Here is a 144,179-nt window from a genome sequence, read left to right as displayed (position 1 = left end):
CTTGAACTGTATGAATCAACAGAGCTGAGGTATTCTTCTAAAAATCTTAATTTGAGTTCAGTAAATGAAAAAAGACATACACATCAGGGATGGCATGAGGGCATGATGAGATCATTTCAATTTTTGTGTAAACTAACCCTTTAACCCTTGTAAAATCATTGCAACACACTTTATTACTTTATTGGTTTATTACTTTAAAGTGTGTAATTTATACGCCACTAGCATCTAGTGGATTTGCAATAATAATGAATTGTAAAGGGACAATGGAAAGGAGGAGGCGAGAACCGGCTTGACAATATAAAAAATAGTTTAATGAAAAACTTAAATAAAAGACACAAACACACACACATGACGGTCAGCTGCCCGTAAACGATCTCTCTCTCTCCTGCACCACCTTCTGCAGTCGGCCTTTATCTCTCTTGGAGGCTTAATTAGCCTGATAAGGGACCGGGTGAACAGAATCACCACCAGCCCCGCCCTCCGCCTTGTAACGTTCCTCCCTCGTTCTCTCAGCCCCCAGCATGACGTACATCCCCCCCACTTTCCCTGGGGGAGGGCGTGCCCTAAGCCCCATCTGCCGGCAGGTCATCCCCACCTTCCTGAATCTGGGAGGGGACAGGGGGAGGAAAAGATAAATAATTAAAATAGGGGAGGGGGGTACTTCCTGTAAAAGTGTAGTACCCCCCCAAAAAACACAGTACAATTAAAAAGATAGGGAAAAGGCCACCGAGGAGCGACAGTGAGATAAAGAGAGAGGAGAGAGAGAGATGAAAAAAAAACCACTTACTCGCCAGTTCTCCGATACACCGTAGCTTGGTCCTCGCCTACTCCTCCACCCTCTAACGGATGACAGCCATGCCTCCCTGGGCGGATTGGAGACAGTCCTCCAGCCCCTGGCGGACGGAACGCCCCGCAGCATTCTCAGGGAACAGAAGGGATCTCCCCCGCCCCTGGCAGCGGTTCTCCCGCTCCTGGCGGTCGGCAGCGAGACCCTCCCTGGTCGCGGACGGCGGCTAATAGGGGACACCTCCGCCCCTGGCAACAGCCCTGACCGCTCTAGGCGGTCGGTTAGGAGCCCCTTCTCCCCTTGCGGTCGGCGGGCATTCCTCCTCATCCACGTGGCCGGGATCCTACGTCCCCCGGCAGACGCCTGCGGCTGTTCCATTGGGGTGGATGGTAGTGGAGAGAACTCTACTATGGCATATCCCTCCTCCTTCCCGGGTCTTCGACACCAGTGTAAAGGGACAATGGAAAGGATGAGGTGAGAACCGGCTTGACAATATAAATAATAGTTTAATGAAAAACTTAAACAAAAGACACAAACACACACATGACGGTCTCTCTCTCTCTCTCTCTCTCTCTCTCTCTCTCTCACCACCATCCGCAGTCGGCCTTTATACCTCTCGGAGTCTAATTAGCCTGATAAGGGACCGGGTGTGCAGAATCACCACCCGGCCCCACCCTCCGCCCTGTCAAATGAGAGTTTTGAAACAGGTTTCTCCAAACAATCCCAGCATCTTCCAATGGTAGATAAACAGACAGTCCCGCCTCAAACTCGCGCAATTGTTGCAGAGTCAAAAACTTGCCACAATATCCTCCGGTCAAAGATATGTTATCAAAAGACTGATTTCTGATTCCATTTCAATAATTATATAGTAAGCCCCTAGGCCTTGTCATTTTAATGATGTAAATTCATACAGATCCATATAATATATCATATCATTTAACTAATTTCTGACTTACAGACCGTAAACATTAAGACTCACCCAGCGCCTCACAGCTGGTGAACTATCTGCAATTTCAGACCTGGATGAACCAGTGATTGGAATGTGTGCTGTCAGTTCTGCTTGAAAGATATTTTTTGAACAGTCCACGGAGGCATGAATGAAATGAACGACTCCCTCTGCAGCTGGGATTTCATCTGAACTCTGAGGCAAATAATTAATGATGTCACTCATTGGGGATTGCAACAGTAGCACACTGGGATACAGAGACTCCAAATAACATGTGTTTCTTATCTGGATAGTATGTGGATAATCTTCAGCACATTAATGATAGACATTTGATAAACACTTATCACTTGAATAGATGCACAGTTGAAAATGCCATTTACGCCATTTCCAGCTTAACTTTGGTAGCGGGTGATTTGACCGTGTTTCGGTAGCCTTAGTACTCACTTTATTTTTGCTTTAACGCATTAGTAGAAGTCATACTTTAATAATAAAGGCCACTGCTAATGTCACTATCTTCCAAATAATTGTTAAGTGCATGCTATAGAAAGGTAAAGAAAATGCACTGTTAAATTTTGCAAAATGTATAAACTAAATATAATCATTATTATGGTGTTTTATAAGGGTGGGGTTGATATTATTTTATAAATAAATAAATAAAACATTCTTTTTCCAGTGGGCCATCATTTCTGCATATGTTAAGCAACATTAAACCGAACATACATTTTTACATAATATTCAGTTTTAAGGAAAAGGTGGTATGAGTCACAATTATTTTCTGTGGTAATCAACATGGTCACAAATGCTGTCGACTGAGCTTAACTTTGAACTCGGGATATTCTATTAAGGAGGCCACTAAGTCACAGGCAGTTGCACTTGTGCAGCTCCATTTGGTTCTTTCCAACAAGAATGCAGGTAAAAGTTGTGTCTAAGCTACCGAGGGTTGCCACCACAGTTAGGAAGAAATATAGCAATAGCTGTTTGCCCTCGGTATGTGTTGTGTGAACATTATTTCCCTACAGTGCCATATTGCTGAGGGTATAGAGAGGAAGGCATACACATAAAAATGAGCTACCTTCTTGTCCTGTGAGTCCCCCATCCAGTTATACTCACACTGGGGTTCTATATCACAACCTTGCACACAAAGTCCCACAAGAGCATGTTGTAATTGAATGATGCTGGATGCTACATATTTACTGAAATGAGAGACTCCCAAAGAGAGCAATAGATCTTCTGTATATAGATATTACCCGTAAAGGGTGTTTTATTTTGCTTTGCACTCCCAATAAGAATCTGGAATTATCATTTCTCCCTTTTCCTTTTCTGAAACATTGTCTTATTTAGCTTAGACAGTCCCATCTATGAGATCCTTACTCCGTCTACTACCTCTGTTCTGTTTATTGCCTACTTTCTGGGAACATAGCAGTGTTAAACAGGAAACAAGGAACTTGGACAAAAGCAGATAATTTGCTGCGGGACACAAAGAGTCATAGGCGGAAATCGTGGAGGGGTCGTCTGAGGGTTGCCCCCCCTAAAATATCATTAAAATATGTGTATTGTAAATAATATAATTATATATTCTTAAAATAATTGTTTAAGAAATAAAATAATACAAATGCAAATGTTGCAACAACAAAAAAAACCTTGGTGTCCCCTTCAAAAATTGCTCTTGAGAATTGTTATGTTTATTGTCCCCCCAACATTTTGATGAAATTTTCGCCCCTGCAAAGAGTCACCAAAGTCTCTTACTGAGCGGTGAAAGAAATAAATAGCTGAAGTGTGATGTTTCTGTGCAACTATAACATCACCAAAATTAATTGTCAAAAAATAATAATTGTTTTCAAACAGTTTTCCTGAATACTCCCCCATAGAGTCTGTGCATTGATAGTTTTTTTGTAAAAGGTGTAATGTACATTTAGATGTTGTCAATACGCTGATTGTGCATTTTGGTGTCTGTCTAAACATGTAAAAATGTGTGTGTGTTAGACCCACACTGTCTAAATGAATACCTACAAAACAAACCAGGTTACATTGAACCAGTGCTTACAAATATCAGCTATCTTGCGTCAACATTTTAAACTATGAGATCAGTTTCATGTGGTGTGAAGTAAACTCTTTCCCTTTTCTCAACAGTGATTAATCATTCATGCATGTTTTAGCTCATGCAGGTTTCTGGCAACATCAGATCAAATGTGCTGCGAATGACCTAAAAAGATGGCTACAGCCATCTTGGATTAATATTTCATTTGTGCAACATATGCTTCAAAGGGGGAAAACTGATTAGGTTGGCCACTTGGGATGCTTTTCAAAGTAATCCATCTTGTTTTTGCTCAACAAGGTGATCTGCTTTGCTGTTCACGGATCAGTACCTGGAGCTCTCTCGAGTCGCAAACTTCTGGATGGAAAATATCCTCTGAAACTTAATGAAAAACAGACAAAAAAACAGATTTCTCTCTGGATTATGGTAGAAAATGAATAAAAGAATACATTTTGTAGTGAGGACTTGAAAGAGATCGTTCACCTGAAAATGAAAATTCTGTCATCATTTACCTACACTTGTTTCAAACCTGTATAATGTTCTCTCTTCTGTGGGAGACACAATAGAAGTTTTGGAGAATGTTCAAGCTGCTATCTTCAATATAATAAAAGTGGATGCGGTCATGCTCCAAAATGGACAAAAAACGATACTATAAAATCTTCCCTGACGCACAATATTCAAAGTCTTCTGAAGCCATATGATAGTTTTGTGTAATAAAAATAGAAGCAAAACATTTTCAATGATAAAAAAAGTTGAGAAACTAGTCTGAGTCCGTTCCACAAAGTGGAAAAGTTTCTGACCTTTGCTGAATCACAACTCATTCTTCACTTTCCAATGTTAAACAAACTCTCAGAAACAACATCGCCTTGGGCTTTTTAAAACAGTAGAAGTTGTTGAGAGCCTCAACGTCCCAAAATAATTATGTCTATGCTATACCTCTGTAATGATGTTAGTTTAATGTAAAATAAACTGTGAAATTGAAGATATGTACTGTACATCTTTATTTTTGTTGTCTGCATAGCCCAGAGGACAACAGTATGATTACCAACTGCAGTCCACAGACAGGTAATTTAATGGTCAAAGCTCAGTGGTGTTGCTGCAGGCCATACGTTCTTCTCACTCTTTTATTGTTATTTCAGTGTCAGCCAGATTAATGGCAGTAATGGAGACCTCACCCCAACCACCATAATCACAGCCAGAAGAGAGATGTATGAATCAACAAACATCTAAATCTAACAAAAACAACTCAACATTGAATTTTTCCATTATCTAGCCCTGGTTATAATCAAAAGAAATCACTAACTTGCAGAATAAACAGCTTCATACTTTATGAAGTGGGAGAGATCTACTTTGGTTACGTCACCTACTCACATTGGTGAGATGTTTTAAAGAAGGGATTCGGTCTACTGAATGAAAAATAAGAATGTCAGCCCTCAGTCTTATATCAAATGGTGGTCTAGAACAGCTAGTCATGTGCAGTAAAATAGCGACACAGCATGAGCATACAGCCCTGACCCCACTTTCCTATTACAACATAAAGACCTGCGGTTTCACCCACTGTCAAGACCGATGAGAAAATAAGACTCTTGCTGTGATCGAAACACATCCATCATGTTAAGTACAGCCTTTACTATCCGACTGATGGGCATAAATGCACACAGAGACACATAAACAGATACACACATGTTCTGTTCCAAAAAACCTAGTGAACTACCTTCTGCCAACATAGGCAGCTACCTTCAAATTGAGCATTATAATAGCTATGCAACTTCATAAATCGCCAATTTGGAGTGCTCTATATAGACAGAAACTCTGTGCACCAGACAAATAATAGGAAACTGATTGATTTGCATTGAGTATGATTTTAGCATGTTGCTAAGCTAACAGCACAAAACTCTATTAAGCATCCATAGCACACTTCAATATGGGATAAAACCCACTTTTATTTACACTGAAGTACTGAATTGATACCTTTCAGTATTGAATGCATTTTAAGTATGATGTATACTGCCTTAGAATTTGGCCAAAACAATGTCTCTTAAAGGAATAGTTCACCCCAAAATGAAAATTGAAGAATCAGAATGAGCTTTATTGTCAAGTGTGCTCACATACACAAGGATTTTAATTTTATTTTATTATTCTTAAATTTTTTTTTGATAGGAGAAACAAGCAAGTACACGCAGAACATTAAAGTGAGACAGAATATAAAACAAGGAAAGAGTATACATAGAAGTACATAAAAATAGGACATATAATATATGTACATGTGTTAGTGGTAATATATGTGCAAGGTAGGGGTATATAAATGGTCTGCACTTATATAGCACCTTTTTAACCTTAACAGTATTCAAAGCGCTTTACACTGTGACTCATTCACCCATTCATACACCAATGGCGGCAGAGATGTCATGCAAGGCGCTAGCCTGCCATTGGGAGCAATTTGGGGTTCAGTGTCTTGCCAAAGCACACTTCGGCATGTGGAGTTGTGTGGGCTGGGATTCGAACCACCAATTCTGCGATTAGTGGCCGACCCGCTCTACCAACTGAGCCACAGCCGGCTGGCCGCATGTACATTTATTTAATTAAATAGAGTGAATTTGCATATGTGCATGACACATTTATACATTATTGCACTATGGGAGTCCTGAAGGCAGTTTAATTGTTCATGTGGTAAATAGCCTGAGGGTAAAAACTGTTCTCATGCCTGGTTGTCCTGGCACTGAGTCCTGTGTAGCATCGGTCAGAGGTGAACAGTTCAAAAAGGGAGTGGGCAGGGTGTGTGGGGTCCAGAGTGATTCTACCTGCACCTGCAGTGTATGCACAAAAAACTGCCTAGAGGTCTGCACGTGCCTTAAAATGAAACCTGAAACGAATCTGTGTGGCCTGGCCCTACCCGGCCCGAAGAATACCGTCAGATTTTAAGCCTGAACCTGACCCGAAATCTTCTCCTAGTATCTTCTTCAAGTATAGCTGTATTTTATGAAAGCATATAGGCAACATTTTTAACAGTACCGAAACAGTAAACATACACAGATTTAACAAGGCACGGCAGCCCCTTAGTATACTAGAGTAGAAGGGAAAAAAGCATTGCCTTACTGTTTATTTGCTGAAACTTCACCTGGTGCAGAACAGTCTGGAATAATATGAAACAAAGCAACAGTCCCCTCTCTGCAGTCTAAACTTTTAACAACTGCGTCAGATGCAGGATAGTTAGCACAAAACATTTTTTTTTTTTTTAGCTTTTTAGAGTAGCTTCTTTTAGCCACTAGTGTGTTTCTGGCCTAGTTGTACAATATCCCCACTTCTGTAAGCATGCTCTTGGCTTTTTCTGTAAGTTTTCCTGTAAACCATGGTTTATCATTATTGAATGATACAAATTTCCAAGTAGGGATGCACAATTTCTCACAGAAAATTATAAATAATGTTACAGTATCTGTGAGCTCGTCCTGGTCTGTGACTGCAACATCAAAAATGCTCCATTCAATGCAGTCAAAGCAGGCTTGTAGTTCCAGCTCTGCTTCATTAGTCCATCTCTTTATAGTCCTTACTACAGGCTTAGCTGATTTTAGTTTCTGCTTGTATGTCGGGAGAAGGTGTACCAGACAGTGATTAGAGAGTCCTAAAGCTGCACGTGGGACAGAGCAATATGCATCCTTTACAGTGGTGTAGCAGTGGTCCAGTATATTTCTTTCTCTGGTAGGGCATGTGATGTGTTGTTTGTATTTTGGAAGTTCAAGTGTGAGGTTATATTTATTAAAATCTCCCAGAATAATGATAAGAGAGTCCGGGTGTTGTTGCGCTGTGTCTGTGATGTGATCAGCCAGCTTTTGCAATGTTGCGGATGTACACACTCACCAGAATAAACTAGGAAAAGTCCCACGGCGAGTAGAAAGGCTTACAGTTGATGAAAAGCACTTCTAAATTAGGACAGCACATCTTCTAAAATGCTGTTGCATCTGTACACCATCTTTCGTTTATGTAAAAGCATGTTCCACCACCTCTTATTTTCCCTGTTGATTCTGCAACACAATCCAGTCTGAACAGCTGGAAGCCTGGCAAATGTAGAATGCTGTCCAGAATGGCTTCATTCAGCCAGGTTTCTGTGAAACACAGAGCAGCGGGTTAGAAAAGTCTTTATTTGTTTGTGTGAGCAGAAGCAGTTCGTCCATTTTGTTGGCCTTAATGTCATCCCAGATGTGTATGACATTCTTTCTTCTGCAGAACTCAAACGAAGATATTTAGAAGAACATTTCAGCTCTGTAGCTCCACACAATAAAAGTGAAAAGGTGCTAAAATGTTTAAACACCAAAATCCACATAAGGGCAACACCATCAGACGACTCTGGTGGTTATACCTAGGGCTGCCCCTGACCATTAATATGTTGGAAAAACTAGCAAGGTGACTGAACCTTTTGTTCAATTATAGTCGATGATCTCGGGGAATCATGATGTTAGGAAGAAATTTGGCTCGTTTTCCCTTTAATGTATAAAAGTACTATCATTATTATTATACTATTATTATTATCAAATTAATATTACAAATAATTTGCCCACAGACACACAGACACGCGCTTGAAGAAACACTTTATTGTTAAGAACAGATGAAATAAAAGCCATCTATGCGCATAAATGTTTGTTTGGAGGCGTGCAGTCTCGTGGAACACGCGCATGTAAAAGGTTCTCACATTTTTTTTTTCAAAGCCTGCAAAACCATCTAGTTCTCAAATCACAAGCAAAATAAACAAATTCAATCAAACTTTGATTTATTGAATCAAAGATTTATTGAAGCATATTTAAATTCTTTTAAATTGTGATTTTTGGCTTTCAATTCAACAAGCCTCCTCTGAAAATATAAATGTTCTTGCTCTCTGTAGTCCACATGGAACATTGAAGAAAATTACTGAAATACCCTTATTAGACACTTTCCAAGCATATGGATTTTCACTGAGCAACCGAGAGCCTGAGACCTTGAGATTCTGCCATGAATCTGTGAACTTCAGCCCTGGCATAATTATTGATCTAACAATATAAAGAAAAGCTCTGTATGAAATATGCTTACATGGGCAGGCGTATAAATGAATGTTTCACCTCTAGGTTTTCAGCAAGAAAGGCTGAAATTGTGCTCTGCTCACCTGGGTTCCTCAGTAATTATTCATATTGTGAAAATGCAAATGTGTGCATTGAATGTGTTATTTAAATGAGTTGAATTACAAAGCTTCTATTTTGGATCCCTCATGCTTCCTGATATTCACCAATATCTCAATTTGTGCCATTTCCTCTTAGGGTAAACTTGGAGAAGTACCATCAACTATATTTTATGGGTATTTTATTTTTTTGTTGTTGAGAAAAGCAGGATGCCATATTCAGTTTGATGTAATAAATAAATAAATACAAAATAGGCTTTGAGAGCCTTTATAATTTGTACTGTTTTAACATTCTAGGTCATGTTTGAGGCACTAAGTAAAATCTACAAACATTCTGCTAGTATTAATATCTTGTTGTTGGGCTTCATCCTATAACATTTGACATTCAGTCTGTTCATGCACATGCACACTCTTCAAACATCATCATCAGAACCATCAATATGCCGCTTATGACATTTCAGAATGCTGCTTTCATTGCCTGCACAATGACTGGGAAATATGGGGAAACTATGTGGAATGGATTTACATATTGTAAAATGTATTACATATAGCAGAGAGTATTATAGCTGATGAAAATAAAATGATATAATATTTATATTAAATATATTAATTAAAATATATCAAATGTAATATATTCAACACATATTAATATTAAATAATGTTACACTAAAATTAAGAAGGGGAGAAGTTGAGAACTTTTTAAATGATGGGTATTTAAGTTCCAGTGGAAATTTGCTGAGCTTTCTCTAGAATTCTTCGGGTGCAGATTCCATGCAGGCCTAGTGTTAATCCAGCTGTGACGGTGTGTGTGTGTGTGTGTGTGTGTGTGTGTATGTGTATTTCCTGCTGCTTTTGCTAATGAAAGCTCATTGGCACACTGCTCACAGACTGTGCTGTCACTGGGGCACATCACTAATTAACAGCGGTTTAATCCGTGTCCCGCCCTGACCTTTCCAGACCCTCTAAGGTTTGTGCCGCTGGCCCCAAAATTGATGTAAATTATTTTGTATTTCTCTGTATTTTCACAAAGAATAAGCATTGTGTGAAATGACATGATTATGTTTTCATGAAATGTGATTAAACGGACAGATGGAAGGTGTGTTTTTAATAGCTGGATTTGATGCTCTTCCTGCGTCGTGCCAGGGTCTCATCTTCTTTGATGATTGCCTCATTTTGACATGACTCTATTTCATACTATAAGGGCATTTATCCTAACAAGTACTTTCTGATACTGGCCCATAATTAAAGAAATTATAAAACGTGCTTTTAATAAGTAAGCCTTTTTTGATCCATGTGCGAGTAAACTTTAAAGGGCTACCTTTCTTGAGTATCAAGTTGACCTGAAATACTGTCAGAAAGTTTGACAAGTCCTGCTATACTCCATATACTGTAAAACTATTTTACACAGCAATTAGCTAATTCTATAATCATGCTTTTATGCATGCAGCTTTTATGATCTCATATTAACTGAGAAACTACATGGAATGTTTGTAGCCTACTTTGAACCACAGGATCATTTAAAATGAACAAGTGAAGGCAAAAATGTGATTGAAAGAAGTGAAAATCTTAAAAGAATAGGTCACACAAAAATGAAAATTCTGTCATTGATTTGGTCATTAATGTTGTTCCATACACGTTCGATTTTCTTCCTTGAAACACAAAAGTAAAAATTTTAAAGGATGTCCCATTCAGTACAATGATAGTTGATGGTGACTCCCTTTAAAGCTTATACGGTCCCCAAAAGTATCATAAATGTTGTTCATGCAACTCAAGCAATATATTCCAAGTCTTTTGAAGGCATAAGGAGGTCTTGATGAAAAGAAATCAGAAATTTAAGCTAATTTACAGTGGAAATCTTCACTTCTGTAATTGCTCTCCTTTGCATATTCGTGAGTGCATACTACTTAGTGCACTACTTTTATGACACTTTTGCATTCTTTTTTAAGCTTTACTTTTTTAGGGAGTCACTATCAACTGCCATTGTATAAAAATCAGGAAACAAGACTTCTTTTAAAATTCCTACTCATCTGTTGCACAAAACAAATAAAGTCATACTGGTTTTAAACAAAATGAGGGTGAGTAAATAATGACAAATTGCATTTTTTGTGAAAAATATTGCTTTTAAAGAAATGGTGAAAATTACCATTTCAAAGACATGCACTTTCCCGTACACTTTCATCAAATTTTTATTTAAAACCTTAACTGTAAAAAATGCAATGCTTCAACTACCCATACATACACATAGGCCATATATAGCATGCTTGGAAGCACACATGAGGACAACTTTTTTGGGATTAGCTATGGCAATGGTGCGAAGGAAATAAAAAAATAAAAAACAATTAGAAAAATAACAAAATTCACTTTCAGTGTCAAATGTCAGTGCTGTCTGGCGTCTGTGCAGTCATTTCTTAGGTGACAACAAGCTCTTCTCAGATCTGCTTAAAGGGGCTCATGTTTAATACAAAAACATCTCTGAGTCGCCAGTCTCCCAGAATGTAATGAGCAATCTCAGGCTGCCTCATCTGCACTTTACTGATCAGGGTGGCAAAATATTCCTCAAAACAACCATTAAAGTGAAGTGTGTAATTTTGGTGCCTATATACAGAATTGCAGAATTTGTTTTCAAATCCATAAAAATGTGTCATATCAAACTGCTGTGCAAATGAAAGAAATGATCCGTTTAGACCATTTAGCTTATGACAATTTGATCTGATGTATTTCAGGTTTTGTTCTTGGCACAGTCCACCATTAACATCTTTCTCTCATTTAATCTAATTTGTTACTGTTATTGTGGTATAAGGCTCTACTTCATACCAAGAAAATTGCCCCTTGAGTCATAGATCTAGTCAGAAGAAGTGGTGTAATCATTATATCCCAGGGATTTCATAACCTGAGATGATTTAGTGCCTTGCCACCAACAAAAGGAAATGAACAAACAACGTCGGTCACAAATACCCACAAAGGCCATTTGTAAGAATTTAGGAGCTGCAGTGAAAAATGTCTTCAATTCCATCTTGTATATTTTCATCCAAATCATCCTTCTGAGAAAATGGACCCTCTCTAGCATCTAAATTTAACTTGGCATGTAGGTGCAAGCCACCGATTGTAATCAACAATCTGATCCCCAAATTCTCTTGTGCTGGTCCTATCTGCCGTGACTCAGACTTTTCTGCAATGCCTGCACAGGGATGTCTGTCATTAATGTTTCAGTGCAAGCGCCCCTTCAAGAGCGCTGCTTGTCTGCTGATGGGGCTGTATTGATGAATGATGAGCATTAAGCAGAAGCTTGTTTGATCTGCTCATTGGAGGAAGCCACAGAAGCTGCTGGCATACCAATTCACACCCATCATTTATCTTTCCTTGTGTGCTGTCTGGAAGCACTCAAACAAACAAGGACGCTGTTTATTTCTGACTAATATTTTTGTGGAGAAAGAAACGCCTTTGTCCTTGTGCTCCTACACCCCTCATATAATGACTAAGGCAGATAAAGTACTGTAAAATCTAATTAGTTAAAAAAGCATGTAAACCAATTGCCTTAAATATACTTATCTGGCAGTAAATGTACTTATTTGGCACAAGTGAACTAGGAATAGTCCACTTTACTTGAACCTAGTCGAATATGTATATTTACTTGATTTATTTGAAGGCAATTGGTTACCTCGCTTTTTTTTTTAAGTAAAGTCAACATATTACATTTTACTGTGTGGTCTTAGGTTACATGGCCATGTACATTTGTTCTTAAGACGTTTGTAGATCTCAGTTAATTACTAATACATAATGGATGAATTAGTGGTGTTTGCCTTAGCTATTACTATAGCCACTATTACTGTTGTTCATACTTAAGGTTAGGTATTTGAACAAACCCCTAGGTTTTAAATACTGCTGTGTAATTCGGCCTGGATTATCCTTTATTTGTGCTTTGATCATGAATTACATAATAAAATGGGTGAAAAATCAGTCAGAAACACATCACAATAAAGTTATATTCTTTAACAATAGAAATTTCACAATATTTAACATGGACTAAAAAGAAAATAATTTGACCACACTAAGGTAAATGTTATTTCTACATTTACTTTTTTACATTAAAGGTTGTATTTTAACATTAGTTATGCAGTATGAAGTACATGAACTAACAATGCACAACTAATAATGAATAAATATGGTTTAAAAAAAAACATTGTTAGTTCATGATACCCAAATGTGGCAGGGTAAGCAGGAGACAGACACAGTTGGTGTGGCGTCAAGCCATGGAGAGGCCTTGGAGAGGCATTTGTTGAAAATAATAATAACTATAAAATGTCCAGAAAGGGGGAACAAAGTGTCCATGGGGAATAAGTGTCCAAAATAAAGGGGAATCTGGTGTCCTCGCTGTGAAAGGGGCGTCGTGTAGGATGGAGAGTGTCCAGATGAAGCATCCAGGACATGATGGCCGCATGCGGTCCCCTCATTGGTCTGTGGCGCATGGGGCAGTGGCTTCCTAAGTGGCCTGTCTTCTCAGGGCCGAGGTGTATCTGAGGGGAAGCTATGGCAAGACACTAGTCACAGAATTATGCAATGGTTTTAATGTGTGCACATTCTCGCGGTGTTCTAAACAACCATAAATCTGTAAAATGCGCATAGTAATTTCAAATGCCGTAAAAATATACTAATAGTTTAGTCTATGTGAAAAGCCCCACTTTTAAAAAATGAAATTTTTGGTTGCACAAAATCAATGCTTTTGTGGCTTTTCTATGTGGTATAATGAGGCCTACCTGCTGCTTTTCACAGCCAGTGAAGTTTGAGGTGTTCTCACCCAATCAATGATGAATGGAGACAGGCCAGACCAGTTCACTGCTGCAGGTTATTTATGCAAAAGTGTGCTATATATATATATATATATATATATATATATATATATATATATATATATATATATATATATACACACACTGATCAGCCACAACATAAAAAACACATGCCTAATATTGTGTAGGTCCCCCTCGTGCCACCAAAACTGTGCCAACCCACATTTCAGAATAGCATTCTTAGATGCTATTGTTCTCCCCACAATTGTATAGAGCAGTTACCTGAGTTACTGTAGACTTTTCATTTCAAACCAGTTTGACCATTCTCTGTTGACCTCTCTCATCAACAAGGCATTTCCATCCAACAATCATCCATGCAATTATTTAATCAGCCAATCATGTGGCAGCAGTGCATAAAATCATGCATATATGGGTCAGGAGCTTCAGTTAATGTTCACATCAGCCATCAGAATGGGGAAAAAATATGATCTCAGTGATTTGGACAGTGGCATGATTGTTGGTGCCAGATGGGCTGGTTTGAGTATTGCTGTAACTGCTGATCTCTTGGGATTTTCACACACAACAGTCTCTAGAATTTAATCCAGTGAGTGGTTCTGTGGACGAAAATACCTTGTTGATGAGAAAGGTCAACAGAGAATGGCCAGACGGGTTCAAACTGACAAACTCTACGGTAACTCAGAGACTCTGCACAACTGTGGTGAGATGATTATTAACTCAGAATGCTATTCTGAGATGCAGGTTGGTTTTGTTTTGGTGGTATATACAGTGCCCTCCACAATTATTGGCACCCCTGTTTAAGATGTGGTCGAGGACTTCTAAAAATTCTCCTTTTTTTTTTAAACAACATAGAACCCAAATGCAAAAAAAGAGAAAAATTCAACCTTTTATTTAAGTACATTACTTTGGTGGTAAAAAAAAAAAAAAAATCACACATTTATAAAAAAAAAAAAAAACTTGAAATCATGTGTCCCACAATTATTGGCACCCCTGATGTTAATACTTTGTACAACCCCCTTTTGCCAACAAGACAGCACTTAATCTCCTCCTATAACATTTCACAAGATTGGAGAACACAGAGAGAGGGATCTTTGACCATTCTTCATGCACAATCTTTCTAGATCATCCAGTGTCCTGGGTCCTCTCTTATGCACTCTCCTCTTTAGCTCGCCCCACAGGTTTTCGATTGGGTTGAGGTTTGGGGACTGAGATGGCCATGGGAGGACCTTGAGTTTGTGACTGCTGAACCATTTCTGTGTAGATTTTGCCACATGTTTTGGATCATTATCCTGCTGAAAGACCCAATGACGACCCATCTTCAGCTTTCTGGCAGAGGCCATCAGGTTTTTATTTAAAATGTCCTGGTAGTTCAAAGCGTTCATAATGCCATGCACCCTAACAAGGTTCCCAGGGCCTTTGGAAGAGAAACAGGCCTACAGCATCACAGATCCTCCACCATACTTCATGGTGGGCATGAGGTGCTTTTCGGCATACTCATCTTTTGTTTTACGCCAGACCCACTTAGGAGTGTTTGTTGCCAAAAAGCTCAATCTTAGTCTCATCTGACCAAAGCACACGATCCCAGTTGAAGTCCCAGTGCCGCTTAGCAAACTCCAGACGTTTACGTTTGTGAGTGTTAGTGAGAAAAGGCTTTTTCCTTGCATGCCTCCCAAACAGCCTGTTGACATGTAGAGAGCGTCTGATGGTTGAGCGTCTGAGAAACTTTGTGACCCCAAGATGCCACTCTTTGATGCAATTCTGTGACAGTGAGCTTAGGACTTTTTTTTACTTTTCTTACCATCCTCCTCACTGTGCGTTGTGGCAAGATAAACTTGGGACCTCTTCCAGCCTTGTTTGTCACTGTTCCAGTTGTTTTAAACTTCTTAATGATTCCTTTGACTGTAGATACGGGCAAGTTAAGGCGAGTGGCTATTTTCTTGTAGCCATTGCCTGACTTATGAAGGTCGACACACATCTGCCTTACTTGAATGGTGTGTTCTCTTGTCTTTGCCATGTTGACAAATGGGTAAGAGAATTAGGCCTCTGTGTCACGTCATATTTATACCCCAGGGAAACAGGAAGTCATGAATTACTAATTAAAAGTTCCTAGATACCCTGACCAACTTTAGCAACTACAGAAAAATATATATAAAAAAGATCAATTACATTTTTCAGCGGAATTGTTAGGGGTGCCAAAAATTGTGGGACACATGAGTTCAAGTTTTTTTTTTTCTAAATGTGTGATTTTTTATTTACCACTAAAGTAATGTACTTAAATAAAAGGTTGTATTTTTCTCTTTTTTTTGCATTTGGGTTCTATGTTGTTTAAAAAAAAGGAGAATTTTTAGAAGTCCTCGACCACATCTTAAACAGGGGTGCCAATAATTGTGGAGGGCACTGTATATATACACTGGTGGCCAAAAGTTTAGAATAATGTACAGATTTTGCGGTTTCGGAAGGAAATTGGTACTTTAATTCACCAAAGTAGCATTCAACTAATCGTCAAGTATAGTCAGGACATTACTGATGTAAATAACAGCACCATCACTATTTTAAAATTATCATTTATATATATATATATATATATATATATATATATATATATATATATATATATATATACCTGTATATATATATATATATATATATACATATATATATATATTTTTTTTTTATTGATTTTTTAATAATAATAATTTAAAAAAAATACTTGACACAAGAAGCAATAAATAAATAAAAAAACAACAACTGGACTGCCTCATTTGACAACACATACAGAGAAACTGAAAACATGAACATGAATGGCAATATTCATGATCATTTATAAACCAGATAATTTAACACAGTGGGAGAAAATCGAAAAACCAACAATGAGGAAAAAAAAAAAAGATATATTATTACATAATATATCATAATTAAACTTCTAAAAGATTCAAGAGAGGTCCCCATGTGGCTACAAATCTTTTTTGTGAGCTGAGCTCACCAAAATGTAGCCGCTCCATTTGAATAATGTAGAGAATCTCATTTAACCGTCTCTTAAATCAAGGTGATTGTGGAGATTTCCAATCAAGAAGAATTACCTTTTTGGCAGCAATCATGCCCACCATTAAAGCCTGTTGATGGGTATGAGGGAGAGCACCAGTCAGATCAGAATAGCCGAAAATCGCCAGATTGTGGTCAGGTTGAATATAAATTCCATATGCTCTTAAAAGCAATTCAAAAATGTTTGACCAGAAATCATGTAAAATAGGGGAAAACCAAAATAAATGTGCCAATGTTCCCTCCGCCGTCCTGCACCTATCACATTGAGATGGTATGGAGGGAAAAATTATATGCAATCTAGTTTTTGAGTAATGAAGCCGGTGTATAACTTTAAACTGAATTAATTTATACCTAGAATTTATTCAACAACTCTTTATTCTCAACAAGTCCTCTTCCCAGATCTTATCAGAGACTTCATCGTTCAGCTCAACAGACCAAGCCACCTTAAGGTACATACAGGTGTTGCTGTTGCAAAAGCATGAACAAAACAGCATACCAAATGTCTGGTTTCAGGATCAGAAGATAGAAGATCTTGGACAATATGACTTCCAGGTTTATTTATAAATTGTGGGACATTTTTCTGTACATCATTTCTGATTTGCAAATAATGAAAAAAATGAGACTGAGGAAAAGTAAACTTATTTTTAAGTTGCAAAAATGTTGCAAACTGATCCTCTATATAAAAATCTCCTATACAACATAGTCCCTTTCTCCACTATGCTGAGATAACTCCATCAATCTGAGAAGGTTCAAATGATGGATTACATGATATTGGTGTATTTATTGAGACTTTTGGTAAATTATAAAATCTTTTAATCTGATTCAAGATCTTCAAGGAATTTCTCAGCACAAAATTACTGCTCGTCATTTTATTAACAGTTTTGATATCTGTAAAAAGTAAAGATGGGAATGAGGACCCCGGCACTGACATGGACTCTGATCGGACCCATAATGGAAATGTCTCAGGTGACATATCATCTAGAACGCCCTTTGCCAATAAGTGAGTGCCCTAGCATTTGCTGCCCATTAATAGTGTTTAAATATTGGAAGACCAAGTCCTCCACATCCAGTAGGTTTTTGTAAATGGGCTTTTGCTATGCGAGGTGTGTTGTAGTTCCATATAAATGAGAGAATAATTGAATCTAGTTGTTTAAAAAAGGTTGCCCGTAAATAAATAGGGAGAATTTGGAAGAGGTATAGAAACCTAGGAAGAGTAACCATATTTGTTGCATTCACAGCCAATTAATGATAAGGGGAGTAGTTTCCAACTTTCAGTGTTTGATTTGAGTTTGTTAATTATGTCTAAGAAATGTAATTTAAACAAATATTTAGGGTTCTTTGGAATTTTCATGCCAAGATATGTAAAGTGATCCTCCACTATCTTAAATGGTATACTATTTAAAAAGCTGGTGCTTAAATTATTCGTTAGGGCATAAATTAACTTTTACTCCAATTTATTGAGTATCCTGAAAATGTACTAAAAGTGTCAATGTAACAGAAACCTCATGATCCGTGACACACAGTAACAAATCATCTGCATATAAGTTTACCAGACTTTCAGTATTTCCTAATGAGATCCCATGGATATGAGAGTGGGCTCGGAATATTATATAAGCCTTAAGTGATTTCAAATGTGCAAATACTCAACTCCTTTTAATAACATGGCCAAGCCCTTGTACATTCAAAGAAGCCAATGTAATATTTCCCCCAATAATATTAGCCATCATTCTTTACAAAAAGTACAAAAACACATAAATAACCCACATATTGAACTTCCCAGAACATGAACATTCAAAGTCAACCCACACCCTCCCACATCTGGCTTCTCCGAAATGAAGCATTACGTTACCCCTTCAACTCGGAAACACTACTCGCATGTAGGTTAGAGGATTCATCCCAAGTCTCTTCACTCACGGTAATTCCGTTCAACTCCACTTCCAAGTTATATACATTTAAAGTGTTGAATCTATTAACAGTAGTGCCGTCCAAAATGAATGCTTTGGTAAACACTTTTAAAAAAAGAAAAATAAAGTGTCAACGGGCAAAATGAACATTTATTGAGAGATACCCGTGCGGTGCACATGTTCTACACAGCCTCAACTTGTTCTCCACAAATTTTGTGGCCTCTGCAGGGTCAGCGAAGATCTTTAGCTGTCCATGTGCTGTACACGGAGCCTTGCCAGGAAACAGAGACTGTGTGTAACCTTTAATTCTCTCAGTTCACGCATCACCTCATTAAATGCCCGTCGCTGTTCCATCACCTCTGCAGTATAGTCCGGAAAGATATGCACCTTGTGTCCGTTGTAATCCAGGTTGCAGTCTCGCCCAATTCAGAGAATTAATTCCTTTTCCTGAAAGAAATGCACACGCGCAATGATCATGCGGGGCCTCTCTCCCTCTGACATCCTTGGTTTGAGAGCACGACGAGCACGGTCAATGATCAGCGGTCCCTGAAAATGAGTCTCACACAGTAGTTTAGTGATAAGTACGGTGAAAAATTAAGTCGGTCTCCCCTTCTCCACTCCCTCTGGGATGCCAATAATTTTTTTAATGTGGCGTCGTGATCGCCCTTCTAGGTCGTTTACCTTCGTTCTAAGAGCTTTATTTGTCTGCTGCAGGTCAGCCAAAACTGCCTCAAGAGAACATAATTGTGATCCTGTGTCTGACCCTCAACAGTCTCAACTCTCTCCGCAAATTCCCGCAGAGATGCCTGTAGAGATCGAAAGTCTCCTTCGAACTTATCAAATCTTTCGTTTATGGTTGCAAGTTTCTTCTTAGATATCTTTTCCCACATGAATGGCATATCATCATCGCCGGTAGAAGCATGACTAGCAGAAGGATTAGCTTCATCACCGCTAGCCAGTGGCCCAGCACTTTTCGAAGCTTTTGCCACTTTTAAAGGCATTTTCTCACATCAAAATTTAGGCAGAGCGAGTTATACAAGTTAAGCAAAGGTTTACAACACGGGTACACAAAATAAAAAGAAAGATGGCAAATAATTAAACTAGTTTTAAAAAACTTGGCATGGAGGAGCCTGATGAAACACGTTTAATCCATGCGAACCTCAGCAACTTCCCCCGAAAATTTTCATTTTTAATCAAATCTAGACAGGCCCCATTTCCAGCAGCCATCAGTCCAACACCTTCTACTTGAATAATCATGCTAAATTGCTAATTTGGTACTAGAAAATCACTTTCCATTATATAAAATATAAGAAGATGCTTACAGAGGTGGGGATATATTATGTACACCAGGACAGGAACACACTGAATAAGGAAATCGGAGTGGCTAAAAGAAGCTACTCTGATAAGATGAAAAATTTGTTTTCAGCTATCAACCCTGCAACAGTGTGGAGTAGCCTGAATCAACTTACTAACTAAAGGACTCATACCCCAAACACTGTAGTGGACCAACAACAAGCTGATGACCTACATGTGCTCTACTGAATATTTGAAAGGCCCAGTCTCACATCCCACACCTGCTCTGATTTTAACTTCACACAAAAATCAACACCTCCTGCAACCCTCCTCCTCTCCCCTCCTGCAACTCAACCTGCACTTAAGGTCTGTGAAGAAGAGGTATACTGTGTCTTCCAAAAACAAAAGAAAAGGAAAGCACAGGGCCCAGACGGTGTTTCACCCACTTCACCCAAAATCACAGGACTTAATGAATACAGACCCATTGCTCTGACGTCTGTGGTAACAAAATAATTTGAGAGACTGGTGTTGGCCCACCTGAAGGACATCACTGCACCCTTTCTAGATCCCCTTTAATTTGCTTATGAAGCAACATTGGATTTGATCATATCCTGCAACATCTGGACAGACCAGGAACATATGCAAGGATTCTTTTTATGACTTCAGTTCGGCTTTCAACACCATCAACCCAGTTATTCTCCAGACTAAATTACACCGACTCTCTTTTCCCACATCTATCTACCAGCTTTCTGACAGACAGGCAGCAGCTAGTGAGACAGGGGAAATTCCCTTCCAGCACATGTACAATCAGCACTGGTGCCCCTCTAGGGATGTGTGCTCTCCCCACTGCTCATCCAAGATGACGATTAATATGTATACAGAAGGGAGGTTGAACAGCTGGCTCACTGGTGTAGTCAAAAGAACCTGGAGCTGAACACATTCAAAACGGTGGAGATGATTGTGGACACCAACATCGACCCTCCTGACTATTCTAAACAGCACTGTGGCAGCAGTGGAGTCATTCAGGTTCCTGGGCACTACTATCTCACAGGACCTGAAGTGGGAGACCCACATTCACCCAGCAGAGATTGTACTTCCTTCACCAGTTGAGGAATTTCAACCTTCCACAGGCACTGCTGATACAGTTCTACTCAGCAGTCATTGAGTCTGTCTTCTGCATTTTATTAGCTGTCTGGTTTGGTGCAGCTACAAAATCGGATATCAGAAGACTACAAAGGACAGGTTGGACTGCTGAGAGGATTATTGGTTGCCCAATATATATATTGTCCTTTTGTGTATTTCTATATATACTTTATTTTCTGTTCACTTTTTTTCTATTTTTTATTTTTTATTATTATCTCTGTCTTGTTGCTGTATTGTATGTGCACTGGAAGCTTCTGTCACCAAGAAAAAATCCTTGTATGTGTAAGCATACTTGGCAATAAATCTCATTCTGATAATAATCATTCTTTTCCAAAATAAGCTCTAGTATGTGTAAGATGAAAATACACATGGAAAGTACATACATCATTAACTTGTTTCTGTGATAGCAGAGTGTATTACGTAAGTGTTGCTTTTTACCCCGTGTTACACTTTTTCGGTCTCACATTTCCAATATTTTGCACTTACATCCCCTATTTTATTGAATGAGAGGATATGGGGCAATTTCGGACAAAGCAATGGTCTATTTGTAGTAAACTGCCAATGTTATTTTTACTGTATGAAAAAGTTAAATCTTTTGTGCAACCAAAAACAGCATTTTTTATGCCAAGCCAAACAATGTAAAATGTGGCAATTTTCACATACACTAAACATATAGTGTATGTGAAATCCAATACAGCGTTTTAAACTATTTTTTTAAATGCCATTTGAATTTACTACGCCATATATTACGGCTTGATGGTTGCTTAGAATGCCACAAAATATGCCGTTTTAAATGTACACACTTTAAAACTATTGCTTTATTCTGAGGCTTGCCAAAGAAAGCAACCTGGAATCCAAAAATTCGTGCCGAACCCAAAGAGACCTGGAAATGTAATACCCGGCCCGAACAAAACCCGTCTATTATTTGGAAGCTTGGACCCGTACCCATGCAGAACCAAGAAATGCCGGACCAGAACCGGACCTGTCTATTATTTGACAGAGGAGACACAGACCTGATCGACACCAATTTCACAGCTGATTGCTTTTAACGAGTTAATTTTCAAGTTGTAAAAACAAAACTTTGTGTCTTATCTAATGTATCTTTAGTAGCCTTCTCCCTGTGTCTGGCCATGACGCATATAATCCATCTTCCTTGCCAAGAAAGTTGGTAAAATACATCCAGGTTTTCTGTGATTCCTCTCTTGCTTATTGAAACAGCATAGCTAATCCACTCATTATTTCTGCCTCAAAAGTCCAATTGCTGTCACTGTGACCAATGACAAACACAACTCGTTTATGTAGTGAATTTCAGTTGATATAAATGTACACGATACGGATTAAAGTGCCCGCGTACCTCCACAATTACATGTAGGAAATTTGGTTGAATAAATGTACATGGAACACAATTCTCCACCATTATATGTAGGAACAATATGTGTGAGCTAGTAATTAAAATTAAACTGTCCTTATTCTACATTATTATGTAAGGTAATTTATAAATGGAATCAGTCGCATTCGACAACCATAATGAGATAAATGACAAATATCTAGATTATTTGTCAAAATAAAATTCTCCACCATTAAAATCGTAATACAACGTCTCGTAACGTATCCGTTCACAATTTGTAGTGTTAGCTTTAATAAGGGAATAATGATTCATTCACTTATTGGAGTAATATTATTCTCATGGCTTATTGAAAATAATATCACACATAGTTAGGTATAGCTTTGAAGCTAAATCTATTGAAAACAGGGTTGAGATTATTTATCAAAATATACCACAGTCAAATTATCTTTGAATACAGACAATTTTTTTTTGATATTCTAAACATAAACTAATCTAACACATAAAACATGAAACAGGTTGGTGAGAAAAGTGACAAAATGATCAATACAGTGAAAATTAACTTTATGGAGACTGTTGACAATGCCTTAAGAACCATTTATCCTTCTTTAAGTATAAATCGATTTGCAATCGTATTACCCAAAGTATTCAACTAATACACCAGCACTTTGAGCAAAAGCCTGGAGATGTACTTGCATGTTGTTGCATTTCCTTGCATTGCATTTCCTCATGTTGCTTGGTTCTTTGGCATTCCTTGGGACTTTGTGTTTCCCGGGTTTTCCTTGAACATGGCATGGAGGATCTGGAAGCAGCCAGATAGCCGAAGAGGAGACCAAGCAATGGTTAAAACGAGAGCATTTCCATAGAGGAGTTCAGCAGAAGAGAAGAAGCGAGAGTTCTTCCTAAGGTAGGAAAGTTTTGGGTTGGGACTTAGGTCAGGGTGGACCTGTGAAGACCTCTATTTCAGAGCCCGAGATGCAATAGACCATTTGAAAATTGACTATTGTCCACATGGTGGACCTTTTGAAAATGGAGAATGATGTTCTCACAAATATAACCTTTGTAAATTGACCATTAGAAAGCAGATAACAGCACTGTCACAATGGACCCTTCTAAAATGATCAAAATAGATAATACTGTTCGGATGGTGGACCCATCGAAAATGTACAGTGTAGTCCTCATAATAGAACTACCTTAAAATGGACCCTTCAAAAAATTGACAAAACAAAAAACCCCATTCTCACAACGGATCTTCAAAAACTAACAAAATGGACAATGTCCTCATAATGGACCCTTTGAAAATGGACAAAATAAACAACAATTTCCTCAAAATGGACTCTTCCTCACAAGATTTTGTCCTCTATCTTTTCCAAGCATGAATTGCAGACAGTGTCCATTGACATTTATCAAGCTTGACTAAATAGCCACAAAATAAATAAATAAACTTTATTTGATATTTCTAAATCCAGTCTGGATAAACCCATAATCAGAAAACAAAAGCAGTCGCATTTCTCATCAATACTTAATGCTAATATACTGTATAACATTGCCATCTCTTTACCTGTGAACATATTTTTTTGTCCAAGGCAATTCTTCTGGTGTAAAAATGAAAAAGCCTTTATTTAAATTGGCTCGTCACATTGATATTAAAAAACAGTAGCTCATCAGTAACTCATCAGTAAAGAGAAGTCCCCTTTAAGATTTTGGACTTTCACAGCTCCATTGACTAGTTAATTACACCTACACCTATAACTAATTAGTAGCTGACACTCTGAGGAAAGCTCTGTTGGCTGAAATGCTTCAGTGTGCAGGTACTGATTTTTACTATTTAAATGTAAATATGATGAACCAAATAAAAAAAGACTTTTTAATCTTTAAACCAGAAGTGATTTGGAATATTTTTTGTAAATTCTACTGATGGAAACCCAACCAAAGAGCGCCTGTGTTTCGCCTTTCTTCAGAACTTGGCCCTCTCAGCAAGTAGCATTCCAAAATCTATTCTTTCAGACATATTTTTTATTGTTGATTTCATATGAAGTGGTATGCCACCACTTAACTATGAAAAAAGGAAACAGGGCAAAAGAAACCAAAATACCTCTCAGTACAAAGAGCGAGCCAAATTGAATAGTGGGTGTTGAGTGAATAAACGTATCATCACATTGCATTGGAAAGCTGAGAGATTTGTTCATTGTGTCTCCTGCCTCCTTTTGAAGTGTCAATTATTGGATGTGATTTTACATAATGCATCGGCATCTGTGTAGTAAATATAAAAGTGGCTCAAACTGATAAAACCATGTAATGGTGATGTGACGGTTGACGGATCTTTTCCGGCAAAATTTAATTTGGTTCTAGCAGATGGTAATTCAGTCAAAACACACCCTAGCTGTTTGTTTCTGGATTTGTTGTGCTGTCAATTGATATGCTGACAAGCTGCTTTAACCTGGTGGGCATTCATATACATCCCAATTTGGAATACAAAATACAAGAATACAGATATTTTTGTTTGTAAAAGTAAAACGCGCTTCCTCTGTGCTATTGTGTTGGGGGTGGTTGCCAGAGCATTGCTGTTGCTAATGAGTTTTGAGTATTTTTTAGTGCATAGCTATGCATTTTCTAGGGTGTTCTGGGTGGTTGGTTATTGGCAAAATTCAAAAGAGCCCACCCCTCAAGTTTTAATGATATTCTGGTCACTACATAAGGCTTGAGTCCCCCAGTGCTGCATTTATAACATTAGTGTTAGCAGACAACAAGCGAGAGAGAGAGCACAAAAATAAACGGAGCGAACAAAGTCTTTTAACCTATCACTCAAAGAGAGAGAGAGAGAGAGAGAGAGTGAGAGTGAGATTATATTTAGCTGAGCTCACAAGACGCGCGAGCACATAATATTGACGCAGCAAGGTACAGTCGATTTATCATGTTGGTGTAAATCAATAATCCACACATTGGAACACAATAAATCTACAGTTTATTTATGTTGTACTGTCCATAACTCTCCGTGGATATCTTTCCACGCAGCTTAGACATGGTTTAACATGCACGCACACTCGCAAAGGGACATACCTCCTCGGTCCAAATCACTGATGGTTGATATGAACATTAACTGAAACTCCTGACCCGTATCCGCATGATTTTATGCACTGCACTAATGCCACATAAAATAATCGTGTGGATGATTGTTGGTGCCAAATGGGCTGGTTTGAGTATTTCTGTAACTGCTGATCTTCTGGGATTTTCATACACAACAGTCTCTAGAATGCTATTCTTTGATGCAGGTTGGAACTGTTTTGGCAGCACGAGGGGGACCTACACAATATTAGGCACAATACTGTGTAAAGTTGTATCCAATATTACAACATTGTTGTCATTGCAATGTAATGAAGGTAAACCCTATCAACTAGTAAATGCTAAAATATGATAAATCCCTTTTTTAAATCACACTAAAATAATGTTAACATATATAATGATTGTGAGAACAGCAATGTCCTTTTCAAAGGGTCCAATGTAAAGTTGATGGTTTTGTCCATTTTCAAAGGGTCTATTGCGAGAATGGTTTTTCATTTGCTTCAGTGAGGTTCAACACAGCATATATCATTTAATGGCACCAGTGAGACCAACCCTGACTGGTTTAGGTACTATTGATCCATTCAACTTTCTAAAGCTGGCTAAGATTCCACTGGTTCACTCTGCCCTCCAGAGAACCTCTGTAGGTGTCAAAAAGCATTGGTAGGCATGTCACACAGTAGTGCATTCTAAATATAAAAAAAAATCCTCACCTTCCAGATTCCACCTCGGGTTTGACATACACTTCTGGTGTGATAACTTCACTTGAACACTATCTGGGATCTGTGTTCCTGTGGTTTGAAAAGACAGATGTTCAAGAATAATGCCGCTTTGTCCGTGTTATCTACACTAGTTCATCATTATGCTCTTATATTTGATTCATTGGACTCCCTTGGTGCTCTGTAAGTATAATGTATCTGTTTTTGCAAACGTTCTGCTTGCATGACAGCGTTAATGAGACTTTTGCAATTAACCCAATGGTCTCGTCTGGTGGACCTGAGGGGAATGAAGCTGATGATGTTATTATTGGTTAGATTATGGCAGTAACAGAATATCTGTAAAGAAACAGTCTCCCAGTACATTAGGAGCTGAGCCGTGGGAGTACTGCAGAGCAGCGATATGATTCAGACCCTCAGTAACAGGATGTGCTGTGTTTGATGGTTGTCTGGTTCCAACTTGAATGAGGAAGATGTACAATACGTAAGGTCTACTGTAAATTATTGGCTACTTTTTGGGTTCAGGAGATAGATGTGCTGGGTCTATGTGGTAATATTCTGCATGCAGCCTGTTCTCTTTGCTTACATTACCATTAGCATGGTTTAGGTCATATTTAGCAGAGCACTTCCACTTTTTTCTATGTAAATTATTAATTGTCAAACCAAACAAAAGTAAAATATGGAGTGCCACAGGGATCAGTTTTAGGGCCTCTGCTTTTCTCCTTGTATATGCTTCCCCTGGGAGATATTATCAGGAATTGTGGAATAAGTTTCCACTGCTATGCTGACGATACACAACTTTATATTTCTTCAAAACCTGATGAGATTTCACAATTCTCGAAATTAGCAGTGTGTATCAATGAAATAAAAGATTGGATGGCCATAAATTTCTTTCTACTCAATTCTGACAAAACAGAGGTACTAATTATTGGACCAAAAATCTCTAAAAAGAAGCCACTACAATATAATTTGACTCTCGATGGATGTACTGTTACATCATCTTCAACAGCGAAGAACTTAGGTGTTATATTTGAAAACAATCTGTCCTTTGAAAATCAAATTACCAATGTTTGTAGAACAGCATTCATCCACCTAAGAAATATTGCTAAATTAAGGCACATGCTCTCTGTTGCTGATGCCGAAAATCTTATTCATGCGTTCATGACCTCAAGACTAGATTATTGTAATGCGTTACTGGGAGGATGTCCAGCAAGATCAATAAACAAACTTCAATTGGTTCAAAATGCAGCAGCCAGAGTGCTGACGAGAACCAAGATATATGATCATATTAGCCCCATTTTATCATCGTTATATTGGCTACCTGTTACATTACGTATTAATAAAAAAATTTAAACTGAAACTTTCTTTAGAGTCCTCTTTCTCCCTAAGACTCCTATATTCCAGAAGGACCATGAATCAACTTCCATCTCAACTACTTGCAAAAGGAACCAACGGTAAGGCCATCTTTGATGCTATTGGGTTTGCATGTCTTGCATTTTAATCATGGACTAATCAGTCCAGATACAGAGAGAAAATGGATTCATCCCCCTTGAGATTGTGGAGTTTAACAGAGATGGATAATGTTTCTGATATCTTCTTAAAAGATCCTCAAATTGATTGTTTTACCATCAATGCACAGTACCTTGCTGAAAAAGAAAAACAGTTTATACCAGCTTAAGCTGGTCTAGCTGATCTCTCAGTTCGACCAAGCTGGGCTCAGCTAGTTTAGCTGGTAAACTAGCTGGTATCCCAGCCTGACAAGCTAAACAAGTGAAAGAATCCCCTCTAAAACTGGCAAACAAAGCAGCTTGACGAGGCTGGGAGGCTTGACGTTTAGCTGTTTTTTTTCAGCAGGGTAATTAGATCTCCGATGACTGACACCTGAATATCAATGTGCACGTTTACACAGAAAAAAAAAAAGCCTTGTAAAAAAAAGTGTTTACACGAGACTTCAAATCATCTGGATATTCTGTGCTTTTGATGTCAGTAAAATATCAAAGTTAGAGTGAGGCACTTACAATGGAAGTTAATGGGGACAATTTTTTAAAAGGCAGAAATGTCAAAGCTTATAATTTTATTAAAAACATTCATTCTTCTGTTGAAACGTTTGTATTTTTAAGCTGTAAAGTTGTTAAAACTGTAAACGTTTTTAGGGTTTACAGCATCACGTGATTGTGGCAATGAAGTTGTAAAATTGGATATATTACACAGTAAAGGTAAGTATACAATTTTATCACACTGAAAGTATGTTAACATGCATATATTGTCACTTTCATTGTAAGTGCCTCACTGTAACCCAGATTTTTTTGGTCATCAACAATATGCCACAAATGCTGGTGACTTAGATTACCTGGAATAGTCCTTTAAACCACTTATGACCTTAAAGAAAAACTGTTTAGGTGTTTAAATTATCAAACTTATTGTCTGCTTAATATGCATAATTGGTTTAAGTTTGTGCAGGCTCGTAATGTTCCACTACGTCAACAGGTGCTTGTTGTAATGTAACGGTTTGCTTGACCTTAAATACGTTCACAAAGCAGAATCATCAGGAAGTCAAATGTACCAGAGAAAATCAAGCTAACCCAACTCCTCAAGCCCAATACAGAGACAGATAAGCCTTAAGTATCGCTTAATCAGTTTAATTATCAATAATTAGCCTTTTCTAATTATCCTGCCATTTTGGTCTATTTGATACATCATCAAAATCCATTTCACAAAAAGGTTACATCTGTCAATTTGCAACAAGCGTACACAAGACAACAGTTCAGGATTTTTCGAAAGACTGTTGGCTAACAATGAGTTATTAAATAATTAACCTGATTAATGCAAACAGATTGTTTAGACTGCACAACAATTAAATCAACTGATGATGCACAACTGAGTTTAATGCAGTATGTTAATATGAATATTCACAAATCAAAAGCATGCATGGGGACTTAAAATGCACCAGAGAAAGATTGAAAAATATATACTTGGAAGGAATTTTTCACAGCATAAAATTATAACTGGTCCTGCCTCATACTGCATAAACACTATGTATTATTTAGCAGTTGTTGCAAAGAAAAAAGACACCTCTCTAATGATCTAATTCATTATTCACTGTGTGAGTTACAGATGGCGGGGGTGAGAGATTGCATCTATGTGCTAATGATAGCCTGTCAAACTGATGCTGCCTCTCTATACAGCTTCCTTAGAAAGGAAATAAGAGACTGCAGATGTTAATATAGGCCTTAAGAACATGCACTACTGCGTCAAAGGCCTATGATTCATGACACACTTAAGTGTTGACTTTTAAGATCAAACATGCATCACGATGCATGTTTGATTGTCTACTAAGACAGCAATCATACATCAAAAGCTTTAAACTTTTCATATTTGCTGCTGTCATGTAATAATTTGAGACTGCAAAACATGCTATGAACTCAATAGATTCTTCATTTAAGGTTCATATGACTTTGTACATATGTCTTAATGTGTTTTGATAATGCTTATGTAGAAAGTTCGGTTAAACTCCATTTCCTGAGCATCAGTCTTACAGAATTACTGCAATTACTTGTTTCCTATACTTTATACTGTATCCCCATATTTTTGGTGGGAATGATGGGTTTATACCAGCCTAGTGAAGGACAGACTTATAGTTTGTACAATGGTATGCACTGTATAAAGAGGTATACAATCCAAACCCATATAATTTTTTTTTTCATCTGTGGATTACAAAAGGAGATGTGAGGCAGCATGGCCAGTCTCGTTCACCATTCATCGCATTGACAAATTATGCAGTAACAGCGAATGATGACTGAGACTATCAACCCCTAACATTTTGCATAACAGTTTATTTTGTGGACTATGGAAGAAGTTAATTCATATGGGTTTGGAACAAGCAATGAGGAAAAAATGGTTTTCCACTGCTGCATTGGAAAGTCCCTGCTGATCTTCAGCATTCTATTTCCTACAAGCTGCTCCTCGGTAAGATGCTCCTCATGTCCGAGAGCACCATGGATCTGTAGTTATGCTCCAGCCCCTTCATGTACTCCAGGTAATTACTTACCCTGAAGCCATGGATCGGTTCCTCCTGCAAGCGGAACAAAAGCACAAAGTTTATGAACAGTGCTTGAAAAGCTGGTTTTGCCAATATGCTTTACAATGGATTGTGCTCAAACCATTTTAGTAAAAGTTGGATATTTCATTCAAAGAAGAGGAAAGATTATCCTGAATGCCAAATGGTTAAAATGACCCATTGTGCATAGTTGTAAAAAATTATGCAAGACGGTAATTTCACAGCCTCGGAGTATAAACGATTATACAAAATCTTACTGCGAGAGGTCTTTAAAAAAAAAAAATAATCAAACGTTATTTGTTATTATTTACTTATTCTTGTGTCATTCCAAACCCGTATGCTAACCCGTTAATTGATCCATGGACCACAAAAGGAGAAATGTTGAAGAATCTTTATCCATTCCAATACAATTCCATGCAATAACTAGGGCTGCCTCTGACCAATGATTTTCCTAGTCGACTAGTAGTCGTTAGTTAAAGTCATTAGTGAAATAGTTGTCGCACGTTTATGATAATTACTTAAATATATATAATTTGGGGGGTATCAGAAAATGGTTTGAGTTCCAGGGCTGAGAAAGAATGTTATAAATAACATTGCTAACTCTGTTCTACATTACAGAGAATCACTAAACCGTAATAATGAGCCTTTAAAATATACATGTTACAAGCGCACGCACGAAGCAAGCCGCAGTGACACCGGCAAAAGCAGTAATGATTCTTAATATGTCGGAAAAACCAGCAAGGAGACTGAATCTTTTGTTCATTTATAGACGATGCCGATAGACGATGATCTCGGGGATCGACGATGGTCAGACTGATGGGCAATAGCAGATGCCTATGACCATGTCAAGACAATATTTATATGTATTAAATTATTATTATTATCAAATTAATATTACAAATAATGTGCCATAGAACACACAGACATGTGCTTGAAGAAATACTATTTATTATATTATTAAGAACAGATGACAGAAAAGCTGTCTATGCGCATGTATGACATGCTGTTTGTATGGAAGCCTGCAGTTTCGTGGAACACGCACATGTAAAAGGTTCTCACTCTTTCTTTGTTTCTGTCTTCTGAATTTTTTTTTTTTTTTTTTTTGCAAGAACAGTATCGTCTATGAGTGCTTCAAATAACCTCAGACATCTCAGCTCAGGAGGTGTTTTGAGTTCAGTTCACTTTATTTCCACAGAGCAGTTCATTGTGACCACAACTCTGCAGCCTATACATCTGTGATTAAAACATAAAATAATACAAAAACACGTTCACCTCGAACCACGATTTATAATTCAGTGATTATTATCATCATTATAATTATTATTTTTACATTCATAATTGTTTTTAAGTCTTCACTTGTGCAAGTAATTTTCCAACCTGCATGTTTAGACGGATACTTGCCTGACGGTAAATGGAGAGGTGATCACATACACTGTTCAAAAGTTTGGGGTCACTTGACTTTCTCATGATCTTAAAACCTTTTGATCTGAAGGCGTATGCTTAAATGTTTGAAATTAGTTTTGTAGACAAAAATATAATTGTGCCAACATATTAATTTATTTAATTATAAATCTAAAATTTTATTTAAAAAAAGGTTTTGAAATTGATGACTTGGACCGAATAATTAAGAAGAGCAGCCAATAAGTGCCCAACATAGATGGGAACTCCTTCAATAATATTTTAAAAGCATCCCAGGGTGATACCTCAAGAGGTTGGTTGTGAAAATGTCAAGAGTACATGTCTGCAAATTCTAGGCAAAGGGTGACTATTTTGAAGATGCTAAAATATAACACTTTTATTTATTTTTATTATATGTAATTGGATATTGTGATTTTTATATATATATATATATATATATATATATATATATATATATATATATATATATATATATATATATATATTATACTAAATACCCAACCGGTAGAGAATGCATAGGTGAAGTAGGTTCTTTGCCAGAGAGATGTTGCCCTTCACAACTGTTGTAAAGCCATCTTTCGAAAAGTTGAACAACACACATTTTAATTGCACTTATTTTTTTCATTTGAACTTTTTGTTAAAATAAATACAAAATAAATTTCAAAGTTTGAAATGTATTGTTAACACAATAAAGCAATAAGACTGTTTTAACCCTAACTCTGATTAAAGAAAATTAGCCCTAGTACCACCTAGTGCGCAACCAGCGGTAATACCGGTGTTTGTAGTTTTCCTGTGGAGTTTTTTTTTTCCGCGACCAACCGACAAATCAAAACTTCTCATCAACTACTTTTTAGTTGACTATTAGGGGGCAGCCCTAACAATAACACTTAATAATTACAATGTCCATCAAAAAAGCACCATTCAGGTAGTTCATACAACCTGTGTGCTATAATATTTCAAGTCTTGTGAAGTCAAACCATAGCTTTGTGTGACAAATTGAAACAATAATGTAGGTAATTCACTAATAATCTTTCCCCCTGGTTAAGCTCTAAAACTCATTAGCTTCTGCATCAGATTAAAAAAAAATAACGCCAGGTTTGACACATTGACGCTAAACACCATTGGTTTCTCACGCGATACATGACCAGTCTGGGAGTTTTTCTGTGAATATTTACTTGAATGTTGGTCTGTTCCTCACACAAAGCTATCGAATTACTTCAGAAGACTTGGAGTATAGCGCAAAAGTTGTTTGGGCTCCTTTTATGGTGTTTTTTTTCTTTGGCGCTTGACAGATGTGGTCACCATGAACTGTTGTATAAAAAAAGAGCTGCATGAACATCCTTCAAAAGAATCTCTTAAATTACATCATACAGGTTTGAAATGACATTAAGTGTGAGTAAATAATGACACAGTTTTCATTTTGGGTGGTTTATTCCTTTAAAGGGGTCATGTCATGAGGAATCAAATATTCCTTGATATTTTGGTATACAAGTCATTGTACTAAAAAGCATACTGAAAGTTTCAGAACTCTTCCTCTCTAGCTAAAAAAAAGGCATTTATTGTTTCCACCCTGTGAAAATGACTAGTTATGAGACCAGCCAGTTTTGATTTTTATTCTGCAAGAGGAACACACAGCTCAGAGCGCAAACTAAAACAATGATGTAGAATGTGCTAGCAAAGCTGCAGCTGTCTCATGTTAGCCAGTACGTCCTGTATTGTGGCTGCAATTAATGCGTTTAGATGCCCATTGTCCCATAATTAAGCAGCGATTCAATCAAGAGAAACCCTCTCCACTGGTTAATCAGTGATTTATTTGAGGGGAAATTGACCCCACCTGGTGAACAATCCTGTATTTCCCAACATGGAATGCATATTGAAGATGAGACAGGGAAACCTGATGGCCAACCGTACCTCATTACTCTTACTACAAATGGATACAGATTTATTAACCCTTCACAGGGTTTATATTTATTTTCGCTGTTTATGTAGCATTATTTTATCATCATTAAATCTTGTATGCCTAATAATACAAGTATTGGGGAGCAATAGCGTGCCGACTTTTAGTTTTCCATTGTTATTTCAGTAAAACATCTGGTGTAATTTCATTGTGTTTCACAAAAATTGGAACATTACAAAACATATATTCTGCGATCAATGATTGATTTTGTCAGTTGCTTGCATTTTTTTGTTCTTTGATTGTTGAAAAAAAAAATCAGTTCCACATGTCTATTAGCAGGGGACATTTGCTCTGCAAAGATATTAGCCACTCATAACAGTGGGTGTGTCTTAAAGCATAAGTACACAGCATTTTACACAGAGGGCCAAAGACAGGTTTTTTAAAAAACAAAAAACAAAGGTCAAGTAATACTACATTATGATTTTTTTTTTTTTTTTTGTGCAAAAAAACTTTACAAACATTATGAGTGAAAAAAAGAAATATGCATGACATGACCCTTTTAATGAAACAACAGGTCCAATACAGACACTATGTGAGCTGGGATACACACTAATGTCCAAAATAAACAATACTCTGCCTAATAAACTCTGACATTTAGCTGTGGATAAGTAAAATTGTTTAGATGATGAATTTACATTTATGCCTTTAAAATTGTAAACAAAATGAAATTCTAAAGTTATGCCTCAATTTACAAAACTTGTTCACGGTGAATGGATGAAAATGAGAGAAAAGACAATAAACATTTATGAGTTTGCCATGTTAAATAAAATATGCCTGCAGAGTAATCAGTTTTGAGGATATAACTGCAGATCTCAGAAGTTGGTTTGTCAATGGCACACCAAATAGATAAACACAATGCTTCCAGAGCCAAAAAAAAAAAAAAAAAAGAAAATGACTGGAATAATCGATTTTACAGCAAATTATGTCCACTTTCATACAGTGATCACTAGATATCTAAGTGATACATTAATAAGCAAAACATCTTTCAGCAGAGCCCTTCTTCCCATGAGCCTCTAGACAGTCTGTACTAAACCAAGTAGAACACTGAATAGTTTGCTCTAATTACAAAAAGACAGCACTCTCTATTACTTGAAGAAAGGATACAGTCCTCGAAAAGCACTAAATAAGCCAGGAGTTATTGCTAAACGCTATTGCTAGTGATTGTCTGCCATTAGATGAGATCTTATCCAACTTGGCGAACTTCAAGGAATACCTCACCAAAAATGAAACTTCTGGCAGTATTTATTCACACTCATGGCTATTAGAACCAGAATGACCTATAATGGAACACAAATGAGATGTTTTGATGCTGATAATGCTCCTTCCCATACAACGAAAGCTCCAGGGGCTCTCAAGCTCCAAAAATGGCAATACAATATTAAAAGTATTCCATGTGGCTTGTATTCAATATTGAAATTTGGCCGATCACAATCGGTTACAAAACATGTTGTGTTTGATATCTTTGACATCAAACCCAGGCGGATTTGTCTTCACGCATTCAAGTTAATGCACATTAAATTTTGGGGCTTCAGCAGGGGGAAAGATTTTCGGTGAACAATTACTTAAATTTATTTTAACAATTACTTTAGATGACTGTGTGAAAATGTAGTATTATTTAGTCCTCTTTGCAATATAGTGTGCCATTCAAATGGAAAACCTTTATGATAGTTTCATGGTAGACCTTGATGACCCCTGTTCACTGTGTGCTGTCATTCTCTGGAAAAGAGCAGCTCTGTTATTCTGTAAAACATCTTACTTGTGCTCAACAGAAGAACAAAAGTCATTTACTCATGACGTGAGTAAATGATGAAGAATTTTCACATTTTCTAATGTGTGAACTATCCCTTTAAAAGGGGTGTATTCAGGTAAATTGGGCACTGTTTGCATTTCATAAAAAAAAAAAAAAGGTGGCCAAATATGCCTAAATGTACCCTATTTACTAATCAAGCTGGATTTTGGCGGTTTAAATATGTCCACACCGTGAGTGACAGCTGTGGAGTAACACATCAATGATAACATCAAACATAAGAGCTATTAGGAAGAACAATGAGGACCCATTTAAAATGTCCAGATGTTTTCCCTAAAGCTAAAACAAAGTTTTACACCTACAAAGCCAAAAAAATAAATAAAAATGGAAACACAATGGTGTCTTTAATATGGAACAATAAAATGTCATTTTAATTATAAGTACCCATTAACTAAAGACATTAAAACACTTCCACTCCCTGGTTGCTGATTAAAAAAAAGAGAACCAAGTCTAAAATAGTTCTGCTGCTTTGAACTCACAAGGCACACTGTGTCATGGATTTTAAAGTGTTCAGTTCTGACAGACAGCAGCTTTTGAAATCCAGCAAATAAAGGGCTGCTTTAGTTGAGTTTGATTTGAGTTATGTCAGAGTCGTCCAAAATGGATTCTTTTAAAATGTTCCCCTGCATTCAGCTTCAGAGTAACATCAAGAGGGATTGTTACAAGTAATTACCATTCCAATCTTTAATTTTGATGAAATGTAGATATGGGCTGTAGTCGTGGATATGAACAAATCCTCAAACCTTTCAGGAATTGTTTGAATGGTTTCTCTATTGTTCAGATTACACAGTGAACAATGGCACACACGCACACACAATAAAAAATTGAACTTTTAAGGGTGAAACAAGGACAACAGTGTGTTTTATCTGATTTACTGCAGTCATGCTACCTGGTAAGAACTGTACACTGTACACAATGCTCCCTTAAATCAATACTGCCGCCTCTGTATTTTCTCATTGTTAAAAAGTACTGTATGCTGGTGGCTGTAAAAGGCTGCATGTCAAATACAGTATAAAGTAGAGAGGTCCCAAACGTATTTGGACACTTAGCCCACTCTTAAAAATGTATAGTGTAATATAATATAATGTCTTGGCATTATAATAAAATATCAAACTAAGTGCCAAATATATTTTAAAGAAAGACAGCACAAAGATGGAAAACATTGAACAAAAAATAGACAATAGACTGTTTAAAATGAAGACAAAATTATTTTGACAATTTCATGTTAAACACTGTGGATCATGTCCACAGTTAAATGAATCACCTAAAAAGGAAAATTCAGTCATCATTTACTCACCCTCATGATGTTACAAACATGTATGGCTTACTTTCTACAGAGGAACGCAACAGGAGTTGTTAGTCTCAGTCACTATTCAATGTTATTGCGCCTTCTTTCTATAGAATGAAAGTGAATGGTAACTAAGGCTAACATTCTGCCTAACATCTCCTTCTGTGACAGAGTTTTTGGGTGAACTATTACTTCAAAAAAGCATACAGTTGAAGACAGACGTTTACATACACTTACACTGGTGGCCAAAAGTTTGGAATAATGTACAGATTTAGCTGTTTTGGAAAGAAATTGGTACTTTAATTCACAAAAATGGCATTCAACTGATCACAAAGTATAGTCAGGACATTAGTGATGTAAAAAAACAGCACCATCACTATTTGAATTTTTTTTTTTTTTTTTTTTTTATCAAATCTAGACAGGCCCAATTTCCAGCAGCCATCATTCCATACAACTTATCCTTGAGTAATCATGCTAAACTGCTAATTTGGTACTAGAACATCACTTAGCATTATATCAAACACAGTTTAAAGCTATTAGGTTTGTTAAATGAAGCTTAACTTTGTCTTTGTGGGGGCCTGGGTAGCTCAGCGAGTATTGACTACCACCCCTGGAGTCGCAAGTTTGAATCCAGGGTGTGTTGAGTGACTCCAGCCAGGTCTCCTAAGCAAACAAATTGGCCCTGTTGCTAGGCAGGGTAGAGTCACTTGGGGTAACCTCCTTGTGGTCGTGATTAGTGGTTCTCGCTCTCAATGGGGCACATGGTAAGTTTTGCGTGGTTCCCGGAGAGTAGCATGAGCCTCCACATGAGTCTCTGCGGTGTCATGCACAACGACCAATGTGATAAGATGCGTGTATTGACGGTCTCAGAAGTGGAGGCAACTGAGACTTGTCCTCCACCACCCGAATTGAGGTGAATATCTGTGCCACCACAAGGATCTACTAAGTAGTGTGAATTGGGCATTCCAAATTGGGAGAAATGCCATTATATCAAACACAGTTGAAACCTATTTGGTTCGTTAAATGAAGCTAAACTTTATTTTTGTGTTTGTTTTTGAGTTGCCACAGTATGCAATAGACTGGCATGGCTTAAGGTCAATATTAGGCCAAAAATGGCAAAAAAGAAACAGCTTTCTCAAGAAACGCATCAGTCAATCATTGTTTTGAGGAATGAAGGCTATACACAATGCTTGAAATTACCAAAAAACTGATTTCATACAAAGGTGTACACTACAGTCTTCAAAGACAAAGGACAACTGGCTCTAACAAGGACAGAAAGAGATGTGGAAGGCCCAGATACAACTAAACAGGAGGATAAGTACATCAGAGTCTCTAGTTTGAGAAATAGACGCCTCACATGTCCTCAGCTGACAGCTTCATTGAATTCTACCCGCATAACCACAGATTAATATACAACAGTAAACAGAAGACTCAGGGATGCTGGCCTAATTTGATGAATAAAAGCAAACCAATTTATTTCCATAAGAGCAAAATCTGTACATTATTCCAAACTTTTGGCCGCCAGTGTACGTTGAAGTCATTAAAACTCTTTTTTCACCACTCCACAGATTTAATATTAGCAAACTAGAGTTTTGGTAAGTCTTTAGGACAAACGAGTCTTATATCGACATAACCTGAAAGGCTGATCAGCAAGGAAGAAGCCACTACTCCAAAACCGCCATTAAAAGACAGACTACAGTTTGCATGTGCACATGGTGACGAAGATCTTAATTTTAAAGAAATGTCCTCTGGTCTAATGAAACTAAAATTTAAATGTTTGGTCATAATGACCATCATCATGTTTGGAGGAAAAATGGTGACTGCTTGTGAGCCGAAGAAAACCATCCCAACCGTGAAGCATGGGGGGTGGCAGCATCATGTTGTGGGGGAGCTTTGCTGCAGGAGGTACTGGTGCACTTCCCAAAATAGATGGCATCATAAGGAAGGAAAATTATGTGGACATATTGAAGCAACATCTCAAAATATCAACCATGAAGTTAAAGCTCGGTCGTAAATGGGTCTTCCAAATGGACAATGACCACAAGCATACCTCTAAAGTTGTGACAAAATGGCTTAAGGACAACAAAGTCGAGTTATTGGAGTGACCATCACAAAGCCCTGACCTCAATCCGATAGAAAGTTTGTGGGCAGAACTGAAAAAGCGTGTGCAAGCAAGGAGGCCTACAAACCTGACTCAGTTACACCAGTTCTGTCTGGATGAATGGGCCAACATTCCTGCAACTAATTGTGAGAAGCTTGTGGAAGGCTACCCAAAAGTTTGACCCAAGTTAACAATTTAAAGTCAATGCTACCAAATACTAACAAAGTTATATGTAAACTTCTGACTGACTGGGAATTATTATTCTGACATTTCACATTCTTAAAATAAAATAGTGATCTTAACTGATGTAAGACAAGGAATGTTTTCTAAGATTAAATGTCAGGAATTGCGAAAAACTGAGTTTAAATGTATTTGGCTAAGGTGTATGTAAACTTCTGATTTCTGGGTGTGCTCCTCAGGTGTCCACATACTTTTGGGCATATAGTTTATATGTATTTCAAGCTTACTGCACCTTAAGAAAGACTTGCAGGTCCTGTGTCTGAGTGTGTTGCAGGATATCCTGCTGCAAGTGTCCCAGGGCAGCAATGCACATGTAAACCTGGTAATCTGGTCCCATGATGACGCATGTGGCTACATAGTGACAGATCTCAGGCCAGTCCAGGTAGTTCCAGAAACACTGGCCCAGCCACTGAATGCAAATCTGAACAACAGGTGGCAGAAGAAACAGACAGAATTGTTTTTTTTTTAATTAATATAAGATGCTGGAAATATAAGCAAGAGATCAAAAACATCTGATTGTCGCTAAATTCTCACAATTCTCAATAGACAGTGGTCTCATCCAGTCAATCACAAATTCCCTATTAGAATTGTAAGTAAAGGTGAAGTGTGTAATTTTTCAATGTTAAAACAGTTTCTCCTAGCCCAGCTTAATATGCAAAGACAACTATAATAAGCCATTTGCATGTTGTAAATTCTGAGGACCATGTGGGGCTATAAGAACATTACTCTGTTTGTTTAAGCATCTTGATCAGCCTGACATACCAACTGGCTCAACCTATGGTATGGTTTGGGGTGGGGCTATCGGTTTGGCAGACCAAAAGCAGATGGCGAGGGTCTTAGAGAAAACCTGTTGAAAACTCATTATTTATGCAATTCTGCTTGGTGACGGTGGTGGTGTAGAAATTACCCACGTCACCATTTCACACATCAACATATAAAAAAAATCCCTATTAACATATAAAAACATTCTGAGACTTGGATCTCACATATAGAAACAAATCTCCATCACATACCTCTGTGTTTTGAATTATAAAATATGCTAGATGAACTACTGTTTTGTTTCTGTGGCAGTGATTGTGTTTAGGTCTTACAATCCTCCTCAGAAGGTGTTCAATTATTCTGCAGTATCATAGATATGTTCTAATTTTGCCGTGCCTGCCTCCTGTACATTCTAGCTACACCACTAGGCAATTTATACAGCATCTGTGTCTGTCTTTCAGACACTCTCCCCGGTTTTGTCAACAATATGAAATACTCTCCAGAGTGCACAGACAAGGACGCCCTCTATGATGGAGGTGACACTCAATTTAAAATCAGTTTCTGGTTTTGAAACTAGTTTCTACAAGTTTTAGAACTTCAGATATGTTGTAGTCACTGCAGGACTGAGGTAATTTGCATTTTAGTCAGCTGTGTAAAACTTGCCACACTGAAGTCCAGCAATCATGTATTGATGTAACCCTTTAGCAGGGTTCAATAGTTCTGTCTGCTTTGGCATAAATTATATTTTTTTGTCACAGCGTGCATACATATAGTGCAGTTCAAAAGTCTGAGTCTTGTGCATTTTTTTAATTTTACAATGTTTTTTTTTCATCAGATCAGTGTCCTGCAATTTGAAATACAATACTTCATCTAAAACTGTTTTTTTATGTATAATTATAATACTAGCAGTTTTCTGACCTTAATATTAAATTGAAAGACTACATAGAATATTTGTACTTTTAAAAATGACTTTCTCCTCCAAGCTGAATAAAATGGTGAAAAACTTGGTGACCAGAAAGCAGCTATAAAATTAAATGTTATAAATGCCCAATAACAAAAACAAAGTGGCAGCTCTCTTAAGGGTTAAGGGTTTAACAAGATACTGAATATAATGCTGAATATCATAACACACAATGTCTCTATCTGAATGTCTCAACAAAGTGTCAGAAGAAGACAATTACAGCAGTCTACTGCTCTTTAGTCTAACAGTTTCATTTGTAATGTATGAACAACAAGATAAACAAAGTTTATAAAGATGCTACAGAGCTCTGAAATCTTTCTGATTTCTTCTGATATAACACTAAAATAAAAATAAATAAAAAGAAGTATATTTGAACGCTTTTTATTTTCACTGTTCCTTATAAAGACAACAGAAACATGTTTCTCAGAAAGATTTTAAGCTTATCGCTTTTAGTTTTAGACAGACATGGGGACTTGTGACTTGGTGACTTGGACTCGAGTCGCTATTTTTATGACTTGTGACTTGACTTGACAAAAAATAAAATACTTGAGACTTGACTCGGACTTGGAAGTTAAAGACTCGGGACTTGACTTGACTTGAGACACGAAGACTTGAATGACTTGAGTGTTAATCACGTCATGTTTTCAGTTTGAATATAAAATATATAAATTATATAAAAAAAAAAAAAAAAGTTGATCCAGCTGGAGCGCAGGCTGAGAATAGTTTTATCATGACTGGATCACGACACTATAGGCCATCATCAGCCATGCCCTCTCGTACCTTACGCACACCACGCCCACTTAGATCAGATAACACATCAATATGTCAGCCGGAGGGGTAACGTTACCGAGGGTCATCGCTTTCGGCTTCAAAAATTATTATCAAGATGGCAAAAGACGAACAGCGCTTTGCAAGACATGCAACGTTAAGATCGCGGACAGCCAGACGACAACCTCCAATTTCGTCCGCTATTTGAAGAGCCATTCTGCCCAGTAAGTGCTTGTCAATTTGTTAATTTTATCTGGTTAGTTGGTAGTTAGCTAATGTAATAATAGTTGGGTTCCCACGGGTCCTAGAAATCCTTGAAAGTTTGCGAATCTGAAAAATAAAATTCAGGTCCTTGAAAGTGCTTGAATTTATTTTGTGCAAGAAGTTTTCTGGAAAACAAAATCTGTCCATTAATTTTTTATTTCGCCAACACTTGCGTGGCTTATGCTGCATACTAGCCTGCTTGATTTACGTTAGTTACGCGCATTTACGTTAAGTGTTTCCCGCGCGAGGTACTTTGTTTTGTACGTTGCTATGACGTTCACGCGCGCTGGTACCTCAACGTTTCCCACTCACAGACATTGCAAAAATAGGCTTATGAATATACTCTGTGTGAGTGAGTGAGTGAGTGTGGGAGTGTGAGAGCGCGAGAGTGAGTGTGTGTGTGTGAGCGCGAGAGTGAGTGAGTGAGTGTGGGTGTGGGAGTGTGGGAGAGAGAGTGTGTGTGAGAGTGGGAGTGTGGGTGTGGGAGTGTATGAGAGAGAGTGTGTGTGTGAGAGAGAGTGTGTGTGTGTGAGAGAGAGAGGAGAAATGTAACAAAGTTTAATGTATGTAACTGTGTTTGAGAGAGAGAGAGGGAGGTGTTCAGAGAGGAGTCTGTTGGATGTTAAGCTGTTATTTGTTTTATGGACTCAATGTTGAAAATTTAAAATATTTCAAACACTGTTGGCAGAAGTGAAAAATAAATAATTTTATGAAGTTACAATTTTGTTTGATTCCATGATGTATTTTACTGAACATCCATCCATCCATCCATCTTCAACCGCTTATCCGAAGTTGGGTCGCGGGGGCAGCTGCTCCAGCAGGGGGCCCCAAACTTCCCTATCCCGAGCCACATTAACCAGCTCTGACTGGGCGACCCAGGCGTTCCCAGGCCAGTGTGGAGATGTAATCTCTCCACCTAGTCCTGGGTCTTCCCGAGGCCTCCTCCCAGCTGGACGTGCCTGAAACACCTCCCTAGGGAGGCGGCCAGGGGCATCCTTACCAGATGCCCAAACCACCTCAACTGACTCCTTTCAACGCAAAGGAGCAGCGGCTCTACTCCAAGCTCCTCACGGATGACTGAGCTCCTCACCCTATCTCTAAGGGAGAAGCCCGCCACCCTTCTGAGGAAGCCCATTTCGGCCGCTTGTACTCGCTGACCTAGTTCTTTCGGTCATGACCCAACCTTCATGACCATAGGTGAGGGTAGGAACAAAAATTGACCGGTAGATCGAGAGCTTTGCCTTTCGGCTCAGCTCTCTTTTCGTGACTAACGGTCGCGATAGAGCGAGTGCAATACCGCCCCTGCTGCCCCGATTCTCCGGCCAACCTCCGCTCCATTGTCCCTCACTCGTGAACAAGACCCTGAGGTACTTGAACTCCTTCACTTGGGGCAAAACCTCATTCCCTACCTGGAGTACGCACTCCATCGGTTTCCTGCTGAGAACCATGGCCTCAGATTTAGAGGTGCTAATCCTCATCCCAGCTGCTTCACACTCGACTGCCAAGCGATCCAGTGAGAGCTGAAGGTCACGGACCGATGATGACATGAAGACAACATCATCTGCAAAAAGCAGCGATGAGATCCCCAGCCCACCGAACTGCACACCTTCCCCACCCCGACTACGCCTCGATATCCTGTCCATGAATATCACAAACAGGATTGGTGACAAAGCGCAGCCTTGGCGGAGACCAACCCCACATGGAATGAACTTCGACTTTGTGCCGAGGACCCGGACACAGCCCTCGCTTTGGGCGTACAGGGATTGGATCAGCCCTAAGAAGGGACCCCCCACCCCGTACTCCGCAGCACCTCCCACAGTCTCTCCGGGGGACCCGGTCATACGCCTTCTCCAGATCCACAAAACACATGTAGACCGGATGGGCATACTCCCAGGCCCCTCCAGGATCCTTGCGAGTAAAGATCTGGTCCGTGGTTCCACGGCCAGGGCGAAAACCGCATTGTTCCTCTTCAATCTGAGGTTCGACAATCGGCCGAACCCTCCTCTCCAGCACCTTGGAGTAAACTTTACCAGGGAGGCTGAGAAGTGTGATACCCCTGTAGTTGGCACACACTCTCTGATCCCCCTTTTGAAGAGGGAACCACCACCCCGTTCTGCCACTCCTTAGGCACTGTCCCAGATTTCCACGCTAATGTTGAAGAGGCGTGTCATCCATGACACCCCTCCACATCCAGAGCTTTCAGCATTTCTGGTCGGATCTCATCAATCCCGGGGCTTTGCCACTCGCGGAGTTGTTTGACTACCTCAGTGACCTCCCCAGGGAAATAGAATCTGATCCCCATCATCCTCCGGCTCTGCCTCTACCATAGAGGGCGTGTTGGGATTTAGGAGTTCTTCAAAGTGTTCCTTCCACGCCCAATAACCTCCTCGGTTGAGGTCAACAGCGTCCCATCTTTGCTGTATACAGCTTGAATGGTTCCCGTTTCCCCCTCCTAAGGTGGCGGACGGTTTTCCAGAAGCACTTTGGTGCGGACCGAAAGTCCTTCTCCATGGCTTCTCGAACTTTTCCCACACCCACTGCTTTGCCTCCCTCACGGTCGAGGCCGCAGCCCTTCGGGCCTGTCGGTACCTTGCAACTGCCTCCGGAGACCTCCGGGACAACAAATCCGGAAGGCCTCTTTCTTCAGTCGGACGGCTTCCCTGACCACCCGTGTCCACCACGGTGTTCGAGGGTTACCACCCCTTGCGGCACCTAAAACCTTGAGGCCGCAGCTCTCCACCGCGGCTTCGGCAATGGAAGCTTTGAACATTGCCCACTCCGGTTCAATGTCCCCAACCTCCGCAGGGATGCCTGAAAAGCTCCGCCGGAGGTGTGAGTTGAAGATCTCGCGGACAGGGACCTCCTCCAAACGTTCCCAGTTCACCCGCACTACTCGCTTGGGCTTCCCAGGTCTGTCCAGAGTCTTTCCCCACCCCTGACCCAACTCACCACCAGATGGTGATCGGTTGACAGCTCTGCCCCTCTCTTTACCCGAGTGTCCAAAACATATGGCCTCAGATCCGACGACACGATTACAAAATCGATCATCGACCTTCGGCCTAGGGTGCTCTGGTACCACGTACACTTATGAGCATCCTTATGTTCAAACATGGTGTTTGTTATAGATAATCCATGACTAGCACAGAAATCTAATAACAAACATCCACTTGAGTTCAGATCAGGGAGGCCGTTCCTCCCAATCACGCCTTTCCAGGTGTCCCTGTCATTTCCCACGTGTGCATTGAAGTCTCTGATCCCCCTTTTTGAAGAGGGGAACCACCACTGAACATTTTACTGAACATGAGTATTGTAATTTACTGACAGTTATTTATATCTTGTCTTTTCACTTTATTATGATCAGATTCTGCAGGTAATATTACAATAATAAGGTGACTTGACTTGGACTTGACTTGACATAGCCTGTGACTTGACTTGACATGACTTGCCCAAGAAAAAAATACTTGGGACTTACTTGAGACTTGAAGGTTAAGACTTGAGACTTACTTGAGACTTGCACATGTGTGACTTGGTCCCATCTCTGGTTTTAGATGTGAGTGTGTTCATATCAATCATTTAAAAACCTCTCTCTTTCAAAGATAAAAAGTTTTTTTATTATTAAATGATTTTAAAACCTCTCTCTTTCAAAGATAAAAAGTTTTTTTATTATTAAATGATTTTCCTTCAAACATGCTCAACAACCTGCCAACAACATCTTCCATTCTAATAACAGAAGGCCTACTGAAGTTCTAGGCACCCAATTCACATAGAAATGTATTTTTAGTCAAGTCAGAAGAATTAAAAAAGATCCAGGCCTATTGAGAGAGTCAAAAGGATGAAGAATACAAAAATAAAATACACTGAATGCAAAATATATAGTTAGTCTTCAATATTACTGTCCTTGACTGCTGGAAAAGTTCATACTTGACTAAATCTGACAGAAGATTTAAGGCAAAGCTTTGAGATCATACACATAAATACCAGAGAGATTGCAGCACTGAGTAATCACCGCATTTGTCTATGAAGATTCTCAGTCATCCAGGTCACTGTAGACTGTCCTTGAATCCTTACAATTCTACGCTGGCATTAACACACCATTTCACCCAGAGATCACGATTCACATCATCAGAAATGCGGCTCCCAATTTCAGACTTTTGTGATGATGCAGCGAGTGATGAGGTAAAATGCCACGACATTAGCACCATTTAATAATGAGGGTTGTGAATGAAGTCAACTGGATGAGTGCTGAAATGTCTTGTATACATTTAAAGAAAAAGTTCTCCCAACAACACAAAGTATTTGATTTTGAAATGTGAATTTGACTTTGAATTGTGCATTTTCCTCAAAGAGTTGTTTATGATGACTGGTTGATTGACCTTGTGATTCACACAAGAAAATTAAAAGTACATTTTAAAGCAGAAGTGTGTAATTTCTGGGCCACTAGCGCCACCAAATGTAATTGCAAAAATAAACTTTGTTTTCAAAACAGCTTTCTGAATCCAAAAAGGTCAAACAAAGAGATAGTGTCACCCCAACTAACGCTATTGGCTAATTCAGAGTTATTGTGTTTTTATAGACGGGTCACTCAAAACAAACAGTGCTAAAAAAGACAGTGCTTTCAGTTTTCAAGAATATTAACCTATGAATGGCTTACTTATAGTTGCTGCATATTAAGCTAGGATGGAAGAAAGTATTTTAACACAGAAAAAGTTACATACTTCAGCTTTTAAATACAGCACCTGAGAGGGAGTGAAGCCAGACATCCTGAAGGCAGAGAAGACCAGGGGAACCTCAGCTTTGAGCAACATCTCAACATAATGAGCTGTGCAAGAGTAGACTGGATGAATGCCTGACTTGGCAATCTCTATAGGAAGGTGCACCTGAAATGCAAAACAAAACAAACAAAAAAACATAATATTAAAGTTAATAGACAGCCTGACAGATAAATTCACCCAAATGTGAAAATTGTATAATTATTTACCTGACCCTCACATTGTTTGAGTGTGCATGTGGGCTTTTCTTTCAACAGGTCAACTCAATTTTTTGCAGGATATCAGAGCTGCTGTTTTCCATATCATGAAAGTGGACCATTAAAGCAGTCTGATTGACTCATGTGCTGCATTCCAAGTGTTCTGAAGCCAAAACAATCTCAATGAAGATTATGTATTTCATTTCAGTGAATAACGACTTATATGTTTGGTATGTTCCTCACACAAATTTACCGCATGGTTCAGAAGACTTTGCACAAACCAAGTAATATAGAGTCTAAAAAAAAAAAAAAACACACAATTACAGTAGTACTGTAATGGTGTATTTATTTTTATTTTTATTTGTTGTTTTTTTTTTTTCCTTTTTGTAGCTTGGCAGTAAAAACAAATAAAAAAAACAATCACCATCCAGTTTCATTGTATAGAAAACAGAAGCTCAAACATTATGCAAAACATCCCCTTTTGTGCTCCACAGAAGAAATATGTTAAACTTTCTTAGGTTTGGATGAGGGCGAGCAAATTATTTTTGGGGTAAATAATTCCTTTAAGGATGGTGGACAGCATAGACAACAATAGATCACCACATCTGTGGATGCAAGTGAATGAACCCATGCTAATGATACAGCCAACATTTCATTAGTTGTCTCTGTGTCTTCCTGCTGAGTGGGGACCAAGGGAAATGTGAGGATTGTCTTCTCATCTCTTCTCTTCTCTTTATTCTCATTGTGTCTCTCTCAAGGCCTCAGCTTGTGGATTTACATGCACTGCCACTCCAACAGCACATAAATATGGAACTTTAATCAGAAATGCTCCTGTGTGTGGCTCATTATAATTTATCCCACATATTTTTACAGCGGAAACTTTATTAACTGAGCTCTGTTTACCATCTACTGTTGCGAGAAATAGATTGCTCCATTCAAATTTTATAGGGGCCACTATAATGGCTATGCCCAAGCAATATCATGATATTCAACAATTCCTAATATTAAGGCTCTTCCTGTGCAAATGGGAATTGGAATGATATTGCAGGTCAAAATGCTCCGTTTCGTTGATGGTATACGATATGGAAGCGAAACAACCTTATACATATAAATCTAGCAGTTTATTGAATGTGGGAGGGATTCAGTTGTTACCAGCTTACAAAATTTCAGCATGGGCTAAGCTTAAAGGGACTGTTCACCAGAAAAAGAAAATGATGTCATCATTTGCTTACCCTCATCTTATTCCAAAACCGTATGACTTCTCTTTCTTCTTTGAAAACAATAAATAAATAAATAAATAAATGTATTTTATATATAAATATATGTTTATACGTGTGCACGCACACACACACACACACACACAACAGCTAAAAGTCTGGAATAATGTACATATTTTGCTGTTTCACCAAAGTGGCATTCAACTGATCACAAATTATAGTCAGAACATGACTGATGTAAAAAACAGCACCATCACTATTTGAAAAAAGTCATTTTTTATCAACTCTAGACAGGCCCCATTTCCAGCAGCCATCACTCAAACAACTTAGCAATTTAGTATGATTACTCAAGGATAATTTGGTACTAGAAAATCACCTGCCATTATATCAAACACAGATGAAAGCTATTTAGTTTGTTAAATGAAGCTAATCATTGTCTTTGTGTTTGTTTTGAGTTGCCACAGTATGCAAATAGACTGACATGTCTTAAGGTCCATATTAAGTAAAAATTGGCAAAAAAAGAAACCGCTTTCTCTAGAAACTCATCAGTCAATATTTTTTGTGGAATGAAGGCTATACAATGTTTGAAATTGCCCAAAAACTGAAGATTTCATACAAAGGTGTACACTACAGTCTTCAAAGACAAAGGACAACTGGCTCAAACAAGGACAGAAAGAGATGTGGAAGGCCCAGATGTACAACTAAACAAGAGGATAAGTACATCAGAGTCTCTAGTCTGAGAAATAGACGCCTCACATGTCCTCAGCTGACAGCTTCATTGAATTCTACCCGATCAGCGCCAGTTTCATGTACAACAGTAAAGAGAAGACTCAGGGATGCAGGCCTTATGGGAAGAACTGCAAAGAAAAAGCCACTTTTGAAACAGAAAAACAAAAAGAAAAGGTTAGATTGGGCAAAGAAACACAGATATTGGACAACAGATAATTGGAAAAGAGTGTTACGGACCCTAACCCCATTGAGCTTTTGTGGGAAATAAACTGTAAGGTGCATGAGAAGTGCCTGACAATACAGCCACATTTATGGCAAGTGCTACAGGAAGTGTGGGGTGAAATGTCACCAGAGTATCTGGACAAACTGACAGCTAGAATGCCATGGATCTGCAAGCTATCATTGTTGCACGTGGAGGATTTTTTTGATGAGAACTCTGAAGTAGTTTAAGATTTTTTTTTACGTAGTCATTTTTCAAATTATTAATGTCCTGAATATACATTGTGATCAGTTGAATGCCACTTTGATGAATTAATGTACCAATTTATTTCCACAAGAGCAAAATCTTCACATTATTCAAAACTTTTGGCCACCAGTGAAAAAATAAAAATAAAAATAATATATATATATATATATATATATATATATATATATATATATATATATATACACATATACATATATACATACACACATACACACATATATACAGTATATGTGATCTAATGGCAAGTGATTTTCTGGTACAAAATTACCAATGTAGCATGAATACTCAAGGATAAGGTATCTGGATTTGATCAAAAATTACTTTTTCCAAATAGTGATGGTGCTGCTTTTTTACATCAGTACTGTCCTGACTATACTTTGTGATCAGTTGAATGCCACTTTGGTGAAGTTCCAATTTCCTTCCAAAACAGCTAAATCTGTACATTATTCCAAACTTTTGGCCACCAGTGTATATGTTATGGCAAATGTCACCATTTACTTTCATTGTATGGAAAAATACAAATAAATCCAATCCAAAGAAAGTGAATACTGACTTAGGCTGACATCTGCCTAACATCTCCATTTGTGGGACACAGAAGAAAGTTAGTCAAATGGGTTTGAAACAACATGAGGTTAAATTATTTTGAAATAATTTTTTATTTTAATGAATGAATGCTTTAATACGTCCTGTGTGCAATTTTTTAATGAAGTAATGAAGGTTGAGAAGGAAAGTGTTTTACAGTGAGTGGGAAAGATAATGGGAATTAGAAACATAAAACAAAGCCTGTACTAATGGATAAGGCTGTAACTCACAGAGCTGTGCAGTCTTGGAAGCCACAGGAAGGCAGACGGAAGCAGACGGGAGAATCGCAAGAGCAGACTGAGTGAGCGGCCTAAGTCACCGTGCATGAGCAGGAAAACTGTGGAGGCAAACCAGTCTTGACCAGGATAACCACTCTTAAAATGAGCTGGAACATGCATCAAGGAATCTTCAATAGATATTAGAGGTCAACCTATTTTTCAAGAGTTTTTCAATGGCTGATAAAGATGCCAATATAGAGAGAGTTATATCGAGAATGCCCATACAGTGTCCCCATTAAGTATTTGGACACTTCAAGAAATGGTTCATCCAAAAATTAAAATTCTCTCATTATTTACTCACCCTCACACCATCTGAGATGTGTATGACTGTCTTCTGCATTATATGGACCTACAAAGCTGAGATATTCTTCTAAAAACCTGTGTGTTTCGCAGAAGAAAGTCATACACATCTGGGATGGCATAAGTGTGAGTTGAAGATAGCATTTTTATTTTTAGGTTAACTATTCCTTTAAGCCACATATAAAAAATGCATTAATTGTATTTTCTTTTCTTTTATTGCATTAAATACCAAAATATAAAACCATGCAACATTTATTTCAAAGAAAAAAGCCCAAGCTAAAATTTTGAGATTACTTTTTTGGTAAATCAGAGTAATTAATCTATATTATTGTTTATATAGTCAGTGGACCCCCAGATATATAAAAGTAGTTAAATAAACATTAAAAGGTGAATTGTGTGATTTTTGTACCAATAGTGTGTAAACTATTTCTCCCCCTCTTCCAGAGGTTATCCAAACCCACCCCAAACTCACCTCATTGGCTGAGCCAATGTTTTTTTTTTCAGGCTGGTCAAGATGCCTACATATTTTGAGAAAGCACCACAGAGCCACAGTATTAACAATTTTCGGGGGAATCAACCCATGAATGACTTACAGTTGTCTCTCCACATTAAGTTATGATAGAATAAAGTATTTTAACTTAAAAATAAATTACACACATCACCTTAAACTAATAATCTGATAAACATTGAAATTTAATGATGAAATAATATCAGAATATTATGACTGTCACTTGATTGATATAGTAAAACAACTCAATAGGATACAGAGTTCAGAGTTGACATTGACTCGTTGCTGAGAAAGAAACTCATGACAGTGCTTGAGTAGAAGACACAGATCCTGCTCGGAATCCTCTCTCAATAACTTCAGGAACTTGCCATACCTATAAACACAATGACACAAATTCAAAGGTGAATAGACATTGTTAAAATGTTACTCCTATTACACTGACTTGTGCTCATTTACATAATTAGAACTTTCTCAAGGCAATATTTCTAGACTAATAAGAACAAATATTGCTATTGAATTAAATTCAGTTTTATCACACATTTACACTTTCTCCCTGGGAAACACAGCACCAAATGAGGGTTAACCAAGAGTTACAATTACCCAAATGTGCTGTGCACTAGAATACATCGGCTGATTACAGTCATTGTAGATTGCCTTGAGTCAAAAATCTTAATGGGTTCATATTGAGTTTAACACTAGTGTGCCGACAATCCAAAGAATGCCAGGAGCTTTCAGTTAAGCAGCAGAAGAATGAATCTTTATGAATATCTATGGGGCAAATTAACAAAAAAGTTGCGCCACTTTTGCAAGGAGTTTTTTGGAGCAAAACCCTGTGTAAAACCATGAGTATTTAAATTAAACAACTGTCATTCTTCACTAGTGCACACAACAGTTTTTTTCTATTAGGCTCAACGCAATGCACAGTATCACGCACCACTTAGAACTGGCCTGGAAGTTTGGGGATTTGTGCAGTGCAAATTGCCTTCATCACAGATTGTTTGCGGCGTTGCCTGATTTCCGACAATTCCTTCAGAAAATGGGTTACTTAAATATTGCATGTGCAAATAAACAACGCTATCAGCAGGTAAAATTAATTCTTAGTGAATTCCCCTTCTAGACCTAAGTCAGGGAATATGCTATTTTTATTTTTATGCAAATGAAAACAAGGCTTTGAGGGATAGATTTACAGACCGTTATCGTTTCAACGGGATGTAGTTTCAACCTTTGTGTCGATCATTCATTCGAAGAAACATTAAAACTACGTTATGTCAAGAAATCTAGCTGGAAATAAAACAAAAAAAACAAACAGACATGGAAACCATACATTGTAATAATTAGACATGATGTAGAATATTTATATGCATTGCTGTGTCCATTTTCACTGTTTTTCTATAAGTGTTTAATGTAAACATGAGCTTGATGGACATTCTTCATGGTTGCACACAATGTAATCTTACAACAATTTCCTAAATGCTCCTAGGATTGCATTATAAAATTCCTAAATGCATCCCACTTTATAAATGGCAATTCATCTTAAAAACATGTGCACATGAACGCCCACAAATATCCTGATATGGTGAGACAGAATACAATAAATGTGCATGAGCAAGTTATTCATTTGTTCATTTACATGATGCTTATAAAAATGTAGCCTATTCAACAACTCATCATCAGTTATTCATTTTCATTATCAATAATAAATCCATGAATTGACCGTGACAACTCTAAATCCCAACCATTCAACCAATGTCCATATTCTTGCTAAACTTTCCTTCCAAAAAGAGGTTTACATGCTATTTTACATATAATGAAATAGTCATAGTCTGCTACAATCATGTTCTGTATATAAACTACATGTGCATTCCTTTTCCCCTATTCTCTTCTGCTCGCTCTTGCCATTAATTAACCCTCTGGGGTCTGAGGGTGTTTTGGGCCCTGGAGAAGTTTTGACATGCCTTGACATTTGTGCTTTTTTCAGTTGCTTAAAAACATATTAATGGCTAAAGTCTGATAACACTGTATTCAGCACAAACTGGGCTACAATAATATGTGAGCAACATGTATGTACAGGTTTGTATTTTTGAGAAAATAATGTTTATGCATGGTTTTTGAAAAAACGAAAATTTTAAGTCACTGAAATAAGGCCATATAACACATACTAAACATACTAAACATTTGACTTTTGAGAACTGGATCTTGTAGCCTAGAGTTTTTGCTACAGAATGATGTGAAAATCATCCTGATCACTCATTCATACAAAACAATATAGTCATTTAACTTTTGTGTGACAATGTTAGTGCTGAATGGTAATATGCGAGGAGGCGTGAACGATCATGAATATTGATGAGATTCACACCTGAGGACACAAAGACCACTCCTCTGGGCCTATCAATGAGGAATGTGACAGAGAGAGAATTAATGTGAGGAGACTTAATGATCAAAATCAAGTTTTAAGTTAAAAGAAGTAATCTGACTATATATTTTCTTTACATAAAGACTTAATTTTAGACCTACACTACCATTAAAAGAAGTCTATTCTGCTCACCAAGACTGCATTTATTTGATCCAAAATACATATGATAATATGCTGATTTTCTAATATGGGCATATTTAAAGTGCATTTTAACCTGAACAGATATTTGCAAGCACAAGCTTTGTTGATGATAACGAGTCAGCATAAACACATTAAAATATAATCTAACATTCATATTATTTTTATATCATATTACATATCATATTTATATCATACAGCATACAATGTAAATAACAACATTTACATGTAACTAAAACTTGCCTATTAGGACATGTCAATACTTTGAATGTCAAACTTTGAATCCTGTCTGGAAACAGTCCCACTAGTAAAATATGTACATGTTTATATAAAATAGCATGTCAGCTAATGAAAACTAAATGACTTACTCGTCTGAAATTGTATGCTCTGCTGGAACTAATCTCTCTTCAAAATACAAATGTCCACCTCTTCGTCTGAGAAAAATGTTAACTCTTCCTTAATAGCCAAGAGTTCGATCGCCTGTGTATCGTTACAAGCACGCAGAAAAGTTTAGTTGTGTTTGTTTACATAAAATCTCGCAGTCGGGGGCGTGTACTTTTCCCTTGATCGCCTCAGTACATTAGCGTATGAATGGCGTGCTCTGCTGGTGGGTGGGATCACATTACAGATAATGAGATGGACCGGTAAAAACTGTACATCGCTTTGTTTCAAACAGATTGCATTGCAGGAGAATATTTGTTTTAAATTTGAATTGTTTTATTTAAAAGTAGACATTTTAAGCTTTCTTTAGACATATGTTTCATGTTTGTGTGAGAAGAATTCGCGGAGTTTAAGTTAATTTTAGTGACTTGTTTCTGAAATATGATCGTGAACACCAGAGACTGCTGAAAGCTCAACCTTTTTATTTTATTCATTTAAAAAAAAACACAAGGTTTTGATGTTAATATGAGTGTACACAAAAAAAGAAGACCCTCTATAGTTTATAATCATGTATTGATTGTATTTATATGACCATAAATGACGGAGTATTTTAAGTCTATGTTACTGCTATGTGAAAAAAAACAGCAAAACGCGCCGGCGCGTTTGCCGACCCCAGAGGGTTAAACTATACATTTTAGTCAAATTATTTGCTTTTATTTCATCGACAACAGCAGACAAGAGGCCGAAGGATGAATTGCTAAAAAAAAAAAAATTAGGTTCTTTTAAATATAAGAAAAATATTCAGTAAAATAAAGTCAGCGCATACTGGCACACCAGAGCACAAAAAAGTTTGTACGCTTACTTGTCAGTTGACGTACGCATAAGAAAAATTTTACTGCAATTTCTGCCTTTATAAATCCCAATTTGTTTTTTTACTTTTGACGTGGGATCAAATCTATGGAATTTAGGATCAAATCTGATCGTACGCATGTGTTATACAGTAAATGAGGCACTTTCGTCTACCTTTTTTTTAAGGGTTCAGTCTAAACGACCCCCTAAGATAGAATAACCCCTGGAATGGACTGTACATCTACATTCCCTCATAGTCTTGTTTTCTTCAACAGCCTTTGCAAAGTTTTACTATAAGACATAGCTGGCGTTCCTTTGAAGATCAGGTCTGGTAATGGAGCACACATTACCTGAGGGATATCCCCACACCTAACTGTTCCACAGACGTCAGGCTTCGAGTCTTTACACTGTGGTCTACAACTAAAACACACACACACACACACACACACACACACACACACAAAAATAAGAAACATAAGATCAGTTATTTTCCATTTACACCCCCTCTTCAAGCCGTCGATAGCAATGTAATTTTGGCAAATGGGGCACAAATGGAGTAGCCAAGAAACACTGCAAAATGTGTTTCTGAATAATACATTTTCATCTCAGCATTGGCTTACCCACAATTCAACATCAGCTGTGCAATCTACATTCATCACACTTAAAAGTGGTCTTAATTGAGCAAATGCCCTTGGTGAGAGTGAAATGAGCCCACTGATATAATTATGAGGCCATTTCTCCATCCTCATTAATACCGCAACAATGTCAGCACTGTAATGATGACATAATGTAGATGGATGTGAAGTGAAGTGACTGGTCTTGATTGGCTGGCAAAGGAGCCAATAGGAGCGCAGGGGTTAAACCTAAATGACAAATCATAGTTCCTGCTGCTCACATCAGTTAGCAGTTGTGACACAAACTGCTAAGTGAGATGAAGGACGCAGATTGTGACAGCTCAACTCGACTACTTTGCCAAAATGAGAGGGGAGGTTATAAAACACAGGACCAGAGAAATGAATCATGCAAGAAATCATGCAAAATAAAAGAAGTCTGGGAAGTCTGATTCATTTTAATAGATGCATGGAAGATTTGTCTCAATGAACCAGTCCGAAAACTGATTCACTGATTACTTTGACTTAAAGTAGGTCCCAGAAGTCCCTGTACAGCATTTTACATATGTAAAAATGCAAATACTGTTATTTATCTTTATGATTTAATTTAGGTTATATAGATTGTATCAATTGTAGTGCTCAAATCAAATGTTTTACTCTCAATCAAACATTCTCCCTTAGATTTCAGTGATTTACAAGTGTTTTGTGAATCAGTTCAACCAAATCATTATAAAGAACTGTTTCATGCGAGTAAAGACGCTGACTACCACCCCTGAAGTCCTGAGTTTGAATCCAGGGTATGTTGAGTGACTCCTAAACAACCAAATTGGCCCGGTTGCTAGGGAGGGTAGAGTCATATGGGGCAACCTCCTCGTGGTTGCTATAATGTGATTCTTGCTCTCAGTGGGTGCGTGGCGAGTTGTGCATGGATGCCGTGGAGAAAAGCACGAGGCCTCTGCATGTGCTACATCTCTGCGGTAACACGCTCAACAAGCCACGTGATAAGATGCGTTGATTGAAATCTTAAAACAATAATAATTTGAGAGTGTGAATTTTTCTAAATAAATATTTATTATGAATTTTTGAATTTCACATTAAAAAGACAACCCTGCAGATATTCCTTGCAGCAGGGATTTAAAAAAAAAAAAAAAAAAAAAGCATGACCAATATTATTTTTCAAAACCATTATATTTAATAAATGAAAAACCCACTGAGCTTCAAATAGCTGACTATTTTCTAAATAATTCTGTTTGTATGAATAGAAGGCAGTGAATATACCATGGTGATAATATTCTCATAGCTTTGAAAAACATCTTTCATCAAAGAACTGCCTAAAAAAAAAACAGCAACACTTTAAATCAAGATTTTATCATACACAAATATATAATTATATATGCCTTCCTAAGGGCCATTGTAAGGAAAAATGTACCAAAGGCGTGTCCCCATGACTTTCGACTCATATAATAAACATTATACTGAACTTTGTGAAACTTTAGTCACATGATGTGCTACATTTCACTTTAGTATGCTATTAAAATAAATATTTTATTTTTTGTTGTTGGATTATCAGTTGACTTTCCCCATTCATCACTCATTCATTACATTTTAATAGGTTATAATTTAATTGTCTTTGTTCTTGCACTTTCTGTTCAACCTTGTTATGCGGTCAGATTTTTCATTTGAGCAAATTAATCAAACAGAGGTGAGTTTATTTATCAGTATTTCATTATGTTCACACTTATACTGGCCTTGTCAAATTCAATAGTTAAACTTTTTATAGTTTGACTCTTTTAAGGAAAAAAGTCTTTTTACAGTGAATATACACTCACCTAAAGGATTATTAGGAACACCTGTTCAATTTCTCATTAATGCAATTATCTAATCAACCAATGACATGGCAGTTGCTTCAATGCATTTAGGGGTGTGGTCCTGGTCAAGGCAATCTCCTGAACTCCAAACTGAATGTCAGAATGGGAAAGAAAGGTGATTTAAGCAATTTTGAGTGTGGCATGGTTGTTGGTGCCAGACGGGCCGGTCTGAGTATTTCACAATCTGCTCAGTTACTGGGATTTTCACGCACAACCATTTCTAGGGTTTACAAAGAATGGTGTGAAAAGGGAAAAACATCCAGTATGCGGCAGTCCTGTGGGCGAAAATGCCTTAATGATGCTAGAGGTCAGAGGAGAATGGGCCGACTGATTCAAGCTGATAGAAGAGCAACTTTGCCTGAAATAACCACTCGTTACAACCGAGGTATGCAGCAAAGCATTTGTGAAGCCACAACACGCACAACCTTGAGGCGGATGGGCTACAACAGCAGAAGACCCAACCGGGTACCACTCATCTCCACTACAAATAGGAAAAAGAGGCTACAATTTGCAAGAGCTCACCAAAATTGGACAGTTGAAGACTGGAAAAATGTTGCCTGGTCTGATGAGTCTCGATTTCTGTTGAGTCATTCAGATGGTAGAGTCAGAATTTGGCGTAAACAGAATGAGAACATGGATCCATCATGCCTTGTTACCACTGTGCAGGCTGGTGGTGGTGGTGTAATGGTGTGGGGGATGTTTTCTTGGCACACTTTAGGCCCCTTAGTGCCAATTGGGCATTGTTTAAATGCCACGGCCTACCTGAGCATTGTTTTTGACCATGTCCATCCCTTTATGGCCACCATGTACCCATCCTCTGATGGCTAGTTCCAGCAGGATACTGCACCATGTCACAAAGCTCGAATCATTTCAAATTGGTTTCTTGAACATGACAATGAGTTCACTGTACTAAAATGGCCCCCACAGTCACCAGATCTCAACCCAATAGAGCATCTTTGGGATGTGGTGGAACGGGAGCTTCATGCCCTGGATGTGCATCCCACAAATCTCCATCAACTGCAAGATGCTATCCTATCAATATGGGCCAACATTTCTAAAGAATGCTTTCAGCACCTTGTTGAATCAATGCCACGTAGAATTAAGGCAGTTCTGAAGGCGAAAGGGGGTCAAACACAGAATTAGTATGGTGTTCCTAATAATCCTTTAGGTGAGTGTACAATGGTGATCTTATTTTCATAGATTAGAAGACATCGGATTTCCCTGAAGCACTGACTAGAAGGTATATCCATATATACCCTTGTGTTTTTATGTTATACGTAGTATATCAGAATCAGAATCACATGTATGTGCTTGTAGGCTTTGGATGTGGATGATATATATTTTAGCTGGTATGTTATGATCCTATAAATAAAACAAAACATATTTTCATTACATTTTTAAGTGCTTTTCACTGACCTTTATATTCAGCAGGTGGAAAGAAGCAGTCGTTGGGTGAAGATGAAAGATGCAACACGACCCTCTCCAACAGATCAGCGAGTACTGAAAGAGTAGCAAAAATTTAAAATAAAAATCTATATGGCCAGGGAAACAGGAAGCAATTTCCTTAGAATCAAGCCCATACAAAAGAATGCCATATAAAGAGTGCATGGTAAATGAATCAAAGAACACATTGAGCTATTAACATTGAGTTTAAAAATAGACACGATAGAAAGAATGCTTGTAATTTTATTTCTTAAGGGCTTGTACAGGTCTTAGTATTGTCCCTATTGTCATATTTATCTATCAAGTTCAATCTCTCTGTGGGCTGAAAGCAAAAACTTCTAGTCCAAACTAAGCATACTGAATTACGCTTTGTTAAAATCAACATGGAAAATTAAAACATAGCTGAAATTTAGATTGCAGTTCATTTAATAATTTTTTTGTCTGTTTAGTCACACAATAAAATTGAATGACTTCAGAACACTTAATATAGTGCACAAATCATATGGACTACATTTATGATGCTCTTTGTGCTTAATGGAGCCAAAATCTTTTTAGCAAGTCAGTTCACTTGGCGGCCATTTTTGGAATGCTCCCAGGGTGCTGTTTTCTATGTAAAAAAGCGGCACACAAGTTTAGAGATTATCTGTTTGAATGGGGAAAGCCTGAAATCTCCAACACAGTTGGCCAAGATTATGATCATAGATCTGACTACATAAATTGTGCTTCTTTACCTCGGATCACGCAAAACAAACAGAATTTTCCCATATTGTATAGCTAATGAACATGCGCATTGTCGAGTTAATTGACAGGCGATGTTTGTATCTAGAAGGTGATTGGCTCTTTTACTTTTAGGGTAGGACTTCCTTTCACATTTATGGAAAAGAGCAGCTTGGACATTCTGCCTAACATTGCCTTGTATCGTAAAATAATACGGGGTCGAATTCAGAACTTAGAAATGTGCTTTCTCATGAAAAGACCCCATTTCAGATTCACACAGCAGGCATCAACTTGCTGTGAAGTTCAGATGGAGTTGAATGTAGGTCATACCATATCCATTGAGAGTGTTTGTAGTCATGGTCTTGCAGAACTGTCTCCTGCAGTCATCCATCCAGCTAGCATCCCTCTCAGTTTCTTTAGAAGAGGCCAAGAATGCACAGATCTCTGACTCTGAGAAGGAATATACAACAAGATGTCAATTACAGGCTACAAGGTCTGTGACCATTTATATGGCACTTACGTCACCCTTACTTTTTGACTCTGGCTCGTAACTACCTTGTGTGAAACTACTTGGCCTTCAAAATGGCAATGTTCTAACAGAATCCTAACCAGTTCCTTAAGACAAGCCAAAAGAAACAAACATCACTGAATCAATGAATAGGCCTTCGCCCACATGCTCATACTTATTCCAAAAGGAAGAGTATATGCTAGCTATTAAGAAACTCTGGCCTCTATTTATTGAGCCGGACACAACCGTCACTTTAAAATAAAGATGTATCGCCATGAGAGTAAAGAAGAAAAATTAGCCTGTCATAAAAAGAGGGAAAACTGTCCTTGAAGTTCCAACAGTGTAGTGCCATGGACGATACTATGAATTAAGCTGCACCACTTTTGCTCCATATTTGCACCACTTTTGCATTATATTATTTTCACAAAACCTGCATCTTTCAATAACTACCTGCAATCCAGTGTAACAAGGCACTATCTGCGTTGGTTAATTTTTATACTTTTCAGTGCAAACATACCTCCATTCTATGTAAATTACGCTAATAATAGATTGAGCTTTATTCACAAAAATCTGAGTTATTTGTCACTGTAATTAATGCGCTGTTATCACCCATGGAAAGCAGACAGTAAATGAGACTTTATTAAAAAGAGATGTTTATGTACACTTCCTATTGATCACAGCAGCAGCAATTCATCAAATGAAGCTCAAATGTTGGAGAGAAACAATGAAAATGAAAATTTGTTATATAAAGAAAAAACATCTTCATGCTGTACATTCCAAGATACCTTCATAAAAAAGTATGAATAAACTCCAGAGGCGTCTCTGCATTAGCTGCTTTGACGGCATGTTTGTTTATTCTCTTGAAAGGGTGGGTTAAAATGGAGTACGACTTACATACATCAGCAGAGCAGAGTTAGTCATTTCACCGGAAGAGCAGGTAAAGATATTTTCACTAAAGATTACAAGGTCAAAAACGAATTATAAAGTAGTCCAATATGCTTGGATGAATTGTTCATAATAAGACCAGTAACATACTGTATATTAATACAAAACATAGGGTCAATTTTGATTTCATGCCAACTTTAAAAGTAGACATAGTGTCTAGAAAACGTGGTGCTCCTCTACGAGAAGACATCCATCAAGGACATGCTTACACAGAAAAGCAATATAAAAATAGAGGAGAAGACTATGCCACAAAAGGAATGGCCACTAAATTCTTCTATGGAGAGAAAAAAAAAATATTGATCTTACCCTGTTTTGTGCAGAAAGTCTTGGGCATGTCAATAATGTAATACTTTGGCAGAGGGTATGTGGACACCATTGGCCATGGGTAAGGGTCATTCCCCTATAAGACAGATGGGACACATTGCGTTTTGCAAAAGGATAAAACAATTATTTTCTAGCTACTAGAACTAATATTTACATTCATTTCAAGCCAGGAGTCTTATTTCATCCTTGTGATACCAAAGAGAATTGAACACAAAAGGAAATAAAAGATTTTTAGGAAATAAAAGGTTTAGGTAATCACCTTAACTAGGGAGTGAGTCATCATGTTCAGTCCTCTGTCATACTGTCCCATATGCACCAATATCCTTGTTTTTGTACCCAGACTTCACTAATTCTCTTTACATAATAACAGAAGCTATATCTGCAAAGCTCTAATTATAAGAACAATATCTGTTTTTCACAACACAGTAATGGTTTCTTATATTGTGTCTCCTATAATACATTTGTAATACCTTCCTAGAGTGTGGTGCCGCATTACTAACTGAAATAAACTCCTCCATGGAGATAATGTTGTTATTTGAATGCTAATATTTGAGAACCTACATGTTTCTTTTTCATATAAAAGGTTAGAGCATGGGATATAGATAAGGTATCTGAAACTAGCATATTGAATGGAGACTGTTAGTAACAGCAAAAATATCCTGTGTATTCAATAAGATTAAATCTAACTTTGGGGACCTTTTTGTAAGTGAATATCCAGCATTTGCTGATCACTACTCCTTTTTATTTTCAGAGCACCATGAATTTATTGGGATTCATATTTCTTTGTAAATAATGCGTGTTAAAAATAGGTAACACTACAGTATGTGTCCTGTTACACAGAGAGAAAGAACTCAGAAGCAGACATATACTGTATCTACAACATCATCAACTAAAAGGAAGTAGAAATATGTAAGTAGATGATGAAAGAGGACATGCCATCACCTTCTGCAGAGCTCGGGGAGGTAATGTCCTCTCTGACGGGCCACCAACTGCACCAATTCGAACCAGGATGTGGTTTCTTTCCACAGACAGACCATCAATAATGAATTCCCTGGGGTTAATAAAGGCAGTATAAACAAGCAATAAAAAGAATCAATACATAACCACAGTAAATACATACAGTGGGTTCCATACATCTTGTGACCATGTTTAAAACGGGAAATAAAAGTTTTAGGATTTAGAAAAAAAAATTATGAAAATAAAGAAAGGTAATGATGTAAAACGTATAGGAAATATTTAAGATTATGCATTATTTCTAGGCCACTAATCAAACAAGCAAATGTTTGACCATTTTGGCTTCTTTGTACAAAAGTTAAGACTTCCTTGCTTCCATCGAATCAGAATCAGAATGAGCTTTATTGCCAAGTATACCTACACACACAAGGAATTTGTCATGATGACAGAAGCTTCCAGTGCAAATGAATGCAAAGTATATACATACAGTTGAAGTCAGACGTTTACATGCACCTTAGCCAAATACATTTAAACTGTAGAAAAAATTCCCCGTCTTAGGTCAGTTAGGATCACTACTTATTTTTAAGAATGTGAAATGTCAGAATAATAGTAGAAATAATTTTTTATTTCAGCTTTTATTTCTTTCATCACATTCCCAGTGGGTCAGACATTACATACACTTTGTTAGTATTTGTAATCATTGACTTTAAATTGTAAACTTGGATCAAACATTTGGGTAGCCTTCCACAAGCCTCTCACAATAAGTTACTGGAATTTTGTCCCATTCCTCCAGACAGAACTGGTGTAACTGAGTCAGGTTTGTAGGTCTCCTTGCTCACACACGCTTTTTCAGTTCTGCCCTCTAATTGTCTATCGGATTGAGGTCAGGACTTTATGATGGCCACTCAAATACCATGACTTTGTTGTCCATAAGCCATTTTGCCACAACTTTGTGGTATGCTTTTTGGAAGACCCATTTGTGACCGAGCTTTAACTTCCTGGCTGATGTCTTGAGATGTTGCTTCAATATGTCCACATAAATTTCCTTCCTCATGATGCCATCTATTTTGTGAAGTGCACCAGTCCCTCCTACAGCAAAGCACCCCCACAACATGATGCTGCCACCCCCATGCTTCAAAGTTGGGATTGTGTTCTTCAGCTTGCAAGCCTTACCCTTTTTCCTCTAACATAACCATGGTCATTATGGCCAAAGAGTTACATTTTTGTTTCATCAGACCAGAGAACATTTCTCCAAAAATCTTTGTCCACATGTGCACTTGCAAACTGTAGTCTGAGTTTTTATGGCGATTTTGGAGCAGTGGCCTCTTCCTTGCTGACCAGCCTTTAATGTTATGTCGATATAAGACTTGTTTTACTGTGGATATAGATACTTGTTTACCTGTTTCCTCCAGCATCTTCACAAGGTCCTTTACTGTTGTTCTGTGATTAATTTGTACTTTTCGCACCAATCTACATTCATCTCTATGAGACAGAATGCACCTCCTTCCTGAGCGGAATGATGGCTGCGTGGTCCCATGGTGTTAATACTTGCATACTATTATTTGTACAGATGAACATGATATCTTCAGGCATTTGGAAATTGCTCCCAAGGATAAACCAGACTTGTAGAGGTCCACAATTGTTTTTATGAGGTCTTAGCTGATATATTTTGATATTCCGATTTCAAGCAAAGAGGCAATGTGTTTGAAAATAGGCCTTAAAATACACCCACAGGTATACCTCCAGTTCAGTACACCTCCTATCAGAAACTAATTTGCTAATTGTCTAAAGACTTGTCATAATTTTCTGGAATTTTCAAAGCTGCTTAAATGCACAATTAACTAAACTTCTGACCCACTGGAATTGTGATGTAGTCAATTAAAAGTGAAACAATCTGTCTGTAAACAATTGATGGAATAATTACTCATGTCATGCACAAAGTAGATGTCCTAAACGACTTGACAAAACTATAGTTTGCTAATATTAAATCTGAGTAGTTAAAAAAAAAAAAAATTATGACTTCAACCTAAGTGTATGTAAACTTCTGACATCAACTGTACATACAAACATATACATTTAAACATATATACATATAGTTAAATACAAAATAATAATACAAAATATGATATAACAGAATAAAAATAATGTTATGTGCAGGTGATTTAATGTATTGTACATGGTTGTATTGAACAAAGGAAAGTATTTGGCACACAAGCACACAAGATGCCATCTCCAGTGCATGCTGAAATCAAAGCTACAATTTTGAAATTAAAATTAATTTTTCAATTCAACTTTTCACTCAAATTGTTATGAAAGTAATACATTAAAATAAATAGCATAAAAAATAATTAAAAAAAAATAAAAAATACTAAATAGAAGCAATTTCACTAAAGGTCTCAGACTTTTGGACCCCACAGTCATCACAATTAAGTGCATAAAATAACTAAATAATAAACTGCAGCTTTTTAGTCTAACACTTTTGGAAAGCAGCCCTGTTTGTGTGTCATGCTGAACAATAGTGTTGTCTAGCGCATACGCATGCACGCACCGTATGCCCACCTATCTTTCTAAGGATTTTGCGTATGCTTTCCTGAAATGAGTGATGATACATATGGCCACCAGAAGTAGGCTTTTGACCCGTAAATTTTAATCTATTGAGTCAGAACAATTGTTTTAGCTGTGGTGGGATATTTGCTAATAGGGCTGCAACTAATGATTATTTTGATAATCGATTAATCAAACGATTAATCAAACGATTATTTGACTATTCACAGATTATTGCAAAGATTAATCATTAGCTCTTAACGGATTATTCAGTTTGTGGCCCGACTTAAAAGGTTGTATCAAACGTGCTTACTAACAATAAAGAGGACAAAATCATCTTTTAAATATACCTCTAAATGACATTCACTGAATTAACGGGAAAAATACTTTTTTATTAAGATTAATTCAGTAAAGAAATTCACTGCAAAAAATCCTATTGTTATCAAGATTATCCTCTCGTTTTCCATTTAAAATTGTCTAAAAAACAAAATGCATTTTCTTGAGAAGCAGCATATAAGATATTTAGACTTGCTTTAAGAGAATGTATCTGTAACGCTAGTGTGGGAAACAGGAACAGGCAGACAGGGGAATCAGATCCAAATGCAGTTTTAATAATAGCTAAACAAAAATAAACAAACACAGGAACAAATCAAAGGTCCACAATGGGAAAAAACTAACTAAGGAGGAGGAACACGAACAAAGAACAAAAGGCGAGGGTAAGCAAACTGAGGTGCAGAAACATGAACTGAGAACGAGGGCGAGGGCAACGAGCACAGACATGGACGACGAACAGAGAACGTCAACGCACGACAACGGGAAGGAAAAACAGCAGGGTTTAAATAAAGAGACACGGTAATGACAAAATGACAGACAGGTGCGGACAATAACATGCAGACAGGGCCGGAAACGACGGGAAGAAGGGAAGTGTAGTTTTCACAGAGAGTGAAACACGGGTGGACAACACGGAAGACATGACAGGGAGCGTGCACGGTAAAACAGAAAACACGGGCGGACAACAAGAGAGCGTGACATGGAAAGTGACTAGTGAAACAGAAAACACGGGACGGAGAACACGAAACACGGTGCAGACGACGTGAAACACGGTGCAGACGACGTGAAACACGGTGCAGACGACATGAAACACGGTGCAGGTGAGCGAGATCGTGACAGTATCTTAAATATAAGTGTATTTTTTCACTTGTTTATAATTCTGTGAGTGCAGTTAAGACAAAATGAGGGATGGGAGGGATGAGAGCCCACGTGACAGGGTGTGCATCAGCCGGGTGCAGTTTCAATCTCTCCCCCTTAGAATGGGACATTTGCGCAACTCAGAGAAGAGGCACCGACCACACAGAGAAATGCCAATTTAGGAGTTTGTAGTTATTTACATGATCTGCTTCTGTATTATTTGAACTTTAATAAAGCTATAATGCATTAAAACTGCAAAGATTAAGATGTAACGCCTGGGTGTTTCCTTTAACCTGTTAACCGTTGCCAGAGCGCTGGCGCTCTGAAGCGTTTTTTTTTTTTTTTAAATAGTTCAAAGTTACTATCAGATTTAATGTTATTACCTTGACAAACTATACATCATTAAAAAGATATAAGACTCAAGGTTCAGTATTTGACCACTATTGTATTCTGAGAAACTTATAGTGACAGTAATGTCTTAATTTGTGTCTGGAGTTATGTAATCAAAAAATGAGTCGATACCTTTAATATGAATTATGAGCGTCAGCCGCTCTCATTCAAAAAAAACTCCTGTGAGATCGTCATGACAGCGCTTGATAAAACAACGTCCCTCAGGGCTTTTATCTCAAAAATTTGCAGATTTGGAGAAATATTGATAGATTCTCATAGGTTTACATCAGATTTATATAGACAGGAATCATATTTATTGAATATATACCCAAATGCGTCGATGTAATCATTATGAGCGCTGGAGACTCTGATGTATTGTGTTATCAATCCATACTGGCAGCCTGAGGGCGCCGGCACTCTGTGCACAGTATATGGAACTCCATATATGGAATACACGAAGAAGTGCCATAATCATGTGACATTCCAGGAAGTCCCTGACACAACAAAGCTATCAGAGATCGCTGTAACTGCAGATAAAGATGTTTTGAAGACAATAAACATGATTGCAATGATATTTGATTTATCTGTGTTCTTCGAGCCATGTCAGGTATTTTCATAATAATAGATTATATTGATAATGTAATGCTAATCGATATAGACTTTATCATCGTGCAGAATACTATAAAATAATATATTTTCTGTCTGATTTTTTTATCTGAAGCCAAATCAGAGCACAAAAGGTTTTTAAAACACTCGACTTGTGCTATAAAGTAAGTTTTAGAGCACAAACATGGTTTTAATCTCATAAATTGTCGCGTATTGATGGTGTGCTAAGATAATATGATAGCTAGCTTGGTGCACCTGCTACCTAGCTGTTATTTTTATTAATATTTTTAAATAGGACTGCTTGCTGAAATGTTTCTTTTTTCAAGAAGGTCATTTTATATAATTTAAAATGTAAGGTGAGAACTTTGAGAACTTTCCCTAAAAGAGATTAGGGATTGAAACAGTGTGAATAGCCAGTCGTTAGTAATTATAATGCAGACAAAAGAAAAGCATATTTAGAGCCATAACCTGGCTGGAGAGGTGTGAATGTGTGCAGGGGAGACTGAGACTGAATGGAGATCGTTTACACCACATAAATAAACAGAGACAATAGACTGAATAGATGCTTAAAACATGACAATAAACATCAGTTTGCATTTTAGAGTCTAATCAAAATAAAGTCGTATGACATGAGCTTGAAAAACATTTAACTAAATACAGAGTTTTAGACTTGTCATCTTCAGATTTTAAATATAACATGGTCAAACATGTGGCTTTAGCTGCAGTACATTTCTAGATTGAGGCAATCCAACTTCAATTTTATTTTCATGAAAATATTTCATAAAAATAAATTTCTAATAACTTGACAAAACTTTGAAGCTATTTATAACTATGTTTTTTTCATTATGACAATAATTAATTCTACATTTACAATAAACTGCCAGGTGTCAGCTTTCAAATGGGATCATACTTGTGCTTTTAGAACAAATGGTTTATGAACTGTATCTGTTTCAGTTTGGGTATGCCATTTCTGGGGATTTTTCAAAAGTGGGGTTGCAGCTTAACAGGTTAAAGAGCTCCGACTCCTCTAATTCCACAAAGAGAGTGCTTCTGAATTTACTTATTTGTTTTTTTTGTATAATTCCCTCATACTTTGGGATCTACATCACTTGAGGCTGTTTGGAAAGTTTAGAGTGCATCTGGACTGTGAGTTGTGTAATTATTCCTCTCCTCAGTCAGACACAAACTACAGTGCTGCTCTCGCGCACCATCATTAGAGTTTAATGTTATCCCGTGTAACGTTAAATGAGATCAAATGACTATTCGACAACGAAAATTTTTGTCGACAATTTTTTATTGTTGACGTTGTTAATAATGTCGACTAATTGTGTCAGCCATATTTGCCAACTAATCATACTTTCATTTCAGAAAGGGGTGGGGTTGCCCTCTTACATAAAACTCTGGGATTCCCACAAATGTACTTGAGTGCATATACGCGAATGTGAGGGACAGTCAGTATTTTACATTGGGTACATAAATGGGTATAGCTTATAGTGTGTGTATCCACTGCACTCCCCAGAAATTCTTTCCATCATCTTGACTTCTTGTCGGGCTCCATCCTATAATGTTTGATATCTGGTCTTTTCACGCACATGCGCACTCCTCAAAAACGTATAAGAAACGCCACTTATACGTATACAAGACCACACAAGCTGTGTTCTTTGGGAGGAACCAGGGTGTGTTAAAACGACTTTCTCTTAATCCTTTAAGCAGCTTAAGGAAAACAGCACTCATTTGCATGATGTTTCAGAATGCCGGTTTCTGCAAAAACCCTGGAATAGACAGTTTTCTTAAGTGCATGTGAACGTGGACTCTATGCCCACCTCTTACATCACCATCACATCACTGCTGAACTATATCCAAGTTGAGGAAATACAGCAAAGTTAGAGACGGTCACTCACCCTTCACCTGTGGATGGCTCTGTGACATTGTCTCTCTGACTCTGAAGCAGTAACTCACAGAGGTTATACTGAGACTCCAGCAAAAGATAAGTATCCAGGTTGCAGCACAGCACACTTAAGAGCCTGGAGTAGTTCAGAGAGAACAGAATAGAGAAAAATAAAGAGATTGAAAGGAAAAGCAACATTTCTTAAATTTTCCATTGCTGAAAACTGAAAATAAAAAACTAAGTAAGTTAGTTAGTTTGTTGTTTTGACGACCAAATCTTCTGGCAATCTATCAGAATGATATTAATGGAATAGTTCACTCAAAATGATAATGCTGTCATCATTTCTGTGCTGAAACATTACAATGGAAATTTGCAAGGAAGCCATGAGTGTTAAAAATTGTGAAATCCTTCACTTGACTCATGAGATGAGGATATTCATTATTAAGAAGAGAACAATATAGTGGCATATATCAGTTGTGGAGAAGCCAGAGGGACTAAGCTGCTGGAATTGTAAGGTGACACTGATTTTACCCTCTAATGGTTTCTAATGATATGATTCAATGCAGCTGAGTGGAGCTGATTGGAGAGGATTTTCAGTGAAGCAGTTAAATCGCACTGCACTGCACTGTGAGGCTGAATCACTGCAGCATCAGCGGTTCGTTTGCAACTGAAGACTAAGAACAACAACAGCATTTTAATCAGAATCTCTTGCCACAGTCTTCATTTGATGACAGAGACTGGGTCCCAATTCTTACTAATCAACTATATGCATGTATTGCATAATTTTGTAGTAAGACAGTGAGTCAGTACTGAGTTTACTTTTAGGATTATACATTTAAAAACTGCAGTGTCAGCTTTGATCTCCTTGTCACTTTTCTATAACTAAAAAAAGTCTTAAACATCACTCCTCTTAAAAGCAAACAGATGCACGCTTTAAAAATCCATGAGGAATTATCATCCAGGCAACTTTGGCATACTATTTTTAATGTACTATGATTTGGGATGCAATAATACTAATCTTGCATACCATTTAGGCAAGATATTGTGCGAATTGCAGCACACGCATACTTTGCAGTATTGCACTGCTGTATATATTCCAAACAAATATATGGAGCCAGGAGGTATGGACCCAGAACATTAAGTTTCTAGAGGAAATGAGAGCTCATTAACATCAAGAATATAAGCACAGGTTAACAGGCAGTGGATTAAAAACTTTCAAAGTCTCTTTACAACAACTAGACAGTGACAGTAACCACAAGATAGAGTTGGGTATCAAAAGCATGTTTAGATACTGATAATCCGAACAAAAAAACTCTGCTCTTTAAAAGGCTATGCATTTCTAGACTTAAATACTCTGAAAGTGGGACAATTAATTATATTGTGACATCACAATAAGGTAAAATTGCTCAGAATAAATCTAACACAGAAAGGATTTATTTTTATATAGTTTAAGTTATAAACATGTCAGTGGTGATGATAAGCCTTTAATGTGTGACACATCTGTCAAAAAAATTATTTAAGTAAAGAACATGTATTATTAATTCAAATACATAATTATTTAAAGTTTATGAGCTTTTCTTTTTTCACTCCTTTTTTTGCTTAGGAAAACCAAATGCTTTTACAGATGAGATGATGTAAAATATATACATACACACACATATGTATGTGTATATATATATATATATATATATATATATATATATATATATATATATATATATATATATATATATATATACATACTGTTTATAAATACAATACTGCATGGTCACAAATTTGACACAAGTGGCGACTCATCATGATATTGCCACTAAGCAAGCGTTTTCAAAACTTAACCTTGAGTGACCGTGAGAGTGAATTGCATTGCATGTATTGTGTAAACAGATCGATTTTCACTTAAACAGAGGGATGTGTGATTGGTTAATTTAGAATGTGGGTCTCTCAAGAGATGCATGAGTCACTGTTATTTTATTTTACATAGACCCACACTCAGAAACACCTGTTCATCTCTCTCTCTTCCTGCCATCCCAAAAGGCAGATTCTCAGTCCTGATATACAGTAACAGTCTCACCTAAAGTGACATGAGAGCTCAGTAGATGAAGTGGACAGGTTATCAATGAGTCCTTTTATCAAATCACAGATATGCTACATTCTCTAGCAGGGTTATTGCTTTTTGGAACTTTATTTGTGTAAAATTATCACTGGAAGTGCTGCTTTAAACAAATAATATACCCTGACTCATTTCTGGTTCTTGACTTAAGAGTTGTGTGTTATGAGCTTTTGTCTCTTGATGAAACACGATGAGACTGCTGTAAGATTGGCCGTTTACACAGTACACATTTCTGCGTCATTCTGCTATTCTTTTTTTTGCGAATGAGTATATAATTTTTAAGACACCATGTCAAGTCAAAAGAACTTCAATTTAAAAAATGAGCCTCGAGACACCTGCATTCTGTTCCATTAGTTGCACTGTGTCTAGATTTTTAATGAAAAAAAAAAAAAAAAAACACATTCTGTCTTAACGACCCCTTAAACCCAAAGTATATTTTGATTGTCCATGTTGGTGATTGCTTCGTGCACAGTATTTATGACACAAATTTTGAAATTGGCACAGATTTTCTCAACAAGCGGACAGTCTTCTGTGCTCATCGTCAAAGCATGCACCTGCCATTGACTTTACTGAAAGAGTATCGTAAAAAGTCTTAGTGTGCATGTGTCGAACACGTTTGTATTAATTTGTGGTCAGAACGGTATACTTTGGTACACCGTGGTCAACTGGGCACAATCCAATCCAGAATGCACAAAAAAAAAAGTACACCTGGCCCTTTAATCTTCCTTCTTCTATGGTTCCGTTAACCAGTTAACCAGGACCTCAAATCATGTGGCTTGTTGAGGAGAGGTGTGGCATACATTTTTAAAGCAATTGGACATATGATTTCCAACTGGTGGACAATAAAACAGGCGAAAAATCCCATAGACTTACATTGCAGAGCCAAGGACGGCTCAGAGCCATATCTACGGACCAGAATATCATGGAATTGGGGGAGGATTCTTTTGAATTGGGCCAGTAAGCAACCACACAGAACAACCTAGCAACCACATTACAAAACCTCTCAGAACACATAAGAACCACATAGCCATGCTCTAGCAGCTGGCAACCACCCACAAAACTCTAGCATCATGGCAATTAATTTTGCATGGGTAAGCACCACTTATATTTTTTCATAAAATGCAAAAATCTTTGAAATACATTTATACATTGTAAACATCTTGGATCGTGAAAGAAAGTCTACAATTCTACAAAGAGAATATGCCCACAGGATCTCTAGTGCTCTCTACATCCAACATTTGACTCCATAAAGGGAAAGAAAAGAAAACCAAGCAAGACAGCAACAAACAAACTGCACTTGATTTCATCATCACAATTATCTTCGGATTGCTAAAGGCATCCCAGTGATTGCTATCGGCAACTTCCCCAGCACTGAGGCAATATATCATCTACAGCTGTCATTAACATTTAGCCTGGTATAACACAAATGTATATATATATGAAAAAACAAAAAAAACAAAACAGAATTTATTTTGAATCTCAGACAATATTAAGTCTTCAATTCTAGATCACAGCTGTCTGAAAAAGCATTGAAGAGCACAGATGTCATGTGAAACAATGACACGTAGTTAAATGAGCATATGTGAAATAAAATAATGGAAGTAATCAAAAAACAGCAAAGAACCAAGGCACTTTTTCATATCTGAAACATTTTTATCATGAAAAAATAGATAAAACTCTCCTGTTGATGGAAAAACAGTAATACTCATTTGTTCTAAATCGGTGGTGTTGCAACCCACTTAAGCAGGGAAAAAACAATACTAAATGCAAATAATAAAATGCAACTAACCATATAAATGTGCACAGTTAGTATAGGAAAATAAATAGGCATATCAACTTTTAAAAGGGAGGAGAAAACACGTGTCATATCTTCTGTTGTCTATGTAAAAAGGCCAAGCGTCCAATTAAACTCTATAGTGCTTTGGTTCAAAGTCATCTCACTTGGTAGACAAAAGCCAAATTAGTTACGTAAATGCCAACATGGATGGGTTGCTTGACATACCCTCATCCTGAAAAAAATTCTACCTAGACTACATTAAATAGAGTTTCACTTTCAACTAGAATTAGCATGGCTTGTGTTGACCACAACGTGGTTTGTGCACAGAATTATTAGCTGCCAAGAGCTTGAAAACATAAAAATTTGAGAGACATTTAGAAAAACAAGCAAACACTCAAACGAGACAAGACAAGCCTGTTTTTAAAAGAAAACAACAGGATCTGAACACATCACAATTATTTATAAAAGAAAAAAGAAAAAGAGGCATTTTTTCAAGTAATGTCATGTTAAAAATGTTGCATGCTATTGGGCCTATGTTGGTCTTTGTAATATTTATTAATATATTTGATTTCAAGGAGTTTTTGGTTACTTTTGCAGTCATCAAACAATTTGTCGACCTTTAACCTATTATTTTGGCCTTTTTAGTCACGTAGATCCAGGAGTTCCTTATGAAATGTGTAGGGCTATGTTACGTATGTTACACTCATAATGATAATATTGGCATAATCTTTTTTAATATAAATACCTCCTGAAAGGGAAACAATTGCTGCAACACTATGTAACTATGTAAATGTTTTCTAAGCTTGTGGTAAGTTATCTAGAGCTCTGAACCCATTTCTTTTCTCTAAGCTGAAAATAAAGAGAGAATGTATTTAATGTATTAAACTGAGGAAAAATTGCATCTAGAGTTGATTACACCATTCAGTTTCACTTCCTTTGAGAGTTTGAGCTCTTTTACATTCACATTTACATTTATGCATTTGGCAGACGCTTTTATCCAAAGCGACTTACAGTGCAATTATTACAGGGACAACTCCCCCGGAACAACCTGGAGTTAAGTGCCTTGCTCAAGGACACAATGGTGGTGGCCGTGGGGTTAGAACCTGTGACCTTCTGATTAACAGCCCTGTGCTTTAGCCACTACACCACCACCACTCCTGTACTTTTACATCCTAGTATCACCCTGTCTGGCATTAATTCAGCAAAATAATAGCATAGAGGACACAAAGAGCTTAATCAAACTGCCATTGATCCCAGGAGAAGAAGAATGAAAAAAATAACCAAACAAAAAGGCTAATCAGTTAATAATCAGATATTAACCCTCTGGGGTCGGCAAATGCGCCGGCGCGTTTTGCTTTTTTTTTTTTCATATAGCAGCAACATAGACTTAAAATACTCCGTCATTTATGGTCATATAAATACAATCAATACATGATTATAAACTATAGAGGGTCTTCTTTTTTTGTGTACACTCATATTAACATCAAAACCTTGTGTTTTTGTTTTTAATAAATAAAATAAAAAGGTTGAGCTTTCAGCAGTCTCTGTGTTCACGATCATATTTCAGAAACACGTCACTAAAATTAACTTAAACTCCGCGAATTCTTCTCACACAAACATGAAACATATGTCTAAAGAAAGCTTAAAATGTCTACTTTTAAATAAAACAATTCAAATTTAAAACAAATATTCTCCTGCAATGTAATATGTATGAAACAAAGCGATGTACGGTTTTCCTGGCACAGCTTCATTATCTCTAATGTGATCCCACCCACCAGCAGAGCGTGCCATTCATACGCTAATGTGCTGAGGCGATCAAGGGAAAAGTACACGCCACCGACTGTGAGATTTTATGTAAACACAACACAACTCAACTTTTCTGCATGTTTGTAACGATACACAGGCGATCAAACTCTTGGCTATTAAGGAAGAGTTAACATTTTTCTGAGAAGAAGAGCGGGACTCCGATGAACGTTTGTATTTTGAAGAGTGACTTGATCCAGCAGAGCATACAATTTCAAACGAGTAAGTCGTTTAGTTTTCATTAGCTGACATGCTATTTTATATAAACATGTACATATTTTACTAGTGGGACTGTTTCCAGACAGGATTCAAAGTTTGACATTCAAAGTATTGACATGTCCTAATAGGCAAGTTTTAGTTACATGTAAATGTTGTTATTTACATTGTATGCTGTATGATATAAATATGATATGTAATATGATATAAAAATAATATGAATGTTAGATTATATTTTAATGTGTTTATGCTGACTCATTATCATCAACAAAGCTTGTGCTTGCAAATATGTGTTTAGGTTAAATTAGTAAAATGCACTTTAAATATGCCCATATTAGAAAATCAGCATATTATCATATGTATTTTGGATCAAATAAATGCAGTCTTGGTGAGCAGAATAGACTTCTTTTAATGGTAGTGTAGGTCTAAAATTAAGTCTTTATGTAAAGAAAATATATAGTCAGATTACTTCTTTTAACTTAAAACTTGATTTTGATCATTAAGTCTCCTCACATTAATTCTCTCTCTGTCACATTCCTCATTGATAGGCCCAGAGGAGTGGTCTTTGTGTCCTCAGGTGTGAATCTCATCAATATTCATGATCGTTCACGCCTCCTCGCATATTACCATTCAGCACTAACATTGTCACACAAAAGTTAAATGACTATATTGTTTTGTATGAATGAGTGATCAGGATGATTTTCACATCATTCTGTAGCAAAAACTCTAGGCTACAAGATCCAGTTCTCAAAAGTCAAATGTTTAGTATGTTTAGTATGTGTTATATGGCCTTATTTCAGTGACTTAAAATTTTCGTTTTTTCAAAAACCATGCATAAACATTATTTTCTCAAAAATACAAACCTGTACATACATGTTGCTCACATATTATTGTAGCCCAGTTTGTGCTGAATACAGTGTTATCAGACTTTAGCCATTAATATGTTTTTAAGCAACTGAAAAAAGCACAAATGTCAAGGCATGTCAAAACTTCTCCAGGGCCCAAAACACCCTCAGACCCCAGAGGGATAAAACATCTAGAAGAACCCTCTGTCATTTGTGTGCTCTTGATGTCCACTTACTGGTAGAAAAGTATGAACTATTTATCTTACCTGAGCCCAAATGTGTGGGACTGCTCATAGTTGAAAAGGGAGTGAATCTTTGCCTCAGAGTTAATAATGATGAGGCGGTCCATCAGGTCCTGACAGGAAGAATGAGTGTTTATCAAAAATGCTTGATTTCAAAATATGTGTGACTATGAACAGGGCTAGTTCTATGTTGTACATCACTGGTGACAGTCTGGCCTCAAATGATCATGATTAGAACTGCAAATTAATCTAATCTGAGCAGCTACACTCCATATTCCACAGTTCTGCAGATAATTAACTCATACAGAAAAAAAAGGTGATAAAACAATATTTAAGAAGACATAAACTATGCATGTCTTAAAACTTAGTGAGCTAACAACCTAGAAAGCAGTTTGGCATCATAGACGCATTTGAGTGTTCTATCACATGATAAAATATTTGATTTAACCGTTTGAAAGCACAAAACCAGTCAAATGTTTGGACACACCTACTCATTTTTTATGTTTACAATTTTCCACATTTTAGAATAAAAGTCAACAAAACTATGAAATAACCCAAATGGAAGAATGAGAATTATGCATCATATACAAGTTTAATATATTTGCATCTATGTTTATCTTTTAGTTTCCTCAAAGAATGCATGAATGTCTAGATTACAGCTCTGCACACTCTAGGCATTCTCAATACAAACTTCATGTGGTGCATCCTGAGATGCTTTTTAAAATGTTTTGAAGAAAGTTCCCATGTATACTGGGTGCTTATTGGCTGCTTTTCCTTTGCGATCTGGTCCAATTTTTATTTTAGTTTTGTAAAGAAATTAATACGAAGGCACAAATTACATATCTATGCGCAACATCATAAGTCCATCAAAAACCATACTTTTTAAGGTTTTATGATCATGAGAAACAAACTGTGTGAAACTGTGTTCAAATACTTGACTTACGGGTAAGTCTATACAGTATAAGTTTGGTTTTGAGAGGCAGAACTCACAAAAACTGAGGTGGCCATCTCTCTCAAGTTGTACTCGGTCTTGTTCGGAAGTGCTTGATGTGCCAGCAGCTCCCAAACAGCGTGAGGTGAAGAGAGTATGTTCACTAGTGACAGGAAGGACTACAGACATCCATACACAGGTTAAAATCCAAAAGTTACCGATTCTGGTCTTACTGTGCACAATATTTTCATAAACTTTCATAAAAATGTAATAACTTGCTCTGAAACATCTTACCATTTCCCCAGACCTCACAGAGGCCGACTGGGCTATTTAACTATTTGGAAATAACTGTAGTAATCTCACATTCAAGTCTGGCTTCATTCTGGTATGGAACACTCACTTTTCACAATCCAGTCAATTTCCAATGGATGGAAGTTTCCCAATGGGTCGCAAATGCCATTTCATGATGACATTAAAGTGTATGTTAAATGTGCACTCAGTAACTTTTTTTGTTTGCGTCATCTTGACTTACACAGACACTAAGCAGCTTGAATGCAGAATACAAAATCAATAGTTTTCAGTTTCAGATGCCAACTGTAGAAATGTACTATTCACCTTCAGACATGAATACATAAGTGAAAGTGTCAACCAACAGGGCGGTTACTGAGATTAAGTGAGTTGTATTCAGCTGGTCATGTTTTTTGTTTTTTTACAAAAAATACAATTAATTTTTTAGGAGTAAAACTTTATAATGAGGAAATAAATTATTGAGTGCACCTTTAAAAGTGGAAATTTCAGCATAACCTGATAAAGATTCATTTATAAGACTCTAATATGACTGCTGACTGATTGTGCATAGCACTGCTAAAATCATTTATTCATGGAAATTCCTCAGTTAGTGTAGCTTTTAAAGGCACACAGAGGAAATTGGCAAATCGAAGTCTTATCTAAAGCCATAAAATCTCACTGAAGTGTGGCTCTTGCTTCTAAATAACTAAGTAACACAAAATGTTTTATATAGAAATACCATACATACTTATTGAAAAGTGAGTAATGGGAGGACAGAACCTTGAGGCAGCTTCTATCAATGGGGTCCATTGGAGTTGATTTCGGATGGACCACTCTTACGTCCTCTCGGCCACATTCCAGTGCTGACCACAACTCTACCACAATAGCCTGGACAAAGCCTGCCAAATTGCACAAAGTTTAACTAGATTTACAGCTTGAAATCCAAGTTTAAAAGTTAAAACATTTCCTTCTGTATTGAGTAACAATGTGACAGGGAAAAAATTACTATACCGAAACATTAAGGAGCCAAATGGCTGTTTTTAGTTGCCAAATCACAGAATTGCTCAATTTAATTTGCTGTTCAGAAACAAGATAGAAAGCCTAAGAAAAGGAAGACAGCTGATAACCCATTAATTGGAGGTTTAATAAACAGTATGTATAGTTGAGAAGATAAGTTTGCATTCCTTTTGGTCTCATAAATGTTCACAGCCCTTTCATAATTTATTGGAATTTATAAGATATAAAATATTTTTTATTTAGTACTGCTCTTCAGAATCTACATTACAGATATTCACATAAAGTATAGTATGCATATAGTAGTGTGTTGTCTTCTTGAGCATCAATGAATGTTTGCATCTTGCGTAATATTTGTGTACAAGTCAAAAGCTCGATATATACATTTTAATTGTTTTAATATATTGTATTTTATATCTTTCTTTACTGTTACCAGATGACGCAGAATCTACAAGAGTGCAAACTGAATGAAATCCCAGATACAGTTTAATGTGCTACTCAAATCCCAAACAATAATTACAAAAAGAAATGTGGTACATAATGCAGGGCTTTTAATTACAAGAAGCCAAAAAAACAGACTCTTATTTTGAAATGTCTGCACTTATAGTTGTGAACTCACTGACAGTACGGCTGATTTGCTGAGAAAGTGACTCTGATTTAAACTGCTAACTTGAGCTCCAGAGTTCAAACCCTAGGTTCTTTTCAGGTGATTCATTAAAAAATCCTGGTTCAAAAGAGTCATTTGTTCAAGAGTCTCTCACAGGGTTCCCACACCTTGGTTAATTTCAAATTCAAGGACCTTTCAAGGACTTTCCAGGTCCAATATCCTCAAATTCAATGTGGATGTGGGCACACATTTCAAGTGAGAGCAATGTTACATCGTGTTACCTTGTAAGATACATTGTTACAGTTTTCATGTGTCAAACACAACTATGCAAAAAAGCTTTTTGTTTTGCATTATTTTGATCTATTTGACAAAGATCTGATATTCTATTTGTCGTATTTCTGTTTTGCACAAAACTGAAGAATATTCGGTACATCCTATACTGTACTCTAAAATGATCTCTAACTTTTGAAATTTCATTGAAAAGAGCTTAGGCCCATGTAACCAGAAGTAAGATTAAAATATTTTTAAGTTTTTCTTGCCTCATGGGTTTACATTATATTCAACATTACATTAAATAAAACATTTGTGATAATCTGTTGCCCAAATATTTTATTTTTATTGAAAACAATATACAGTCATTGACTGAACATATTTGGCTTTGGTGTAAGCACTGAAAACATATCACAACATAGTGCAGATCAAATACATTATAAAACATTCCAATATGGGACATTAACATAAGGCCATGAATGGATAAACAATAAGGCCATGAATGGATAAACAATAAGGCCATGAATGGATAAACAATCATCAGCTTAAAATATGTAATAGAGCAAAAACTTTCCCTGAGGTATTCTGTGGTGGTTTTCCTTTTTAAGTTGATTGTCGCTTTGTTGATTTTGTCTTCATTTGCTTTTCAATTCATTCAATTTCTTGTCGAGCGATTTTTCCACTTCCACCATTTCTGCTCTCTTTTCCTTTGCTCCCTTCCTTAAGCTGTTAGACTTGGCAATTAGCATTGTCATCAATTAGAACATGTCATCTTTCAGTCTTTTTTTCTTCATTTTAAGTTCCTCAATTTCATCCAGCACTTATTTTCTCTTATTGTTTTTTTCCGCATCATCTCTCTTTCTTCTCATATCCTCAAGATGTGTGATGTATCTCTGTCGAGCACCTCCAACTGACATCAATAGCGGTCTGTCAATTGTGACATTCTTGGTGCCACCCACAGCCCTGAGGTGGTCCGAAATGCACCTCTGTGCCACATACAAATCTTCTGAAAGGTTATCATCCTCAATTTGACGGTTGATTGAAAAATCCACGCTCTACAGAGGCTTGCCCATGTGAGAGGAGGAGGAGTTGGCGGCAGAGTCTCCATAGCTTTTCATATGGTTTCTGTGTGGACATCCTGTCAGGCAAAAATGTGTCAACCCTGTCTGTGTATGGATTAAAGTGGGAAAATTGTGAACTCTGAGGCAGCACAATCTCCTCAATGAATTGACTAGAGTCTAATTAACTCGTCACAGTCTTCTTCATTTACACGGTGGACATGCACAAGGTATGTCAAAGCCTTCCTGAACTTAGTTATTTTGACACCTGCATCTTTGCAGGCCATTTCCCTTGGATCAAGGAAGGAAAGGTGAGAGACAAGAGGGTATTTGAGGGGGGACTTCTCGATTAACTTCTGTACAGTTAACACCAAGCATTTCTTTCAACTGTGGTTGAAGAGCAGGAGTGTTTTCTGTCCTATTGTCTTCAATGTGGACACGTCCCTCAAAATTCTCCCTGTAACAAAACCCAAGTCCACCTGTGAGGAGTCAACATGACAGTCTTGATCTCCCACCTCAATGTCCAGAAGTTTATGAGGTGTTGTTGCTTTCTTTATGATGTCTTTTTTGATGCATCTGCACATCAGGCTCTTCAGCAGCTTGAACAGGTCTGTTGAAACAATTGGCACCATGGGCTTATCAGTCTGGTAGCATGCAAGAAATGGAGTCACTTCTTTGCTCACTGACAAGATGAAATAAAGTTTAGCAGCTATGAGTGGATCTTCAACAGCCTCCTGAATCACCTCAAAGGACTTTGTCCCTGGATTTGGATACCTCTTTTCCTTAACAGCATTGACATATGCAGCCATGTGTGGTAAAACTTCCAACGCCCTTTCTAGTACAGGCACATTTTAATACGACTATTTTTCACAGTCATCTTTTTACTTTAAGACCAGGGTAAAGCAAGGAAAACTACAATTTACTTCAAGGTGACATAATGAATGACACTCGTCTCATTCGTGGAAGTGGAAAAACAGGTTCTTTGTGATGCAGTATTTATTGTATAAAGATTTATTATGCAAAAGAAAAGGTATGAGTCTGCTGTTTTTGTCAATTTTAATTTAAAATGTTTGCGATTTTAATATAACTACATTGTTCAATATGTTACCACTTGCTTGAGCAACTTAAAATATAATCTATATTATATAGAAGTAATGCATTGAATAATACGTTGTTTAAATTGTGTTAAACGTAAATACGTCTATTAAAGAGTATGTGTACAAAGAGAATCGCACTGGTGCCAACTTTTTTTAAATAAAAGTTGCTGATAACTTCTGGATTTGAAATACAAATAGTGAGTAAGTGTTTGTGGTACAGCCGCGGATCAGTTGCGCACTGCAAATGCAGCATAATGTGAAAGCGCTATAGCGCGTGCTGCTCCTGTACCATACGCACGCAGTATGTGTGAAACGGGCGTAACATTTCACAGCGAGACATTTAAGTAACAGCAAAAAACAGCTAGTAGCTAACATTCAATCAACATTTCTGTCAGATGCAGGCTATGGTAGGACTTACCTGCTTTCGATTTCCGAAGTGCCGTCTTGTGTGTAGATCCAACCGCATGACTTGAGAGCGCCGCTTCTCCCATGCTATCCACTTTGATTGATTTACAACATGCTTTGCACCTGGCTAAGTGATGGACCTTTGGATCTCTGGCAAGCCATTCTTTATAATTTTCTTTGATGAGCCAAATATCCTGAAACTTACATTTTCCAGGCATCACGTTTCAGCCTATTTTTGCAATGTCTGTGAGTGGGAAACGTTGAGGTACCAGCGCGCGTGAACGTCATGGCAACCAAAGTACAAAACAAAGTACCTCGCGCGGGAAACACTTAACGTAAATGCGCGTAACTAACGTAAATCAAGCAGGCTGATAATGCAGCATAAGCCACGAAGTGTTGGCGAAATAAAAAATTAATGGACAGATTTTTTGGCACAAAATAAATTCAAGCACTTTCAATGACATGTATCTATGTACGTTTATTTTCAAGAACTTTCCAGGGCCTTGAATTTTATTTTTCAGATTCACAAACTTTCAAGGATTTCAAGGACCCGTGGGAACCCTGCTCTCACTCTGGGTTTGTTGCTGCATGAGATGCAGCGAGCTCATCAGAAAAAGAAAAGGTGAAAAGTGGTGCGAGACACACTGGTGCACGCTTAAGATGAATACAATAAATCACAGTATGATATCTGATGTATCAACATGTGAATATACACAACCCGACTGTCGATTTTAAATTATTGTCGCAATAAACAATTTTTTGCGACCATTTTTGTTGCAGTCTGCAGCGCTGATGTGAGTAACTTCCTCTGTGCCCAAGCCCTCAATCAATAGTATAACAGGACATTTAATGATTGTAGAGACACTAACAAAAGTAAAATACATTTAATATATTTTTAACATAAGTTATAATTACCCTTTCTCCTGACAAAATTCAAATAACATGTTAGTCTTGCTCTCTTGATGTGCAGTACCTACCTGAGTTTTGCAAGGCCACAATGCCTGGGGCTGTAGCAGCAACTTGGGTCACCATCACACCATACCCAAATTTCTCACATCTGCTCACCTGACATAAGAGAGAATAGAAAAATATACAGAGCATTAATATATCAGATTTCTGTTCCCTGTGACAGCCTGAGGATATTTGTATAATGTAAAGTATTTGAGTGAATTGCTTGAGTCTGAAAAGTATATTTATCTATCATATACTGTAAATAAAGAAACCAACTAAAGAAAGGAAACTCAATTTCAAAACATAGTATTTTTATTCCATGACTAAAGAATATGTCTGCGCCTTAACAAGAAATTACTAAAGATCAAATCAAGTATAACCTGCATAACTCAAAATGTGATTTATATGTTAAGATTTCCTTGCAAAAAGATACATATTGGTAAATCATCAAAGCAACTAAAACTTAGGATTAATGAACACAAGTCAACTATTAGATGTCAAGACCTAACATCTCCAGTATAAAGACATTTTAATGAGATAGGTTATAGTATCAAACAATTGGAATAGTATAGAGAAAGTTCAAAGGTCTCGTAGAGGAGGTTATTTAAATAATGAATTATTAAAACGTGAAACTTTTTGAATTTACAAAATCAAAGCACTAGTCATGAAGGACTAGACCTAATAATTTTCCTTTGATCAAATCATAATTAAATATTTAATTGATTTTGAGTTTTTGCTGATGTGTGTTTTTTGGAGAGAGACATCAATAGGAAATTAAACTGTGAACATTAAGGTTGATTTACTTATGACAGTGTATACCTGATGTTTCATGACTGGAGCTTTCACACTTGACTGACTGCTCTTGCTTAATGATTATATGGGTCATGTGCATTTCATAATTCCTTGTGTTTAATTAATATTGCGATTCAGTAATTTTGTTGGTTTGTTTTCATGTGTGTTTGGGAAGGTGACTTGAATTTTTTGTTAATTGTGTGTCTATTATTGTTAACAGAGGGTAGATATGTTGATTGTTTCACACACTGAGGAAGGCCTGTGCGCCAAAACACCTGTGTCTATTCCCCTAAATTAATGTAATAAAAAATAATGTTTTTTTTATCAGAGTGCGGATCATCACTTTATAGAATTACGAGCCAAAACAGGCCATGACACTGTTGGTATATACCTGTATGTTTAATGGCTAATTAATTTTATATAAATAAACTAAATTCATACATTTTCTGAAGAAAATGTTGGTGTTGTTTGTCCATGCAAAATTCAATGCAAGAGTGTTCTGGATAGTGGCCAAGGCGTTGCTATGCCGTTGCTAAGGTGTTCTGGGTTGGTTGCTTACTGGTCCAAGTAAAAGGCCCTTTTCCAAGACTTTCCAATGATATTGTGGTCCCTACATATGGCTGGGGTCACTATTGTAAGTTTAAGGGATTGTTTCTTAAACTGATGTCCACAGCACCACTAATTGATAAAACAAAATTACATTTACTGTAAAAGACAATAATGAGCATCTTAGGGAATCAGAAATGTGCATATATTAATTTGAATGAACAAAAATTCCCAACCTCACATATAGATCACATGAGGATAACTATTAATTTAATTGTAGGGAATCACCTGCCACTAAATTCCCTCACTAACTCCTTCAAAAACTACTTTGAAAGTTGTTGTATCACTGATTGTATTACCTGTAGCTTTTTGGTGAATCTTGAGAACATGTAGGTGACACACTCATTAATGGCTCCAGTTTGCTGAAGGAGCAGCAGTCCTTTAGGTGTGGCGGCAAAATTCAGCAGGTTGTCTAACAGCATCTCCTCCCAGGCCACCCTAAACAATCGGGAGCTGATTATGTCTCATTTTGTTCATTCGTTCTCAAAAAACAACAGTGCAAGGCAAAGCTTGACTTTAGCACAGAAACAGACAGCTTGATGAAGAGATACTGACGCATTCTGCAGCTCCTGGGAGGCCAGTGCTGGGGGAGCTCCAGGAACAGGGGTGGGAACTCTCTCCGACAGTGAGCTGGTCTGCGGGAAAGAGACTTTACTGTCAGGGTGGATTCCTGTATGGCACTCAAACTCCATAACAAACAGCTAAATAATAAGATGACACATTCAATGCAATGTTGATTCCTTATACTGCTTGAATTTGCCCCATCAAGTCAGGGGAACCCCGGGGGGTATATTACCAACTGTGAAGTGCTTCACTGCTGCTTCTGTATTCTACAAACCCTCTTTGCACAGCACCGAGAATGGAAATTCAATGGTTCTTCCAACATTAATATTGTTTTGCTTTGAGAACAGACAGCTGTCTTCCAGAAAAGGCTAAAAATGGAGTTTGATTTTAACAGTGTGATGGCCGAGAACAATAGCATTTGAATTTCTAATTTGCTGACTTGTAAGTTGTTTTGGTATAAAAGCATCTGGCAAAAACATAATGATAAGGTGAGGTTTGTCACTTCTGTGCCTCATCCTTAAATGGAATTAATAAATAATGAAGTAATCACTGTCTCAAACAGGTTGCTCAAATATTCCCTGTCTTCCAAAGAGATAATTCCAGTGCAATCTCACACCATTGGTTGAGCCAATGTTGCTATGTCGGGTTGGCCGAGAAGCTCAAACAAACAGATCAATGTTTTGATAATGCCGCACAAGGCTGTCAATTTAATCGTATTTTAATTGCGATCATGATTTCTGCCTCACACGGTTAATTAAGCATAACTGTCTGCGATATCAATGAGCTAGCAAACAGAAATGATCAGCCAGGTAAAGTTGCAAATTGTTGCTAATTTTTATAATAGGCAGTGTCTACAAATGATAGGTCAAATTACAAGCACTTTTGAGGTCTATTTTCACCTCACCTGACCAATCAGGCTCTCTTCAGAAGTTCGCCAGTATTTACGAGTATGTTTAGCATGTGTGTCGCTTTGATTGATACGAGGCTCACATCAGAAAGCTGGAATATGCTGTCTTTGTAGACTGACTGTACTGTATATGGAGGTAGGATGAAAATCAGCTGCCTTTCAAACTGTTCTGAGACCAGTCATTCAACAACTCTCTTCAACCAATAACTGAATATGCAGCAAGTCAGCTGAATAAATTTCTGTTGCAGCGCGGTGCTACAGCGGTTTTAGAGTGGTTCTGTGCTCAATAGCCATGAATTCCATCTCATGCCCTCATTATATACTATACAAAGAACAGCTGTGATCGGAGTTCGGTTCGGTATGTGCGTGTTTGCTAACGTGTGTTGGGCGTGCTAAAAAGCAGTCCAGATTTACCTCATTGCACATTTGCATAATTTCAGGTATGTCTGGCCATTACAAGAGTCTAAAAAATGTAAAGTAAACCTATGAAGGTAAAATAGTGCCTAAATGATTTGCAAGTGCAGAGTAAGATTTGTAAAAGAGTAAATTGAATCGCAAGAAAAAAATATTAATACTAAAAAAAAAATAATAATACTTTTAATACTTTCATAAGTGTAATTCATGTGTTGTGAATTTTCAATTTCATAAAGTAAATGTGGTCTGTATTCTTCTGACTTCCTGCTTTATTTTTTTGTACTTACACTTTTGGCACTGTTTTTGTGCCTAAACATATCCAAAAATATTGCAAACCTACAATCAAAGATATGCAAGCAAATAAAGGGTTTAAAGTACAGCAAAAACAGATTCACCACATTGAATAAGTCTGTATATGTAAAATAAACTACAGCAAACGTGTAAACGACTTCTGTTTGTGGCATAAATATTTTCCAGAAATAATCTGTTATACACTGTTCCGTCTTCCCATTTGTTGCTGGACTAGAAGCAGGTAGACCTGCCTTCACCCTTGAGCTTACAAAACTATTTTCTGTGAGAAATTCATGCCAAAAGTGTGTTTGCAACAAAAAGTAAGACAGAATGATGTATATTGGATTATTTCTGGAAAATATTTATGCCACAAACACAAGCTTTGCTTGCCTATTGCTGAATGATGTTATCAATGCTTTTGGCCATGTTTAGGCACAAAAGCATGAAAAAAAAAGTCAGAAGAATACAGACCACATTTACTTTGTGTTAATATGAAATTATAGATTCACAACACATGAATTACACCTATGCAAAGCATTAAAGTATTGCTAATATTTTTTTTCTTATGCTTGCAACTTTATTTACACCTTTACAAAACATTCTGAGAGCATGCAAAATTACTTGTTTGTAGTTAACACTTTGTTCAACATGAGAACTGCTTTAACGTTTAATATAATTGCATTTTTATTATAGAAAAAATATCAAAGCTGTGGCAACAGTATTATTATTTTTCCAAAACATGCAGCCCTGCCAAAAAAATAAATAAAAATAACTTCAAAAGGGCTATGAATAATATAGCTGATTAATAATTGTGATTAAAATGTAACCATTATCATGCAGCCCTAGTGCCATTAACCCACAGTGTTCAACCATCGAATGGCTTATTTTTAGTTGATTCTGAATATTAATTTGGGATAGATAAATTAAAATACAAATAAATATTAAAAAGGGCTTTCTACCTTAAAGGCTTTGTTGCAAATTGGCACAGGTCACAATAAAAATAAACAATGTTTTAATATGGAGTTTGGTCTGAGAAATGTAGGCCTGGACAGGGTTTTGATATGTTAATATGGAGCAGGGACAGGTCAGATTCCCAGACAAAAAATAATCAGACAATTCAGAAAAAAATGTTTTTCAATCGGTGCATAATAGATCAAGATATCTATTTGTCACATTCCTGAAAACCAATTTACATCTAACCTTTTTAAGTGAATTATAGTATTCCAGACAGCATCTTGTGTGGTTTATGCTTTGCCTATAAAATAATATTATGGTTATAAAAACTGTAGTAGCACACCATGACACATTTCTAAGGAAAGACATTACAACATCAAGGGATGGTGTAAATACTTAAACCCAATTACTGTAAATGTGATCCATAAATCAAGGCACCCTACTCTAAGTTGCTGTACTCCAAGGGGATTGTCCCTGTAATAAGTTTGCATTCAAATTTATATTTACATTTAGTAATTTAGCAGACACTTTTATTCAAAGCAACTTACAAATGAGGAACATAACAATCAATTAAGTAAGTGTACTGTGAGTTGCTTAGGATAAAATCATCAGCTTAATGATAAATTGATAATTAGTTTACAAGGGTGGCCTCTTTAGCAGCTCTAGTGTGCATAAATCACCTTTCTCCAGGCTTTAGCGATGCACTCGTGCAGGCTGTAAGGCCACAGAACCTGCAGCCCCTCACAGGTGTTGTACATCTGGCGACAGACAAAGATGAACGCCCCACTAAGAGCAGAAGAAATCTCCAGCTCAGAGAACACATGCAGCTCTTTAGCCAACAGCCTCTGGGTAAACTGCACAATCACGTGTGTTGCTGAAATACTGAGGAAATAATAGCACATTTTATTAGGACTATATTATTATAATTATATACAGTACCATGGCATGTGGTATGTAATTATACCTAAGTGACTTGGTTTAAGCAAAATCAACAGTGCTTTTTAGCTTATGGGGTGTTGTGGCCTAATGTGAGGGTGGAGTAGCCTAATGGTTAACAACCTAGGCTGGTAACCAAACTTCAAAAACCAAAAGAGATATTAATTGAGCTATAACTGTTGTATCCTTGAGCGGGGAAACTTAAAGGTGATGTATGTTATTTTTTCACTGCTAGCAGCACCCAAAACACAAGTATAAGGAAACAGGTTTCCCAAACACTCCTACCAGCACCCCCCAGCTTTCATTGTTCTGACAAACAGGTAGCCCAGTCACAAACTCATAGCACTGATTGAGCTAAAAGTTGACATATTGGACTGTACAAACAAACAGAACATTGACTGTATAGAATGTGCCTCAGTGCCTACACATTAGGGAAGTAATGCAATGAATTGCTTACTTATAGTTGTCTCTACACATATACTCGGATCGAAGAGAGTTTTTCAGTATTGAAAAAAAAAACACACTTCATTGTAACCCCAGATTCATTGAGGACTGTCCATGTAACTTAACATGTGGACCACTATTCTATTCGATTTCCTTGGTTTTTTGCCTCTTTCACAGAGTACTTCTATTCTATTCTATTCTATTCTATTCTATTCTATTCTATCCTATCCTATCTGACAGTTAAAGTATTTCCCTTGGTTTTCATTTCAATGAAGACACAGATGTCATTGAGGAATGACATGTTCCTTTCTTCTCACAAGATACTCATCATTTTATTGTATGCATGCTGATGATTTACTGTATATGCCACAAGTGCAGACTAGCTCAGCACGACACTAGAAGAAATAATGACTGTAACCTGAGAGCAAAATTGGATTTTTCTTACCTTTCACCCTCGGCCCAGACGAGATTTCTGTCATAAAGCAGGAGTGATAAACCTTGTTCAGAGGTAGCGATTCTCGCCAGGATGTCTGCTATGTGAGTCAGGGCACATTCTAGGGAATTTAATTTGGGCTGCGACAAAAGACATATTGAAATGCTTGGGGTGAACAGTATAGTACATATGAAATAAAAAAGAAAGCAGCAAATGAGATTTCTGATTAGACGTTCCAAGTTTATATTGTGTTTTAGGATTTAAATGTACTGACTTCTCCTGTAGTGTAACTGTGTATAAATATTCTACTTATTCTATTTCCTACTCTATTTATGTGATGATAGTGTGGCATTAATTCCCCTCTTATTTGTACAGTCACTGAGTTTATCTAAAATCCAACTTTGTCTTTTTAGTGACAATAAATCCATTCATGTATAACTTGGTCTTAGTTGTTTTACATAAGAAATACATATTTCACATTCAGGGGTCATGTTATGGGAAACAGGATGCTTCATGCTCTTTTAAAATAAAAGATTTTGATGTAATACTCTAACATTTACAACAAAAATGTCCCTCCCCAGCCCACCCAGACCATTTATAGAAACTAAGCACCAAAACAGATAATTCAGAAATGTACATGGCATTAATGTGCAAATCAATAAAATGGCCACTTTAATGAAGCAGCAGTTATATTTCATAATCATATCTAGACACTTGTGAGTGATCATGTTGTGCTGACCAGCTTTCCTTTCAGCAGGGTGATAATGGGAGCCAGCAGAGTCTCTATAACTGGGATTTGGTAGAGACACTCCACAGCACACTCAGTACGGTCACACAGAGTCCTCAACACCTCCATCACAAGATTGGTGGGGGAGAGGGAGTCTAGAGAAAACACACACAAAGAAACACCAACATACACAGCTGTGTGATAACTCGAGAGCAGCTTCAAGACACCATGCTTGTTATCTGCTTAGTTCCTTCACAATTACTACAGAGCTTGTTAATCAATATTTACAGTGCAGCTCAAAAGGTCCAGTGAGGACAAACCAGGAGGAAATTTGTCTGAGACAGTTAAGAAACAAGATCAATAAATGAAATACCTGTACAACATTTACTGAGAAAAACAAAGATCATTTTAGACATACATTATTGTGGCAGACAAGTAAATCATTTAAAACACCTACAAAAAGTGGCTTTGAAAGTCAGTATACTGTTCATTTACATATAATTTAACATAGGCACCAAATTACAAAAACAGCAGAGAAAGGATATGTCTACTGAAATGCATGCAGGGTCTTAAATAGTCAAATTGACAGCCCTACAACAAATCAAACTTTTTTTTTTATTTGACTTGCCTCAACACAAAAATAGTCTACCCGGTTTCACAAAACGATATAATCACTGCTACAACCCAATATATACTGTAAACATTACTGGTTTCTTTGTTGAGAAAGACTTTGTCCCGATCTTGATAAAAAAAATATGCTAGTATCACTATTAGAAGAAAAACCTGGCACACCCGCATTAGTGTTTTACCAACATCTAGATAATGACAGATAATAAAAATCACACAGACTGCCCATTGACTTTCAGGTGCACTCAAGGGCAGGCGTGGTTGACTTTGAGACTTTTAAATTGATTGTGGAATTGATTGAGGAAACATAACGGCAGTGTTAATCACCTGTATGCGTTGTCTCGCCACAGGATGGTTTTGGGTGTTGGTACATGATGCTGATTAGAATCACAACTAGGTCAGTCAAAGTTACCGGATCTGAAACAGGCGACAGATTACACATGTAAAGAAATGTTGAAGATATTGTTAAGTGAGTCAGACTTGCGGTTCAAACATCAAGCTGGGTTTGTATCCTCCCATATAAACTTACCTCTTCGTTTCTTCACTTTAATTGGGAAAAGTTTCCTTCCATTAGTGTACATCACAAGCCTCCCGAGCACGCACAGCGAATGAACAAAATAAACAAACTCCAACTCTTTGGAACTGTATTGGGTTCTCTGAACAGGGCCTGAGGGGCAAAACACAAGAAGATCTCTGAACATTCTATAAATGAATTTAGTCATTTGCATTCAGTCTGCTGTTTCTAAATTAGCACTGCAATCTAAATTCCAGAACATAAACTAATGTGAGAGCAGAAAGGTAGCATATTTAAGAGAAGGTAGTATTTTTGTGGCAAAGATTTTGGTAATTATTTGAACGAATTTCATGAAATCTGTCAGGAATATATCTAGATCATATTTCATCACAAAGTAAAAAAGTACAAAATTAATCATGTTTTTTGTAAATATGTTTTGCATTGTTACAATATTGTTATGTTTATTAAATGCTCCCTGCACCACCCCCATTCTCATTACCATAATAATAAAAAAATCTTATTCTCAGTATCTTAATGCAATAATAAATAATGATATTACTTCCATTGTAAAGCTTTTATACAGTACACCATGGGATAATGTAATCTTTAATTTATGCATCTTTCAATTAAAACATATTTGTATTACAGTATAAGAACTAACTGTATTACAGTAATGAGAATCTAATGAGAATAAGCATTCCGAATAATGTGAATTACAAAACAAAAAGACTCTAAATTAAAATGTCTAGACACATTGAGGTAATGAGAAATCTGCTGAATTGTCTTAAAGGGATAGTTCACCCAAAAATGAAAATTCTCTCATCATTTATCATTATATGTGTATGACTTTCTTTCTTCAGCAGAACACAAATTAAGATTTTTAAAATAATATCTCAGCTCTGTGTGCCCTAACAATCCAAATGAATGGCGACCAGAACTCACAAGGTCCAAAAGGGACATAAAGGCAGCATAAAAGTAATATATTTGACTCCAGTGGTTAAATACATATATTCTGAAGCAGTATGATAAATGTGGGTGTGAAACAGATCTAAATTTAAGTCCTTCTTACTATAAATCTAAACTTTCACATTTTGATGTGGCAAAATCACATTCAGCCACCTACTGGTTGGGGCTGGACAAAGGTGGAGATTTATAGTAAAAAAATAAATAAAAAAAGGACTTGAATATCTGTTTCTGACCCACACTTATCATATCACCTCTGAAGACATAGATTTAACCACTGGAGTCATATGTGTTTAAGTATTTATGTGCTTTTTGAACCTTCTGAAATCTCATCACTATTCACTTGCATTGTGAGGATCTACAGAGCTGAGATATTCTTCAAAAAATCTTTGTTTGTGTTCTGTGAAGAAAGAAAGTCAAACAAACATGAGGGTGAGTAAACGATGGGTGAACTATCACTAAAATGGTACTAAAAACATCTTAACGTCCTTAAATTGCCTTTTTTGGGGGGTTATATGTGACCTGGGCATGTTTTCATGAGATTTACCTTATTAGAGATTTTAAGAATATTTTGAACTGATTTTATTTATTTAATATTTTGTTGTTGACTCAACTGAATTATCACATCTGATAGCTGTGCTCATAACTACATGAGTTATATAAGTGACTGTTCTGTGCAAGTAACAAAAATCACTGTATATTGATCCTCATCAGAAACTAGATAAGAGTTTACAAGCTGAGAAAGTTTTCCACTGTAAACCCACAAAACCTTGGACTTATTTCATTGGAGTGATAATCTAACTGACCATGAGAGGAAAGTCTGTAAGAGCATGCAGAGAAAAACATGTGCCAGGTTGTCAGAAAAAGTTTGATAGTAAATGGGCACATTGTGGGCAAAAGGTCAGCAGTACCAATCTGTTGATGTGCCAGGCTGTGGATAATTTCCAAGGTTCCCTCTCTTATGGAATCACAGGAATCAAAGTAATAAATGCACTGTTGAACAGCATTAACAATCTAGGAAAAGGGATAGTAGAAACTCACAATTAATCCCATGGAGTCACTTGGAAAAACTGTTCATTTTAACTATTTAATTTGAACTGGCCAATGAATATTGACGATGTTCGGAATTTTGGAAAAATTCAGAAAATTGCATACTGCCATACTACTCTTACTACTTCTGCAGTATACAGTGTTTACACTGTGCACAGATAGCCTACTGCATTTACCAAAATGTTCAACATACACCACATTTTAAAGGCACTTGACCTGTGAGGAATAAATCAATTTGATCAGACTGCCAAGAATGAAGATGTCTTTTAGAGAAATTGGAATAAAAGCTAAATAAATCTTTATGTGTGAAAAGCATTTTTATGAATGGAATGGTAACTGGATGCCACACATGCTCGTATGGTGATGTGACAATGTGGCAAACACAATGAGGACTTTTAGCAACAATGTAGCATATGACTTTGAAATGTTTACTGCTGCATAATTTGTATGGTTACAAATAAAGCCGTATTCTTTGTTTACTATGAAGTTTTTGGTAAGCAGTATACGCATGTATTCCTTAACTGACATAGTCATTCTAACTAGACCTTAGAGTTAGTGCTCAGAGTTAGGGATTAGAGGTCACAACTATTAATTCCACATTGTGTAACTCACCAAAGACTTGTATTTCCTCTCAAGAAGCCTTAAGACAACGGTTCTGCTGTAGTAGCCGTGCTGAAAGACAATGGTTTGACATCAATTTTATCTGTGTGCTGATAATACGAGAACAGATTGATCTCTGAAAATATGTTGAATGTTTTCTTGATAAAAACTTGGCTACCATCCATTTCTTAAACCAGGTGGCTTTGATATCCAGTAGAGAGATTAAGTGTATTGGCTCTAGGGATTTCTCTGTGCCGTGTTCAGAATGTAGAGCGAGAAGAGAGAGGGTGCTCTCGATGATTTCCTCCATGTACCTGGTACCACAGGACAGAGATTAAATTCAAGAAAGTCTGATACACTCAAGATATAGTACATCTTGTTTAGTTTTGCATAATTTGGAAATGTGTTTGAAACACCACAGCTCACTTCTCAGGGTGCCGTATCCAAAATGTTGTCACCTCTTTTTGAAAGTCGTTGATTAATCTCATCTGAAATTACCAAAGAAAATGTAGGGCTCAGGACTAAAGTAAAATTAAAACAAACTAAATTCTGACTAAACTTGATTCATGAGAAAGGAGGAAGGATATGACACACACTTGTTTGAGAAGACGGGCGAGATCTGGTCTGTTTGCATCAATACCTGTAGAACCACTGGGGAAATTCAACTTGTGGTACAGAAAATGAGCCTCCAAGCTTTTTGCTGGAAAGGGGGCATTGATACATTGAAAGATTAATATGTAATAATCTGATATAGTACAGTTATCAGAATACAAACGCTTTTCAGAGCCAATGAATACAACTAAAATTGTCCTAAACTATTACCTATGCTGGTGTAGATATCCTTCGTCACATTTAATGGAGAAGAAGAAAATGTTTTTGCAAAGAAGCGAAGGACCTTATCCTGTGAAAATAGAGTTACGCAATGTTCACAATACGTGCAACACACTCCCACATAATGTGGGATTCAGTAGCTAGAGAAACAGGTCATAGCCACAAGACTGCAACTCTTTTATGAAAACAGGCAGGTTAAAGGAATATTCCGGGTTCAAGTTAAGCTCAATCGACAGCATTTGTGGCATAATGATTCCCACAAAAATTTATTTAGACTCGCCCAACTTTTTGTTAAAAAAATACAAAATTATATATGTAACATTGAGTTACTTTCAATGGAAGTGAATATGGCCAATTTTTGGAGGGTTTAAAGGCAAAAATGTGAAGCTTACAATTTTATAAAAGCACTTGCTTTAATTCTTCTGTTAAAACTCATTATGTATTATTTGAGCTGTAAAGTTTAAATGGTCATTTTTAAAGTCAGTGTAGGGTTTGTGTTGACATTGGCTTGAACTTTACACAGAAAGGGTTAGTAAGTGATTTCATCACACTAAAATCATGTTTATTCACATATTGTTTGTCTTGTGGCTATACTTTTGAACAGCTTTTTTTAAAGATTTTTATTTATTTTTTATTTAGTGGTTATCAATATCATGCCACAAATTATGTCGATTGAGTTTAACTTGTATTGAACCCAGAACATTCCTTTAACCTGTTGATGTGCACGCCCCCCCCCCCCAAACCCCACTTTGCTTAAATTAGTTCACATTTACAATTTTGAACTGCACACTATATAGTAAATGTGAACTCATTTAAGCAAAGTAAAGTCAAACCCATGGGTGGGGTCAATGAGCATCAACAGGTGAACATCACTAAGCACTTACACTGAGCTCAGGGTCGGGGTCAGTGAGCGCATTGGTGAGGTTTCTGCGAAGACCAGTCCAGATTTCACAGCTCAGAACATCAGAGGGAGGGGCATAGCAGAGAGACTGCAAAGCTTCCCATCGCACCTGCAATTAAACACAAAGATCAGGCTGACTATCTCTGCATGAAAATTACAGCTCTCTCCTACAGCAGTTTTACAAAACAGAAGAACTATGTGAAGTATTCAGTATTGTGTTTAAGGAATGTTCCTGGATCAATACAAGTTAAGCTCTATCAACAGCATTTGTGGCATAATGTCAAAATGTCTATTACGAAAGAAAAATGTGGTTACAATAAAGCCCTTACAATGGAAGTAAATTAGATCATGCACTTTTGTTACACATGAATTCTTTAAGCTTGAAATCAAACTAGTATCTGTTAACGGGTATAATGGTTAAATCTTGTAGATTTTACTTTTTAAAAGTGTTTTTAAAAGGTTTACATTGCCAAGTTTACTTCCATAATGTGCCTCGCTCTAAAGATTTTGGCTTATTTTAAAAACTAAGGGATGAGTCAAACTTACTTTCTGTGTAATCATCATTATGCACCACTTACAATAGCTGTTGACAGAGATTAACTTGTATTGAACCCGGAACATTTCTTTAAGTGTAAAGTAGGTGTGTCCAGGAAGCATTCACCTCCCGTGGTCGACTGGGGTCAAGCTTCTCAGCAATGACTTGTAGTTGTTCATGCTTGATAAATGCATAGCTCTGCATTTTGAAATTCAAAGATATTTGTTAGTGATACAGTCAATGGTATGAATGTATTGCATAAATGCATTATTGTTAAATCCAAAACACGAGGAAAGCTATAGCCATAGGGAGATCACTTGTTATACATTTTAAAATTGATAGAAAAGGTTGATGTGTCTGTCAAAGAAATAACATTAGACCCAGCAATTCATTATGGTGCTTTCAAAGCAGCAGTGTATTGATATTATGTTAGAGACTAGTTCAAATTCTAGTATTAAGTATCTGCAATTAATTCAGCCTTAATATACAGACTCCATTTAAACTTAACTTTGTACATCATTTCAGTCTTAAAAGGGCTTTAAATTTTTGCTTTTTTATAAACATATATTTTAAGAATTTTAAGACTGTGATGACGTAATACTGCCTACAGATGTGGAGTCGCGCTGAGGGTTATTTCTTTTTTTTATCATGACAATCACAAAGCGGGTCTGATATGGCATTTCATTTATGCAAAACCAAAACCTAAATATGTCTTAAAACTGTAGGACTATTCCTGTGCTGTCTTGTAAGCACTGGAATTTCCTTTATGTTCATTAAAATCTAGCTTATTACAATGCAAGCATTTCTGAGAACTATTTGGTATGTTATAACCTGATTGAACGAAGAGTCACTGTCAGAGCAGTTGTCAGTGTAATGGCCGCTTGACTGCTCATGTTGGCTCTTCCTGTGCATTTCCTCTTTCTTCAGCTGATCTTCCTCAAATTTATTGATCAGTGATTCCACAACCACCATCATGGTCTGTTTTAGCATCTGCATCATCTGTTTACACCTAAAAATATGAAGAAAGAAAATGGATATAAAAACGTAATCTTCATTGAATTCATAAACTAATGCAGATATTTTTGCATCACGCAGTGCGAAAGCATCCAATAAAATGTTTTATCAATTGCACAAAAAACAAGGTACTTTCCTTGTTGTATTTGAGATTTTCAGTTTCAAAAGATTGTTGACTAACGTCATTGCACTAATGTAGATAGTTTTGCATTATGCAGTGAGAAACTATTATCCAAAAGGGGATATACAGACTCTGCGCATTCTTGTCTACAAATCTACAAAAGCAGTTGTTCTGAGATGCGTTTTTAAAGGTACAATTTGTTTATAACTTGGCAAAGTTTCTAAAATTGTGCCACACCTGCACAAAATGCTGAAAGAAACAGCGAGATGATGCACACTGTCAAAAATTCAGTGCAATCCTTACAGTGCATTCAATATATTTTAAGGGTATCAATCAGTATTTGTGTTGACTGTGTTCCCTGGGAATCGAACCTAAGACCTCAGCATTTCTGAACCACAGGAACTTTACACATTAAGAACACTTTAAGAAACACTTTGTAAAAGGAATAATAAAACGCACATACTGTGTAGATTCCCGTGTCTTTTTTGTAACAGCATGAACCAGGGTGTCCTGCCCCGACCCAATAGCATGACCTCCACCCTTGGTAAAATTCTCAGTTTCCTCTTCAATAACAGCTCCCAAGCTGCTCTCCACATACTCCCGCAGACACTTCACAAACTCATAGCTGATGAAGAGAGGAAGGGCACAAAAACAGGTCAAACAAACAGTAAATGCAATCAGCTTTAAACATGTGCTGGAAGAGACAATCCTCTCACTTGTGAAAGTTCTTGTCTGTTTCCTCCAAGTGAAGCAAGATTTCCTCAGCACATTCCACGGAAGGTGCTCCTGAGATTTTGTCTTTGACACTTTTCAGGAGTTCTCGCAGCAGGCACTGGAGCTCTGCCTCATCCTCGGCGGAAAACTGAGACATCGCTCTACAGGAGGTGTGATCAGCTTTTCTCTACAAAAGATCTACTGCTTAAAAAGAAAAGGTGTTAGGTGCATTTGGCCTTTAGTAACAGTAACAGGGGTGTGAATTGTAGATATGCACTTTTGCAGGGTAACAGTAACCAAAGTATCAAATACAGATTAACATTTATTTATTTTTTATCAATAACAAGATTTAAGGTTAAATTAAGTTCAATATTGATATTAATGTTTAAGGGTAAGTGCATATATTCTATCCTTTAACAGTTCAATATTTATTTTATCATTTAAATCACCCTTTTGCCTTTACTAGATTAGTATAGCTTGTCACACCACAGGACATGTATTTCCTGTCAGCTAGATATATGGAGGCAAATAATTCACTATACATACCCAGTATAAAGAGACATATCTAATACAAATAGTATTATTATAATAGTTATAGATACAATAATTCTTGTTTACGTGTGGATGTACTGGATATGTAGTTCTATATCCATCCAACTTAGTAATGGATCGGAGGCAAGCTATCTGTCATTAAATCTTATACATCAACTTGAAATGCAGATATTCAGAATTCAAGTTATTATAATAAGCTAGAAAGATACCTCACGACCGTTTCTCATTAGCATGGCTACATTTAGCATACACATGCAGATCATTTTAAACATTGCCTGACATATTTTCACACCTAACAGGAAATATCCAAGCAGATGAATTGCATTGCCTCCATAACATTATTATTTTTTTATTAGTAAAGCACATAGTTATAAATAAATCAGTTTAGCATCCGTTACCATCACCCGTTTCTATGGAAACAAGCCCAGCTGAGATGAAACGTTGCGCATACCACTTTAAAAACATCTGTCTTCTGCGTAAATAAGCTTCGTGACACAACACTATGAATACGTTCCGTGTCTAGAAAAGTTTCCGGTAGCGAAGAGTGTTAAATAATAAGATAAGAACCAAAGAAAGAGGACGAAAATGTGATGTTTGTGTATGGGACGCAGACCGAAGTCACCTGGTTTAGTCACGTGACGTCAGAATGTAGCATCACGTGATTGTTTGTTTTCCGGGTTCTGTGATTCACATGTTACAGCAGGATAGGCGAGGAAAGACCTGGTGAAATATTACTGAAATTGGAGAAAACGTAGCTGATCTAATTGCGTGCAAACTAATCATTTGAAAGGAAAATTGTATTCCCCCCACCCCAATTTAAGGTAAATAATTGTACAAATTATCGCGTATGATGGCGGCTGTTGACAGTTTCCATCTTTTGTACAGAGAAATTGCCAGATCGTGCAATTGTTATGTAGAAACACTGGCACTGGTGGGTGCATGCTACACTGTCAGCAAGGCTGTAGTATTTATGAGGGACTGTTATAGCCTGATAAGGCTTCACTTTATTCCACGACTTGTCGGCCATAGGGTTCTGAGTCAACAATATGGACAATGGGCTGTCATTTGTGGTAGGTTTAAAATTAATTAATTATTGATTAAATAATTAATAATTGATAATCACCTGTTTAGCTCATTTAATACTATTGAATGTTATGGTGATATATACACTTGCGGCCAAAAGTTTGGAATAATGTACAGATTTTGCTGTTTTGGAAGGAAATTGTTGCTTTAGCTTTGATGAGCATTCAGCTCATCACAAAGTATAGTCAGGATATTACTGATGTAAAAAAAAAACAGCACCATCACTATTTCAAAAAAGGATTTTTTATTTATCAAATCTAGACAGGCCCCAGCAGCCAGCACTCCCAACACCTTATCCTTGAGTAATCATGCTAAATTGCTAATTTAGTACTAGAAAATCACTTGCTATTATATAAAATGCTGCTGAAAGCTATTTAGTTTGTTAACTGAAGCTTAACATTGTCTTTTTGTTTGTTTTTGATTAGCCACAAAATGCAATAGACTGGTATGTCTTAAGGTCATTGTTTTGAGGAATTTAATTCTAGAAATGCCATTTCATACAAAGGTGTTCACTGCAGTCTTCAAAGACAAAGGACAACTGGCTCTAACAAGGACAGAAAGAGATGTGGAAGGCCAAAATGTTCATCTAAACATGAGGACAAGTACATCAGAGTCTCTAGTTTGAGAACTAGACACCTCACATGTCCTCAGCTGAAAGCTTCATTGAATTATACCCGCTCAACACCAGTTTCATGTACAACAGTAAAGAGAAGACTCAGTGGTGCAGGCCTTATGGGAAGAATTGCAAAGAAAAAGCCACTTTTGAAACTGAAAATAAAAAGAAATTTAGAGTAGGCAAAGAAACACAGTCGTTGCACAGCAGATATTTGGAAAAGAGTGTTAAGGATCTTAACCCCATTGAGCTTTTGTGGGTTCAGCTAGACTGTAAGGTGCATGAGAAGTGCCCGACAAGACAGCCACATCTATGGCAAGTGCTACAGGAAATGTCACCTGAGTATCTGGACAAACTGACTGCTAGAATACCAAAGATCTGCAAAGCTGTCATTGTTGCATGTGGATGATGTTTTTGATGAGAACTCTTTGATGTAGTTTGTTTTTTTTTTTTAATTTTAATAGTAATTTTTCATGTTATTAATGTCCTGAATATACATTGTGAAAGTACCAATTCCTGCAAAATCTGTACATTATTCCAAACTTTTGGCTGCCAGTGTATATATGTCAAATGTGTTCATAAATCACTTAAAAAACATAAATTACTGTTCATTAAAAACAAGATGAAGCTAATTTACTTAAGACAATATATGTACATATATATCATATTTTCCTCCTTTTTTCTATAGGTGCTTCGGAGGCAATATCTAAAGCATATGCAGAAGAACTGGCCAAAAATGGCATCAGTGTGATTCTGATCAGCAATGACATCAGTAGTGTGGCTGAAACTGCCAAGGCTATCACAGAAACTTATGGAGTAGAGGCCATTCTGATTGAGGCTGATTTCAGTCAGGGGCCCTCTGCCTGCAAACCCATCAAAGATGCCATCTGTGGTAAAGACATTGGATTCATCATTAACAGCCTGGAAGGGTCTCTAGACCACTCTCAAGACTTTATCGACCTGTCTGAAGCTGGAGTTTGGGACATTATGAATAGAAATATAGTAGCAGCTACACTTGTGTCCCACCTGGCACTACCCACCATGGTAGAGAAGGGCAAAGGAGCAGTGGTCAACATTTCCATGGGGGGATGTTCACGTCCGACTCCTAGAAAGGCTGCCCTCTCTGCATCTACGGTCAGTTATTACATTACCCACAATGCAATTTTCTATATATATATATATATATATATATATATATACATACATACACATACATACATACATACATACTGTATTTTACATAAGATATTTTACGAAATGTAATATATATCTTGATATTCATTTTGTTGCTCTGAAATTACTTAAATGGTGTTTTTGTTGTTGTTTTTCATTTATCCACATCCATAATTTCAACCATGTGGATAATTAAAATACAGTACAATCTGGTTAATAATAATCACAAAATGTTTTCTACACTGTTTTCCACTACGTAAATATAAGGGAAATGTTTTTTAATCAGTTTTATTTATATGCATTAATATAACAGTAATTGGTATTCCATTTTATTAAAACATTTTAATACATGAAAATATAATGCAGATGCTATCCCCCATAGGCCTTTCTTGATCATTTCAGTCGTGCTCTGCATTATGAATATGGCCATCGAGGAATCTTTGTGCAGAGTTTGCTGCCTTTTAGAGTTGCAGCTCAAAGACCTGAGGGCTCCAGTGCTGCTGGCTGGCTGGTGCCAGGTCCTCAAGTGTATGCAAGCCATGCTCTTTCAACCCTGGGCGTCTCTCACAGAACCACAGGATACTGGCCTCACACCATACAGGTACAAAAACGAATTTCAGTGAATTTATTCTGAGTGAAAAGCAGATCTCTTCAAGAGAGCAGAATTTTCAGTGCTTCACTGTTTCATGTTTTTTTTTTTTTTTTTTTTTTAAGTTTCGACTGGTACAGTGCATACCAGAGTGTGTATGGATGCTGGGATCTCGTTTGTTCGCACAAGCCATCTGAGAGGATCGCTTGCTCTCAGTGTGAAAGACTTGCTGGTTCTAGAAATTGATGTGCTGAGTTCAGATTTAGTTTCACCAAACTTCATCTTTTGACCATCATAGTACATGAGTGATAAAAGTGTGTTGAGACTTAAAAATGAAAATAAACCACTTACCCTGTCTCTTTACCCCAATCATACTGCGTTCTGTGTTTAAGACCTCAGAATTTCAATAAATCTGTTTGCACAATACATTTGTTTGTTTTCTAATTGGCTTGAATGATAATGATTGGATCATGATTTTGAAGCTATATTAGACTTTTAGTATTTATTAATATATGACAATTTTGTAATGTTTATGCACTTGTTTTTTTAAACTTTAATGTACTCCTTATATATTTGCAAAGATCATACATTTGAAAAAAAATGAAATAAATGGTAACAGTTGATATTAAGGTTGTGTTTGTTAACATTAATTTAACTACACTATTTAACTTCAATTAACATTTACAGCACTGATCTTCAACATAGTAATACATTTTCCACAATAAAAGTTGTATATGTTCACAATAATGCATTATGAACTAATGTGAATTTTAATGAACAAAGTGTAATTGAACATTAACCTAGATTAATAAATAAATGTAAATTTTTCAGCACACTGTATTTTAAAGATAATTTTGTAAAAATCCAAATAACTTAACAGATCTTTATTGTAAAGGGTTTAAACAATGATTCCATGCTTGTTCAATGAACCGTAAACAATTAATGAACATGCACCTGTGGAACGGTCGTTAAAACACTAACAGCTTACAGACGATAGGCAATTAAGGTCACAGTTATCAAAACTTAGGACACTAAAGAGACCTTTCTACTGACTCTGTAAAACACCAAAAGAAAGATGCCCAGGGTCCCTGCTCATCTGTGTGAATGTGCCTTAGGCATGTTGCATGGAGGCATGAGGACTGCAGATGTGGCCAGGGCAATAAATTGCAATGTTCTTACTGTGAGACGCCTAAGACAGCGCTACAGGGAGACAGGATGGACAGCTGACCGCAGTGGAAGACCACGTGTAACAACACCTGCACAGGATTAGTACATCTGAATATCACACCTGCAGAACAGGTACAGGATGGCAACAACAACTGCCCGAGTTAAACCAGGAACACACAGTCCCCCCCCTTTGTTCAGAGACGCATTATTCCATTTCTGTTAGTCACATATCTGTGAAATTGTTCAGTTTATGTCTTGGTTGTTAAATCTTGTTATGTTCATGCAAATATTTACACATGTTAAGCAGTTGAAAGTGAGATTTTTTTTATGTAAAAAAATAAATAAAAAATCATGATACCCAGTGCATTAATGTTATCAAATGCAAACTTATTGTAAAGTTTTATGTATAAGTAAATGTAACTCTGATTTTGTAATAGTTTTTTTAATTTATTTTTTTAGTTGTTTTACTCCGCAGTGATGTATGTTCTTGATTGTTGCATTGATTAGCCAGTGGTTTGTTATTGCATTGTTGCTCATTTAGCAATTGAAACATCAATAAAAAGCCTACTAAAATACCACTTTTTGAGGAAACTTGGTTTTATTTTATCATTATGTCAGTGTTCAGTTCTTGCTGTTTAGCAAAAGATTTTGAGATAGGTTTTCTATTTTCATTATATATATTTTAGTAACTGTTTACAATAAGGTTCCATTTTGTTAAAATTATTTAACAACAGAAGTTTACATGAATTAAAAGGGAATAACCCTTTTAAAGCATTTATTAATCTTTGTTTCAACATTTACTAATACATTTTTTTAAATCAAATGTTTTATTTGTTAACATTAGTTAATGCGCTATTAACTAACTTGAGCTACAATAAACAATTGCAGTTTTATTATCTGACATTAACAAACATTGATAAATGCTGTAAAATAATATTGATCTTCTTATTAATCTTTGTTCACAATACCTAATGCATTAACTAATGTTAACAAATGGAAACCTACTGTAAATTGTTACCAATTTATTATTATTAGTTCAGTCCAAAAACTTGGTGTATATTTATTTATTTGCTCTGCTGTAGAAACTATTCATGTTGACCGCCTGTGCTATCTCTGAATGCTAGGATAAGAATGTGTGAAATGTGGCATCAAATGTGGCATCTAAACTTGGTAAGAACACATAACATCTCCTCACGTAATCTCACTCATAATAACACATATCGGAAGTATAAAACGATAACTGCACTTTTGCACTAGGAAGAAATAACACAAGCGGATGCCATGACATACAGCAATTGTTTGTTGTTGTGGTTGTTCTTGAGTGGTGAGGGTTTGAGATCGATGTGGTTCCTAATCAGCAGATGTTTGAGACTGATGCAATAATCCATGTAAAACACAGTGGAGAAAACAAATGCACGCACTCAAGATTCGAGATGTAGACAAGCGGAACAATACATCCTTTTTCAGAAGAAAAAAGAAGAAAGAAATGCATATGGGTTTGTAACAAACTGCAGGTGAAAAAAGGAAGACAGAATGTCCCGTTTTCTTGAACTATCCATTTAAATAGTTGGTTTATTAATTATTTAGGATTATAAAGCTGGGCAATGGACAGGCCTTTGTAACAGAGAAGATAATGGCATGTACAGTCTAAAATGAGACACAATTAAAACCCAATTAAACCTATTTTTGGCTGTGTAGTCCAATTCTAGTTTTCACTGCTTACAAGTGGTTGGAGTCTGTACACTAATAGTGTGGACTTTCTCATCTTTGTTTTGGTTCCCCAGCTGCCGGTTTGATAGAGAAAAGAATAGAGAAAACCTACTCAGCCAATGTAACTTTCCCTCCTTCTCATAGTTGGAAAGTTAAGAGCCATTTTATCATATATAACAAATAATTTTAAAGGAGGATACATTTTAGATTGTATAATTGGATGAAAGGTGGAATGACTGAACTGCTTGCTTAATATTTTTAGTCTTAAAAAAGATACAATAAGAATACATTCTATGAGAAGTCCTTAAATGCATATGCTCATCCTAAACTTAACCGTAAACTTTGCACAGACATCTAACACTAATTCTGATGTAACCCAACCCTAATTTAACCATCATACAGATATTATGTACCAATTCAGTGTTAACTCTAAACAAATCTAGTGTTTTATTATATGATTACGAGCCATACAAGCATCTAATACATTAATTAATCTGCCAGCAATACTTCTTATAACTTCATCCAGAAATGAGCATATATGAATATATTTCCAATTCCATTATTTAATTATATATTTTGATGTATATTTTTAAGTACATGTGCTAATATAAAGCAGAGAACTTGTGTATTTATCCATTCGTAGAAATATATGACTGTTGTTTATTTTGAAATTGTATTTTAACTGCAAAACTGCGAGTGGGAACACACAGAGAGCAGTGTGCCCTCTGGCCCCTGGCAGACCGAACAGCCCCTCTCCTTCTAGGCGGATGGCTCCGGCTCTCGGTGGCCGGCAGCGACCCCTCTGTCCCCAGGCAGACGACCACGGCTGCTCCTTTGGGCGGACGGCAGTGTCGAGGACACCGCAACAGTGCATCCCTCCTCCCTCCCGGGTTTTGGCTCCACTGTAGCAGTATAAGGATGGGCAAGGAGGAGGCGGGAACCGGCTGAACAGTCAATGTAGCTTTTAATGTAAAACTCAACATAAAACAAACATAAACAAACACACACAAGTGCAGCACGGCCGCGTGCATCTCTCTCGCTCTCACACTGGCGCTTATCTTGCTCTCCCGCTAATTCAGCGCTAGCTGTGCACGGTCCATGCCCTCTTCATCACAACTATAGGCTATGTACGGCTTTACTCTTCGGGCTTCATAAGATTGTGCCCAATTTCCATGTCCTCACAAGGTGGATTGCTTCTTGTCAAGATCTACTTAAAATCATCTTCATTTGGTTGATGTTGGTGGTGGCCTGCACCTCTTTATGCTTGAATGTCATTGAGATCTTAAACCTGTTTGTCAAAAAGGTCAACGAGTGTCTCAACCACAAACAGGACTATACCGTCACTCCTGTGACCCCGGATGTCAACAGGAAGGATGTCAAAAATAAAGATCAGGTAATCCAGAACTGGATGAATCGCAAGCTGGAGCTTCAGAAGAGGGAACTTGGCAATGAGGCCAACAAGAATGTGGTGTCAGAGGACCAGAGTGCTGATATGCATGAGGTCCATATCTGATCAACAAGTTTCTGTACACACAGGCATTCACATGGTCAACTTGAACAAACAGCCATTGAACCAAGTGGCTCATGCCTGGTCAGAATGGTCCATTCCAACATCTGACAACCCCATGCTTGCTTTTTTGTCATTGATCATTTTCAGTAAAGTTTCACTCAAAGTGCACTATGCTTTGACCATCTGTTTAACAAATCAATAGTACATTGTTTTTTTAGTCTGAAAACAAACTGTATGTTTAGTTGAAACAAATTTCACATCAAACTTAAACTGTGTTTTTGTCAAATTCATCAAGTGGATTAAATTCACATTTTTATTGAAACCGTCCTCTCACTATAGAATTTCCATTGAAGTTTTCAAAACTTACACTTTACTCTGTTAATAATGTACACTACAATATTAATAATGTATTGCTAAAAATGTTTGCTGAAAATTACCTGTTTAAATTTTTTATTTCAGTCTGAAATCATACTTTTGCATAGCAAGGTTCGATAAATGTCAAACTTCTGACTTGAAAACTGTTTTATTGGCAGTTGTTACACCTATATCATTATTGTTTTATGGTTTTGTACTGTAGAAGTTCAATCAAAATCAAAAAGGACACTGTGCTCTGATCTCTGTTTAACAAATTAATTATTTATTGATGATTTATTGATTGCTGGTTCATATAGTCCTGGAGCGCATAAAGGTAAGCGGATTTGGTGTGCTGCACAGTACTGGGCTTGAGATTGGAGATTACACCACCCATCCACAACTATCTGATAAAAGAAAGAAATAGAAAGACAATTTAAAAAGAATAATTGGTATACAAGTTATGAAATAAAAATGTGGAGATGAGGAGGTGGAGGGATGCCTGGAAGAATTGGGAAGCAGTCGCTTATGTATACTTGAGATAGGATTGGCAGGTCTAGATGGGGCGGCTGTGGCTCAGGTGGTAGAGCGGGTCGGCTGCTAATCGCAGGGTTGGTGGTTCGAATCCCGGCCCACACGACTCCACATGCCGAAGTGTCCTTGGGCAAGACACTGAACCCCAAGTTGCTCCCAATGGTAGGTTAGCGCCTTGCATGGCAGCTCTGCCGCCATTGGTGTATGAATGTGTGTGTGAATGGGTGATTGGGACACAGTGTAAAGCGCTTTGGTAACCTCTGAGGTTAGAAAAAAGCGCTATATAAGTGCAGACCGTTTACCATTTAGATGAACAAGCTCACCTCTAATTTATTTTTGGAACCTCTTTTGACAAAAATGTTGGTTGAAAATCACCAAACAATTTGATTGAATTTAGTCAATCAGCTGTATGTTACAATGAGATGGTCCCTTTGTATTTGGGACTGAGAAGAATTAAATATTAATTCATTTAAAAATAATCACATCAGTGGAAGTACTTATACTATTCTATAAATGGCTGATTATTGCCTTATAGCTGATAGAGTTATTTTAATTGCATGGGTCAGAAATCTGAGTGTTGTACAAACTTTATTTTTATAGCTTTCAATCATTAATGTGACACTCCTCTACATGCGTTCAAGATCCAGTAATTTTCGTCTGCTTACCCTCAGACAACATGACATTCGTGCTCTTTCAGCAATTATGCAATCTCTGCAAAGCCAAAAAATCAAGGTCCAATTTCCGTTGGCTTCCACTTGGTATGTGGCTCTGTTTGTATCAGGAAGAGGTGTACTTCACTAAAGGTAAGTTAAATCAATATTTCATTGTATATTCTTTTCACTTTTCTTCTTTTCACTATATGAAACATTTTTCAAGTTAGTCTACATATTAATGCTCTGTGCTGAGAGAGGAGAATATTTTAGAATAAATCAGGCTAAGTGCTTAATTACTTAAAGTTAATTAACAAGCTCTCTTATTGTACTTTAGCTCTAAAGCTTGAGTAGTGTATCTTAAAAACTTTATAGTTACTAAAAGATTGTTTGTTTTAAACCAAAAATTGTTCACATACAAATTTGCCAATATCCAGAGAAGTTTCTTATTCCATGATTCAGATCTTAGACTTTGACTTTTTTCTTGCTATCCAATGCAAACCTTTGTATATTTTGTATCGATATTTGCTATTCATTTAGTTATTTATTATTTGTACCATATGTTAATGTATTGCTATTAATAATTTATTAATCACGTTTCTTATAGTTGAATCTGTATATATGTCTTTTCAATATGGTATTCTTTTCAACATTTTTGGACACAATAACATCAGAACTTGTCAGAAGGACTTATTAATAATGAATTCTATTAATTGTTCTGGGGTGGTCTGAATATGTTATTAAAGAAGAAAAACATTATTGATTAGGTTTGACATTAAATGACTTTGTCTTTTACCTGTTTTCCTTCTCTATCTTATGATTCCATGACTTTCTATTTTGTAGGAACATCTGAGCATCAACAAATATGGGAGACTGGGGATTTCTCTCTGCTTTACTAGACAAGGTGCAGTCCCACTCCACCGTCATTGGGAAAATATGGATGAGCGTTCTCTTCATCTTCAGAATCTTGGTGCTGGGAGCAGCGGCCGAGAACGTATGGAGTGACGAACAATCTAGCTTGGTCTGCAACACATTACAACCTGGTTGTGAGAATGTGTGCTATGACTGGCAGTTCCCAATCTCTCACATCCGCTTCTGGGTGTTGCAGATTATCTTTGTGTCCACACCGACTTTGGTGTACCTTGGCCATGCGGTGACAATCATTCAACAAGAAAACAAACTCAGGGAGAAGATACAAAGTCTTGGTGATGGGCATATGTTGAAGGCACCTAAATACACAGATGAAAGTGGCCATGTCAAGATTAAGGGAAACCTGCTTGGCAGCTATTTGACCCAGCTGTTCTTCAAAATCATCCTGGAGATTGCTTTCATTATTGGACAGTATTATTTATATGGCTTTATCATGATTGCTAAATTTACTTGTTCCCAATCCCCTTGCCCCTATACCGTAGAATGCTTCATGTCTCGTCCCACAGAGAAGACCATCTTTATTATCTTTATGCTGGTGGTAGCTTGTGTGTCTCTTGTATTGAATGTTATAGAGGTGTTGTACCTGTTATACACCAAGGTGGGATGTCGGTCAAGCAAGCGACGGACTCATAATATTACTTCAGCTAAAAACCCTGCCAGCTTTTCTCCTTCTTGGCAGCCGAAGTTGAGCGCTGAGGATGCTCTGATGCAAAACAAGATGAACATTCAGTTGGAGAATGGCCAAAGTCTCTGAGGAAGTTTGGATGGGGCAAAAGCTGAAAAACAATTGCTGGCTGACCATTAGATGCTGACTTCTGCATTCCAGAGATTCAGGCCACGTGCACACTAATCTGTTTAATTTTAAAACTCCATTTTCAGTTTCCTAACCTTATTAATTTTTCAAAGTATGAGGTTATGGAAAACATTTTCGAAAGTTTTATTTTTCCAAGGAGGACAACATTATTCTCGTGTGTACTAGAGGGATAAACGTAGCAAAACAATGCATTTTTTAAAAAGAAAATGTATTCGTGTGGACGTGGCCTCCAATTTGACAAAACTTTAGAATTCTAACAGGTTTTAAAGACCACATGAAGACAAAACTGGAGGCTGTTGTGGCTTTTAGTCCATGTCTGTTAGATTTGAGGACATCGATAAGCTAATGTACTCGTAAAAATTTATAAAATTTACTTTTAGCGGGTATAAATGCATTTCATATTTTGTACATTGTGTACATGCTTCTTAATGTTATGCCTTTACCTAAACCCCCTATATCTAAACCTAACCACTGAGTACAGTCCCAAAGCATGATTTGAAGCAGAAAGAATATGTTATGTACTGTATATGAGGAAAGAAATGACTTGTTGCGTTTTAGAAGGAAACGAGGGAGAGTCAACTGTTTGGCTGTTGTACCACACAACTTTTGTTAGGTCTTGAAGAAACAAAGGAATGAAGAAGCATAAAGAATCCATTTTCTTTATGGAAGGGAAATTCTGAGGAAGATTGAATTGAGAAAAGACTTGAAAAAAGAATTTCGATGAACTAGTTTTTAATGTAATCAAACTTAATAAAAGCAATTTTACAAATGAATAACACTGCCTTTATTTATAAATGTTTTGAATGTACAATAATGAATAGCTATGTTTTCTCTGCGCATGAATGCATCAATGTATGAAGAAGTCTGTAGCCACTGGTCTAGAGTCAGCTTTCACTTTGGACACATAAAAGCATAATGCTGCGACTGCAAATTAGGAGACGGATTTAGATTATGAACATTTACAAGGTTTGATGTGTGTGTGTAAATGGATATATGCTTTGCCAAAAGGTTCTTCAATTGACCCTTCACTAAGCTCTGCCCCCTTTGGTTACAGTCGCTCGCACTGTAAATCTCTGCATTTCCACCCATAGGAATGAATGGGAGATTGCTGTGAATGTCTCGCTTTTTGGCTAAATGTTCTCATAAACGGAAAGGCATATTTATCTGACATTTTTTGTAAAAGAAATTGTTCAATTACACATTAATTTGATTGAAAACTATGAAGACTGTGAATCAGAATTAAGGCAAATGATCATCAGTCACTTGAAAAGAGAAAAGTGATAACACTCCTGATGACATTAGCGAAGTGAACAGAACTGCTTATATCATCACATAACACACTCACTTTGATGCTGTGAACTCTTTATTTACTATCACCTTTACTAAGACCTGAATCAGTATGTAAATAAATTAAAATGAAGATATTAGCTTTAATTTACCTTAGAGCAAATGTAGGTGTAGTCCTTGTTGATGTTACACATGCTCATTTGGGAATGAGGAATGACACACTTTAATCCATAGTATGCTATTCTCAACATTTATTTAAAGAAAGAAAAAACACTGAATGTATCCTCTCTAGGTACATCATGTAACTATTTCAAGCGACCCAGCAACAGTTTAAAATTTTTGGGGATAATTTCGATAAAATCCCACTTAAAACTGCTCAAACGCACAATACTACCATAGGCTCTCTTTGTTAAAAGGCAAACCTTGTCAGAGTAATGGTGACTGGGCAACAGTTGCTAAGCATTGGTCAGAAACTCTTAAGGCAGTGCTAAGCGAAGGGTCAGTTGAGGGTGCTTAGCTCAAATCATGTTTCATGGCTGTGACGCATCTAAAAGCCTATTGGCTATTTATTTATTTATTTATTTTTAAAAGGGATGGGTCCTTTGATGTGTGCAACCCAAACAGATAGTATTCTTTTTTTTTGTGATTACAAAATGCATTTGACTTTTAATTGGACAGGTTTTGATACACTATGACCAGGGACAGATTAACCACTGGGCTGATTGGCCCTTTGCCCAGGGACCTCTAAACCCAAAGGGCCCCAAGCTCTAAATCAATTATTTATTTGAGATACCTATTATAAATCCATATAAATGTCAGCCTTATTTGAAATACTATTTGTTCGACCGAATGCATGCTGGACTACAACAGCACGAGTTCCAGCAATTGACTGCGCGCTCACGGAATCTGCATCTCTACAGAGAACTGCATCAGATTTACAAAACGCTTTCAAACACGAAGATGAGGTTATTATAAATTATAAAAATATACTTTTTATTAGTACATTAGTACAGAGCCGTAGGGAGGGTCGATGTCAAGTCAGAATTGAGACGTGAAGTACGCGTCTTTCAGGTCTACCGCTGCGAACCAATCTGATGCCGAACGCAGGTTAAAATCTGTTTCTGTGTGAGCATTTTGAACGGGAGATTGTGTAAAGCACGGCTGAGATCTCGCAAGTCGAAAATTGTCCTGCAACCCACCGCCTTTTTTGGATACGATGAAGGAAGTGCTGTAGAGACCCTTCTTCATCTCGGCTGCAGGGACAGGCTCTATCGCGTCCTTGAGTAGCAGAGTTGTAATCTCTGCCCGTAAGGAGCTGCCGTTTTTTGCGTGCATCGAAGTGGAGCGAATACCGCTGAAACGAGGTGGGAGCCTAGCGAATTGAACTGCGTAGCCGAGTCAGATGGTCCTGGTCAACCAGCGCGACGGGTTGGACAGCGAAAGCCATGCGTCCAAGCTCCGTGCAAGGGGTACTAAGGGGACGATCTTTTTTGATGTACCGGGTGGGGCTTTGCAGTGGGGGGGAGCAGGTAATAATGCGTCGGGAGGCAAAAATCACATCTCTGCTTGGGTGCTGAGAAAAGAGCACTTACCTTGCTCCGCGCACCTGGCAGGGGTCAAGTTAGAGACTGAGGAGGAGGACCTGTGAAGACATCTTAGGAACTCGTCAGCGCCGTCCCGCCGGGGATGGGCAGTCTCGGGTCCGGAGGTGAAGTAACTGAGTCCGGGGAACTGGTTTTTGTTGCCGGGGTGCCGGCTAGATGACCCAGGAAGTGAGGAAATAGCTCTTTTATTAACAATGTGGCAAAACAAGGATTTTCTCCAGGGGACGGAGTGGTCTTGGTACCAGCTTCGGAGCGAACATCTAACTCCTTGGGTCTTCCGTCTCAGGAGTGTTTAGGAGCCTTCCGGGTCCTAGAGGGCAGCGTGTGACGCTCTCCGATGCAGTGGCTTTCCCTCAGAAGGGAGAAAGCCATGAACACAACGTTCGCAACGTTGCCATGGCTGTGTTCTCGCAATGAGAACATAAACCATTCATAAATGCTGCCTCCATGTGATCGCAGCCCAGACACGCGAGGCAGTGCTTATGACCTTCAGGAGCGGAGAAAAAATCTGACTGACAGACGCACGCCCGCTTCCCTTTATACCCGTATGTCAGGGGGCCGGACATGCAAATTCTGCAAATTTTCATTGGCCTTTTTCAGAGTTCAGAGGTATGCGAGGCTCTCAAGAAAGACCCCTTGTGTCACTATATTCGACACAACGTCGAGTGAGTGACAGAAGGGGAACACTAAACACCATCAGGGTAACACAGGTGAAATTTTAATTATGCAACAAACATAATTAAACTACATCAAATATAACACAGACCACCCCCAAACATAGCTGATATTAGAAATAAGAAGAAACATAACTATACCCCAAAAATATAATGAAATATGAAGGAACATGCAGGGAATTCTGGGAATTCTGGGTTTTTTTACTGTAATTTAAACAATAATTTACCTTAAAAATGACATGTACTCTATTGTAAACATTATAACATTTTAACCATTAATTATATTGGAAAATCATACATTTTACATCTATACATTTTAATTTTTACTAATATATTATTACATATTATTATATATATATATATATTTTTACGTATATTTTACAGTAACTACATGTTAACCAATATTTTTTTTTTACTGTATAATTTTTACAGTCTTAAAATAAAATTATATTTTTTATTTATTTATAACATTTTTAACAGTGTACAGCTCTGGTGGAAACCCTAAAGCTCTAAAACTGAAGGATTCATTATGTTATAAAAGCTGTTGTGCATGTCAAGGGAAAGTTTATTCTGTCCATTCCTTGTTTTTAGAAATTCATGTTCAGTTATTATCCAGATCCATGGCAAACCAATACGCTGTGTCGACCCATGCTAATTAATTGCACTTTGAAATGCATTTATGTATTTATATATGAGTATGTGTGAATATGAGTGTAAAGACAGATCTTGTCTCCCATGTATGTACCTTAGTCAGAACTCTAATGTGATTAATAATTAACTTCAGGCTCAGTTTTACCCTCTAATCCCAAATATGGTCACGCCACTTTAATCATTTGTAGACGTCAAGAGGAATTTGACAGCCAACCACACACAAAAAAAAAAAAAAAAAAAAAAGATTGTGAAATTTCACTGAACTGAATTTTAGTCTGTAAACCTGATGCATGGCATTTAATTGCTTGGGAACACAGTCAATCAGGACCGGATTGAGATTGAGAAGTTGCCCCAGGTAAAAAAAAAAGTTGTTCTCGATTATTTACAAGATAATGTGCATTGTTAGGTTTAGTGTGAGGGGGAGAATTGTAACAAACAAATAGGTATAACTAAACTGATTACAATTTAACAATGTTTAATTGTACAAGTATGAGGAGTGATTTTGATGGTGTGCTGAATGATGACCTTTTACTTATTTTTATATTTTTCATTTTAAAAGTCAAACATTTATGTTGTTGAAACACTGTTGAGTAGCTCAAGGGTTGCATTGTGAAACAGCTGCTTATTGATAATTATTTTCTATAGCTTTCTCCTGTTATAACTTGGAGAAAAAAAGGTTTTACTGCCTTTACATTGATTACCAATCAATATGCTGAGATGTGAACTTATCAGTAATGGTATAATGTATTACAAGACAAAATGTCTTACTGTCCTTGTGGGAATTATTTTATGTTTAACTCAAATCCGTTTTTTGTACGCTTTATCTTAGATTTTAATGTACAGCTTTGCCTTAAACCCTTCTTATCCTTTGGAAATCTTTTGTTATTACAGTTCCTCGAGGTATTCTGGTTAGGCCTACCTTATCTTTGTATAGACAAGTTTAGAAAATATTACTTAGAATAAAAACCACACTGTATAAAGTGCAAACATGCGGTTGTCACATTAAGAAGCTATTGCTACCTGATCTGACCCTCAAAGCTAATGTTAACAAAGACAAGCTTTATTGTAAAGTGTTACCAAATTTTATTTTTATGTTAGTTTGTGATTGTACATGCAAAATTGTAACCTGATTCCTTAAATAGCTATTTTTACTGGATCTAACCCTTAAAATGTGTTTTGTTGGTGTAACCTAATACATTCAGGTTAGATAGATTTTTGACCTGAATTATGTTAACACAGTTTATTCACTGTTTACTATACAACCTTTTGTTACCAGTCTCTTTTTTAATATGACTGAATCAACCTGACTATATTAAGTTATATCAACAAAAGTTATAAACTATTATCAATAGCTTTTCAGCACTTCATAGTTCATTTTATTTAAAGGAATATTCAGGGTTCAATAGAAGTTAAGCTCAAACAACAACATTTGTGGCATAATATTGATTATCACAAAAATGTATTTTGACTCATCCCACCTTTTCTTTAAAAAAAAACAAAAGCAAAAATCTGGGTTCCAGTGAGGCACTTACAATGGAAGTGAATGGGGGCACATTTTTTTTACGTTAAAATACACACTGTTTTAAAAGTATTACCACAAGACATAAACAGTGTGTGTGTGATAACATAATTTTAGTGTTATAAAATTGCTCACTAACCATTTCTGTATAAAGTTATAGCCAATTTTAAAACTTCATTGCCATTACGATGTAATGTCAACAAACCCTAAAACCCTAAAATGACTGTAAATGTGACGATTTATATATACGAATAATACATGAGTTTTAATAGCAGAATTGAAGTGCTTTTATAAATTCTAAGCTTCACATTTGTGTTTATAAAATCTCCAAAAATGTTACTCATTCACTTTTATTGTCTCCATTCACTTCCATTGTAAATGCCTCACTGTAACCTCAATATATATATATATATTTTTTTTTTCATAACAAAAAGGAGGGAAGAGTCAAAATACATTATAATATGTGTATTATAATTTTCTTTTGGTAATCAATACTATGCCACAAATACTGTCGATTGAGCTTGAATTGAACCTGGAATATTCCTTTAATTCCAACATTCACTGATGAATTTCTTATCTTAAAAGTTTAAACAAGTTTAAAAAAGTTTAAAAAATTTCAATAAGATTCTATTTATTTACATTAGTTAAAGCATTATACACACAAACTAACAATGAACAATTGTGTTTCATGATACCCCATGTTAACAAATAGACCCTTATTGTACAATGTTGCCAGAACTTGACTAAAATCAAAACTATCAACACTTTTACTGTTATTATTCTTGGTTAATGTTAATTTCTCCATACACTTATACATTTATGACATTAAAAGATGCACAGCATATGTTAACATTACAGTAGTTATTGAGCCAACAATGATACTATATTAATAATTTAACATTAACCAAGGTTAAATGCTTTTATAGAAGCATTGTTCATTGTTTGTTCATTACACCTAATGCATACTGTACCTAACATTTACAGTAGAACCCTAATGTAAAGTGTTACCGTTTGACTTTTAAGGTTGCCTGACAAAAAAAAAAAAAATAATTCTCAATGTAACCAATCAAAATTGTGTCTTTTCCCCTCAGTTTTCTAGGAAGATAACATAGAAGAGGCACAAGTATGGGAGAGTGGGGCTTTCTCTCGAAGCTGTTGGACAAAGTGCAGTCTCACTCCACGGTCATCGGGAAGGTGTGGCTCACTGTACTCTTTGTCTTCAGGATCATGGTCCTAGGGGCCGGCGCAGAAAAGGTGTGGAGTGATGAACAATCAAAAATGGTCTGCAACACAAAGCAACCAGGTTGTAAGAATGTGTGCTACGATCACACCTTTCCAATCTCCCACATTCGCTTCTGGGTTCTCCAGATCATCTTTGTGTCCACACCAACTCTTCTGTACTTCGGTCACGTTCTGCATGTCCTTCACAAGGAAAAGAAACTGCAAAAGCTTGCCGAAAGCCATCATCCCAAATACACAGATGATCATGGCAAAATTATAATCAAGGGGAAACTGTTAGGAAGTTACCTGACCAGTCTGATTTTTAAGATCTTGCTTGAGGCTGCGTTTATTGTAGGCCAGTACTATATTTATGGTTTTGTAATGATCGCTAAGATTGAATGCTCTCAGTCTCCTTGCCCTTATACTGTAGAGTGTTTCATGTCTAGACCTACAGAGAAGACCATCTTTATTATCTTCATGCTGGTGGTGGCGTGTGTTTCTCTACTGCTGAATGTGATCGAGATGTTATACCTGATATGCCGCAGGTCAAAGAGACATCGAGGCACACAGAGTTAATTCCCTCAAGCTTTAAATGGATCCAAAATGTACATTGCAGGCACTGCAAGCTCTAAAAAAAATTGAGGCATGTATAAAATTATTGTCCATGCAAATATTTGAATTCTGTCTGTCATTTGCTTAATGTAATATTATGGGTTCAATAAAAGTTAAGATCAATGAACAGCATTTGTGGCATAATATTTATTACCACAAAAATTTATTTTGACTTGCCCCTCCTTTTCTTAAAAAAAAAAAAAAAAAGCACAATCTGGGTTACAGTGAGGCATTTACAATGGAAGTGAATGGGGGCCAAGTTTTGAATGATAAATAACCTTTTACTTAATAGACCTGTGTAAAGAAGTCAATGGAAAGGAGGAGTCGAGAACCGGCTTGACAATATAAATAATAGTTTTAATGATAAACTTAAAAAGACACAAACACACACATGACGGACATGTCCGTAAACTATCTCTCTCTCCCCGGGCGGACCACAGTCTGCCATCAGCCTGTATCCCTCTCGGAGGCTTAATTAGACTGATAAGGGACGGGGTGTGTATAATCACATCCCGGCCCCGCCCTCCGCCGTGCCATAACCTATAATTTTTTTAAAGTATAACAATATGCATGTAAACATGATGTTTGTGTGATAAAATCACACTATAAAATCACTTATTAACCTTTTCTGTGTAAAGTAACAACCAATTTTACAACTTCGATACCATGACGATGTATTGTCAACAAACCTTAAAACCCTAAAACGATTGTAAAAATTTAAATTTAAACAACTTTATAGCTCAATTAATACATGAGTCTTAACAGAATAATGAGTGCCTTTAAACCCACCCAAACAAATAGCCACTTTCATTGTAAGTGCCTCATTGTAAACTTGATTTATTCTTTTTTTTCTTTTTTTTTAAGAGAAAAGGAGGGACGAGTTTTGTGGTACTCAACATTATGCCAAATGCTGTCGATTGTGCTTAACTTGCATTGAACCCGGAATATTCCTTTAACTTAATGTTGTTTCAACCCTGTATGACTCTCTTTCTTTCATGGAACACAAAAGGAAAACATCAAGAACATTTTCACATGTCTATTTGCCATATAAAGTAAGTGAATAGTGACTCCAGGCCGTAAAGCTCCATAAAAAGTAGATAATTTTATTTATAAATTAGTGAATAATGACATAATTTTTGTTATTCCTTTAGTGCTGTTAAAGATAGTTTATAGCTCAATAAATCTGAAGTCATTAATATTAGGATCAGATTTTAAAAAGTAAAATATTTTTTATTTTTTATTATTTGCACAGTTTTTGTTTGCTTGAATATAGTTATATGAATTTTGGACAGTGTTTTGCGGTGAGTTGCACGAATGAATGCCAATAGACACCTGCATGGTGCCATTGTGTATTTCAGGTAATTATGTAAGGATTACATTTTTTATTTTTTCAAAATGTCACTTTTACTCTCTCCATGTTAAGAATGACTTATCATATGACTTTCAGTTATTATATAACATGACATGTATGAGATGCTCTTTATCTACTGTCAAAACAGTACATAGTTCAAACAACATTTCCTTTAATAAAGTAAAAACCTACAACATATTCTGTCATCATTTACTCTACCTCATGTTGTTATAAACCTGTATTAATTTCTTCTCCAGAACACAAAAGAAGATGTTAGGTAGAATAATTATTTTAATTATATCCTTTATAGTTCAATTTTATAACAGTCTCACTGTTATAAACAGCGCTCCACATCTGGCTAAATCATTTTCTTCATCATGGAATTATATGAGAGAATTGTTGATTTGTGAAGATACTTGTAGTATAGGCCTCTACTGTAAAGATCATACAAATTTTAGTACTTGTAAATTCTACTTTTAAACTTAAACCATTTTCATGTGAACTGGAGATAAAATGTGTAAATAATCTGTTAAAACTGTGATAACGCATCTGTTGTTTTTTCTTTAAAGTATTGCTTGACTAATAAAGTACGATAAGACAGATATTTGATATTGAGAATTGTTAGGAGCTTACAATTAATGGACATGAATAGAAATAGTGGAAGCACATAAACAAAGAGCACACTTGTAACTGTGAAAACAAAATGTTGATAAAGTTTTACACTCGTTACTGTAAGAATGACGTTTAAAAAAGACCTTTAGAAAATGTCATCTATAAATGTTAATTGTTTGTTGTTGTTTTTTTGCTATGCACAACATTAGGATTGTTTACTGCTGTTAAATATATTATAAAAGAATAAATAATATAAATGCTGTTGGTTGTATTAAGTTGAAGCGCCTTGTCTTTTTTTGTACTTAGTACCACTTCTCAAAAGCAGTGCTGAAAAATATTTTGCCCAATATGATGGTTCGCTAACTTAAGGCGCCACCATGAGGTAGCAAGTTATGAGAGCCAAAAGCAACAAACATTGTTTCACATGAACTTTTGACAATTTACTCCACGCTCAGATTTAAACAATTGTAAGCATTTAACTTGCACTTTCGAGAACAGTCTTGTTTTTTGTTTTATGAGTATTTACATTTACGAATATTATCATCAATTTATATAATGCTAAAATATGCTACTACAGATACCATCAGACTATAATCATGCCATACAAAAGTTATTTTTGTACACACAAATCTACCCAAATTTGACATTTAAGAAACATTAAAAATGGTCTTGTAGTGATTAATTATTACTAGAAGCAGTAGAAGCATAGATGTAGAGTAAATGTAAAGAATTCTAAAATGGGGTGTTATAATGATTGCTTCACTTACATTTACTATAGTTCCACAGATGTAGCCTATAATGTTTTGTGTTAGTGTAACTTACATTATTTACAGCATTTGCCTTGCATGAGTCAAACAGTAATAAATATGCTTACAGAAGATGTAATCAGTAGTTGACATTTTATTCTAAAGACAAAATAAAAAAAAACTACAATAGGCAAAGTTGTTGGTGTCAGAGGATATATCACATTTCTGGCAAAAACTTTGCTTCCGCAAAATATTATGAAAATCAGTGCAATCAGAATTATGATTTAATGTGATCATCACTGTGTGATAGAGCGCTTACAGCAGTTACACAAACTGTCTGTTTATTCCTGTTGTCATTTATATCTCTGTTAATCTGAATCATTACACAAGTGGTTACATTAGTGCTTCTAAATAATGCTCTAAAAATATACATTGAAATTATAAAGACAGACTTTGAATTTATTTTAGCAAAATGTCTCAGTGGGGGTTCTATTTTGTATTTCAAACGTTGGGTGTTTTCTGTGCTTGGCTCTTTGACCCATCAGATAAAATATCTCTCCTACATTCAAAGCTAAAGACACACACGCTATTGCAAGCATGAAGATGATAAAGATGGTCTTTTCCGTTGGACGGGATGTGAAACAATGTAGGCCAACCTTAGGGCAAGGTTCCACATAACAGTCCATCTTTTTAGGCATCCAAAGGCCAATTAAATAATGTTGGCCCACAATAAAACCTGCCTCAAACACAATAGTCAATATTAGACTCATCATATAACAACCAAGCAGGCTTCCTTTGTAGTAAACCTTCCCATTATCATCAGTGTACTTGGGTAGTTTGACGCCACTTATCTCAGCCTTGTTTTGCAACTGGCGTCTCAGTTTGTTTTCCTTGTGGATGACGTGCAAAACATAGCCAAAGTAGAGCAGAGTTGGTGTGGCCACAAAGATGAATTGAAGCACCCAGAAACGCATGTGGGAAATTGGGAAGGCAGTGTCGTAACAGGCGTTTAAGCAACCAGGAGTTTTGATGTTGCAGACCATGCTGGACTGCTCATCTCCCCAGACTTTATCAAGTCCAGCGCCAAGAACCATTATTCTGAAGATCAGCAGAACTGTCAGCCACACCTTTCCGATATTGGTTGAGTGAGATTGCACTTTGTCAAGTAACTTGGAGAGGAATCCCCAGTCCCCCATACTGACCTGGAAATTAGAAGATTTGTTGGGGAAACTACAGTACAACAGGGGAGATCGATTAACAGTTTAAAGCTCTATTGAGGAAATGCATGATTTTACTTGTGCTTTAAAGAACACAGAAAACAGTAAGATGAGATTAATGGCTGCAAAAATAAAAAACTAAAAAAATAAATATTGCAAATCTAAAGGTTTTCTACTAATATGCAATAAGATAAGATGGTACAACGTTAACACATTTCAATGAAAGCTAATCTGGATATAAATTCCTCTATAATTAATCAACAGAACTAGAGTTTGCAGATTATAAAATAAAAATCAGATTTCAAATCCAGGATGCTAACCTACCTTATGTCTTTAATGATAGGTTTTGTGAAACTGAAACTCTTTCTTCAGTTGTGTTCAGATGACAAGATGATATCAGGGACAACACTTTATCGAGATCTGTTCTTCAACTAGTTTTATTATTTTGTCTTATAAGTGAAGCTTTCATTCAGTGACCTCCCACAAAATAACAATCCACATAATTTCACCTCGGGTCATTTAGCACATACTCACACCCAATTGTACAAATCACATATGCACACACACACAGTAATATTAATGTCATACCAGATCTTTACTTTGTCTTGCTCTGACTCAAGATGTTTTGCAATATATGAACATTCTAAACCAAAAATGTTTGTCAGCATATGATCATGAGTTATGTGATGAAATAGTCATTTCAAAAGACATTTCTCAAAATCGGAAAAGCGTACAATAACAAATTTAAAAGAAAAAATTCAAAAAATGTCGTTTGCTATAGGTCAAAGTTTTTTGTTCTAATCTCATGAAGTTGATTGAGATTGCGGTAATTAAGGCAAAACAAGGTCTAATTTTATGAATATAAAAAAGTACATTTAGTTGTCAATGACCTTGTTTCTATTTCTGTTATTTCATAGTTTTTGATGACTTTAGAATTATTAGTTGAGTGGACCCTTTCCTGCAGTAACTAATTTTGGAAACGCAGGCAACATTATGATTGCTTATATTAAATTAAATATAAAAAAGTCAGGTATTTCCCATTAGGCACAATGACAAGGCCGGGGGAAATAATTTTTTATTTATTTATGTATTTTTGCAGAAAAACTCTATATGCCGTATTGGAGCAATTTTTTTTTTTTTTTTTTTTTTGGAAAGATGGAAAGATGACAGGAATATAGTCCCCTGTCGTCTTCTGATAAAATTGCTCGGTTTTCTATTTTTGCGCTTACATCTCTTTTCAAATTTTTACACCAAGTCAAACACATCTGGGACGGCATGAGGGTGCTGCAGTATCCGAGTCGTTTTCTCTCTTTGTCAACACACTGGCCGTGACGATTACATGCGTTGTGGAGGCGGGACTATGCTATTGACCTTACACTGTTGCATCACAATAGCCGATTATAAAATGAGTAATCTCTTTTTGGACTAGAGAGGAAGCTTTAAGTTCTAAAACTTACAACATGTTTTTGACCTCATAAATGTCAAAATATCAAGGAAACTGTATTCCTCATGTTGTAACCCCTTTAACAATTCCACACTAAATGCACTTACTTTAAAAAAATAAAATAAAATAAAAATAATAAAAAATTCCTTGTCAGTCTCTTTCTTCTGCGCTAGCACCTACATTGCTCCAGCTTCTTTGAGATCTTGACAGTGCGATACTGCAGATTTTGTTGACTTTTGTATGAAACATGCGTTTGTGTGTGTCTATATGTGTGTGTATGTTTGATCTTTTTGTTGCCGGTGGGTTCAAAATAATCACCACAGAATACAAAAATATATTTTTGGAGTTTTATACTGACAGCTGTTTAAATAAATAAAAAATAAAAATACATACAAATTAAAAAAAACAGTGGGTGTATAAAATATTGTATAAAAAAAAGAGAAAAGAATAATGATACATTTAGCCAAATGAAGCACAATAGAATGAAAAAATGGTAAATGAAATAAGGTACAATGGACATTAGCTTACCTATGTGCTTCAGCTTAATACATTCTTATATAATTCACAGCGTTTTATACATTTAACACATTCTTAAACACTCACAGTATTTCATGCAATTAACACATGCTTAAATCACTCAAAGCATTTTATGAATTTCTAACCAGGCTTTAAGTACATGCACAACAGTTTAAAACAATAGAATTCTCAAATTTTCACATGTAACACATTATACATCATTAAACAAGATATGATTAATACTAAATTTACAATAAAAGTTCTTGCACATGTGCACAAACATGGTCAAAATTCACATATGCAATCCATATGCATCCTTCAAAAATTATCCGTTAACATACGACACTTCTGAACACATATTCAGTGCAATTTTTATACATGTATTATATATTTATTCAACATTTCTTGACTTTAATGCTGATCTTAAATCGCATTTAACAGCTTTCTGGTGTACGCTTTTGGAAGGTATTACTCCACCCCCAGCGTAAAGTCATTAACAACAGCTCTATGTTGTTAAACCAGTGTGATTCGAACGATGGATCTGCAACATAGTTACTATGGTGTCGGGAAATAGCCGTGACTAGCAAGTCAATTTCTACAACGACATATCGTACTGTTGTGGTTACACAGTGAGATACATCATTGTACGGGAAACACATCTCTGGACGGGATGCTCAATAAAACAGAGCAATGTTTTTATAGCACCACAGAACATCTGTGTTATCCTTTTCAGGTAAATCAGATCAGCCCACAAATAGCTTAGAGTTGTCTCTGCATATTAATCAAGGATCACACATTACATACACATATTAAATTAGCTCCTACTTTTAGTTTTTATCTAGTTGTTCGCCCCATTTTTTTCTCATATTAATTTATTGTTCAGTTTCAACACATAGTAAAATGGTAGGTACATCAAGACATTATAATCTGACACCCTGATGAGGACAGGTCCATGAACAATTTCGTTGTACCTTACATGTGTTTCAGTACGTGGCCTTATCGGTGTCTTTATAGCAGAGATTACTCAGAGGGTAAAGTCAGGCTAAAAGTTCACGGTAAATTCCATTGTCCACAGATCTCCTTCCCACACAATTACACAGAATTAAATGCGAATTCAAATACTTGTGAAATAATGATAAAAGAAAGCCTCCTTTATACAGAAAAAATAGGTGTTGCACAAGGCATTTACTTGAAGTAAAACCAAGAAGTTTGGATTTTTCAAAACTTTCAAGTATTTGTCAAGATTAAAATTGTATGCACATAATCAAAATATTCTCTTATTTGTCAAAATTTTATGGATTAAATATGATTTTAATGGCATTTTAATTATTCATCTAAGGTATGAAATAAAACAAAATATAACAAATAATAAAAATTTTTATATATTCCTCAAAGTAACCACCATTTGTCTAGATGACATCTCTGCACCCTCTGGGTGACATGACATGTCCACCTGGATGCTTTAAAAATATTGAATGAGTTCAAATGTATGGTTGACACTTCATGGCTGCTTTTCCTTCAGTTCCTGTCCCAAATAGTCCACTTAGAAAATGAAATAAAAATTTAAATCTAGTGTGTTTTGTCGAGAAATGTGTAAGCACAATTTATTGTACACTTTACACAGTATAGTATAGTATAGTATAGTATAGTATACTAGATTATAGCGTTGTATAGTACATCACAGCACAGTAAAGAAATTCATAGTAGTACAGCACAGTACCATATAGTGTAGTATAGTGTAGTATAAAAGTGAGTGGTGGTGGCGTGTGAGTGGTGGTGGCGTAGTGGCTAAAGCACAGGCCTGTTAATCAGAAGGTCACAGGTTCTAACCCCACGTCCACCACCATTGTGTCCTTGAGCAAGGCACTTAACTCCAGGTTGTTCCGGGGGGATTGTCCCTGTAATAATTGCACTGTAAGTCGCTTTGGATAAAAAGCGTCTGCCAAATGCATAAATGTAAATGTAAAGTACAGGTAAGTATATTAAAGTATAGAAGGTAAAGCACTATAATATAATTCAGAGCAGTACAATATAGTATAGTATATTGTACACTACAGTATAGTAGTATAGTACTATACTGTATAGTATGTATATTACAGAGCAGAACAGTACAAAATAGTATATATTAGTAGCACAGCACTGTAGAGTAAAATATAGTATAGTATAGTATAGTAGAGTACAGCTCAGCATAGTATAGTACAATAGTATACTAGGATGTAGTACAGCATAGTACAGTATAGTAGCACAGCACTGAATGTTATAGTATATTATAGTATAATACATTACAGTACAGATCAGCATAGTATAGAATATTACAGTACAATAAAGTATAGTAGAGTAGAGTACAGCTCTTCATGGTATAGTATAGTACAATAGTATAATAGGATGTAGTACAGCACCGTACATTATAGTAGCACAGCACTAGTGTTATAGTATAGTATCCACCTTTTTCTGAATGTGGATGTCTCCTTCCGGTCTCCAGTGTTTTCACTTGCATCAGTGTATATTATTAGCGGGTAATGTATGTTTAAGGTATTTCATTTGTAAAACTTGTCAAAAATATATGCTAGTATTTTTATAGACAGTGCCTCATCTGAGTGTGTAGATGACATGAAGCGATGATCTGAGGTTAGTTACGTTGATATCAATAATTATTCTGAGTTGTTAAAACAGCCTACAACTGCACAAGTTGATCCTGGAATATCTTTACACCAATTAACACATAAATGTTTTTTCTTCTTCTTTTGTTTCATCAGGATACATGGTTACTTTTCAAAACTTGATCCGACACTGAATGCACACAGCCTAATTTACACCTAGAAAACTCCTGATGTTGCTATAACAATGCAAAAAGCACTTTCCAATTTGCTTGAAGTGAAAATCAGCCCTCCTTTCTGTTTAATTAATCAATCGTGCAGAAAATCTCAGGTTTTTAAATCAGTAAAGATCTCTTTCTCAATGGCAATAAAAGCTGTGATGACATCCGACTCATCAGCATGATCTCGCGCTCTTCGCTTTCAAATAACGTACATCACTTAAAGCGTGATTGCGTCACTCAAGGCCAGCTAGATGGCCTGGACTGGGACGTATCCTAAAGATCATACCCACCAAGAAAAAATAAATCAATCTGATTGGCTGACGAATCTGACAATTGATGCCTATTCACTGCAGTGTTGAGGGATTCTGTGGAAATTCTGAAGGCCTGACGAGGTGGAGCTCAGACTCACACGCTGCTTCGGTTTCGGGCATGCAATTTGTGAAACAGTTGTCACACTTTGCTTGCAAGCACCGAGGAATAAATTTTGATTGGATAAACTTTTTTTTTTTTTTTTTTGCTATTCGTTTGCAGATTAATTAGGAGTGGAAAGAGATTGAAAATACATAGGCAAAAATGTCAATGAGAATGTTGCGCTTGCAGAGAAGGCTTTGCTGGCCCTGAGATATTACCACTGATATTATGCTATAGTACAGCACAGTACAGTATAGTAGCACAGTACAGCATAGCATAACATAGCAAAATACAGTACAGTATAGTATGGTGTGGTATGATATGGTTTAGTTTTGTAGTTTAGTATAGTATAGTATAGTATAGTATAGTATAGTAGTGAACCTTTTACTGGCAGCGTTACACTTACAGGAACAATCCCCCTGCAGTAATACAGGGTTAAATGCCATGATCCAGGGTACAACAGTCATTGTAATTTCTTACCAGGCTCAAACCAGCATCCTTTTAATTACCAGCCCTAAACTTACCCACCACACCACACCATACCACCACCACCATAATCAATGCTTTAACCCATCGATATAATCAAGACTGATGATGCAGACAAATTTTACCAGTGTGTGAATGTATGCAACTACACTCTGAATAATTTTAAGCACATCTTACTTAGACATAAAACAAAGAATTGAAATGATCTTTTATCATGATGGGTGGAGTAGCATGACCATTTAGTGACCGTTCAGATATGGATAATTCACACTTCACACAAGATGACTGATCAAAACAGACGAGTCTTGACTGGGAGTCTGCCAACTCGCTGATATTTACAGATATTTCAGCATTAATAGAAGAGTTGTTACTATATAATTTTACAAACTCAGAATCCTAAAACAAGCTGACCAAGGAAATAATTTACGTGCACATATTGTATTGTTTTATTATTCTTTCAAGCAATATTACTAGTACACGATAATTCACATTAGGAGCCATCTGTCCAGGTAAGAATATTTTGGGATATTTTTGGAGTATAAAATGTCATGTATTCTATATAGGCAATAACTTAAATTTTAAATGTATTCAATATATACTAATGAAGAGTTAGTTTATTTTTTTAGCATCTTTATTAAAATACAGAAATAGATAGATTTTTTTTGATGAGAAAGAATTGGTAAAGATATGACAGGGGATTCATATGAACTGCATCAGAAATATATTTGGAAAGTGAAAACAGCAGTAAACAAATTTTCGGTTTGTGGCTGTCTATGAATAGGAAAAAAAATGCCATAATTGCCATACTATTGCCATAATGCGTTTAATTTTCCATTAAACTTAAAGGAATACATTGTCATTATTTACTCCTCATCATTTAGCCTCATGTTGTTTCAAATCTGTATTGCTTTTTCCCCCTCCGTGGAACACTAAAGGAGATACTAGGCAGAATGTTAGACTCAGTCACTATTCATTGCATTTTTTTCCCCATACAATGAAAGTGAATGATGACTGAAGCTAAAATGATGTGCTGTTAGGGGAAATTCAGGTACATTGGATCACTTTTCAAGTGACCCATTTTACTAGAATTCACCCTGTAGTGTGATCACCATGCTTTCCTTTAAAAAGTGAGCATGTATAATTCAGTGCAATGCATTTTGTACTCTCCAGGAAGACCTAAGAAACTGAGAACATGGGAGACTGGGGGTTTCTTTCTGCTTTACTGGACAAGGTGCAGTCCCACTCTACTGTGATTGGCAAAATATGGATGACCGTCCTCTTCATATTCCGAATCCTGGTTTTGGGAGCTGGAGCAGAGAATGTTTGGAGTGATGAACGATCTAACTTAGTATGCAACACAAACACACCTGGTTGTGAGAACGTGTGCTACGACTGGAAGTTCCCCATCTCACATGTTCGCTTCTGGGTGATGCAGATCATCTTCATATCTACTCCAACGTTGGTGTATCTGGGCCACGTGGTGCACGTCATTCACCAAGAGAACAAACTGAGAGAGGAGCTGAAAAGGAACCCAGTAGCAAAGTCACCAAAGTACTCGAATGAAAAGGGCAAAGTTGTTATTAAAGGCAGCATGCTGGGTAGCTACTTGACTCAACTGTTTATTAAGATCCTATTAGAAGTCGCTTTTATCGTTGGACAGTATTATCTGTTTGGATTTATCATGGAGCATATGTTCCACTGTCAACAATTACCCTGTGCAGTTATGACCGAATGTTTCATGTCTAGACCCACAGAGAAAACCATCTTCATTATCTTTATGCTGGTTGTAGCATGCATATCTCTGGCTTTAAATGTTCTAGAAGTATTCTATTTGCTTTGTAAGAGGATAACTGGGAAAAAACAGAAATACAGGGAGATAATGTATGCTCATGATACCAGATATCCTTCGCAGTTTTCTGTAGAACTTGATGCTGTTAATGGAATGAGACACAATGAGCTAAACATGGCCCTTCAAAACAGGTTGGACCAAAGCAAAGGAGGTCTTGATGCGGCCAAATCTCAGCTTTAGAGTTAGATATCTTTAAGAAGTTCTAGGAAAATACATACTCTACTAATTTAATCTGCATTAACTAATAATAAAGGTAAAACTTATACCTATAAAACGTAAGCCTATACAGAATTTCACTTTTGTTAATTGTACACTTAGATAATGCTGTAATCTTTTTAATTTGCACAAACTCTCCTGTTACTAAAAGCCCAGTGATTTCTCTTTCTCTCTGCATCTTAATACGTATATATATATATATATATAATAACCTAAATAAATTAATAATGCAAGGAACAAACATAACTATCATTACACTATTACCCTACATTTAATGTTAAACATAGAGCAATTAACATCTTTTGTGCTCTCACCAAGAATAAACATTGAGATAAATATGTATATGATGAATGACTGATCTATGATCTAATGATTATCTATCAATGTATGCCAAACAAATGTAGAATTAATTTGCTTTAAATTGTATAAGGACTAAGATCATTGGAAGTGAAAATAAAATAGAAAAAATAGAAATAAACCTTGTGTAAATTGTCTGCTTTATGCTAAGTTAAAATGCTATTTCTATTCATTTTACATGCACATGTTACCAGGCACGTTCATATTTTTTTATCAAGAAAATTCACGTTAGATCATAATTTCTTTTTTCTAGTCGGACCTTTGATATTAGAGCAAAAATCATATTCTTGATAATAATTTTTGTATTGTTTTCCTGTAAAAATATCAACAAATCCTTAAAACAAGATCAAATTGATTGATCTTGTTTGAGAAACAACACTAGATAAGATATTTAGGTTTTTCAGAGAATGTATTTTTAACATGTGTATTTTGTCTTACCGTACTGACAAGAGTTTTTATAGTCAAAACAAGTGAAAAAATGTACCAGTGCTGAAGAAGTAATCCAAAGTATTTCGAAATACATTACTGACCTTGAGTAATCTAATAGAATACATTACAAATGACATTTTACAGCATGTAATCTGTAATCTGTAGTGGAATACATTTCAAAAGTAACCCTCCCAACCCTGCGTACACCACACCACAATCAATGCTTTTACCCATCAATATAATCAAGACTTTTGGTGCAGCCAAATTTCACCAGTGTGTGAATGTATGCAATACTCTCTCAACATGACTCTTTGTGAGCACATCTTCCTTAGACATAAAACAGAGAAGTGAAATTGTCTGGTTTAGACTGGTTTACTTCCATCATGATGGGTGGGGCATTCAGTGTCCCTTATAGAAAAAAAATCACACTTCAAACATACAAGATGTCTAATCTCAACAATCGAGTCTTGACTGAGAGTCTGTCACTTCGCGAATATATACAGATCGTCTAGGATTTAACGGCAGAGTTGTTATTGAATCATTTATCAATCTCAGAATCTTAAAACAAGCTCATAAAGGTAATAGTTCATTTAAATACACATATATGTATTTTTTTATGTTATTTTAATATTTTTATTATTATTCTTTGAAACATTATTACTATTAGTTGTAGTTTTACGTGATAATTCACACCAGGAGCCATCTGTTCAGGTATGAAAATTTTGGGATATTTTTGGAATATTAAATGTCATGTATTCTATATAGGCTAATGTTAAATATATTTAAGCAATATACTGATGAAGAGTTACATTTTTAGCATCTTTATTAAATTACAGAAACAGCATGATTCTGTCTGTAACACTATATCAAGTAGAACCTTCTACTTTATAGCCTCTAAAGTTTCAGATCACTAAAATCAGTAAAACCCCAAAACAATTTTATTTGGCTGCATTTCCTTTATTTTCCCTTCATTTACTTGTTTATTTCTAATCTGTGGCTATAATGTCATATTTCTACAAGATGGCAACAGGTGTAGTAAAACCACAAGGCATCTAAAAGTGTTTTCTCCAAAGTAATAATTGGTGAGTATGAATTGGTAAGACATGACGAGGTCCTTAAATGAAAATGGTTAGAAATATTTTTGGGAAGTGAAAAGCGCACAAAAATCATTTTCGGTTTGTTGCTATTAATACGATTTGACAATTGGCATGATAGCCGTTGTTCAATATTTCATAAAGTAATACCTCACCCAAAAATTCTGTCATTAATTACTGTATTCCAAACCTGTATAACTTTTTTATTCTTCCGTGGACCATGAAAGGAAATGCAAGGCAGAATGTTGGCCTTAGTCTATATTTATATTTATTACATAATTCTTTCCATAGAGTGAAATTGAATGATGACTGAGATTAAAATGATGTGCTGTTAGGGGAAATTCAGGAACATTGGGTCACTTTCAAGTGACACAATTTACTAGAATTCACCCTGTAGTGTGATCACCATGCTTTCCTTTAAAAAGTGAGCATGTATAATTCAGTGTAATGCATTTTTTACTCTCCAGGAAGACCTAAGAAACTGAGAACATGGGAGACTGGGGGTTTCTTTCTGCTTTACTGGACAAGGTGCAGTCCCACTCTACTGTGATTGGCAAAATATGGATGACCGTCCTCTTCATATTCCGAATCCTGGTTTTGGGAGCTGGAGCAGAGAATGTTTGGAGTGATGAACGATCTAACTTAGTATGCAACACAAACACACCTGGTTGTGAGAACGTGTGCTACGACTGGAAGTTCCCCATCTCACATGTTCGCTTCTGGGTGATGCAGATCATCTTCATATCTACTCCAACGTTGGTGTATCTGGGCCACGTGGTGCACGTCATTCACCAAGAGAACAAACTGAGAGAGGAGCTGAAAAGGAACCCAGTAGCAAAGTCACCAAAATACTCGAATGAAAAGGGCAAAGTTGTTATTAAAGGCAGCATGCTGGGTAGCTACTTGACTCAACTGTTTATTAAGATCCTATTAGAAGTCGCTTTTATCGTTGGACAGTATTATCTGTTTGGATTTATCATGGAGCATATGTTCCACTGTCAAAAATTACCCTGTACAGTTATGACCGAATGTTTCATGTCTAGACCCACAGAGAAAACCATCTTCATTATCTTTATGCTGGTTGTAGCATGCATATCTCTGGCTTTAAATGTTCTAGAAGTATTCTATTTGCTTTGTAAGAGGATAACTGGGAAAAAAGACAAACACAGGGAGATAATTTATGTTAATGATACCAGATATCCTTCCCAGTTTTCTGTAGAACTTGATGCTGTTAATGGAATGAGACACAATGAGCTAAACATGGCCCTTCAAAACAGGTGGGACCAAAGCAAAGGAGGTCTTGATGCGGCCAAATCTCAGCTTTAGAGTCAGTCAATGTGCTAATTAAAATACATATTACCATACCAATGTAATCAACATTAACAGTAGTATTAATATCAAGGTAACGCTCAGCCTATGCGTACATTCACTTTTGTTAATTGTACACTAGATGGCGCAATAACCTTTCAATATTCACACACTAACTCACACTACAAGGCCAGTGCATTATTTTTCTCTTTGTCTCTGTCAATAAAAACAACCATAAATTAAATAAATACCGCACTTAACAAATCTATACTAGTTTCTTCATTTTTTTGTTAAACATAGAATATCTAAATCTCTTCAACGTCTTTTGTGCTTTCACCAAAAATAAACATTGTGATAATTATGTATATAATGAATGACTGATCTATGATCTAGAATAATAATCTATCTATGTATGTCAAGGCAATTTATATTTAGTATTCTCTTTATTCTCTTTAACGAATTTTAATGTGAGAAAAAGACAATTACACAATGGTGTATATATATATATATATATATAATTTTTTTTTTACATTTCAATGTCATAACAAATTTCCCACAAATTGCAGTAATAACTAAATTAAATTATATACAAATTTATTTAAGATTTATTAATTTAATTTAGTTAAAGATTACTCTAGTTTGATGGAAATTATATATGATTGAAATGCACAATACAAAAAATTAACTATATTTTTTGAGTGAAGATAAAAGGATAAATAGTTATAGAATAAAAAATATATTAATTATGTAATGTTTATTTAATTAAGATATATTCATTATTTAAAAATTATAAATATTTACATAAAGTATTTGTAAATAAATGTGTAAAGTATTTTTTTTTATTTAGTTGAAAATTACTAAATTAAAATGTATGTACATTTGTTAGTAAATTAAAATTCGTAAATCTTTTTTTTTTTTTTAGTGTAGGCTATAAAAGTTTTATTTTTAAAACTCAGTCAAAAGTTTATTATAACTTTCAGTAATAACATTAACAAACAATAGTACATGATAATATAATGCTTAACAGATTTTTTTTTTTTTTTTTTAAATGTCATGATAATATAATATAATATAATATAATATAGTTTGATTTATTTATAGCCATGTATGATGTATTAAAACCACCATAAAATGTTACAGAATTTCTAGACAATTTCGTAAAGTTTTCAAGAGAAACATCTGCTCTTCTTAGAAGTTTATAAAGAGAGAATGCATGAGGAGGACCCAAAAATCTCATGACGTCGACAGTCATGTGACTCCTCCAAACTATGTGCGTCTCCTTTGCACATTCTTTCCTCTGACTCTCTTATAAGCGGGGAAAGTTTGACATGTGTGTCTCAGTTTCTCCGTAGTCGCTCTGCTTGGGATTTGGTGCCTGATCTTCAGAAGTGACAAAGTCCCTACACGGCTCTCCTCTCTTTACTTCTCTCCAGGTAAAATTTAAACAAAGTCTCAAAACTTTTCAGAAACTTTTGATTTATCTCCACAGCAACACTAATGGAAAGTTAATATTTTTTTCTTCTTGTTGTTCTAGTTGTTGTTGTTGTTCTTCTTCTTCTTCTTCCCTATTTAACAATGTAAAAGCTCTTATCAAATGGGATGAGCTAACTGAACAAAACTTGTGAGTTTAGACGTTTGTATACTACTATAATCTGACTCTTATAATAAATTATAGTCATATTGTTCATGATATGATATTTTATTCACATAAGATATGAAAGAGACTTTTGGCATGAAAAAGCGATTTAACAGGCATTTCCTTAATAAAAACAAATAAATGAAATCATAGAAAAGTCCATACAAAAACAAATTGTGTCTGGAAAAAAGTTGAAATATTTTTGAAAGAAAAAGTATGAAGGACTCAAGAACATGATGAATGAACTGGAACTTATAACATTTGTTTAGTTTTTTCTATAATCAGCTACAAATAATAATAATAATAATAATAATAATAAAACATTTAGTCTTTTTTACTATATTTTATAACGGTACACAACTTACAGGGAAGAAACGGGATGCCTTTTTCAATAACGCGCAATAGGGGGTGCTGTTCATTTGTTGAACCTGTAATCCTCAAGCGTTCATATCTGATTTCTATGTAGAATACTTATATTATAAAATGTAAATACAAATATCAATTAATTATATTTGATTTTATTTGTTCGTACAATTGTGTGCATGTATCAAACGGTTGGAATCAGCATATTAAATTGGTCAGATTAAAGGGTCACACACAGTAGTGTTATCTTCCAGATTCAAATTAATTACTATGTAGGCCTACCAGATATTGAATGCATCTCTACTTTCAGTAGCCTAATATGCAACAGACAGACTAATCTAATTTGTTAGTCATTTCACTAAATGGTTCTAAAATTGCATCAGAAAAAGGGTTGTTTGGCTTGTAAAAATAGCAGAACCATTTTTAAATGATAACATAAAGTCCTGTTGTAGGTTCCATAAAGAACCCTGCATCGAAAGTGCAGGTGTAAAACTCTTAAACCTCAACACAAAGAACCATTTCAGCCTACAAGGGCTCTTTAGGTGGATGTGGTTTTAAATGGAACTGTGAATATTTTTAAAGAGCCTTAAAAGGACCATTTTTTTTTAACTTCCTCCACAATAATTCTTGCGGCTTGTGGACTTTATTGCAGAAATCCATAATATACTGTACATTTAATATACCCCATTTAAACTGTTTTTTGTGGGAGGATTTGGTTTGTGCCACAGGGCTGGCAATATGTCCAGGATATTAATGAGATGCTGCTCTTTATGCCTGTAGCAGCACATGAGTCAGGCAGTTCTTCAGAACATCTTCAGCAGTTAAATAATGATATTCCACAACACAGAAGAAGAATTCATTAAGGGGTTGCTTCCCAATTCAGTTGTAATTACAAGTGAATATTATAGTTTTATTTCAAAACCTCTGCTGTGACTGGAGGAATAAACACCTTGATAGATAAGCACCTTAAATTCCCCAGTAAAGCAATCCTCTTGTTACTTAGCCATTTTTTCTTGATAATAAAGATGCCTTTAGGATATTTAAATCAGAAGAAGTATACTCACGTTCTGCAAAAACTGTTGTGATGGCATTTAGTTAAGAACATCCCCTGGCATGAAGGTGACTAAATGACAACATAACTTAATCTTTTGGGTGAACTAGTTCTCTAACATCCCTAAAGAGCATCATGTTTGTTATTTGAACTATCTAAATCCAAATGTTAATCTTAAATGTTAATCTTAAATTAACCTTAAATTAATCAAATCATGATTATATTTCCCATTAGGTACCGAAGCCTACTTTCTCTCATCATGTGCTTTTTATATGCCAAAAAATACAGAATATTACATCGCAGCTTTCTCTTTTCAGCTAGAACTCTCTCAAGATGGGTGACTGGAATGCTCTGGGAAGGCTCCTTGACAAGGTGCAGGCCTACTCCACAGCCGGAGGGAAGATCTGGCTGTCTGTGCTCTTCATCTTCCGGATTCTAGTTCTGGGAACAGCAGTGGAGTCGGCCTGGGGGGACGAGCAGTCGGCTTTCCAGTGTAACACCCTGCAGCCTGGTTGCGAAAACGTCTGCTACGATAAATCGTTCCCCATCTCACACGTGCGCTTATGGGTGATGCAGATAATCTTTGTGTCTACCCCTACGCTACTGTACCTAGCGCATGTGTTTTACCTGATCCGCAAAGAGGAGAAGCTGAACCGTAAATTGGAGGAGCTAAAGGTGGTACAGAATGACGGAGGTGATGTGGAGATCCATCTGAAGAACATCGAGTTCAAGAAGCTCAAGCATGGCCTGCAGGAACACGGTAAGGTGAAGATGAAGGGTAGTCTCCTGCGCACCTACATTTTGAGCATAATATTCAAGTCGTTCTTTGAGGTGGGCTTCCTGCTGATACAGTGGTTTCTTTATGGCTTCAGTCTGTCAGCCGTGTACACCTGCGAGCGTTTGCCTTGCCCCCAGCGGGTGGACTGTTTCCTCTCTAGGCCCATGGAGAAGACTGTCTTTATTATCTTCATGCTAGTGGTTTCTCTGGTCTCGCTTGTGCTTAACGTTTTCGAGCTATTCTATGTGTCATTCAAACGGATCAAAGACCGCTTCAAAGATAAACAATACCAGTTCGCAACCGGCACCTTGAGCCCAACGCCTAAGGATCTGTCCCCTGCAAAATATGCATTCTACAACGGTTGCTCCTCGCCGACTGCGGCACTTACGCCGATATCACCGCCAGGCTACAAGCTAGCCACCGGCGAGCGGACCAACTCTTGTCGCAATTACAACAAGCAGGCCAATGAGCAGAACTGGGCCAACTACAGCACAGAGCAAAATCGTCTAGGCCAGAATGGTAGCACCATCTCCAATTCACATGCTCAGGCCTTTGAGTACCCTGACGATACGCATGAGCACAAGAAACTAACTGCAGGTCACGAGCTGCAGCCGTTAGCGTTGATTGACGAACGGCCGTGCAGCCAGGCCAGCAGCCGCATAAGCAGTCGAGCGAGGCCAGACGATCTGGATGTCTAGCTATACAACTTGGTGCAATGTGACAACATAAGAGGACTGACGCAGGAAGTGAGACGGGCTTGTTTTCTCTACAAAGGGGACAGGGCTAATTCTGCACATGTTCCTCACTAGAATCTATTTGATACAGAGACATAAAATTACTCACACTGCTGGAGGTAATATTCATTAATAATGATGTTGAAACTAGCAGAGCAAACATGCCCTAACAACTGAACTGCCAGTGGCTCAAAGGGCACAAGTGGGGCGAACCTGGCTCATCTCTCAATTCAACCCACCAAAATATGCCTTGTTGTGATTGATTTTGATTTGATTGTATGCTTTGTTTATTTTATTTTTTTTCAAAATGCCACACAATAATCCCATTTTAACATATTGCACTTCTATGTGTAGAATTGTATTCTTACCCCCAAATCACACTTTTAATTGGATCTCAGTTGATTCCAGTTATTTTGTCACTCATATTCATGATCTCAAATCCCCAATGTTCATGAAATTATATTTATTTATTCATAAATACTAACAGGATATCCACCACTAGATTGAGATTGACTACTACTCAAGGTAACTTCTACATAATTAATACAATCAATTACATATTTATTGACAATAATCCAAATTTCAGTAATACATTAAGGTGAGGCTTTTATAAATCACAGTGTGACTGTCATTTTCCTGATAAACTTTGAATTTATGTGGTGTAAGTTTTTTGTTATTTGATAATATTTGTTGTTTTGGGTGGTGGTATGAAATGGAAGTGTCTATGTGTGGACTAAGCTGCTGTACCAACATTTACACGGCTTGACTTCTTATTTTTGAAGAAATTGTTCTCTAAAGATTCTGTGAGAGAAAGGCTTTACTTCTGTTCTCTTTTTAAAATGCCATTATCTTTTCATCTGTTGATGGGTGTGTGTGTGGTGGGGGAGGGGGTAGGGGGTGGGGGTGGGTGGTGAAGGAGGCAGGATTGAATAAGGAGTATACATTTTTTTTGTCTTAACTTTAGAGTGAATTACTTTTTTAACTCAATGTAATCATTGCTGCTTGAGAAATAGAGATTTAGTACTGTAAATCAAGCTAGCTATGTCACAAATGTGAGTTTTTAGAAGACTGCTTTCCATAGCTGGACTAATATTTAGTCATTAATATTAAGAGATATATGCCAGCGTAGCTCCATAACTACCAAACACAAGTAGGTGAAATTTCATTATGGACATTCTTTTGTTTTGATTTTCAAATTTTGCATCATAGTATATTGGTTATCATTCGCAGAAGCTCATGGATCCTTCAGCTACAATGGTGTTTGCACTGAAATTTTTGGCTAGGGTGTTATTTGATGCAAAAATGACAAAAAAGTTATCTGTTATGCATGTAACTAATTTATTTGACAACATTACACAGCGTAAAATCACTACACCTCAACAGTTTCTTTTGCAAAATCTGTGGTTTTTGGATGGTGAGTGGCTATGGCAAAATTTTGCATCTGGTAAATAACAAAAATGGGCTTTAAAATTGGAAAAACACTAAGGTAGTGTCATTTCTTGTGAATCCACTATTTTACAGAGTGCATGGCAGTGGAAAAGCCAAGCAATGAAACAAAAAATGACATTAATCAAATCTGTGAAAAGCAATTTAACCAATAAAGTTTTTTTTTTTTCTTTTTAATTTTGTATTTGTGTGACTCTATAAAACTATTAAATGAACACATTTTCATGAGGTTAATACATAGAATAGTTTCAGTAAGTAGATATTATTAAAACTCAAACTTTGCTTCCAGTTACTCAATACCCATTTCAGTATTGTTTCACCCATTCAGAGCCTTATGATCAACAAAAGACAAAATGCACTGCAATTTTTCTGGTGCTAGTCTCTAAAGGTGTGTCATGCAGATATTTTATCCAAAAGAATTAGTCCTACATAAACCAGTGTGTTTAAACAGGCAATAGCAACAAACACAGTGTAACAGCCAAAATCCATATACGCCAAGACCGACTTGCAAACCAAAAGACTGATAAGTTTTTACATGTAGGCTGTTTTAAAATGCACCAGAAACTTTCAAAATTTCATCATATAAAAAAGATTCAGTGCCTTTTCTCTGATCCAAGTTTCCTATTTAACCTTTCCACAAAGCTAAATAAAACCATATGCCTGGGCCGAGTCTGTGGACCACATGTGGCTAGAGCAGAACAAGAAAAAAGCATGAGACTTTGATCTAGTGCTAATTAATGTAGATCATTTTTAACTAGATTTATCACACAAACCTATTGCATATAACAGAGCAAATGCATTTGTGTGTGTGTGTGTATGTGTGTAAACAGTATATATAATAATATTTATTATTATTTATTATATCAGTTATAATTGTTATAATTATTATAAGTGTCTGAAATGTTTTCATTATCCAAAGACCAGTATCTTTAAAAAAAAAATATCAAAGTGGCATTTACTATATATATATATATATATATATATATAGAGAGAGAGAGAGAGAGAGAGAGAGAGAGAGAGAGAGAGAGAGAGAGAGAGAGAGAGCGAGCAAACATTTCAAATGTGGTGGTCAAATCTTAGTGGAACATGTCCGTTATTAATGTGATGAACTACAGGACAGCTGTGTGAATATGAGGCGAACTGACTTCATAAATCCAGTAAAAACCACTATGATACCAGTTGCATACAAGTAATTGCAGAAATGTAAATCTGTCCAATTTAAGTTAGTTTTGAGAAAAGCTCTATCAGCATTTGTTTTGGTGTGATTTTGTTTGATATTTTGTATCTAATGCAATGCCATCCAGCCAGTTTAAATGACCCAAGTGTCTAAATGCTTAATAATATACCTACAGATACAGTTCAGTATAAGCAGAGGTGGGTAGAGTAGCTAAAAACTGTACTCAAGTAAATACTATTACTTTAAAAATGTATTACTTAAAAATTATTACTTAAGTAGAAGTAATAGTGCTAACATAAATAATTAATTGAGTAAGAATAAGAAAGAATCCAATTAAAAGAGCACTCAAGTAGTGATTAACTCGTTACTTTCTCAAATTGCATAATGGATGTTAACTACCTGCATTCCATTACATAATACACATTTAACATGTATTATGGAATTATTATGTTCATTATTAGTATTATTTTTATTAATGGAAATTTTGTCATCATTCACCATCATGTCGTTCCAAACATGTATGGCTTTCTTTCTGCCATGCAACACATTAAGGAGATTTTAAAAAGAATGTTAGCCTTGGACACCATTCACTTTCGGTGGATGTGCTTTTTTTTCTCTACATTTTGAAAGTGAATGGTGACTGAGACTGTCAGTCCCTAATATTCTGTCTAACATCTTTTGGGTTCCACAGAATACTGAAGGTCACACTGTCACTGTTTGTCTCCCTCATATTCTTTAAGGACTCCTATTTTGAAGTTTTCTCCTGCACTACATTTCCCAGAATTCATAGCCCTCATCATTCCCACCTGCACATAATCATCCTCACCTGTATTCCATTCCCTCATTTAGTTTGTTGTGTATAAATACACTGTAGTTTTGCCCATTCCTTTATCAGTCCTTGAAGTGTTATGGTGTGTTGTTTATTTGTGCCGTTAAGCTTTATGGTTTGTTCTACCCCAGTGTTTGTTCGTTCCACTCTATTGTTTGAAATTAAAAGATCAAATGATTCTACTCCTGTGTTTACTCCCTTCCATTCCAAGACAACCAATTTTACAGAAGGACTGACCAACAAAGAAGACAGAATCACTTAACTGTTCCTCCTAACGTCCTCCTCCACTCCAGCAATCCCTCTAATCCTCTTCGCCTACAAGTCCAGACCTACGATAGTCATGGAGCTAACCGGTCCACTTATGGATTTATTCAATCAAGACCTGCCTCTCCTGGATTATACCAGCAAGTTCTGTCAACTAGTCACTTCCTCCACTAATTCGGACCCCTACCTCTGTTCCACCTATGGAATGGGCTTGAACTCAACAGCCCTTCCGCAAGTGGAGAACCTTTCATTTTTGTAAATGCCACGCTGAACCTGCTTTACCCCTCCTCGATCAGTGGCCTCTAACGTGAATCACTCTAAGAGCGCTGAAACAGAACATCATGTCACTCCTCAAGCATTTTTTGCAAAGCTTTCCTACCGGGAAAAGCGTGGTTTGCGTGGTAGTTAAAACCGCCACTCCATACAATGCAAGCGAATGGGTGCCGAAATATTTATGCTCCAAAAAGCAAATGCAGGTACCATAAAAGTAATCCATACAACTCCAGTGGTTAAATCCATATTTTCAGAAGTTATTTGATAGGTGTGGGTTAGAAACAATATTTAAGTAATTTTTTGCTGGAAGTTCTTCTCCCAGCCCAGCAGGGGCAATATGCAGAAAATTATGTGAATCACCAAAAACGCATGAAGAATGTGAAAGTGAACAGTTTTCCATCAAGACCTATCACATCGATTCTGAAAATATTGGTTTAAACACTGGAGTCTTATGGATTAGTTTATGTTGACTTGTGTTTTTTTTTTTTTTTTTTTGAGCTTTAAAATGTTGGCACCCATTCACTTGCATTGTATGGACCAAAAGAGCTGAGAAATTCTTCTAAAAATCTTAGAAAGGAAGTCAAACACATTTGGGATGCCATAAGGGTGAGCAAATTATAAGATCATTTTCATTTTTGGGTGAACTATCCCTTTAAGGGTTCTTAAATATTTTGCTGCAGATTTAAAAATGTACACTTAAAAACTAATGTCACAAGAACCCATATTTACAGAATCACCTTGAAAATGACCATCACCATGTCACAAAAAAGCCTGCGTTATCATTAGAGCCACAACCAGTGTGCTGCCTTAAATTGGAGCTGCAGTTTTAATCTTGAAATATCCATTTGTCTTGGTGTTAAATGAAGGCATTGCATAATGAAACAATTTTTTTTTTTATACTGTGCAGAGCAAAGCAAGTGTTTCGCTTAGTTAGAAGAGCATGATGCTGCTGCAGTGATGGACTCATCTTGAGTAACAGTCTGTCAACACATGCAGCTGTGTGAACTTCCACTGTCTTAAAAGTCCCATTCAATAATCTCTCAATAAATTACACCTTAAAATTAAACCAGTAATGCAACGGCAGGAACGCAGACCACTGTAACAAAGTAAAAGTAAAAAAATTTCATTAGACATTTATTTGAGTGAGATTAAAAGTACCCACTTTTAAACCTAATCTAAAAATACATTTCTTTCCAAAAAGTTACTCAAGTAAATGTAACAGATTAAATGTAGCACATTGCTACCCACCTCTGAGTATAAGACACCATTAATACCAATTAATTTTTAAGAAATGAGTCTGAAGCATACAACTAGATGTCATAAAAAACACTCGGCACACCCTCAACTGATGAGTAAACATGTCTGAAGCTGAATCGATTTCATTTAGGTAAGCGAAGTTTAGATGCATACTGTATACAGCAGCAGGCTTCTACCCACAGAGTACTGCAAACCTCAGTGTGTGAGTTTAACATTTCCTGTGCCTATACAGCCACACAGACCACAACTTCTGGGTGGTGCTGGGAATCCATGTTAAAATGGCAAGTAGAGATTTTATTATGATGTCGCCCATTTTTGATACAAACAGCTGCTGAACTGATCTCTTAATATTTTATATTGGACACCCGGCTTTATGTAAAGACACGTCTTAAGCAAACTGAAAAAAAAAAAACGATTATCCTTCTCTATCCATGTAAAACATGTTTACAACAACATTTCTACACTGCAGAGTAATGATTTTCTCTCTCTGTATTTGTGATGTTTATCTGGTTTTCTGATAAAAAAAAAATATCTTAACATCCTTCAAAACAAGACATGTTTACTTGAGAGCAATCTAACACATTTTAAAGAAGGTTGTGTTTAAAACAAGAACTATCTGTTAATTGAGTAAGAAAAAAAAAAACATACAAATTAAAACTTAATTCAACAATTTATTTCTTTTTGGAAAATATTTTTGTTCTTGTTTTAAGCATCAACCTCACTAATTTTGTTATTTCACCTCTCATTTCAAATCATCTTGTTTAAAGATGTCTAGACACTAGAAAAATTATATATATATATATATATATATATATATATATATATATATATACTGATTAAGAATTTTTTTTTTGTGTATCACGGTTTATCCTTTTACCAACAACTCCCAAAGGAATATGAAGGAATATGCAATGTATACTATCACCTCCACCATGATCAACTACCTAAAAGTACTTAGAGCAGTATTTTGATTAAATCCCTGCATGGAGCTCTTTCCTGCTGGTATCTGTCAGTGGTTACAAGTATAGGTGCACAAGAACATCATATATCATTCCTGGAAACAGTCCGGTTCTCCTTGGGGCTCAGCAAGAGCAGTGGAATGCTATCACACACACAGGGAATGAAAACTTGTGATAATTTGTAGATGGTCAACATTCGAGCGGATAGACTGCCTTTCACCTCTGGGGCAGTGCGCATATCATGCACAGTCATGTTTCCTGAGAGATCTGCCCAGTCCCTGCTGTTTATATAAGCATAAGCAAAGCAAAACAATAGGATGCTTCCAATTTTACAATGGCGAGAGCTGCCAGTCCCAAATGTTGTCTCAGTTTTCCATGTGGTTAGAAATTGGATTCGTCCTCATTGCATTTTTCTTTAATTTTCCACTGCTGGACAGACCGGGACCGCTGAGAGAAAAGCTGTGGTTTTATTAAACATGGAAGAGCAGCTCCCAAACATGTCTAATGAGTTGGAGAACATGCACATAGTCAGAGGCACTTAGCACTAATAGACTCTCTCTGTCAGCATCCAAAAACCCAGTTGCCTTGCTGTCTACTGCCTAAATAGGCAGTTACTATCTAAGGTAGCATCCTACATTAAATGAAATCTCATATGTAAGTGACCAATTTGGATAGCTCTACATAGGTATCAACTCCATGTGCCTCACAAGAAAGTGGCATGGGTGCTGGTACCATGAAAACCAGGTTGAAATTGAAAGCATTCATTAAAGCAATAGTGAACATGGGAAGTTAGCGTGTTGTTTGTTGTAAACAAGCGTCAATTCTTTCTGACATTTTTTCATTGTGGCTGCATGGGAGACCCAGGTTCAAATCCCGCATTGAAACCAGGAAGTAATCGATTTGCATAATCAATGACAAGTGTGATTCGGATGTTGTGTTTTTCCCTCTAACATTACTCCACTGATGGGTAGGTTTGTTGTTTGGGTTGAGGGGTTCAGTTTATGAAACATGCATTCCTCCTCACTGTAATACTGCATGTACAGCTGAAAGCAACTCGCTGTGTAACTCGCTTTTGGCGCCCCTCTGTTGACAATACACTTGGAAAAGGGAGCTCACACATGCCCATATGCCCAAAAACACTTACTGCTTTGGCCACTTGCTGCATTTTTTTACATTTCGGTATGCAGCGATAAAAAAAATGTCAACCTACTTGATTTAATTTCAGTGTGAGACCGGTCTCTTGTGAGCGTGATTCGGAGGTTTCATTTTCAATGTAAGAATACATTTTTACTCTACAAATTGTTAAGACATATGATTAATAAAATATACATTCCTGTTGACTGTATGACATAATTTACAACTAAAACAAACTCGCTTTACAACCTGTTTTTAGTGTCACTTAGTGGACATTTCACCTGAAAACGAGCTTACACGTGCCAATATATTCAACAACACTACCGGCTTTGGCCACTGGTGGCAGTGGTTTGAATTTTGGCAAGCGCAGAGACCCATTTCAGCTGAAGAACTTTCAACCTACTCTCACAGAATTCAGTCTGAGTTCAGTGTAAAAAAAAAACACTTTTATTATTTCATTATTACTTATTATTAAATCTATCATTTCACAGACAAATATAATATTTTTGAATAATACCAGTTAAAGGCATGTTCTGGGTTTAATCCAAGTTAAACTCAATCGACAGCATTTGTGGCAAAGGCATAAATAATTACAACAAAAATTAATTTCGACTCATCCCTCCTTATCTTAAAAAAAAAAAAGAAAGAAACAATCGGGGTTACAGTGAGGCACTTACAATGGAAGTGAATGGGACATTAAAAGTGAATGTGGTCAATTTTTTTGAAAGTTTAAACAGAAATGTGAAGCTTATAATTTTATAAAAGCACTTGCATTAATTATTAAAACTTGTGTATTATTTGAGCTGTAAGCTGTTTAAATGGTCATTTTTACAGTCATTTTAGGGTTTTCGGGTTTATGACATTACATCGTTGTAGTTGTAAAGTTTTGAAATTGGCTATAACTTTACACAGAAAAGGTAAGGAAGTGATTTTATTACATTAAAATCATTTTTT

At 36.6% G+C, this 144,179-nt stretch overlaps 8 protein-coding genes across 12 annotated transcripts; 6 read left to right on the top strand and 2 right to left on the bottom strand.

Annotated features, from left to right (window-relative positions):
* Window positions 1-28,849: 28,849 nt before the first annotated feature.
* LOC127624396 (protein broad-minded) lies at window positions 28,850-98,390 on the bottom strand. 2 transcript variants are annotated; one of them, XM_052099210.1, is made up of 34 exons: window positions 98,177-98,390; window positions 97,229-97,427; window positions 96,976-97,137; window positions 96,209-96,386; window positions 95,504-95,575; window positions 94,826-94,951; window positions 93,933-94,011; window positions 93,707-93,810; window positions 93,537-93,598; window positions 93,289-93,424; window positions 93,123-93,182; window positions 92,372-92,474; window positions 90,513-90,650; window positions 90,311-90,400; window positions 89,369-89,511; window positions 88,642-88,769; window positions 87,497-87,698; window positions 84,242-84,321; window positions 83,986-84,124; window positions 82,315-82,402; window positions 77,667-77,785; window positions 76,658-76,777; window positions 75,692-75,780; window positions 68,688-68,810; window positions 62,047-62,155; window positions 61,087-61,180; window positions 59,658-59,777; window positions 58,584-58,667; window positions 55,039-55,108; window positions 51,165-51,280; window positions 50,052-50,206; window positions 46,577-46,717; window positions 39,321-39,509; window positions 28,850-30,291 (listed from the first exon to the last, which is right to left on the bottom strand). In XM_052099210.1, exons 2-34 carry the CDS (start codon window positions 97,381-97,383, stop codon window positions 30,169-30,171), a joined length of 3,897 nt encoding a protein of 1,298 aa, XP_051955170.1. In that variant the 5' UTR covers window positions 97,384-97,427; window positions 98,177-98,390; the 3' UTR covers window positions 28,850-30,168. The 2 variants fall into 2 exon arrangements, with proteins under 2 accessions (XP_051955170.1, XP_051955171.1); XM_052099211.1 differs by having other exon boundaries at window positions 98,230-98,390.
* Window positions 98,391-98,468: 78 nt separating this feature from the next.
* LOC127624261 (inactive hydroxysteroid dehydrogenase-like protein 1) lies at window positions 98,469-102,961 on the top strand. Its single transcript, XM_052099003.1, has 4 exons — window positions 98,469-98,848; window positions 100,163-100,608; window positions 101,030-101,248; window positions 101,362-102,961. The coding sequence occupies exons 1-4, from the start codon at window positions 98,626-98,628 to the stop codon at window positions 101,431-101,433; spliced, it is 960 nt and encodes a 319-aa protein (XP_051954963.1). The 5' UTR covers window positions 98,469-98,625; the 3' UTR covers window positions 101,434-102,961.
* A 4,192-nt stretch (window positions 102,962-107,153) lies between these two features.
* Window positions 107,154-109,670, top strand: LOC127624120 (gap junction Cx32.2 protein-like). The gene is made up of 2 exons (XM_052098789.1): window positions 107,154-107,311; window positions 108,002-109,670. Exon 2 carries the CDS (start codon window positions 108,024-108,026, stop codon window positions 108,840-108,842), a length of 819 nt encoding a protein of 272 aa, XP_051954749.1. The 5' UTR covers window positions 107,154-107,311; window positions 108,002-108,023; the 3' UTR covers window positions 108,843-109,670.
* A 3,715-nt stretch (window positions 109,671-113,385) lies between these two features.
* Window positions 113,386-118,651, top strand: LOC127623572 (gap junction Cx32.2 protein-like). Its single transcript, XM_052097959.1, has 2 exons — window positions 113,386-113,473; window positions 115,729-118,651. Exon 2 carries the CDS (start codon window positions 115,763-115,765, stop codon window positions 116,432-116,434), a length of 672 nt encoding a protein of 223 aa, XP_051953919.1. The 5' UTR covers window positions 113,386-113,473; window positions 115,729-115,762; the 3' UTR covers window positions 116,435-118,651.
* A 797-nt stretch (window positions 118,652-119,448) lies between these two features.
* On the bottom strand, window positions 119,449-120,800 carry LOC127624360 (gap junction Cx32.2 protein-like). 2 transcript variants are annotated; one of them, XM_052099154.1, is made up of 2 exons: window positions 120,721-120,800; window positions 119,449-120,381 (listed from the first exon to the last, which is right to left on the bottom strand). In XM_052099154.1, the coding sequence occupies exon 2, from the start codon at window positions 120,373-120,375 to the stop codon at window positions 119,644-119,646; it is 732 nt and encodes a 243-aa protein (XP_051955114.1). In that variant the 5' UTR covers window positions 120,376-120,381; window positions 120,721-120,800; the 3' UTR covers window positions 119,449-119,643. The 2 variants fall into 2 exon arrangements, with proteins under 2 accessions (XP_051955114.1, XP_051955115.1); XM_052099155.1 differs by having other exon boundaries at window positions 119,449-120,409; window positions 120,721-120,798.
* Window positions 120,801-126,512: 5,712 nt separating this feature from the next.
* On the top strand, window positions 126,513-128,100 carry LOC127623945 (gap junction Cx32.2 protein-like). Its single transcript, XM_052098520.1, has 2 exons — window positions 126,513-126,580; window positions 127,242-128,100. The coding sequence occupies exon 2, from the start codon at window positions 127,264-127,266 to the stop codon at window positions 128,098-128,100; it is 837 nt and encodes a 278-aa protein (XP_051954480.1). The 5' UTR covers window positions 126,513-126,580; window positions 127,242-127,263.
* A 1,262-nt stretch (window positions 128,101-129,362) lies between these two features.
* On the top strand, window positions 129,363-131,586 carry LOC127623992 (gap junction Cx32.2 protein-like). Of its 2 annotated transcripts, none has more exons than XM_052098555.1 (2): window positions 129,363-129,500; window positions 130,484-131,586. In XM_052098555.1, the coding sequence occupies exon 2, from the start codon at window positions 130,506-130,508 to the stop codon at window positions 131,340-131,342; it is 837 nt and encodes a 278-aa protein (XP_051954515.1). In that variant the 5' UTR covers window positions 129,363-129,500; window positions 130,484-130,505; the 3' UTR covers window positions 131,343-131,586. The 2 variants fall into 2 exon arrangements, with proteins under 2 accessions (XP_051954515.1, XP_051954518.1); XM_052098558.1 differs by lacking the exon at window positions 129,363-129,500 and adding an exon at window positions 129,518-129,633.
* Window positions 131,587-132,614: 1,028 nt separating this feature from the next.
* Window positions 132,615-139,520, top strand: LOC127623991 (gap junction alpha-1 protein-like). 2 transcript variants are annotated; one of them, XM_052098553.1, is made up of 2 exons: window positions 132,615-132,757; window positions 134,692-139,520. In XM_052098553.1, exon 2 carries the CDS (start codon window positions 134,708-134,710, stop codon window positions 135,848-135,850), a length of 1,143 nt encoding a protein of 380 aa, XP_051954513.1. In that variant the 5' UTR covers window positions 132,615-132,757; window positions 134,692-134,707; the 3' UTR covers window positions 135,851-139,520. The 2 variants fall into 2 exon arrangements, with proteins under 2 accessions (XP_051954513.1, XP_051954514.1); XM_052098554.1 differs by having other exon boundaries at window positions 132,626-132,757; window positions 134,696-139,520.
* The last annotated feature ends 4,659 nt before the right edge of the window (window positions 139,521-144,179 follow it).

Source organism: Xyrauchen texanus, chromosome 30 (genome assembly GCF_025860055.1).
Source record: "Xyrauchen texanus isolate HMW12.3.18 chromosome 30, RBS_HiC_50CHRs, whole genome shotgun sequence".
In the NCBI taxonomy this organism is placed as follows: Eukaryota; Metazoa; Chordata; class Actinopteri; order Cypriniformes; family Catostomidae; genus Xyrauchen; species Xyrauchen texanus.
This window is presented reverse-complemented; position numbering and strand designations above follow the sequence as displayed.

Coding starts and splice junctions, on each gene's coding strand:
- LOC127624261 (XM_052099003.1), top strand. CDS start 98,626: ATGATGGCGGCTGTTGACAGTTTCCATCTTTTGTACAGAGAAATTGCC. Junction 98,849..100,162: donor ACAATGGGCTGTCATTTGTG/GTAGGTTTAAAA, acceptor TTTTTTCTATAG/GTGCTTCGGAGGCAATATCT. Junction 100,609..101,029: donor CTGCCCTCTCTGCATCTACG/GTCAGTTATTAC, acceptor TATCCCCCATAG/GCCTTTCTTGATCATTTCAG.
- LOC127623992 (XM_052098555.1), top strand. CDS start 130,506: ATGGGAGACTGGGGGTTTCTTTCTGCTTTACTGGACAAGGTGCAGTCC.
- LOC127624360 (XM_052099154.1), bottom strand. CDS start 120,375: ATGGGGGACTGGGGATTCCTCTCCAAGTTACTTGACAAAGTGCAATCT.
- LOC127623572 (XM_052097959.1), top strand. CDS start 115,763: ATGGGAGAGTGGGGCTTTCTCTCGAAGCTGTTGGACAAAGTGCAGTCT.
- LOC127624120 (XM_052098789.1), top strand. CDS start 108,024: ATGGGAGACTGGGGATTTCTCTCTGCTTTACTAGACAAGGTGCAGTCC.
- LOC127623991 (XM_052098553.1), top strand. CDS start 134,708: ATGGGTGACTGGAATGCTCTGGGAAGGCTCCTTGACAAGGTGCAGGCC.
- LOC127623945 (XM_052098520.1), top strand. CDS start 127,264: ATGGGAGACTGGGGGTTTCTTTCTGCTTTACTGGACAAGGTGCAGTCC.
- LOC127624396 (XM_052099210.1), bottom strand. CDS start 97,383: ATGTCTCAGTTTTCCGCCGAGGATGAGGCAGAGCTCCAGTGCCTGCTG. Junction 94,012..94,825: donor ACCCCGACCCTGAGCTCAGT/GTAAGTGCTTAG, acceptor CTATTTTCACAG/GATAAGGTCCTTCGCTTCTT. Junction 90,651..92,371: donor CCTGGCACATCAACAGATTG/GTACTGCTGACC, acceptor TTTGCCCCTCAG/GCCCTGTTCAGAGAACCCAA.